Raw genomic sequence first — 139914 nt, 5'->3', positions numbered from 1 at the left:
AACTACCAGGAATAGCAATGTCACTGCTGTTGATGAGGGCTAGAGAGACAGGAGAATTCCAAGACTGGAATTCTCCACATGGGCTGTCTAGAGAAGAATTCCTGTACTCAAGCATTCTTGTGGTCAAGGTAAAGATGAATTACACTTTTGAGTGGGCAAGAGTTCTTAGGGAACCTGTGACCTTAGAGGGGTACAGGTAAAGTTTATACAGGATATTCTATTGCAAAACATGTGCCAAATATGCTAACTAGGTGATTCAGGGCAAGATTAGGGAGTGGTTAAGGAGTGGTTAGTTCTTAAAGAAACATACACTTTTGGTATCTACTGAGCAGCTATTTTATCCAGAATTCATCAGGAAATAGCCCAAGGTGGGGCTACATGGAGGTGTGCTTTTAGGCCTGAAACAGCACTAAGTCAATTAACGTCAGGGCTGACTAAGAAATACCAGGCTGCTCTCGTCAATGTCTTGTTAGACAAGAAATGTAAGGAAGTATACATATGTCTAAGTCTAGCATACATATGGTTGTTCAGTGAGTACTAAATGTTGCTATGACCCAGTGCACAGCCCATTCAGCTGGTACATGTTGGTTCAGACTAATAAGTTCTATAGGTGCAGTTGGCTACTATATCAAGAAAAGAGATAAAAGTTTTGCTAGGACAGGCTGTGTCCCTGGGCTGGGGAGAAACTGCCTAGGATAGTGTTTTGAGGCTAGGGAGAAATGTGATTTTTAGAGAGAAATGTGATTTTAGAATTGGGATCCAAGCACATGCACCCAAGCACCTCATCACTGCGACCTTGCCACCTTGTTTTACTGAGTCATTTTACACTTGATCTACTCTAATTTTTAGGGCTATACTATGTTCGCTTCTAGTTATAACAATTTAAGGACACTGATGAACTCAGAGTGTACAAAGGAGAGCAAACAGAATGGTTAAAGGTCTTTAAGCCACAATGTGAGAATCAGTAGAAAAAATTGAGTATATTTCACCTGGAGAAGGGAGGGCTCAGGGGAAACATGATCATTCAAATTCATGTATTTGAAGCTCTGTCAAATGGAACAGAGCTTAGACCAGTTCTGTTTGATTCTGTAGGGCAGAACCAGGAATAATGGATGAAAACTTCAAAAGGCCAATTTAGGTTTGGTAAAAAAAAATTTAGAAGGATCACTAGATGATGCAGTGGATAAAGTGCTAGGCCTGGAGTCAGAAAGACCTGAGTTCAAATTCAGCCTCAGACACCTACTAGTTGTGTGGCCCTGAGCAAATCACTTAACCCTGTTTGCGTCCATTTCCTCATCTGAAAAATGAGCTGGAAAAGGAAATGGCAAACCACTCCAGTATCTTTGCCAAGAAAATCCCAAATGGGGTCACCAAGAGTTGGACATGACTGAACAACTTCCTAATAATAAAGAGTCCTACAAAAGTGGAATGTGCTGCCCTGAGAGGTGATAGCTTCCCCCTCCTTAGAGGTCTTCAGGCAGAAATTGGATTATCTTTTATCAATTATTCTTTTATCATTATTCTTTTACCAGAACCAGAATCCAAACCCAATACCATAAATTTATAAATGTGTGAGTTGAACTACAAGACCATTGAGGTCCCTGCCACCTCTCAAATTCTGTGATTCTGTTTTAATATGGGACTGACACACGAAGAAGGATCAGATTTTAGGGCTTTGACATCTTATAAAACTGAGTGAATCCAAATTTCACAGAAGAAATTCCCTTAATAAAAGGATTTGTTCTGTAAAACTTGGACTTAGTCAAAAAGCCATACTTGAGGACCTAGCAGGTCACCTGTGGCTCCCCACCCCTGCTTCAACCCAGCAGTAGTTGTATTAGGTCTATTTTCCAAGATAATTAGGGAAAATGGAAAAGAACATACAACTTCTAAAATGTTTATAGCAGCAGTCTTTGTGGTGACAACGAATAGGAAATAGTGAGGATGCCTATCATCACTATTGGGGAATGGCTAAACAAATTGTGGTTCATGACTGAATATTACTCTGCTATAAAAAATTATCAACTCCGTGATTTCAGAAAAGCATGTAGAGACCTTCACGAAATAACAAAGAGCAAAATGAGCAGAAACCAGAGAACACTGTATACAGTAACAGCAGTGTTGTTTTAAGAACAACTTTGAACAACCAAGTCATTTGGACAATTATAAATAACCAAATTATCCTCAAAGATTCTACGAAAAAAGATGCTGTTTGAATCTAGAAAGGAATGTTGCTATTGTGAAGGAAATGATGAGCTGGTTGATTTAGAAAAACATGGAAAGACTTAGGCTTATAAAGGAAGATGCTATCCACTTTAGCAAATAATAGGAAGAAATAAGCATAGTGCAATCTCACACATGTGTATGAGTGTATATGTGTGTGTTTATAGATATCTATGTATATATGTATGTGTGTATGCATAAATATGCATATATATGTGTATATATGTGTGTGTGTGTGTGTGTGTATATATATATCCATGCTTAATTGTAGCCTTCTTTAGGATGAGATGAGAAAGGGAGGAGAAAAAAATAAAATAAAAAGTGCACAGCAGAAAACAAAAACAAGGAAGCAAAAAAAAGCTGGTTAGCTTTGAAAACAACGTGCATTACTTATTACATAGGTATCCTTGAAATGGAAATTTATTGTTTTATATTGAATCCTCTCTTGTACTCTGCTGTGCACATGACAATTTTTTTTTTCTCATTTTGTATGTAAGTGTAAAAGAAAATTAAAAAAAAAAATGAAACAAAATCCATTTCCAGTCAGGTGACCTCAAGTGAGTTGCGTGCATCTCCAAATTACCTTACATTGAACAAATTTAAGTGGATTTACTTCCTAAGCATAAACTGACCTATCAAAGACAAAAGCTCTAACTAACAAACAGTATCCAAATTACAAGAGAATCTCTTTTGCTATGTTGGTGTTATTAAGTTCCACAATACAGACATATATTTCATTTTATATTAATAATACTAGGAAATAAATATTACAGCTTTGCCAGTTTGAATTCATACTTGTTATTCCTAGGTAATTTGAAGTACACTTATCTATTATAAACCAATGCTGTTAGAATTTCTCACTCTAAGGTTCTAGATGGAGGATTAGTTTTTGGCTCAGTCAAAAAGCTCTAAGGACTTAGATTTGGTGCTAACAAGATGTGTGTCTGTATTCCTCAGGCAGAAATCTTTGAAAGTTTCTTTACAAACCATCCTGAAAAGGGAGAGGAGCATATCTACCAGATGCTTATCTCACTTCACTTGTAGGGGACCAAGAAGTCAAAGCTGCAGAAAATTCTTATGGCAGTGTGCTGCAATGGGTAAGGACTGAATCTTTTCCTTTTGTAATTTCTAATTCTCAACTAAAATTAAATCGATGAACTTTAATCTGAGCATGGGGCTAGATCTTGAAATCTTAAAATATTGACATCCTGCTCAGTTGTTCATCTGCCACAAAAGGCCATCACTCAGCACTATTTTCCAAGCTTAATTACTTCAAACTGTTAGCAGGGTTGGTAAGATTTTATTATTCCACTTTTTACAGAAAAAGTGTTCTTGCTAATACCAACTTCACACACAAAAAAACCCTACCACATTATTACTATCTTCTATATTTCTTTTTTAAAACATTCTTGTTGGGGGTGTAAGCTCAGTTCCATGTGGACAGTCTCGGGCAGGTAAAAGTGAGGACTTCTAAACCTTAGAGTTCTCATGAGACCCCCAGGGAACAGCTGGGAATTGAGGTGTGAGACCCGGGCTATCTCATGCATTTCCGCCTCTTCCCTGTGGGAAACTTGCTGGGGAAGAGCATCCCCGCCCTCGAAATTAATCCATGGTCTGAGCACACCTATTGTTGTCTAACAGGCACGGTATTCAGGTGCAAACTATGCGGCTGGAGAGCTTAAGTAGGGTCAGGAAAGCCTGAAGGCGCTCTTAGCGCTTAGGGGCCCTTAGAAGACAGAAGGCCCCTCTTCCCTCTCCCCTCTTCCTTCTTCCCTCTCCCCTCTCCCTCTTCCGCTTCCATTCTCTTACTGTAAGATCTTTGCCTCCTTGGGAGATTCCTCTCTCCTCAGGAAGAATTCCCCCTGCACATGTAACCAAGACCCTGAATAAAGCCTAACCCTTGTTCTACTCTGGAAAGTCTCTTCTCTCATACATTTATCCAGTTTGGCCAGCCAAAGACCTGTGATAGGTAAGGTAAGACTCGGGTAGCCCTTAGGCCTCTTGGCCTGACACATTCTTATATCAGCCTTTTAACAGTTAAATCTATAACCAAAAGAATCAAAGAAGAGTTCATTTGTTTAAACCATACTTCTAATCCCATTAATGTTAGGCACTAATTTCATACAGTTAATGAATTGGTAAGCTGAGGTAGCTTGTTCTTAAAGCCAATAGTATGGTAAATTCTAGGAGAGACACATTTCACCTAAAATGAGACCAGAATATATTCAATTACACCTGGACCTATTTTCTAAATGATGCCATACAGAATCTCAGTTTATAATGCCAATTATTTAGTGTTACATTTTACACAAGGGCTATTTATTCGAAGTATTACGGGGTTCACTATTTCCAGATAATCTATTGCCAAAGATTTTTAAAGTGGCAGTAGTCCACCCCAATTATCACACTTAAGAACACATAATTTTGTTCAGAATTGGGTACTACAATCTTAAAAAGAACTCATTGCTAATCAGTTTTCTCTTACTCTGTAATTTTCCCTATTAGCTTTCAAATCAAGCTGCAGTATTTATTATTAGTACTATAGCTGAGAACCTTTCCACTTAAAGTCAAACTTCCTCAATATGCTTAAACTTTCTTCTTTTTTGGGAGGGCAAAGCAATCGGGGTTAAGGGACTTACCCAAGGTCACACTAAGTGTCAAATGTCTGAGGTCCCATTTGAACTCAGGTCCTCCTGACTCCAGGGCTGGCACTCTATTTACTGCGCCACCTACCTGCCCCCCATCTCATTTTTATATATCTCTCTTATGGTTTGAAAAAATCAAACTTTCTTTGTTACCTTCTGTACTCTTCCCTCACACCTTTCTTATTTCTCTTTCCAGATCTCTAAAACCCATTACTCAGACTACACAACGTTTATTTACCTGCTCAAATGGTACATTTCAACTATATTCCAGACTGTATTCATTCTACAGAATATTTCCTTCATATTATGAAGGAAATTTAGCATATATTGTTGTTAAACCTAATGATTTCCTACAATCTTGCTTTCCCAAGCTGTATAGCTAATTCCAACCAAGGTGATTTTCTTCTTCCATTTGTCTATCATAATTATACTTTGTTGCTTGACTAGTTGCAATTCAGGTCTCTCTAGGAGATCAAAGAGCTCCGAATCTCTCTCATTCTCTCAAAAGGAGATAGAAACCCACACTGCCTATTCCTATATGAAGAATTTAAAATCCATTAAGATGTTTTTCATAATTACAGAAAACTTTTAGGAGGCCTACACTGGCTTATGATCCTGTTGAAGAGCAAGAGTGGGTTTCTGGGTTCTCCCAAGCCCTGTTAACAGCTTACAGAAGGCTTGACTGTCCAGTTAACAATCAAGATCTGTTATGTTGACTACAAAGAACAACTCAAGGCAGTTTTCCAAATTAAATCATACTTATACTCTTCTCTTTTCTGTCTACTTACTCTTCACTTTTGAAGATCTTAAGAGAGTTAATACTTCACAATTCATGAGTCAAAAGAATTGCATTTTTCAATTCTTACAACATTTCTTATACAAACAGCTTTTCACAAAATACAATTCAAACAAAATTCCTGAAATTCTAAATTGATTGCATTTAAGGCCACTATAGATAAACTTTGATCAAAGTGTGCCTTAAAGGACAAAAAGCAAAAATTATTTTGCAGTTTTAAACACACTGCCCTGATGCCAGATATTGTGTGGGCAATGAATTTAGATTGGACATAATCTACAAATTTTAATTTGGGGGTCCACATAACCCTGGATTGGCAGACTTTTAGTATCCAAGATCATTTTCCAATTCAAGTTTTACATTTAAAAGCAAGAAGAGAGCTTATCCTCTAACTGATGCTTTTTTTTAGTTAAAACAAAATTTCTTTCCACACTCACCTTTAGCTAGCAAGTTAACATTAATATTTCTACTGGACACTTTATCTTTCAATTGAAAGAGTAGTTATTCAACTTCTAAAGTTGGTGGAAAGAGAAGGTGAAGGGAATACCTGAACAAAGACTGGGGTTGAGGTCATGGGGCCAAACTTTTTCCCATTCCTGCCCCTCCTTTCCTTTCTCCTGTCTTTCCTTTCCTTCATAGGAAATGTATAAAGCAAAATATTTGATGTGTTCAACAGGCATGCAATACCAACTATGTTTTGTATCCAACACAGAAATATTTTTAACAAATATTTTTTAACAAATTTAACAAATGGGTTTTAACAAATGAGCATCTTGTGGGCTCTAGCCTCACATATAGCTTAGTGCTTTTGCCTAGTGTATTGTACAAATTATTAGTATTCTTGCCCTTTTCTTGAACTGCCTCCTGAAATGTCATCAAACCTAGGGTCATCATTTCTCCAGGTGGAGAGATTTGAAGAAGAGAAAGGTTTGTATCATCCAATAAAGGTCACATTACCCTGGCTAGACAAAGGGGAGAAATTTTTAGATGATCTAATTGCCTTTCTATTTTTTTTTGTTTTCTCTGGCTCATTCAAAGAAATCCTTTTGGCTATTCTGGTTTTGCTATCCTTAGTTTCTATTATGTGTAAAAATTCTTAAGCCAATGTAGGCTTAAATCTTTCAGTTTAATTTCTAACTCAGTCTCTTGGGTGACTGAAATTCACTTTCAAGGGGCCAGGCTTAGCACAGGTGGGAGGCTATACATTAATCTCAGTTGAGACATGGGTAGTCTGCCCTCAAAGAATTAAAGACAAATGATATATAATACACTAATGGGAGGACAGAACAGGGAAGCTACATCTTCCTTCCTTCCTAGCTGTAAAATAATAAATCTATTATAAAAAATGAGGAGTCTCATATAATTCATAGTAAAATTTCCAAGTTCAAAACACACTAATTCAAAAGTTATTCCTAACTAGACACTGTCTTGAGCCTCCTCCTTGAACAGATTAGGGGGGGAAAGATCTGGCAATATTTTAAAAATTAAAGCAAGTTAGTCTAATTTTATTATGTAGAGGTTATGCAATTTGCCCTATACATCTAGTAGGGGCAGCTAGATGCCTAAGTGGATAGAGTGCCAGTCCTAGAGTCAGGAAGACCTGAGTTCAAATTTGGCCTCAGACACTTTGTAGTGTTTTCAGAAAAAAAGCTAGTTTGGGGGGGCGGAGCCAAGATGGCAGAGTAGAAACACGCACATACACATAGCTCCGAACCCACAACACATAGAACGACTACAAGGAAGTAACCCACGGCAAATTCTGCACCCAGAGGCCATGGAACATTGGAGTGAGGGAGATTTCTGTTCCGGAGGGAGCTGCAAGCCTCTCGCGGGGGGTCCTTCGTGCTGCGGACTGGGCGCCAGGGCTGGGAGCTGAGTGCAGCCCTGCCGCGGCCACGGCACCGAGGGGAGAAGATCCGGGTGGGCTTCAGGGACGGGATCACCAGCGGCCGCACAAGTACCTCCACCCACAGGTGACGGGGGTCGGTGAGAGAGTCTCTTTGGCGGGTCGAGAGGGGAGTGGGGTGCCCCCATAATTCAGGCCCCCCGGGAGGTAGAATCTGAGAGGCGGTGGCAGACAGGGGCTCCCCAAGCTGGCAGGAGCCTGAATCCATTGTGGAAGGTCTGTGCATAAACCCCCTGAGGGAACTGAGCCTGAGAGGCGGCCCTGCCCCGACCTCAGCACCTGAACACAATCTCATACTGAATAGCAGCCCTGCCCCCACCAAAAGCCCTAAGGCTGGAAGCAGCATTTGAATCTCAGACCCCAAACGCTGGCTGGGAGGATCAGGAGGCGAGGTGGGTGTGAGGAGAATATTCAGAAGTCAAGTCACTGGCTGGGAAAATGCCCAGAAAAGGGAAAAGAAATAAGACAATAGAAGGTTACTTTCTTGGAGAACAGACATTTCCTCCCTTCCTTTCTGATGAGGAAGAACAATGCTTACCATCAGGCAAAGACACAGAAATCAAGGCTTCTGTGTCCCAGCCCACCCAATGGGCTCAGGCCATGGAAGAGCTCAAAAAGAATTTTGAAAATCAAGTTAGAGAGGTGGAGGAAAAACTGGGAAGAGAAATGAGAGAGATGAAAGAAAAGCATGAAAAGCAGATCAGCTCCCTGCTAAAGGAGACCCAAAAAAATGTTGAAGAAATTAACACCTTGAAAACTAGCCTAACTCAATTGGCAAAAGAGGTTCAAAAAGCCAATGAGGAGAAGAATGCTTTCAGAAGCAGAATTAGCCAAATGGAAAAGGAAATTCAAAAGCTCACTGAAGAAAATAGTTCTTTCAAGATTAAAATGGCACAGATGGAGGCTAATGACTTTATGAGAAAGCATGATATCACAGAACAAAGAAAGAAGAATGGAAAAATGGAAAATAATGTGAAATATCTCATTGGAAAAACAACAGACCTGGAAAATAGATCCAGGAGAGACAATTTAAAAATTGTGGGACTACCTGAAAGCCATGACCACGAGAAGAGCCTAGACATCATCTTCCATGAAATTATCAAGGAAAACTGCCCTGAGATTCTAGAACCAGAGGGCAAAATATATATTCAAGGAATCCACAGAACACCGCCTGAAAGAGATCCAAAAAGAGAAACTCCTAGGAACATTGTGGCCAAATTCCAGAGTTCCCAGGTCAAGGAGAAAATATTGCAAGCAGCTAGAAAGAAACAATTCAAGTATTGTGGAAATACAATCAGGATAACACAAGATCTAGCAGCCTCTACATTAAGGGATCGAAGGGTGTGGAATATCATATTCCAGAAGTCAAAGGAACTAGGACTAAAACCAAGAATCACCTACCCAGCAAAACTGAGTATAATACTTCAGGGGAAAAATTGGTCTTTCAATGAAATAGAGGATTTTCAAATTTTCTTGATGAAAAGACCAGAGCTGAAAAGAAAATTTGACTTTCAAACACAAGAATGAAGAGAACCATGAAAAGGTGAACAGCAAAGAGAAGTCATAAGGGACTTACTAAAGCTGAACTGTTTACATTCCTACATGGAAAGACAATATTTGTAACTCTTGAAACATTTCAGTATCTGGGTACTGGGTGCGATTACACACACACACATGCACACACACACACATACATAGAGACGGAGTGCACAGAGTGAATTGAAGAGGATGGGATCATATCTTAAAAAAAAATGAAATCAAGCAGTGAGAGAGAAATATATTGGGAGGAGAAAGGGAGAAATTGAATGGGGCAAATTATCTCTCATACAAGAGGCAAGCAAAAGACTCATTAGTGGAGGGATAAAGAGGGGAGGTGAGAGAAAAACATGAAGTCTACTCTCATCACATTCCACTAAAGGAAAGAATAAAATGCACACTCATTTTGGTAGGAATACCTATCTCATAATACAGGAAAGTGGGGGATAAGGGGACAAGCAGGGTGGGGGGGGATGATAGAAGGGAGGGCATGGGGAGGAGAGTGCAATTCGAGGTTGACACTCATGGGGAGGGATAGGATCAAAAGAGAATAGAAGTAATGGGGGACAGGATAGGATGGAGGGAAATATAGTTAGTCCTATACAACACAACTATTATGGAAGTCATTTGCAAAACTACACAGATTTGGCTTATATTGAAGTGCTTGCTTTCCAAAGGGAAGGGGTGGAGAGGGAGAGAGGTAAAGAAGGTGGAACTCAAAGTGTTAGGATCAACTGTCGAGTAATGTTCTTGCCACTAGGAAATAAGAAATACAAGTAAAGGGGTATAGAAAGCTATCTGGCCCTACAGGACAAAAGAGAAGACGGAGACAAGGGCAGAGAGGGATGATAGAAGAGAGAGCAGATTGGTCATAGGGGTAATTAGAATGCTTGGTGTTTGGGGGGGAGGGGATAAAAGGGGAGAAAATTTGTAACCCAAAATTTTGTGAAAATGAATGTTAAAAGTTAAATAAATAAATTTAATAATAAAAAAAAATAAATCAACAAATAATAAGCAAAAAAAAAAAAAAGCTAGTTTGTCTTTAAACACAAATACCACACATACACACACACACACACACACACACACGGCAAAAAAAAGGACACAGAGGTGCTTACTGGCCGTAACAGTCTAAATCTGTGGTAACAGGACAGACACCTCTATCCTGGTAGGTTCTCTGCTGAAGCAAAGATTTGAAAAGCATATAACAAAAAACATAGAGCTGATAACAGATAGTATTCTACTTTCCATTTGGGTTACTAGCTATCTACAGTCACAGTCATATTAATACAAACACTACACAAAGATAGACAAAAAACTGTGGCCTTCTTAAAAATAATCTATTATGTACACAAAAAAGTCCTTTGTTAGGTCAAATTCTAGAACCCATGTACGCATTCAGCTAATATAGAAATTCTTTGAGGACCTTCCTCAGGTCCTTCACATCTCCTAAGAGACTCTATTTTCATTTTATTTTTTTTCTTTTGAGATTCCAGTTGGCATAATCCTTTCTGGAGGAGAAACACTTTAGATTTGGCCCCTTTCTTTTCAATTTTAAGTTTTTCAGTGTTTTTTTGAGGAAATGCAGGTCTAGATTCTGCTTCTTTCTTAAGGGCTTTTAACATAAAAGCAGTCCCATTAAGGATGTTGGATTTTGAACCCTGCCTTATAAAGGAACATCTTTAAATGGTTAATTTCATTTTTACCAGAGCACTCTTATCATGGTCAGCAGTTTTTGAGGACCAGATCCTAGAACTTGCTAGTGTCCAAACCATACTCCAAAGCCATCTAACTGGCTGCAGATAAAATGAAGCCTAAATTCGTTGCTCATGGGTCTTCACCAGTAATTTTGATGAATGAGGAAACACAATCAAAAATGATGGGACACTGGATTCAAACACCACTATAGTGGGAGGGGCCTTGGACACTGGGCATAAGAAGTATATACTGGTACTGATGGGGTGATGGGACCTGGACCCTGAATTTTCCCATACATTTCAACAACCCAGTCACTGAACTTTCCCACACAATTCAGTCCCTGGCCTCTCACCAACAGGCTTCTGGTCTATCACAGCCTACCTAGATACTCAATAGTTTTTTTAATAGTTCTTTCACTATGGCTCTGTAGTAGTAAGCATACACAAAAGGGTCTGCTGTACAGGTTCTTAGATCTGCTTTTCAAAAGGAAAGCAACTTTTGAGGGGTCAACAATCTACTTTAATTACATTCACCAATAGAAAAAATACCAGCAGAGAAATAAAGACTAACAGACAGGACTTCGAACTGTCTGACCGTAAACAATGCATATCAACAGACAGATTCAACTCTCTGACCAATACATACATAGTTATCAGAGAGAGAAGCACCAACATCTGGGTTTTCAAAGCTGCGAGGCTTCTTAACTGGCCAACCAGAGTCTCATCTGGCACATGAACCTTCTTCCAAAGAGTAAGCCCCCAAATAAAACCTCACTTCAGAGTATATATACACTTCTTCAGAGCCAGAGGGCATCATGACCCTCCTGAGCCAGTGCCTCATTGAAATGAACAAAAGCTTCCCATAATGGACTTCAGGTGAGGCCTATTAATGGGTGGGGAAGATCTTTAGCTCCAGTTAACATAACAGACTCTCCAACCAACCATGCCAACAGAGAAATAATGACATGACTTGCACTTGATTTTGTTTGGAGTGAGGGAGGGCTGAAAGTGAGAAGTGCACGGGTCGAGGAATTGAACCCTGGTCTCAAGAATGGGAATCTTGCATGATAACAATACACCAGCAGTGTTGTATAACTTGCTATAAATGTTAATGAAAGAAGCAAAGACATTTGGTAACTGTGGCTAGCCAAAGCCAGTTCTATTTACAAAGCTAATGATCCCTAGGGTGAGGCTCAGTCCAACCTAGTTGAGAGTAGTTAAACAGTTGAGGAATGCAACAACATCCCCAGGTTTGTTGAGAGGGAGGAGCTTCATTACTGTAGATATGGCCTTTTGACGGAGAAGGGAATATTACATTTGATATTAACAATATTCTTGTCAAATGCAAGGTACAAAGGTGATTTGACTGATTAGAGGAAAAAATAGATTTGCAGTTTGCAGTTATAAAATTTTAAAAAGTACCTATTATTAACTCTTTTCTTGACTATGAAAAGAGAGAAACTAGTTTAAATCAGAGAGCAACTTAAAAGCAGGCAAAATAATTTTGAAGAATGTTTTGTGCTACCACTGTATTTTCTTCTATAAATGATAGGCAAGCTAGAAGCGAAGGCACCAGAAGGCATTGGAATGGGCCATGGGTTTGTAAGCTTTGAAGAACCCCAGAAGTAACAGCATTGCAATTGTTGGTAATTCATGATAAAACTTGTGCTAAACTAATAAAGGAAAAATTCAGTGGAGTAAAGATTAGTTCTATAGATAGTTTGTGAAATAATTAGGAAATAAAGACCAGGGAAACTAAGCATATGGAAGACAGTAAGAGAAATATCATATTAGAATATGAAAGAAGCAAGCAAGACAGATACAGCAACTGGAGTTAAGTGACTTGCCCAGAGTCACGCAGCTAGTAAGTGTCTGAGGTTAGATTTGAACTCAGGTCCTCCTGACTCTAGGGTTGGTATTTTATCCATTGTGCCACCTCACTGCCCTGGGTATAATTTTGAAAGGTTTTTATATCAGAAAGAAAGAGAAAAAGTTTAAGCAAGTGGCGATAAGAGGAAATGGGTAGAAAATTATGGAAGTAGTAGTTTGTTTACACTGACAGCATGAATAGAGGGTTTGAAAGTAAAGGTTTTAGAGTTTGGTTTTTTTGGTTGTTTTTTTTTTTTTATTGAAAGAGAGGTTTGAGGAAGGGTTTTGATCTCATTCAGATAAGAAGGGTATGAGAAACTTTATTTAGTTATTCTTTATGAAATATAGAAATATATTTGCAGCATTGAAATATTTGGGGATAGCCTACCAAAAGTCTGCAAATTTGAGTTGTTATATAGAGAATTTGCATTCTTAATTTCATTACTACAAAGCGTAGGTTATGTTTGCATAGAAATAAACAACCATTGGAAAAACTGGGGTTCTTAATATTACCATTTGAGATTATAAACTCAAACTTCATTTGATTGAATTTTTTTCCTGAAATTAAATTATAATGTCTTATTATTTTGTTATCTTATTTACAGTGAGATTTCTAATTAGGATAATTATGGTAAACCAGAATTTAATGCAAAATACATTTGCTATTTAGCATGTAGACACTATGCTGGAAGATGCATGGATCAGCAAACTCTGAGTTGAAATTCAGACTCAGAAATTTATTAGATGTGTGACTTTAGACAAGCTACTTCACCTCTGCCTACCTTAGTTTCCTAATCTGTAAGGGGGATAAATAATAGCACCTACCTCCTAGGATTGTTATAAGGATCACATGATTGTAAAGTGCATAGCACAGTGCCTGGTACATGGCAAGTATTCTATAAGTATTAGTAAATGTAAGTATCATCTTGAATGCAATCAGTATAGAATGCCAAAAGTGATCAAATAAATTATTTTCTGTGTTGGTTGGTTGGTTGTTGTTCTTCATTCTGGAAGAGAACCAAAGTGACATCACTATGCTAGAGCCAAGTTTCAATGTGTCCCAATATGTCTGATCAGACCAATACAAGCTCAGAATGCTCTACCACAGGCCTGGCACAAATAGTTGCTGTGAACATTTGGGGTGGATTCGCGAAATTTATGCATCCTGTGTTTCCTTTGAGCTGTTTCAATTCTGCTTTGATCTTTTCTGATGTGGGTATGCCATGCTGAGTGGTGCTGTACCAGTGTCTCCTATGTCAATCAATTCCAAAGTTTGTAAGAGAGACCCTGAGAGTGTCTTTGTATCGCTTCTTCTGACCACCATGTGAGTGCTTACCTTGTGTGAGTTCTCCAAAAAATAGTCTTTTTGGCGAGCATATGTTTTGCATTTAAACAGCATGGTTAGCCCATCAGCATTGTGCTCTCTGAAGCAGAGTTTGAATACTTGGCAGTTTAGTTCCAGAAATTACCTCAGTGTCTGGTATCCTGACAGGTAATCTTCAGAATCTTCCTAAGACAATTCAAATGAAAGCAGTTCAGTTTCCTGGCATGGCGCTGGTGTAGTGTCCAGGTTTCATAGGCATACAACAATGAGGTCTGCACAATGGCTCTGTAGACCTTCAGTTTGGTAATCTAATACCTCTTTTCTCCCCTCTTTTCCTTTGGAGCCTCCCAAACAATGAGCTAGCTCTAGCAATGCTAGAGGAGGATTAGACTTCCAGGCTTGGCAGAGAGTCCTAGGGAGGAATGGAGTTGGAAACAGCAATAACAATGGCCACTTACTACTGAAGACTTGTGCAACTCATGACCTTCTCATCACCAACATAGTTTTCCATTTACCTAAACACAATAAAACATAAAAAAAAAAATAAAACTCATCACCAACACTGTCTCTCATTTGCCTAACCACAATAAACACAAAAGATGCATCCTCACAGCAAACAATGATATTTAATAGACTATGTGAGTATAAAGAGAAGAGACAGACAGGATGTGAGAGTAGTGAAGGCAATGTGTGGTGCAGAGCGCTGGACTGATCATAGACTTATTCTATCCAAGCTAAATATTCATATTCAACAAAAGAGACACCCCCAAGGTCAAAGGACTACCAGAATAATTAACATCAAGAGATTAAAGGTCTTCTTTGAGTAGGAACAATTTGTTGCCAACTTGGAGGGGAGGTTGAGCCAACATACAGTTGGCAACAGTAGAGCAGAAAAGGAGCGGGTAACTTTTAGAGATTTGGTGTACAGAACTGCATTTGCTCATCTAGGTCAGAACACTTGCAAACACCAAAACTGGTTTGATGAAAATGATGGAGAAATTCAGAAACTGTTAAATGAAAAATGAGAACTCCACAGGGTTTACCAGCAGAATGGTTCATCCACCTCTAAGAAGGCAACATTTAATTCCATCAAAAGCAAAGTACAAGCAAATCTTACAGCAATGGAGGATTCTTGGCTCAGTAAGAAGACAGAAGAAATTTGGTTTTTATTTTCTATTTAAGTTGTTCTAGAAATGCATTCAAATAAATTGATATAACCTTACTGGTAATAAGTTTGTTTCATGTTTTAAATGCATGATATTATGTGTGATTTATTGTGTTTCTAAAATTTTTTGTATATTGTGAAATCTAGGAAATCATTGCATCTAAAATGCTATTAGAAAAAGAACTCCTTTTCTGTTCTGGTTGCTGTTAAGTTTTGGATTTGATTATTAAAATAATATAGTAGACCCTTGTGAAATCTCTAGCTGCCTTTTTAAATTAATTTATTAATCTGTATTTGGAGTCAACTCCACAGCCTATGTAGCTAGCTAAATGAGTTCTTAGGCTTGCCATCCCTAGCTCATAGTTACATTTTCATATATTAGATAAGTACCTTATTTCTTCAAGATGATATGAGGAATATATATGTATATGTGTCCACGTGTTTATATGTATATATGTGTGTATGTATAGAGATACATATATATGTTATATATATATACATATATATGTATGTACGAGGTGTGTGTGTGTGTGTGTGTGTGTGTGTGTATTCTCCAAAAGGAGGGATAAAGCAAAGATGTACAAGGATTTCTTTTTAATTTCATAGAGTAGTAAACTTTGAGAAAGCAACAAAATTAGACCACTAGAAATCTAAGAATTAGGATATATATTCAATTCTGTTGGCTTCCTAATGTGTCTAATGGGAAATACATGCTTAATTATGTTTTGTTAATATGTTCTCAAAATTAGATTACAATTTTTGATATAAAATTGTATTAATAATTGTAAAGAATTTCCAATCATGTTCTTTTTTTCTCTTTATTTTGAAGAACCTGTCTGATAATATTTAAGAGACAGAAGGACTCATTTTACAAGTCGGGCCCTCATGGATTTTTTTAAGATTCCTTCTTCAGCCTATGGATGATATTGTCCACATCAGGTACAGAGTTTGGGTAAAAATAGAAAGAACAAGTGATACGTAAAAACTGAAATTCCCTGAAGTTTCAAATGAATTAAAGGTTCTTAATTTGCGGTTCTTCTTATAGCTCTGTTGTTGCTAATAGCAATAATTATAATAACAATCCATATAGTTTGAGTTACTTCTCTCCACATGAACTTATTATTGGAAAGTCAATCTGATTAGATTTTGTCAAGGTTTATAGAATTATGCAAAGTCTTATCACTAGCAGAATTTAGCAGAATTACCTAGAAATCTCTGTAGGTCACTTGGAACCAAAAAAGCATTTCTGCTGGAAGAATCTCCCTTCAGAGCTGCCCTGAGGATAAGGCCTATTTCAAAAATATCCAAGGGATATTCCAGAGAACAGATGACTACATGAGACACCTGAGACTCATGATGAAATGTGCTGATTGAATGAACACTGGGAGTGGGTTACCAGGTTACAAGGATACTTGATATTACTTAATATTGATGATCAGTATTGTAATATTTGGCTTTTTGTTTCATGGTGTTTATATTTACTGAGTTTTTTTAAGTGACCTTGGTGATATGTAAATCTCCCCTCTCAAATTAGTACATGATGAACCATCTAAGTGGTTTCATCCACACCCTGACTTAGTTTACCTATAGAGTCTATTTAACATGGCTTATCACCTTAAAGGATGTATGAGGTTGTGAATCTGTTTATCTAAGTTTGTTCAACCTTTATGACATTAAAGGAAACCTGGGATTATGATTCTGTAATACTCACAGCCCATAGTGTTTGTGTAGAGGTCTTTGTAAAATCTCTAGCTGCCTTGTTTTATCAAGAGTCTAACTCCTCATGAGAGGAAATTGTGATAATGGAGGGTGAGGTGGAGGGAATGGGCTCTCTACCACTTAAACATTCACAGAATGACTATATTGAATTACCAAAGTATATTGGGTTACAGATATATTTTGGAGTGCAAAACTTTCATTGGCTAAGCAGGGGTGGGGAACCTGAGACCTCAAGGCACATGTAACCCTTGGGTATGGCCATTCAACTGAGTCCAAGTTTTATAGAACAATTTTTTTTTATTTTTTCTTAAGGGGATTTGTTTGATTATTTTTTTATTAAGGGGATTTGTTCTGTGAAGTTTGGATTCAGTCAAAAGGCCACAGTTGAGGACCTAGAGCGCCACATGTGGCCTCAAGGCCAAAGGTTCCCCATCCCTGGGTTAAAGTATCTGCTTGTGGGTTTTTTCTTATATGTCTTCATGGGGATCATGTGCTATTCATATTTACAGTGCCTTCCTTGGTGAAAAGAATTAATCTCCAAACCAACTCCCACATTTACAGGCAAAAGATATTGGGAGGACCAGTATAAGTCTAATTGCAGTGCTGTATGGTTTGCACCAAAGTATTGCATAGAATTTAACCACTACCAAGTGAACCATCCCCCTTTCTTCACCTGGGTAAGAAGGGAGCAAGGTCCAGCCCCAGGCCTGGCCCCAGGGTGGTGGCAGCCACAGGTGCAACAACGTCCATTTTTGGAGCCTTCTGCCTAAAGAATTGAGAGACTGGGGGAAATTGAGAGACTTATTTGAGTTTCAGACCTGAGTGGCATCCCTGGGGTGAGGAGGAGTGCTGGCTTGGTAGAACTGGAGGCGGTTGTGCAAAGGAAATCCTACTCACAGATTCAGGACAGAAAAGACTGTTTGCAGTTGCTCACAGACCAGAGTAAACTCCTTTCCCTTGACTGTGCCACCTTGGAGAGACTGAGAACTTACAGGTCCCTAGAGTAAACCTTCCAATTGACAAAGGGCTCAAAAGTTAAATAACTGACTGGGAAAATGCCCCCAAAAAGGAAAAAAAGTAAGACTATAGAAGGTTACTTTCTTGGCAAAAAGGTATTTTCTTCCATCCTTTTGGATGAGAAAGAATAAAGCATACCATCAGAGGAAGACATCAAAGTCAAGGCTTCTACATCCAAAACCTCCAAAATAAATATGCAATGGTCTCAGGCCATGGAAGAGCTCAAAAAGGATTTTGAAAATCAAGGAAGAGAGGTGAAGGAAAAACTGGGAAAAGAAATGAGAGTGATGCAAGAAAATCATGGAAAGCGAGTCAACAGCTTGCTAAGGGACACCCAAAAAAATGCTAAAGAAAATAATAACTTTAAAAATAGACTAACCCAAATGTCAAGAGAGGTCCAAAAAGCCAATGAGGAGAAGAATGCTTTAAAAAGCAGAATTAGCCACATGGAAAAGGAGGTTCCACAGCTCACTGAAGAAAATAGTTCTTTAAAAATTGGAATGGAGCAGATGGAAGCTAATGACTTTATGAGGAACCAAGAAATTGCAAAACAAAACAAAAAGAATGAAAACAGAGAAGACAATGTGAAATATCTCATTGGAAAAACAATTGACGTGGACAGTAGGTCTAGGAGAGACAATTCAAAAATTGTGGAACTACTTGAAATCCATAATCAAAAAAAGAGCCTAGACATCATCTTTCATGAAATTATCAAGGAAAACTGCCCCGATATTCTAGAACTAGTGGGTAAAATAAATATTGAAAGAATCTGCCAATCACCTCCTGAAAGAGACCCAAAAAGAAAAACTCCTAGGTATATACAATACTGTAGCCAAATTCCAGAGTTCCCAGATCAAGGAGAAAATATTGCAAGCAGTCAAAAAGAAACAATTCAAGTATTGTGGAAATACAATCAGGAAAACACAAGATCTAGCAGCTTCTACATTAAGGGATCAAAGGGCGTGGAATATCATATTCCAGAAGTCAAAGGAACTAGGACCCAAACCAAGAATCACCTACCCAGCAAAACTAAGTATAATATTTCAGGGGGGGAAATGGTCTTTCAATGAAATAGAGGACACTCAAGCATTCTTGATGAAAAGACCAGAGCTGAATAGAAAATTTGACTTTCAAACACAAGAATCAAGAGAAGCATGAAAAAGTAAGCAGGAAAGAGAAATCATAAGGTACTTACTAAAGTTGGACCTTTATGTTCCTACATGGAAAGATAATATTTGTAATTCTTGAGGTTTTTCTCAGTATTTGGCTAGTTGGAGGGATTATATACATATAGGCAGAAGACAAAGGGTGAGTTGAATACGAAGGAATGATATCTAAAAAAAATGCAATTAAGGGGTGAGAAAAGAATATATTGGGAAGAGGAAGGGAGAAATGGAATGGGGCAAATTATCTCATAAAAGAGGGAAGAAAAAGCTTTTTCAATGGAGGGGGGAAAAGAGGAGGTAAGAGGGAAAAAATGAAGCTTACTCTCATCACATTTGGCTTAAGGAGGGAATAACATGCACACTCAATTTGGCATGAAAATATATCACACTACAGGAAAGTAGGGGAGAAGGGGATAAGTAGAATGTGAAGGGTAATGATAGAAGGGAGGGCAAAAGGGAGGAGGGAGTAATTAGAAGTAAACATTTTGGGGAAGGTACAAGGTTAAAAGAGAGAATAGAATAAATGGAGGGCAGGATAGGATGGAGGGAAACATAGTTAGTCTTTCATACCATGACTATTATGGAAGTCTTTTGCATAGCTACACGTGAATAGCCTATATTGAATTGCTTGCCTTCTCTGTTGAGATAGGTGGGGAGGGAGGAAGGGAGAGAAGTTGGAACTGAAAGTTTTAGGAACAAATGTTGAGAATTGTTTTTACATGCAACTGGGAAATAAGAAATACAGGTAATGGGGTATAGAAATCTATCTTGCCCTACAAGAAAAGAGAGAAGATGGGGATAAGGGAAGGGAGGGGTATGATAGAAGGGAGGGCAGATTGGGGGAAGGGGTAATCAGAATGCATGATGCCTTGGGGTGGGGGAAGGGGAGAGATGGGGAGAAAATTTGGAACTCAAAGTCTTGTGGAAATGAATGTTTAAAACTAAAAGTAAATAAATTTTAAAAAAATAAAATAAAATAACCCTGTGAGGAAAGTAAAGGATACTTAGGAACTTATAGTGGACTACAAGGAGCTGAACAATTCATCATGCTTATCTCTACAGCTGTTCCTGAACTGGTCAATGTTGAAGACCAGGTAACTCAGGCCCAGGTGGAGTGGAATGGGGCTCTCAATCTTGCTAATGCTTTGGAATCAATGTGTTCCAATTGAGTCTCAGATATTTACTGACTGGTTCACGCCAGTTTCAACTTTCGAACATTCTGAAGGCCACTGTCTGTCTCCTGATTGGTTGAGTCCACCTGTCTGCTGGCTTTCTTATTATATGACATTCTCAGTGACTTCATCAACTAATAACTTTTGTGGAAACAACTTTTTGCTGTCTCTCAAACTATCTAGCAGCTCCAAGTATGTTTCCTTTTGGGGGAAGTTCAAGCTCCCAGAGTGGCACCAAAAGGCTAAATATTAAGAAGGGTCTCTGGGATTTAAAAGACTCACCAGAATCCTGGGGTATTGATGATCCAGCAGCCCCAAATTTAGTCTCTTTCTGAAAGGAGTCAGAACCATGCAATGATACAAGGGTCATAAATGTAGAAGTCATAAGTCCAAGAGCAGTGGTGCAGAGAAAGTGACAAGGGCCACAAATAAGACAAATACCACTGACTTGATCATCAAACAAATTTTTATTAAGCTCTTCTCTGTCCTGGTTTCCAGTTTGGGAGATGAGGATAGGAGGGAAAGAGGAAGTCAAGAGGGTGGTCCTGAAGGAATTACACCTCCCTTTCAGAAAGAAGAAATGACAGAGTATAAGTGTGAAGAACTAGATTTAGGGTACCTGGAGTGAGGAAATTCCATGGAGGTAGGGGAGGGGAGGAAGAGGATATCACCTCCTAAACCTGACATCCCTGTGTTTCATATTTCTGGAGGAATTCATTGAGGTTGGCACAAGCCAACCGATATCGCGAAGCCTGACAGTTCTTCTCAGAAGGTATCTCTTCAATCCAAGTCAAGGAGTCCAGCAAATACTGAGGCCTGTGTAGAAAAGAGGTAGTAAGGGATGTAAGCCTGAGAGGGATGAAAGGCCTGGGTTCCTGAGTCCCCTGGGAAAGGAAGGGCTTGGGTCCTCTGAGGAAAGGAGGAAGAAAAGCCAAGGACTGGGTCTCTCTGGGTCACAGATAACTTACTGTTCCTTAATGTCGAAGGTAACTCCATCAAGCCCCATGATCAAATATTTCTTCCCAGGCTCCAGCTGCAGGCGACATGAGATTCGAACCAGGAAGTTTCGAGTCTTACCAATACGGGCTTTGATATCTTGAGCTAGGGGAATTGACAGGGAAAAGAGAAGAAATTAGAGAGGCTGGGATATCTCCTGTCATCCATCCCTCCATTCCCAGCTACCCTTGCCAGCTTTTGCAGCCCCTGTCAGTACTGTAGTGCAGAACACGGGTGATCTTGGTTTCAAAGACTCGGAAGGCAGCTTTGTCCTCTGCCCGAAGAACCTCAACTTGAAAACCTATTATTGGGAAGAAGGGAGCAGAGGTCATCCCAGGGGTTGAGAGAATTAAACCTGATATGGTTGAATGCTAAGTCAAAAGCTTGTTGAATACGAGGTGCCTAAAAAAAGTTGGAAAACTGGAGGACTTAGGATTCCTGGAGCCCTCAAGGAAAAGGCAAGAACCTGAGGGTTTTCAACTCACCATAATGCACACGTGGATCATAGCAGGCATAGTTCATCCTGACCTCTTCCTCCATTTTCTCTATGTCGGTGATTCGGTATTTTTTAGGACATTTTCCTAAGAAAGGGGAAAATAAAAGGTGTAATGGGGAAAGAAAGAGAGAGAAAGAAAAAAATGTATGTGCATGACCAACCACAATTTCAAAGAACTCAAGATGAAACATGCACTCAAAATAAAGATGGAGACTTTTCTTACTTTGGTTTGGGGTTTTTTTTTATATGGCCAAAGCAGAAATTTGCTTTGCTTAATTTTATGTTTGTAACACCTTTATTTTTCTTGTTTTCTCCCTTTGTGGAGGAGGAGGAGAGAACAGAGATACAGAAATGAAGGTTATGACTCCATTTCTGTCTGTGTCTCTCTCTGGTGCCTTCAAGATCCAAAAAGTATGTATCATATCTCCCCTGGAGCCATTCCTCACCCATCCATTATTGCTTATAACTCACCTTCTGCACACTGGCACACATCCCCAGAGCATAGTGTAGAGAGAAGTTTACTCTTACTCGGGGCCCCATAGAACACAAGACATTTCTCCCCTGTGGTGAGGATCAAGCAGTCACAGACAGGCACAAACCTGTCTTTCCATTTCCCCTCCTACTTCTCCATGAAGGAGAGGAGGAAAGTCCATGGCACAACAACAAGGAAAAAGGGGAGACCTCAGGTTTAGGGCTCCCTTTCCATCCCCAAATCAGTCTAGAAATCCAAATAATCCTATGCTTTTCCAGAGTGCCCAAGGTTCTTGTACTATCCCATCTTGGATCCTGCCCCTCCATGGGCAGAGGCCCAGCTTCTCCCATGCTCCTTCTCTCCACTCACCAGGCTCATAGTAGTTATACAGAACAGCACTCGCTGGCTGCACCAACCCCACAGGCACCTCCTGCACAGCCTCAAAGCCCACACAATCCCGAGATGCGGAAACCTGGAGTCACAGAGCAAGGATGCTCAAATTGCTATTGAGATCATCCCTGCCCCCCAATCTACTGCCTCTCTTGCTAGCGTTCTCCATTATCTCCCTTGCTCTCTGATCCCTCTTCATTTTGGTCTGTTACTCTAATCCAGAGACAGTGTCATGTAATAGGAAAAGCATTCAATTTGGTATCAGAGGACCCGGGGTCAAATCTCTTAATTACTACCTATATAAACCTGGGACAGTCATGTCATTTCCCTTGGTTTCAAGTTCCTCATCTGTAATATAAAAAGATGGACTACAATAAACTTTGGAGACGTCTTCCTGCTACAAATTTATGATGGTGGGTAGATGGAAGATGACCTTACAGAGGAAGATATGAGCAGCTGAGGGGCCAGGAAAGGCTTCCTGCACAAGGTGGTGTTTGGTCTAAGACAACAGCTACTTGAAAAGGCCTGATAGAGGGAAATGGAGCATCACGTGGGAACAGCACCAATGGAGGCCCATATGCCTGGATCACAGAAACTGTGGAGGGGATCAGTGTGTAAGAAAATTATTAGAAAGAGAAGAAAAGCCCAGGAAATGAAGGGCTAGGAATGCCAAATGAAGTTTTACTTGATCCTAGAAGTATTGGGGGGGGGGAGTCAACACATCTAAACTGAATTGTCTTTCCTTCTAAACCAACTCCCCTTCCTGATTTCCCTGTCACTACCAGTGGCACCATCACTTTTCAAGTTAGTAGGCTCAAAACCTACAGGGAAAAGGAATAAGCATTTGTATAGCACCTACTATGTGCCAAGCTAAGAAAAAGCCTTTATAAATATTATCTCATTTGATCCTCACAACAACCCTGAAAGGTAGGTACTGTCATTGTGCCCATTTTACAGTTGAAGGAACTGAGGGAAACAGAGGTTAAATGACTCGTCCAGGGTCACACAGGCAATAAGTATCTGAGGCCAGACTTGAACTTGGGTTGTCTTGATTCCAGCCCCAGGGCTCTATCCACTGTACTCCCTAGTGACCAGCTTAGGAGATGTATGTGATTCCTTTTCATCACCCCTAACAGTTGCCCATTAATATTTTCCTTCAAAACATCTCCCCTGTCTGTCTTTACCCCTCATGCTCACTGCTGCTCTACTAGTCAAGCCCTCATCCTCTCAGGCCTACTTTCTTAAAAAGCCTCCTAACTGATCTCCTTGCTTCCAGGCTTTCTCCTTTCCAGTCCTGCCACCAGATTCATCTGCTTTCATCATATCATGTGATGCAATGACTTCCCTTAGTCTGTCTTATTGCTGTGTGTTCAAAATACTGTAATACCAAAAGCTGCCAGAGGATTTCTCTTTGTGTGAAAATGGCAATATCAAGTGGAGGGAGGTTCACACTGTCAAAGGGGTCTGGGACACAGAAAAGGTAATATGGCTGCTTTTCTGGAAGCTCTACCCTTATTATCTATGCTATAATTTGGCTAAAGTTGTTAATTAGATCAAGTAGGTTTTTTTTTTACTTTTTTCTCTAGGATTCTCTAAGCATACCATCATATCATTGGTTCCTCATTACTTATTCTAATTTTTTCAATTTCTTTTTCTTCTCTTATTGCTAAGGCTAACATTTCTACTACAATAGTCATAAGAAGCATCTTTGTTTTGCCCCTGATCTTACTGGGAAGGCTTCTAGCTTATCCCTATTACATATAATGCTTGCTGATGGTATTATAGATACTACTTATGTTAATGAAAGCTCCACTTATTCCTATGCTCTCTAGTGCTTTTGATAGGAATGGGTATTTTATTTTACCAAAAGCTTTCTCTGCATCTATTAGATAACCATATGTTTCCTGCTGGATTTGCTACTGATATGATCAATTATGCTGATAATTTTCCTAATACTGAACCAGTCCTGGTATAAATCCCACCTGGTTATGGTGTATGATCTAGGGGACATATTTCTGTAATCTCTTTGCTAGACCAAGATGCCTGTTGGAACTCAGGTGAAAAAGCCCACTTTCACTTATAGGCAGAGGCAGATTTAAGTTTAGCTTATGTTAGTGAGTTTCAAGCAAATGACTGAGACAGAGAGAAATCGTTGCACATGAGGGCAGAGCTTCCAGAAGCAGTCACAGAAGGAGCTCTTTGTCTTTTCTGCATCCCAGACCCCTTTGGCAGTCTGGTATAGCATAGAGATTCTTTCCAGAATACCATTTTTAGAAGATCAAAGGAAATGCGATATTTCAGTCAGAGATTAGTTAAAAAAAAAAAAAAAAAGATGTATTTTCTCATCCTGGTCTCTTGATTTTGTCAAATTAAGAATCCCACATAGGGACCTCAAAGAGAAGAACAAGGGAGGCAGGTATCGTCAAGGTCTGTGGAGGATACCCTTCATGACCAAGAGAGGAATTTCTGGGACAAGAAAGGGAAGATAAAGCAGACTCAACCACAACTTGGGAGATGGAGTTCAGGAAAGGAATGAGAATGAATAAGGTGTCCACCAGTTTCATCCATGCCTTTCCATTGTCTTTAAACTACTATAAGCTCTGTGAAAGGAATCAGGGTCTCATGTAAAAAGCACTGCACATGAAGGGAGGAGACGGGACAAGTCATTTCCCTCTCTACAGACAGGACAAGTCATTTCCCTCTCTACATCTCAGTTTCCCCCTCTGCAAAAGAGGAATAACCCAACTTGTCCTACATACCTCACAGTTCTGGTGGGGGGAAGGTGCTTATAAATCTTAAAGCATGCAAATTTGAATTTTTTTTAAATTTAAACTTTCTAACTCTCTCAAGAACTAACAGAGTACTCAGCATACAATAGAGACTTAATAAAAGTTTCATAAGTGGACAGATGAATGTACATTTTCAGTGCTGACTTTCAGTCAACCAACCTATTCTTAGGCTGGATTTACAAAAGGCTTACTTCTCAGTACTTTATAAACTCATCAGTTCTTTGTTCTGTGTGATTTGAATTGTCTGGCTTTTTCCTTTGGTTAAATTTTTGATTGAAACAAAAGGCCTTATTAACTTTGAAGTGCTCATAACAATTGTAACCACAAAATTTAAGTTATATGCTATCTTATATTGTTTCATGTCAGTCAACTAACATTTATTAAGCACCTACTATGTGGCAAGAACTGTGCTAAATACGGGGGACATAAAGAAAGCAAAAATAGAGTCCCTTCACACAGGGAACACAGTCTAATGAGGCAGACAATGTGCAAACGACTATGTGCAAATTATATACAAGACACGTTGGACATAATCTCACTGGGAAGATGTTAGAATTTAAGGGAATTGGGAAAGCCTTCCTGTAGAAGGTGGGATTTCACCTGGGATTTGAAGGAAGCCCAGGAAACAAGAAGAGCAGCTACGTGGCAGAATGGGTAGCATGTTAGGCCTGGAGTCAAGGGGACCTGAATTCAAACCCGACCTCAAACACTTCTTAGCTGTGTGACCTTGGTCAAGACACTTAACCTCTATTTGCCTCAGTTTCTTCAGCTATAAAATGGGGGCCCTAGAGAAGGAAATGGCAAACCACTCCAGTATCCTTGCCAAGAAAACCCCATAAAAATGGGGTCATTAAAAGTCCAACACAACTAAAACTTAACAACAAGGAAACAAGGAGGTAGAGATGCATAGAGTGAGCATTCCATGCCTTGGTGACAGCCAGTGAAGATGCTAGAAGATGGAGTGACTTGTTCAAGGAACAGCAAGGAGGTCAGTGTCAGTGGACCTCAGATGGAGAGAGAGAGAAAGGATGTAAAGCATAAGAAGACTGGAAAGGTAGGGGAGAGGCTAGGTTATAAATAGCTCTTAACGTCAAACAGAAAATTTTAGAATTGGTGCTGGAGGTAATAGGGAGCCACTGGAGTTCAGTAAGTAGAGAGGTAATGTAGTCAGACCTGCACTTTAGTAAGTGATTTGACAGCTGAATGGAGGATGGATTGAGAAGGAAAGAGACTTAAGACTGGCAGACCCATGAGCAGGCTACTGCACCAGTCCAGGCAGGAGGTGATGAGGGCTTGCCCTATGGTAGTAGCAGTGTCACCAGAGATTAGGGGGAATCATACAGGAAATATTACAAAAGCAAAATGTCTCTGAAGTATCCAGTATCACATGTCTAATGGACAGCTGGAGATGTGAAACTTGAGAGAGGTTGGGCTGGACAAGTGGATCCGAGAGTCATCTGCAGAGAGATGATAATTGAAGCCATGGGAGCTAAGGGGAGCACCAAAGGAAAGAGAACAGAGGGAGAAGAGGGCCCAGGAGAGAGCCTTTGGGTGACCACCATGGTGAGCATACCTGAACTGGATGAAGATCCAGCAAAGGGGACAAGAAGGAGTGGTCAGACAGATAAGAGGAAAATCAAGGGAGAATGAAGTCCCAAAAACTTAGAGAAAAGAGAGTATAAGGAGAAGATGGAGACTGACAGCATCAGAAGCTGCAGAGAAGCCAAGGAGAATGACAATGAAGAAAAGGTCATTAGATCTGGCAATTAAGAGATCACTGGTAATTCTGAAAAGAGAAGTTTCACGTGAATGATGAGGTCAGAGTAACGTGAGGGAAGAAGAGGGAAGGTCCCTGGAATGATCTCAGTTTTTTCAGTGAAATATGAGGAATGATTCTCGATGAGAGGGTGGGGGAAGGGGAACTTTGGACAGTCTGGGGAGAGAAGAAAGGATCTGGAAAAGCAGCTATGGTGAGGAGGTTAGTCAATGAGTTCAGGACGTATAGAAGGATTGCCTTGCCACAGTGAGGGCCCAGTTATAATTATATCTCGCTAACTTATGATACATAAAGAAATATATTGATATATCTCTAACTAAACTGTCAGTTTTCTGAGAGGAGGTTCTGTGTCTTTGTATTCCTCAGATGCTTAGTACAACACTGGACTGCATGGAGCAGAGGCTGCTAGATTCCCTGTGTATCCCCCAATGGACACATATACACACGCACACTGACACACACACACACTCACCGAGTCAAAGTACAGCAGGACGTGGGGTCCCTGGGTCTCAAAGTGACTCACATAACGATCTGAGAGTGATGTCAACTAGGGAGAAAAAACTGAGGTCAAGGACACACCAGAGAGCTTCCACCAAAAGGAGCACAGCCACTGAAGGACAAAGGGGAACAAGGAGAGGAGCCAGCATGACTGCCTCACCTGGACAGGAATAACTGAATCACTGTGGGAACCCAGATGGCTGAGTCTGGACAGATAGGAGGAAGCCCAAACTCTTGGGTTCCTGAAGGCAACTGGAAGGTCACAGAATGTAGGATCATAGGTCAAAGAGCTGAAAGGCTGCTCAGGGACCATCTTTCTTCAATCCCCTCATTTTATAGATGAGGCACAGGGAATTTAAATCAATAGGTCAAAGTCATGCAGGTATGTGTCAGCAACAGGATTTGAATCATAGGTCCAGAACCTATGACTCCAGAGATGACAAGATAATTGTGACCCAACTGGGAAGGAGAAGGATAATCATACCTTTTCTAGGTCAGTCTGCAGGGCACGAAATCCACTCAGCAAGGTGATGTCTACAATAGCCATTCCAGGGAATCTGATCCCATCACTTCGCCTTTGAGAAGACATACTTTGGATGACTTCAGTTTCTACTGACCCTCAAGTACTCTCCTGCCCACCATCCAATGCTGAACACCCTGTCCATGGCTCAACTCGTGTGTCAACATCCTCTCCCATCCCCACTGAGACTCTGCCTGCTCCCCTCTTTATCACCCTGAGGTGCAGGCATCTGCTCATTCACTCCCTGGTGTCACTCCTCACCCACTCCAACAGGAACTTCTCACCTCCTTCAGGTGACAGCCCTCACTCCAGCCTACAAGCACTCACCAGATGCATACTTCATAATGCACCTTCTCCTCCTTCTCATCTCCTGCCTTGGGCACTTCCCGTTTCCTGCGGTTCCGACGTCCCTCAAATAGCTGCAGGGGTGTCACAGGGGACACCAAGGGACTTGGGTCATCTCCAACTTGGGGCTCCTCCTCATAGTATTCATAGTCATCATTGGATGATGCTAGCATTGAAATATGGATATGAGAAGGCATCCAGGTGTCTTCCTTCCCAGCCCCCACTTCCCTCAGGGACCCAAATGTACACACCCCCTCCCACCCTGCATTCACCTGCATACTGGACAGAGCCTGTGACTTTCACTTCCAGCTTGAAGTCCTTACAAGTTGTGTTTTTCTCCTCCAGGATGTTGAATTTACGTAGAATCTTGGGGAGGAAGAAGGGATTTGGTTTTGATTTTATTTGGGGGAAAAGAAGAAAATCTGGATCATTCTATCCCTACTCTTTATCTTATATATAGCCACACCTACCAGCCTCTCCCACTCAGCTCACACCATAGGACTTCTCTGTGATACAGCTGGTTAAACTACATGATGTCAGCTCTAAGATGCAGTGTTTCCACTGCACTGAGAGGTCTTTGATATCCTGTCCTGTTCTGGATAAACAGAAATTCCCTCTCTGCCTTATCAACAAGTATTTATTAAGCACTTCAAATGTGCCAGCACTGGCTCAGTGCAGGGAATACAACCACAAGAGTAAGTCTCAACTCTGATTCTCTGAACCATGGCTCATCTCCCTGGCCAAACTATCACCTCTGCCCAGGCCTCTTCTCCCACCTTGTGGTGACAGGAGCCTCTCCAATTCTCACCTTTAAGGTTCCTTTGCCATTTCCCCCGACCTTGACAGTGATCTTGCTGTCCAAGGGGAACTGTTGGAGAGTAGGAAGAGAGAAACATGTGAAAAGAGAAAACAAACAAAAGCTGTCTGCCCACTCCCCAACCCGTTCCCTCTTCAGTGGTAGAGAAATTAGCTAAGACACAGGAAGAGGATAGGAGGAAAGGAAAACAGGGACATCTAGAAAATGGGGCAGAGGGAGAAGAGAATGGGAGCTATGTAAGGGCGCCTCTCCCCACCTACCCTCCCTAGTAGTTCCAAAGTCCTCTCAGCTCAGAGGCAGAACAAGTGGGGAAGAGACAGGACAGATGGGAATCAGTATCTCTAGGCTCACTTTTGAGGCCCTAGTCCCCAACAGCCTCAGCTACCAATCCAAGGGCTTATCACCTGCAGATCCTCCTCTAGCCCTGAAGTTTCATGGTTGCTTAACTGGATGACGCTGCTCTTAGTTCCTTGTCGACCCTGACTGCTCAGGGTCACATTGAGTGTGGTCTCTGTGGTCGTATGACTGGCAATCCAGTACTCAGACAGGGCATCCAGGGCAACTACTGTGTCCTGGAAAAAAACTCATATTATTCTCCAGCCTAGAACTTAGGGAGAAAACCTTCTACCCTGCCTCCCTCCCCTACCACTCCCCAGGACCCTGGACTCAGTCCCCTATACCTGGGTACTGCGGAATCCCCCTTGGAAGCTCGCCTGGTGGGTTAACCAGTTTGCAGCCTGATCAGCCAGCTCAGCCTTCCCCTCTCGCAGCAGGAGGTGCAGCAATACGTATGCAGTTGTTTCCACCCACAGTGCAGGAGCCAGGGGAGTGAGCTTTGAGGGGTCTTCCTTGGCAGCAGGAGTCGGTGAGATAACATTTTGAGACCCAGCAGCTGGACCCCAGTACAGTTCATCTGGGAGGTGCAGGCAACACAAAAGCAGAGAGGGGGAGAGAAGAGATAGGAACAGAAATAGTCACAGAGTTGGAAATGCCATCACAAAGCTTATGTCTCCTGATCCTTGAATTCTCCTTCTTCAGTTTTTGGGTTTTACTCTTTTCTCCCCAGAGTGACCTGATATTCTTCTGAATTCCTTCAGAGCCTACAGCCTGGTTCCTTCCTTTCGTATTTCTGAAGTGTGGCCCTTCAGGAATTCTTCTGTCCTCCACTACATCCTGACTCCTTCCCAGCCTGGGCTTCTCCTGCCACAAACCTTTCAATCCTTTCCCACTGAACTCACTTTTCTAGGCAGCTGGTGGTACAATGGATAGAGCACTGGACCTGGAGTTGGGGAGACCTGAGTTCTAATTTAGCCTCAGACACTTACTACTACAACAAATGCAAGTCACTTAGCCTCTACCTGCTTCAGTTTCCTCATCTCTAAGATGGGAATAATAGACTGATGCTGAGTGAAATGAAGAAGAAGCAGGAGAGCATTGTACACAGTAACATCCACAGTGTGCAAGGACTGTTTATAAAAGATTTAGCCCTTCACAGCAATGTAAGGACCTAAAATATTTCCAAAGGACTCTTGTGACAAAAGGTCATTCACATCCAGAAAAAGAACTATGTAATCAGAATGCAGAAGGAAGCAGACTATCTTCTCTTCTGTTAGGTTTTGGTTTGGTTTGGTTTGGTTTTTCTCATGGTTTCTCCCATTCATTTTAATTCTTCTCTGTAAAATAACTAAGGTAAAAGTGTGTTTAATAAGAATGTACACATAGAACCCATACAAGATTGCCCACCATCTCAGGGAGGGAGAAGGAGAAAATCTAAGACTTATGGATGTGGTTATTGAAAACTAAAAAAAAATAAATTAATTATTAAGAAACAAACATTTTTTTCAAAAATAAAAAAAGAGGGGAATAATAAGACCCATCCCAGAGGGATGTTGTGAGGACCAAACTAGAGGTTATTTGTAAAGCATGTAGCACAGTGCCTGGCACCCAGTAGGTGCTTATTTCCTTCCCTCAAGCACAAGAGCCCAGACTCATCAACTAGCTCACAGGGTCTTCACTGGGTCCTTGGATACTCACCTCCTTTTCCATGGGCCATGGCCATAATGTTGTTATGGGCAAGATCCTGGTCATCTTTGGGGGCCTCAGTCAGGGTCAGGGCATAGGCTGTGATGGCAGCTGCATGAGATCCCAGGAGCCCAGCAGCTACCTTTCCCACCAGGAATGAGTCTGCACTAGAGATGGAGGCTTTCTAGGAGGTAAGAAGGCTCTTTGAATTCCTGGTTCCCTAAGGGAAGTTGGATTTTCAGGAAAGCGTTTGGGGACAGGGAAGATGAGCACCACATTTACCACTCTCTGCAGCTGCTCTTTGATTCTCTCCTTGTTGGGATCATCCTCAGAGGTCTGGAAGGCAGGCAAGCTATGCTGGAGGGCTACAACCACAAAGGCAGTTAGGGCCACAGACTCATCTGGTCCCACCAGGCCACCCTGGAAGGAAAAAACAAAGGAAATCATAAGACATCACAGCATCAGGGGTGGGGAAGAGGCTTCCATGTCCTTCCCCACCTGCAGACTTGACAGTCCTTAGCTCCCTCTCACCCTCACACGCTGTCCCCAGCACCTGCATCTTCCTGTCAAGGACTGGACAGGGGTCTTGAAAAGAGCCATCCCCAAGCTGCTTTGTCAGAAGCCACTGCACCGTCTCCCTCAGACCTTCCACAGAGCCACCCACCTGCTCCTGGGCTATGCTGAGCACTTTTAGGACAAAGGCTGTGAGCCTGGGAGAAGAGGAGGTAGGAGTCAGCACAATTCCCCAAATTTTGGTTCTCAACCCACTTTTCCCAGCCCCCCAACCCACTGGGAGACCCTGTGGTCCTGCCCGCATCTCCCCCCACCATTTACTCATTGCATCTTTCCTGGCGATTTATCTCACCAAGTGCTGCTGTCCCGGTGCAACCAAGCCCCATAGGAGCCATCGCTTTTCCTGAACTGCAGGATACGGGCATAGCCTTAGGCAACAGAAAAGAGTTGCTGCTTTCCATTCCACCTTCTGATTCTTCCCACCTTCCAAACCCCCAACACTGTTTTCTGGTTCTCTAGTTGTCTCCAACCATCCCACCGCAAGATTCTTCGTCCTACCTTTTCTCCTTACTTTGTGCTCTCCCAAACTCCCTGGCCTTTACCTTCACCCACTTCTTTCCCATTCCCACACTTCTACTTCACACCTTTCTGGATGAGATCCACTGCATGGTCCTTCATCTCAGGAGGTAGCTTTCCCCATTGCTCAGTCTTGTCCAGATAGCGGGAAGCAGCAAGTGTAGGGGACAGAGAGACCATGGTTTGCTCTGCACAACCAGTGGGCACCCTAAGTAAAGATCCCAGCCCTCCTGGGGACAGGACCCCCTCAGAGCCCATGGTGTTCATGGGCTCAGATGCTGCATGGGACAAAAGAGAAAAGAATCCATGACTGAGGTCTTCAAGTTGAAAGACTGGAAGGGCAGAAAGGTCAGGAGATTACTGGGGGATTCAGAGGCCAAAAGATCAGAAAGGATCAGAGTAAGGTCACTGGAGGAACAAAATGGATTAGGGTTACTGGGGAAAAACTAGGGGTCAGGCAACCTAGGGATCTGGAATCAGTAGAAACAACTACCTGTAACTCGAACAACACTACTGAAGTCTCCATCGGGGATAGCATTGGATGGGGTCTCCCCAGGAATATCAAAGGTACGGGCACGGAAGTCTAAAGAGAAAGAGGGGATCAGGGATCTGGGAAAGAACATATTCTACTCCTCTATCCCTGGAGATTCTTTAATATTCCCTCTCAAATCTTACTCCTCATATATATGTACTCTGAGTTGAGATGGAAATTACTAGAGGACCAAGAAGTGAGGAAAGAACCATAGGGAGTAGGAGTCTGGGGGATGACTCACCTAGGGGGTTCAGCTTGTAGGTATACTCCTTTATCTGGATAGCTCCTTCCCTCTGTCAGGTGAACATAAAGTAAAAATTGTCACTCAAAAACCAAGGAGAAAAGGTCTAGTCCATCTCTAAGTCTCAGACTACCTTCAAGCCCTGTTGCCAGGGTTTGGGTTGCAGAAACTTTTGGGGGTGGGTGGAGGGACACACAGGAAGGAGGGAAAGGAGCTGCTGATCTAGAATTTAGAGGGCCAGATGGAAGATTTTAGGAACTCATCCCATGAGAAAGAACACTAGGAAGTATGATCTGAAAGGGAACTGCGAATCTATTTGAGAAAGGAATCTGACAGGTAGGTAAGGTTGGAGGGTGGGTCAAGGGTCTCATCTCTCACCTCGATATGCAGGACCTTGGACACAGCATCTCCAAAAAGTCCCTGGGCCAAGACCTTGAGAGACACATCAGCAGCAGCCGTGGGCACCACGGGAAACGAGACAGGCCGTGCAGAGATAGCAGGCACCTCCACCGTGAGCACTCTGCCACCACCACCAGCAAGGCACAGCCCTTCAACAGGAGACACCTGAACATTCACCTGGTGGGGACAGGTAGAGACAGGAGGGAGGAATGAAGAGAATTTTAGGGACCAAGTAGCCCCCTCCTCTCAGTTCCTCACTTGCTTCTCCCACTCCCCATATCATCTCACAGTCAAGTTCTTATTCCAATAGTTATAGATGACAGGTCGAAGCTCTATCTGCTCAAATCTTCGGACAGAGTAGGGAAGACGAAGATGTAAGTGGAATTCTTGGAAAACTCTAACCTGGACAGGTTGAGCCACACAAAGACCTGATTGAGAGACAGAGTGACACAGCTCAGTGAGAGTGGATGAACAGGGAGGCATGATACCCTTATGGGGCATTTAGGGGAGCAGAAAAACTAAGAAGGAAAGAGAAAAAGAATAGCTATGAGGTAGGGTATGACACAGGAGAGGCTGGCAAAAGCACAGGAAGGGACAAAAGCTGTCCCACCACAACTAACAAAGAAGCCTAGGAGGAGGTCCCCAAGGCACTGACTCTGCTAACTCTCCAGGGCAGCCCCTGGCTTCCATGAGCAGAATCTCCCCCTCCCTTCCTGGAAACTACTCCTTGGGAAATCACAAGCTAACCAGGATACCCTAAGGGACAGAAGACTCCATGTTAAGATGGCATTAAGGGAGGGAAGGCAAAGAAGAACGAAGGGGTAGCAGTACTGTGGCCACCTTTTGTCTGGGAAAGGCTCACAGCGTGGATCTCCCATGTGGTCAGGGAATCAGGCACAAGCTCATAGACCCTGTGTTGGCAGAGCATAAAGAAAATCTATCAGACCTGGGGGCTGGATGCTGGGGTCCCCAAGGGGCGTGGAAGTTTTGGGGGTGCAATCTGGAATGTCTTCTTGGCCTCCTCACTTTTTAACTTTGTCTACCGTGCACAGGGTCCAGAGCCAGTTCTCGGGGAAATAACTCCGGACAAGGATATCATCTTCAACAAGCAGTTCCTCCTCCTCCCACATGTCCTGGGCTGGGATGAGTGAAAAAGATACAAGTATGGCTGCTTACATTCAAGGCCCTAGGCACCCCAGCCCATCAGCATTCCCAGATATCCTTGACCTGGAAGGTTCCAGCCATACCCATGGTCCATAACTGTTACCTCGGGCAAGCCCTGTGCCGCCCCTGATGCGGGCCTTTTTACGAAGATCGTCAGCAAATTGGCAGCAGGACAGGAAGGCCTCGTGGCAGGTGGGCTCTCTTACCCTGGCCACTCGCTCTTTGCAGGATCGGCGCATCGGCAATGGCGTCATCCCATCCTTGCAGCAGCGCTTGGCTTGACCAACGTACTGATTCACTGTGGGCAGTGCAAAACTGTTCACTAGAAATGCCCCCCATGCACACCAGACACACCTGAGGTTCTGGCTCTAGCCTCATCACTCACTCTTCCGAAGAATCTCCTTCTGGAAATCCACATCTCTTCTCTTCCGGCTTTTATGCTCCTTAGGGCATCTCAGACCTACAGTAGCAGATGATCAAAGGAAGGAGGTCTAGTTACACGAATCCCATGTCCTGCCCCTCCCTTCCTTATATAAAACTGTTTCCATCCTTCCCTCACCTATCCCTTCCCTTTCTCCTTCCCATTCTTTCCCCTTAACCACAAAGTAGCAAACCTTGAACAGGACCTTAAAGATAATCCATTCCTACTCCCTAGTTTTACAGAGAAGGAAAGGGAAGCACACAGAGAGGAAAGCCAGTCACACATTGAATTAATGGTGCGTTTCATGACTCCCAGACCAGTGCTATTTCACACTCTCTCACCTTCCTACTCCCAGCCCTTCCATTCTCCCTCCCTAACCTCTCTCCATCCTCTCACTTTAACCCCCAACACCCCCAAACTCTCTTCTTACTGCTCCTGGCTTTGGTGAAACTCTGTCCATCCGAAAACATCAATCCGGCTGACTCAAAAACCTGGAGAGCATTGATCCCGCCCCCAGGGCCACAGCCCAGGTCATACGTGTTCATGGCAGTGAAAACCTGAGGTGAAGAAAGGCAGGAGACGCTTTTGGACATGGAGACTGAAGGGAAAGCAATGGAGAGAATTGTCAACCAAGAGGGAGGGAAAGGGAGAAGTAGGGGACTTGGTGAGAGGGGGAACAGGAGAAGCAGAAAGAGAAGGGCTGCTGTGAGAAAAAAGGGCACTGAGTATAGGGAGGACAGGGTCACAGAAAACGGTGAAGTCTACCGGGGAACTGAAATAGGACTCCTAAATGGAGAGAGGTTTGGGGGAGTTGGAGGAAGGGACAGAGTGGCCAAAGAGTCAGGGGAAAGTAGAAAAAGATGAGGAAGAGGAGAGTCTGGGGACTAGGATCTCAACCTTGTTCATGTGGAGAGGGCTGTGCCTGTGACCACCTGCTGCATACACGGCAGTATCCACAGCCCCCAGGGCTACAGTGGCTGAGGAATCTGTGTATAAATTCAGTCTTAGCTGGTCCCCAGGTCGAAGTTCTGTCCCATCCACTTTCATTTCCAGCTAGGGATAGTAGAGGAAAAACAAAGCAGGGCAATATTACTGGGAGGAAGAAGTCCCTTCCTGTTTTTCACACCTTCTGAGTTTTCTTTGAACTTGAGCCCACTTCTCTCCCTCTCTCTCTCCACCTCTGTCTCATCGCATCTCTCCTCCCCTCCACCAATTACCTTCCCCTCACAATTCCCCACTTGGACATCCACTTTCAAGGAGTTGGCGACTGGCAGACCGTTGTGGTAGTAGAAGGCAACAACGCGGAAGGAAGGCACAAGTTGGAAGGTTACAGGGATAGAGATGGAGGTCACAGCCACCCTTGACACTCGCTGCATGGATATGATCTCCCCACGCGACAGAACCTGAGGGTGTCAGAGTGGTTGGTGAGACAAAAGGATACGAAAGGAGTTTCCTCTCTATCCTCCTGTCTTCCTCACTGTCTCTCCACCTCTTGGGAACAACTATCCACTTCTGCCCTGATCTTTGCTCCAACAATCCTGCTCTTACTGGTCTATCCTCACCATGTAGTAGTAATGGGAGAAAGTAGCTCCAGCAGCTCTCACAGCACGAAGGTTTAGAGTGAATGTCTGTCCCACACGGGGAGGCCTGGAATCCAGCCATTCCATGGACAAGAACCCAGAGCCTCCAGAACGTAGAGAATGGACACTAAGGGTGGCCTTTGCTGGGAAGGGGGATCCTGCAGATACCTGGGAGGAACCAATAAAGTGAAAGGTCAGAGGGACTCAGCACTCTGCTCCTTCAACTCCCAAATCTCCACCTTGCTCCTGAGTGATGAAAACATCCAGCTCTTGGCTCCCCTTTCTCCTGTCCCCACTTTTTGCCTGCCTTGCCTAGACTGTCTGCCTCCCATCTTACCGTGATCTGCAACTCTTGGGTGGCTTGGGGGATATTGATGGGGGCGCTGAGATGACCCCTCTCATCTGTGTTGAGGTTAAGAACCTGGGTATCAGAATTAACTCCTGAGGTGATAAATTTGGTGGAAATTTTGATGGGGATCCCAGAGGCTGAAGAGCCAGAGACATCCTGAACCAAGCCCTGAGGGTGGGTCAAAGAGAAGTCAGAGAAGAAGAAATAGAGGAAAAATGCTGTCCCATCTCCCTTATCTGTACTGCCTCTCCCCACCTCTCTTCTACTCTCCCTCCCCATCCTCTTTTCTAACATCCTCCAGGAATGACCTGTAGCAGGAAAGGGGTCCCTGGTACAAAATATCGCTGGGTGCTGCTGAGATCCACCACAAGTGGAGATGAGACAAAGCGCAAGGAGGTAAGTTCAGCTTCCTCGAGTTCTCCCCCTGGGGCCATAGAAATAGACAGATAGAAGAAGTCAGGGGCAAAAAAGCAGAGACAAAGAGAGAGGGGACAGAGATGGAGACAGAAAGACACAAGGATCGCTGTCTCCTTATCCTTCCCTCTCTAGAAGAAACTCATGGGTGGGAAGGTACTCAGGTTGGGGAAGGAGGAGAGACTATGTGTGGATGTCCAAAGAAGGGATCAGAGTGCAGAGGAAAGGCATGAGAGGTCTAGGGTCACCCACCAGGAGATTCAATGACAGCAGCTGCTACATAGAGGCGAAGCCCCTGAAGATTGTCCATCGTAGAGATGTCCAGTGCCTTCTGGATCTCTGCTCCTGAAAGGGTAATGCCACAGGCGCCATCTGACAACTGAGGAGGGGAGATCAAAAGAGAGAGCAGACAGCTGTGGTGAAAATTCCACCTATTACTCCATCACCCTCCCCTCTCCAAATGCCTTTCATGACTTCTGAGCCCCACCTTGGACTGCTTTTCCAGTCCTCGAAGGAATTTCTTCTCACCACTCTCATCCAGGATTCCAAATCGAATATAAGCCACGCCCTGCACTGACTTCCCATATACATACCTAGAGGCAAGGGGAATTTGGAAGGACCCCTGGCAGAAGAAGCCAAGGTGGTGGAGGGTGGGGTCGGGGAGGAAATAGGGCAAAAGTAAGAGTCCTAAGGAAGGGGGAAGAGAAGGTGAGGAGAGATGCAAGGGTTACTGGCAGCAGTACACAGGGGTGGAAATAAGGGAAAGGATTACTTGGCCTGCACATTCAATCGGATATGCACATCAACACCAGGAGCTATCAGCACATAGGGCTCTTCAGGTATGATCTTCACCTCAAAGTTGGGGAGAACTAAGTGAGAGTAGAGGGGAGGAGAAAATGTCAAACAGCAATGAAAACACCCCTTCTCTCTCAGATCCACTATCCACCCCCAATCTTCTCTCCCCTTAGCAAACTATCTCCCTAGTCTCCAGTTCTTACCATATTTCTTCACCTCAAACTCAGTACTACTGTTGGAGTCTAAGCTGTCAGAGAATCGAGCTGAGATCCTCCAGGTGCCAGGCCTGAGAAGGAATAGAGAGGTAGCTCAGTCTAAGCAGGTAGAGAAGAGCCCAATGGAAAAAGAACGCTGTTCTTATATATGATGGAAGAATTTGGGAGACAAGATGGGGGGCAGTTGTGAAGGTCACAGTGGGCTATGCAGCAAGCAGAATCTCTAGGGTCTGGAGTGATGTGAGTGGACGAAGGGGTAGAAAGTGAGAAGGTATTTAAGGGATATATATAGGAGTATTCCAGCATGGGAAGGGTTCAAGAAAGAGCTCACTCTGAGATGTCAGGGATCACAAAACCATCTTGGAAAATGGATTTTCTAGAAAACACCTCATTCTTCCATACTTGAAGGCCATGAGAGTTCTAGGAGAAGAGGGACTCAGTGAACAAACCTAGAGATAGAAAGTCAGAAATTAGGGGCCATGGTGGGGGAGTTAGAAGCCAGGAACTCACCTGAACAGTAACAGTCAGGGTATCCGTGGATGGTCTCATGTTCTGATCCAGAGCAAAGACTCGGAATCGGACTAGAGGAAATGATACACAGGTGTCAGTTAGGCCAAAGAAGGGAGTTCCATGAGTTCTAGTTCTCTTTCTTCCTTCTCATCCTTTTCCTTTACAAAGAAAGTCTATTCTGTACATGGTATAACTATGCAATAAATTTGGTTTTGGATGAGAAGGAATTGAAGCTATGGACTCCTCACCACGTTGGCCAGGGTTGTAAATGGGCTGGTCTGTCTGTAGAAAAAGGTGACCCCGACGTGAGGAAAATAACAGGTTGACACCCTGGGTGTCTGTTGATCGAGACAGAGTTGATTTCAGCCATGATGTTTTGGCCACAAGTTGCACGGAACGGGATGTGTAAAGCTTCTTGAGATCACAGCGCTCTACGTGGACCAGTGGGACCTGAGAGTAGATGAGGATAGCATCAGAGACAGAAAGTGAAGAGTTAGAAAGAGACAGAGATATGAAAAGACCAAGTGAGAATGAGAGGCACAAAGACCAAGGGAGAGACCAAGAGCAGAAAAACAGATGCAGGGTCAGAATCAGGGCAAGTAGGTCAATGACATGTAAAGAAAAACAGAATGAAGAGAGCAACTAGGTGAGGAGCACAAAATGACAGGAGGAGCAACTGGGGAGAGTCTGAAGGGGGCAGGGAATTGGGGGTGCAATTACCGGAAGGCTAAGTAGCTGATAGTCATGGTCAGAGTCCAGGGTAAAGGACACATCCTCAGAGCAATGCGCCAAAGGCCCTGATGGATTTCTCAGGAAGACAATACCATTGACTTTCTGCCCCTTTGGAGCTCCCTGGAGTTGCAGTCCCACTGAAAGTGGTACACCCAGGCGAACCACAGAGGGTGAAAAGATCAGCAGCCTATGGCAAAGTGGGAGGGGGGAGATTTAGGACCTGCAGCTACAGAGCTCCCTCCTTCCCTCACCCAAGCCACTGACCCACTCACCTAGCCTTCAACCAAGACCCCACTTCCCAAGACACCCAAATGTTTTTGTCCCATAGTTGCTAGGTCTCCCATCCTCAGTCTCCACAACCCTCAGTGACACAGATAGCTTTCCCCAAGACCTGGCTTCCTGTACAGTCAAGGTGAAGAGGCTTGAAACCCAAAGCAGCACCCATAAGAGCTTCATGGTTGGGAGGACTGCAGGGATGGTCAATCCCAGCTGTCCATCTACTCCCTTCTGGCTGTCCTGGGGTCCAGGAGAGATAACTCTGGATTTTGCTCCACCCCTGCTTTGGTTTAGCTGGGAAAACACGTGACAATTAAGAAATACAACTGGCCCAAAGCCCAGTACTGAAAGTACTGGAATCCTGAGGCCCGGGAGGAAATCTTGGATCCCTTTTATACAGTTCTTTCTGAAACGGAATGGTCTCTCTGATATGTGCTGTCTCCCCAGTCCTGATATTTATACGGGTGAAGTGAAGGTATATAAAGTGTCTCCTTTCCAAAACCTTGATTCCCACATAACCCTGCTGACATTTGGATATTATGTTGTATAAGACCCACCACAAATTCTAAGGCTTGAGTAGGTTTTCACTAAAATCACAGTAATACCCATACTGTTACTGGAGACTTTTTTAAATGTTTATCTCTCTCCCATATGAATTCTGTTATGAAGGGAGGCGTCCAGACCTGGAGTTATTTTCACCCATCCCTACAACTGAGCACCAAAGAGACATGTTACATTTAAATGAGGCCTTAAAACATCACAGAAAGATATTGTTTATTTGGCAATTTCAAAAGCCAAAAGAAAAAAGGACAGAGAACCCCAAAACAAAGTGGCATCACGTCCTATGTGATAGATAATAAGCAAAACATTGATATAAATCTTTTCCAATCTTTCTCCTTAGCAGAGTCAGGGCAAGCATGACCCCACAACTGTAAACAGCAGTGATCATATCTGTCCCATCCACCCAGAGAGTCAAACAGTAGTCTCAACCCACCAATCACCTCTTAAAAGATATTCAAAAAGAAAAACTCCTAGGTATATTGTAGCCAAATTCCAGAGTACCCAGATCAAGGGGAAAATATTGCAAGCAACCAGAAAGAAACAATTCAAGTACTGTGGAAATACAATCAGGATAACACAAGATCTAGCAGCTTCTACATTAAGGGACTGAAGTGCTTGGAATATGATATTCCAGAATTCAAAGGAACTAGGTTTAAAACCAACAATCACCTACCCAGCAAAACTGAGTACAATACTTCAGGGGGAAAAAATGGTTATTCAGTGAAATAGAGGACTTTCAAGCATTCTTGATGAAAAGACCAGAGCTGAATAGAAAATCTGACATTCAAACACAAGAATCAAGAGAAGCATGAAAAGGTAAACAGGAAAGAAGAATCATAAGGGACTTACTAAAGTTGGACTGTTTACGTTCCTACATGGAAAGATAATATTTGTAACTCTTGAGGCTTTTCTCAGTATTTGGGTAGTTGAAGGGATTATATATATATAGGCAGAAGGCATACGGTGAGTTGAATAGGAAGGGATACCTAAAAACGTTCAATTAAGGGGTGAGAGAAAATATATTGGGAAGAGAAAGGGAGAAATGCAATGGGGCAAATTTTCTTTCATAAAAGAGGCAAGAAAGCTTTTTCAATGGAGGGAAAAAGGAAGGAGGTGAGAGGGAAAAAATGAAGCTTACTCTCATCACATTTGGCTTAAGAAGGGAATAATATGCACACTCAATTTAGTATGAAAAATCTATCTTACACTACAGGAAAGTAGGGGAGAAGGGATATAAGTGGGTGTGGAGGGAAATTATAGAAGGGAGGGCAAATGGGAGGAGGGAGTAATTAGAAGTAAACACTTTTGGGGAGGTACAAGGTCAAAAGAGAAAATAGAATAAATGGGAGCCAGGATAGGATGGAGGGAAACATAGTTAGTCTTTCATACCATGACTATTGTGGAAGTCTTTTGCATAACTGCACATGTATAGCCTATATTGAATTGCTTGCCTTCTCAATGGTGGGGATGGGTGGAGAGGGAGAAAGGAAGAGAGTTGGAACTCAAAGTTTTAGGAACAAATGTTGAGAATTGTTTTTGCATGCAACTGGGAAATAAGAAATACAGGTAATGGGGTATAGAAATCTATCTTGCCCTACAAGAAAAGAGAGAAGATGGGGATAAGGGAAGGGAGGAGTGTGATAGAAGGGAGGGCAGATTGGGGGAAGGGGTAATCAGAATGCATGGTGTCTTGGGGTGGGGGGGAGGAGAGAGATGAGGAGAAAATTTGGAACTCAGAATCTTGTGGAAATGAATGTTGAAAACTAAAAGTAAATAAATTAATTTTAAAAATAAAAATAAAACAACCCTGTGAGGAAAGCAAATGACACTTAGGAACTTACAGTGGACTACAAGGAGCTGAACAACTCATCATGTTTATCTCTGTAGCTGTTCCTGAACTGGTCAATGTTGAAGACCAGGTAACTCAGGCCCAGGTGGAGTGGAATGGGGTTCTCAATCTTGCCAGTGCTTTTTTCTCTCTTCCCAGGGCTGACATCAGTCAGGAACAGTCTGTTTCACCTGGGAAGAAGCCCCATACACCTTCACCATCCTTCCACAGAGCTACCTGAATTCTCTTCCATATTTTCACATTATGATGGACACAGTCTTGAAAGAGGCCTCCCTTCCTGAGAGGACTGGTGAATACCACTACATTGATGACATAATGTTGATGAAGTCAAATGAAGCCACAGCGGCAGGGGTACTAGATCAGATAGTGTCCTATATGAGAGACAAGGGAAAGGAAATCAACCCTAGGAAAATCCAGCATGCAGCCCACTGAAATTTGTGGAAACAAAGTAGGCAGGAAAACCCAGAAGATTTCCAAGTATAGTCCAGAATAAGCTACTCATACTTGTTTCTTTAAGATCTAAGAATGAACCCCAGATATCCTGATGGACCTATTTACTCAATCACCTGCAATTCTGTATCTTTCAAGTGGAGCCCAGGACAGGCTACATCCCTGGAAGATATAAAGCAGGTTGTCCAACAGTGTCTCCTTTTGGGCCTTTATGATCCCTGCAAGGCTCATGTTTTTAGTGGTCTCTGTCCATAAAGACCAGGTTGAATGGAGTCTTTGCCAGGCACAAAGATGCAGCCAGATTAAACCACTGTTTGATACCTGAAACTCCAAGCCATTGAAAAGCAGTTGCTATATTCTTACTGGGTCCCAGTTACTACTGAACAGATGACACAGGTTCATACAATCTTCCTTTGTGCAAAGTTGACTATTATGGGTTAGGTGATCCAAGATGGTGCCTCAAGATGGGCAGGACACGGGAAACTTACATTAGAAATAACTCTTGCCTACGTCCCTCTAGTGTCAATATTCTGTACAATCAAGTGGTGACTGTACTAGAGACTGGTACAATCCAGTCCAGATTCTTGAACCCTTCCCCCTCCACTGGTCCAGTGGGCTCAGACCTGGCTCCTGAGAAATGCCACCTAGCTTGGTTAATTGATGGTTCCATCTGTTACAAGATAGGCTACACAACTGGACTTCAGCACTCACTAATTTGAGAACAGGAGATACCCTCAGGTATAGGGATACTGGCAAGTCTTTCCAGTAGGCTGAGATTATATGACTGAAATGTAAGAGACTCTTGAGGCAGCTGGTGGCACAGTGAACAGAGTGCTGGGCCTAAAGTCCAGAATCAATGAGTTCCAATTGAGTCTCAGATATTTACTAACTGTGTAACCACTTAACCTCTCTTTGTCTCAGTTTCCTCAACTGCAAACTGGGGATAATAATAGCATCTACTTCACAGGCTTGTTTTGAGGATCAAGATAATATTTCTAAAGTTCTTAACAGTGTACACATAGTAAGCACATAGTAGGTACTATATGAATAATTCGTCTCTCCCTTTCCCTCTAGGGAGAGGACAGAGAAGATCTTCATCTGCACTAGTTTGCAGGCAGTAACCATGAGTCTGGTCAAGTGGTCTGAGATCTGGAGAGAATGGGATTAGCTGGACAATCAAAAGCTCTCACCTTTGGGACCAAGATCAGTGGAAGAATTTTGTTGATGCCTCCCAATGTATACCGCTGCTTATGGGGCATGTCAGTATCCATCAAAGAAATATGCAAGACAACCAAGTTGGAACTCTTATAAGAGTAGCAGAGGTTGGAGAGTGTGACCAATGACAATTTGGACATTTGGGTGGTGATACCATGTTATGCTGGGCACAGGACCCTATGATCCCACTCACTAAGGACAAGGCAGCTATTCCCAATCCAAAAAGTCCTCAACCTGTCCTCAACTGACAAAGTGGCACTTTTCCATCTCAGGGCAAGAAGTCTGCTCCTACTACTTAATAACTGCGTCATGTTGTAGGTCCAGTGAGAAAAAAACTTGAATATTTTTGAAAACATGCTTGACACTAAAAGGTATCAAGGAAAATTTATTATAGTAGAGTTCAGAGGAATCAAATGCCTTTGGCCAAAAGTGGGCTCAATTCTGCCCCACCCCTTAGGAAGGGAGAGCACTGAATACAGAAGCAAGATGAGCTATATAATATATATTAGTTATATATATATATATCTATAAATATAACTACATATAACAGCTATACCATTAGTTCAAGACAGATCCTCCCATCCGGAGACAGATTGGTCTGTTCTTCGTTAGATCACCATCTTCTCTACATGCCCATTATGTAACCACCTCTGACGTGATCCCCCCCAAACATGTTTTAACATAGGACTCATGATCAGAAAACTGAAGGATAATTTTATGTAGAATGTGTCTGCTTATATACATGAGGTTCATTAAGCAAGCACAGTGAAGAAAAGCTTTCTCCAGGTTATTCCCTGTCATATTTGCTGACTGGTTCAGGCCAGTTTCAGGCCTGGACCTTCTTATGAAAAATTTTCTGACATTTTGAAGGTCACTGTCTGTCTCCTGATTGGTTGAGTCCACCTGTCTGCTGGCTTTCTTATTATCTGACATTCTCAGTGACTTCATCAACTAATAACTTCTGTGGAAACTTAACTTTTTGCTGTCTCTCACACTATCTAGCAGCTCCAAGCATGTTTCCTTTTGGGGAAAATTCAGGCTCCCAGAGAATTACCATAAGGCCAAATATTTAAATGGATCTGTGGGATTTAAAAGACTCAACAGAATCCTGGTGTATTGACGGTCCAGCAGCCCCGAATTCAGTCTCTTTCTGAAAAGAGTCAGAACCATGCAGTGACTCTAAGTATGGCAGACTTTAGAACATTACAAGAAGGGCAAGAACCACCAGTGAAGAGTCAGGATTCTATTGATTGCTCCTTGGCTGTTGGGAGCTGAGAGCCCTGCTTTATTTCTGGACTTCTATATGTGCTATGGATTTTCTACATTCTCTATGGGGTGAAATAAAGGCTTTCCTGTATCCAACTAACACCAATTACCTTCAACATTTGTACAGTGACTAGTGGCTCTGCTATCCTCTTCTGTGGAAACCTAGAAGTGGGTGGGGGCAATATGAACCAAAGAAAGTACAATCTTTTAGGACAGCCCCCAAAGATTGTAAGAAAACTGAGTGTTGCAGAATTGATGCTTTCATATCTTTTGAGAGTCCATTGGACAGTAAGGAGATCAAATCAATCAATACTTAAAGAAATTAATTCAGGCTCTTCCCTGGAAGGTCAAATACTTAAACTGAAGCTTTGGCCACATCGTGAGAAGATGGGAACTCATTGTAAAAGCCCCTGATGCTGGGAAAGATTGAAGGCAAAAGGAAAAGGGAACAACAAAGGGTGAGATGGATGGATAGTGTCATAAAAACAAGGAACATGAATTTGGACAGACTTTGAGAATTAGTGTAAGATAGAAGGGCCTGGTGTGCTATGGTCCATGGGATCACAAAAACTTGGACCTGACTGAAAGACTGAATAACAACCACCATGATTATATCCAGTCTGTGTCAGTCAACAGGGATTATAGCCCACAGTTTACACACTTATTAACAATTAGATCCTCTTTTGAAAATGATCTGTTTAGTGTCCTTTAACCACTATTCCACTGAGAAGGGTTAATTTTATAGGTTATTCTCAATGTTGATGTCAGACCTTTTATCTAACATATTTACTGTCATTTTTTCCCAACATTTTTTTCTTCTAATATTAGACATTATTTTCATTAAGCAAAATCTTTCTTCTTTGCATAAGCAAGCTCTGTCTCCAATGATTTCTTACATTTGTTTGAGGAGGGGAGGGACTGTTTTATTTTTCCTTTGGTTTCCCACATACCCAATACAGTGCCTGGCATAAGGTAAGTTGCTTATTGAGTGATAAAAATTATCCTCTTCTTCATAGTTAAGACAGATATTGCTCTCCCAATTATTTTTATTATTTTATAGTCTGTTGATCTATTTTTGTATATGTTGCAAACGAATGTGTGCACATATATACTTATTTGTATATTTATATATATGTGTATATATATATATATATATATATATATATATATATATATATATACATAGTGAAGTATACATTGATGGGATAGCTAAGTGGTGAAGTGGATAGAGTACCAGGCCTACAGTCAGGAAGACCTGAGTTCAAATTCAGCCTTAGACACTTACTAGGTTGTATATCTGGGCAAGTGACTTAACCTTCTTTGCCTCAGTTTCCTCATCTGTAAAATGAGCTGGAAAAAGAAATGGCAAACCACTCCAGTTTCTTTGCCAGGAAAATCCCAAATGGGGTCATGAAGAGTTGAACAGGATTGAAAAAATTGAACAGCATAGATGGATATCCTTTTTTTTTTTTTTTTGCCATTTCAGTCTTTTTTTTGAATAATGGTTTCATTCCTCAGTGTGGTTTTCTTTCAAACCATGGGCTTAACAAAAACTAAACTCAAGGTATTTATTGAATGTGGCTGACAATTATTTCTGTTACTTTAGGAATTACTTCTTTCTCAATTACATATTTTACCATCTCAGTGACATTCTTTTCCAGGGTGAATAGCATGGTAAGCAACTGAATATCAAGGCCAACTTAATTTCAGACGTTCCTAGTTCTTGAATTGAGGGCCAACTGAGGCAAAGTAGTTAAATTACTATGAAAAGTCCTACAATTTGAATCCAAGACTTGGAGTCCCATTAAATAAATGAGATTCCTATTTGTGTCATGACTGTTGTTTTTGTTTTTCAAATTTTATTGTATTTTCAGTTCCAAATTCTCTAGCCCCCTTCTCTTCCCTCCTCCACCCACTGAAAAGACAAAAAATACAAAATTCATTACAATATGAAGTCTTGTAAAGGAAATTCCCATATTAAAAGAAATGGTCATTTATATTAGTATTTCATGCTGTTAAAAACTGCAGGCACCAATGAGGACAGAGGTGGTGTGTAGGGAGCGTAAGATTTAGGGACAGGAGGGACCTTAGAGCTTACTAATCTGACACATCCCCCCCCTCCCTCCCAGTCCTACAAGTGAAGAAGCTGTGGAGCAGAGAAATTTAAATGATTTGCCCACGGTCATAACAAAATGAAAGTTTGAACCTGGGTCCTTTGTCTCCAAAATTAGTAATCTTTTCATTATACTGTACTACCTTAATGGCAGAAACAAAGTCTGGGTAATCCTAACCACATGCCTCCTTATCCAGCCTTGGTTTTTAACATGGAGGCAGAGTGGCATAGTGGGCAGAATATTGGACTTGGGAAACAACTCACAACCACTCTGAGCCTCAGTTTCTCCATCTGTAAAATGGAGATAATATTTATTTCACAGTGTTATTGTAAGGCTCAAGTGAGATCATTTATGTAAAAGGCTGCACTATTTTTTAATCAATTATTTTCCCAATACTTCACAGAATGCACAGCCAACAATGGGTTGGTATTCACTGTATTATGTTACATGTACCAATGGAAGATGTGAGAGAGAACAAAGCAAGAGATGGAATGTCAGAGAAAAGAGAGGCGCAGAGGGAAATGCAGAGCCAGGGCCAGGGGAAGCAGAGGTCATAAGGAAGAGAGAAGGGAGGGAATAAAGACTAATAGGAAAGAGGACAAGATGGTGAACAACAATTCAAGCAAATGGAGCAGGGAAAGAACGAAGGGAATGCAGGAATTTGTTGCCATGAAACGGGAAATATGATGCTGAGAGAAATAGGTTCCCAATGGGATCGATTCCAAAGTTATGACAGACATGTCACTGGATGTAAGGATGTGCAGTTGGGTGAATACTAAGTACGCAGAAGACTAGGAGAGGTGAGAGGGTGTGGCAGGAGGCCTAAGTGTCAGAAGTTGTTAAAAGGTCAAAGGAATGAAGAATTTAGTATGAGAGAAGCTAGAAGGGGTCACAGTAACTGGTAAGAGAAAAGGGTAGGAGAAGTGAAAGTGCAATACAATGGTCATAAATGTAGAAGTCATATGTCCAAGAGAAGTGGTGCAAAGAAAGTCACAAGGGTCACAAATAAGACAAATACCACTGACTTGATCATCAAACAAATTTTTATTAAGCTCTTCTCTGTCCTGGTTTCCAGTTTGGGAGATGAGGATAGGAGGGAAAGAGGAAGTCAAGAGGGTGGTCCTGAAGGAATTACACCTCCCTTTCAGAAAGAAGAAATGACAGAGCATAAGTGTGAAGAACTAGATTTAGGGTACCTGGAGTGAGGAAATTCCATGGAGGTAGAGGAGGGGAGGAAGAGGATATCACCCCCTAAACCTGACATCCCTGTGTTTCATATTTCTGGAGGAATTCATTGAGGTTGGCACAAGCCGACCGATATCGCAAGGCCTGGCAGTTCTTCTCAGAAGGTATCTCTTCAATCCAAGTCATGGAGTCCAACAAATACTGAGGCCTGTGTAGAAAAGAGGTAGTAAGGGATGTGAGCCTGAGAGGGATGAAAGGCCTGAGTCCCTGAGTCCCCTGGGAAAGGAAGGGCTTGGGTCCTCTGAGGGAAGGAGGAAGAAAAGCCAAGGACTGGGTCTCTCTGGGTCACAGATAACTCACTGTTCCTTAATGTCAAAGGTGACTCCATCAAACCCCATGATCAAGTATTTCTTCCCAGGCTCCAACTGCAGGCGACATGAGATTCGAACCAGGAAGTTTCGAGTCTTACCAATACGGGCTTTGACATCCTGAGCTAGGGGAATGACAGGAAAAAAAGAAGACATTAGAGGGTATCCCCTCCATCCATCCCTCCATTTGCCAGCTACCCCTGCCCAGTTTTTGCAGCCCCTGTCAGTACTGTAGTGCAGAACATGGGTGATCCTGGTTTCAAAGACTCGGAAGGCAGCTTTGTCCTCTGCCCGAAGAACCTCAACTTGGAAACCTATTATTGGGAAGAAGGGAGCAGAGGTTACCCCAGGGGTTGAGAGAATTAGACTTGATATAGTTGAATGCTAAGTCAAAAGCTTGTTGGGTAGGAGGTGCCTAGAAAAAGTTGGAAAACTGGAGGACTTAGGATTCCTGGAGCCCTCAAGGAAAAGGCAAGAACCTGAGGGTTTTCAACTCACCATAATGCACACGTGGATCATAGCAGGCATAGTTCATCCTGACCTCTTCCTCCATTTTCTCTATGTCGGTGATTCGGTATTTTTTAGGACATTTTCCTAAGAAAGGGGAAAATAAAAGGTGTAATGGGGAAAGAAAGAGAGAGAAAGAAAAAAATGTATGTGCATGACCAACCACAATTTCAAAGAACTCAAGATGAAACATGCACTCAAAATAAAGATGGAGACTTTTCTTACTTTGGTTTGGGGTTTTTTTTTATATGGCCAAAGCAGAAATTTGCTTTGCTTAATTTTATGTTTGTAACACCTTTATTTTTCTTGTTTTCTCCCTTTGTGGAGGAGGAGGAGAGAACAGAGATACAGAAATGAAGGTTATGACTCCATTTCTGTCTGTGTCTCTCTCTGGTGCCTTCAAGATCCAAAAAGTATGTATCATATCTCCCCTGGAGCCATTCCTCACCCATCCATTATTGCTTATAACTCACCTTCTGCACACTGGCACACATCCCCAGAGCATAGTGTAGAGAGAAGTTTACTCTTACTCGGGGCCCCATAGAACACAAGACATTTCTCCCCTGTGGTGAGGATCAAGCAGTCACAGACAGGCACAAACCTGTCTTTCCATTTCCCCTCCTACTTCTCCATGAAGGAGAGGAGGAAAGTCCATGGCACAACAACAAGGAAAAAGGGGAGACCTCAGGTTTAGGGCTCCCTTTCCATCCCCAAATCAGTCTAGAAATCCAAATAATCCTATGCTTTTCCAGAGTGCCCAAGGTTCTTGTACTATCCCATCTTGGATCCTGCCCCTCCATGGGCAGAGGCCCAGCTTCTCCCATGCTCCTTCTCTCCACTCACCAGGCTCATAGTAGTTATACAGAACAGCACTCGCTGGCTGCACCAACCCCACAGGCACCTCCTGCACAGCCTCAAAGCCCACACAATCCCGAGATGCGGAAACCTGGAGTCACAGAGCAAGGATGCTCAAATTGCTATTGAGATCATCCCTGCCCCCCAATCTACTGCCTCTCTTGCTAGCGTTCTCCATTATCTCCCTTGCTCTCTGATCCCTCTTCATTTTGGTCTGTTACTCTAATCCAGAGACAGTGTCATGTAATAGGAAAAGCATTCAATTTGGTATCAGAGGACCCGGGGTCAAATCTCTTAATTACTACCTATATAAACCTGGGACAGTCATGTCATTTCCCTTGGTTTCAAGTTCCTCATCTGTAATATAAAAAGATGGACTACAATAAACTTTGGAGACGTCTTCCTGCTACAAATTTATGATGGTGGGTAGATGGAAGATGACCTTACAGAGGAAGATATGAGCAGCTGAGGGGCCAGGAAAGGCTTCCTGCACAAGGTGGTGTTTGGTCTAAGACAACAGCTACTTGAAAAGGCCTGATAGAGGGAAATGGAGCATCACGTGGGAACAGCACCAATGGAGGCCCATATGCCTGGATCACAGAAACTGTGGAGGGGATCAGTGTGTAAGAAAATTATTAGAAAGAGAAGAAAAGCCCAGGAAATGAAGGGCTAGGAATGCCAAATGAAGTTTTACTTGATCCTAGAAGTATTGGGGGGGGGGAGTCAACACATCTAAACTGAATTGTCTTTCCTTCTAAACCAACTCCCCTTCCTGATTTCCCTGTCACTACCAGTGGCACCATCACTTTTCAAGTTAGTAGGCTCAAAACCTACAGGGAAAAGGAATAAGCATTTGTATAGCACCTACTATGTGCCAAGCTAAGAAAAAGCCTTTATAAATATTATCTCATTTGATCCTCACAACAACCCTGAAAGGTAGGTACTGTCATTGTGCCCATTTTACAGTTGAAGGAACTGAGGGAAACAGAGGTTAAATGACTCGTCCAGGGTCACACAGGCAATAAGTATCTGAGGCCAGACTTGAACTTGGGTTGTCTTGATTCCAGCCCCAGGGCTCTATCCACTGTACTCCCTAGTGACCAGCTTAGGAGATGTATGTGATTCCTTTTCATCACCCCTAACAGTTGCCCATTAATATTTTCCTTCAAAACATCTCCCCTGTCTGTCTTTACCCCTCATGCTCACTGCTGCTCTACTAGTCAAGCCCTCATCCTCTCAGGCCTACTTTCTTAAAAAGCCTCCTAACTGATCTCCTTGCTTCCAGGCTTTCTCCTTTCCAGTCCTGCCACCAGATTCATCTGCTTTCATCATATCATGTGATGCAATGACTTCCCTTAGTCTGTCTTATTGCTGTGTGTTCAAAATACTGTAATACCAAAAGCTGCCAGAGGATTTCTCTTTGTGTGAAAATGGCAATATCAAGTGGAGGGAGGTTCACACTGTCAAAGGGGTCTGGGACACAGAAAAGGTAATATGGCTGCTTTTCTGGAAGCTCTACCCTTATTATCTATGCTATAATTTGGCTAAAGTTGTTAATTAGATCAAGTAGGTTTTTTTTTTACTTTTTTCTCTAGGATTCTCTAAGTATACCATCATATCATTGGTTCCTCATTACCTATTCTAATTTTTTCAATTTCTTTTTCTTCTCTTATTGCTAAGGCTAACATTTCTACTACAATAGTCATAAGAAGCATCTTTGTTTTGCCCCTGATCTTACTGGGAAGGCTTCTAGCTTATCCCTATTACATATAATGCTTGCTGATGGTATTATAGATACTACTTATGTTAATGAAAGCTCCACTTATTCCTATGCTCTCTAGTGCTTTTGATAGGAATGGGTATTTTATTTTACCAAAAGCTTTCTCTGCATCTATTAGATAACCATATGTTTCCTGCTGGATTTGCTACTGATATGATCAATTATGCTGATAATTTTCCTAATACTGAACCAGTCCTGGTATAAATCCCACCTGGTTATGGTGTATGATCTAGGGGACATATTTCTGTAATCTCTTTGCTAGACCAAGATGCCTGTTGGAACTCAGGTGAAAAAGCCCACTTTCACTTATAGGCAGAGGCAGATTTAAGTTTAGCTTATGTTAGTGAGTTTCAAGCAAATGACTGAGACAGAGAGAAATCGTTGCACATGAGGGCAGAGCTTCCAGAAGCAGTCACAGAAGGAGCTCTTTGTCTTTTCTGCATCCCAGACCCCTTTGGCAGTCTGGTATAGCATAGAGATTCTTTCCAGAATACCATTTTTAGAAGATCAAAGGAAATGCGATATTTCAGTCAGAGATTAGTTAAAAAAAAAAAAAAAAAGATGTATTTTCTCATCCTGGTCTCTTGATTTTGTCAAATTAAGAATCCCACATAGGGACCTCAAAGAGAAGAACAAGGGAGGCAGGTATCGTCAAGGTCTGTGGAGGATACCCTTCATGACCAAGAGAGGAATTTCTGGGACAAGAAAGGGAAGATAAAGCAGACTCAACCACAACTTGGGAGATGGAGTTCAGGAAAGGAATGAGAATGAATAAGGTGTCCACCAGTTTCATCCATGCCTTTCCATTGTCTTTAAACTACTATAAGCTCTGTGAAAGGAATCAGGGTCTCATGTAAAAAGCACTGCACATGAAGGGAGGAGACGGGACAAGTCATTTCCCTCTCTACAGACAGGACAAGTCATTTCCCTCTCTACATCTCAGTTTCCCCCTCTGCAAAAGAGGAATAACCCAACTTGTCCTACATACCTCACAGTTCTGGTGGGGGGAAGGTGCTTATAAATCTTAAAGCATGCAAATTTGAATTTTTTTTAAATTTAAACTTTCTAACTCTCTCAAGAACTAACAGAGTACTCAGCATACAATAGAGACTTAATAAAAGTTTCATAAGTGGACAGATGAATGTACATTTTCAGTGCTGACTTTCAGTCAACCAACCTATTCTTAGGCTGGATTTACAAAAGGCTTACTTCTCAGTACTTTATAAACTCATCAGTTCTTTGTTCTGTGTGATTTGAATTGTCTGGCTTTTTCCTTTGGTTAAATTTTTGATTGAAACAAAAGGCCTTATTAACTTTGAAGTGCTCATAACAATTGTAACCACAAAATTTAAGTTATATGCTATCTTATATTGTTTCATGTCAGTCAACTAACATTTATTAAGCACCTACTATGTGGCAAGAACTGTGCTAAATACGGGGGACATAAAGAAAGCAAAAATAGAGTCCCTTCACACAGGGAACACAGTCTAATGAGGCAGACAATGTGCAAACGACTATGTGCAAATTATATACAAGACACGTTGGACATAATCTCACTGGGAAGATGTTAGAATTTAAGGGAATTGGGAAAGCCTTCCTGTAGAAGGTGGGATTTCACCTGGGATTTGAAGGAAGCCCAGGAAACAAGAAGAGCAGCTACGTGGCAGAATGGGTAGCATGTTAGGCCTGGAGTCAAGGGGACCTGAATTCAAACCCGACCTCAAACACTTCTTAGCTGTGTGACCTTGGTCAAGACACTTAACCTCTATTTGCCTCAGTTTCTTCAGCTATAAAATGGGGGCCCTAGAGAAGGAAATGGCAAACCACTCCAGTATCCTTGCCAAGAAAACCCCATAAAAATGGGGTCATTAAAAGTCCAACACAACTAAAACTTAACAACAAGGAAACAAGGAGGTAGAGATGCATAGAGTGAGCATTCCATGCCTTGGTGACAGCCAGTGAAGATGCTAGAAGATGGAGTGACTTGTTCAAGGAACAGCAAGGAGGTCAGTGTCAGTGGACCTCAGATGGAGAGAGAGAGAAAGGATGTAAAGCATAAGAAGACTGGAAAGGTAGGGGAGAGGCTAGGTTATAAATAGCTCTTAACGTCAAACAGAAAATTTTAGAATTGGTGCTGGAGGTAATAGGGAGCCACTGGAGTTCAGTAAGTAGAGAGGTAATGTAGTCAGACCTGCACTTTAGTAAGTGATTTGACAGCTGAATGGAGGATGGATTGAGAAGGAAAGAGACTTAAGACTGGCAGACCCATGAGCAGGCTACTGCACCAGTCCAGGCAGGAGGTGATGAGGGCTTGCCCTATGGTAGTAGCAGTGTCACCAGAGATTAGGGGGAATCATACAGGAAATATTACAAAAGCAAAATGTCTCTGAAGTATCCAGTATCACATGTCTAATGGACAGCTGGAGATGTGAAACTTGAGAGAGGTTGGGCTGGACAAGTGGATCCGAGAGTCATCTGCAGAGAGATGATAATTGAAGCCATGGGAGCTAAGGGGAGCACCAAAGGAAAGAGAACAGAGGGAGAAGAGGGCCCAGGAGAGAGCCTTTGGGTGACCACCATGGTGAGCATACCTGAACTGGATGAAGATCCAGCAAAGGGGACAAGAAGGAGTGGTCAGACAGATAAGAGGAAAATCAAGGGAGAATGAAGTCCCAAAAACTTAGAGAAAAGAGAGTATAAGGAGAAGATGGAGACTGACAGCATCAGAAGCTGCAGAGAAGCCAAGGAGAATGACAATGAAGAAAAGGTCATTAGATCTGGCAATTAAGAGATCACTGGTAATTCTGAAAAGAGAAGTTTCACGTGAATGATGAGGTCAGAGTAACGTGAGGGAAGAAGAGGGAAGGTCCCTGGAATGATCTCAGTTTTTTCAGTGAAATATGAGGAATGATTCTCGATGAGAGGGTGGGGGAAGGGGAACTTTGGACAGTCTGGGGAGAGAAGAAAGGATCTGGAAAAGCAGCTATGGTGAGGAGGTTAGTCAATGAGTTCAGGACGTATAGAAGGATTGCCTTGCCACAGTGAGGGCCCAGTTATAATTATATCTCGCTAACTTATGATACATAAAGAAATATATTGATATATCTCTAACTAAACTGTCAGTTTTCTGAGAGGAGGTTCTGTGTCTTTGTATTCCTCAGATGCTTAGTACAACACTGGACTGCATGGAGCAGAGGCTGCTAGATTCCCTGTGTATCCCCCAATGGACACATATACACACGCACACTGACACACACACACACTCACCGAGTCAAAGTACAGCAGGACGTGGGGTCCCTGGGTCTCAAAGTGACTCACATAACGATCTGAGAGTGATGTCAACTAGGGAGAAAAAACTGAGGTCAAGGACACACCAGAGAGCTTCCACCAAAAGGAGCACAGCCACTGAAGGACAAAGGGGAACAAGGAGAGGAGCCAGCATGACTGCCTCACCTGGACAGGAATAACTGAATCACTGTGGGAACCCAGATGGCTGAGTCTGGACAGATAGGAGGAAGCCCAAACTCTTGGGTTCCTGAAGGCAACTGGAAGGTCACAGAATGTAGGATCATAGGTCAAAGAGCTGAAAGGCTGCTCAGGGACCATCTTTCTTCAATCCCCTCATTTTATAGATGAGGCACAGGGAATTTAAATCAATAGGTCAAAGTCATGCAGGTATGTGTCAGCAACAGGATTTGAATCATAGGTCCAGAACCTATGACTCCAGAGATAACAAGATAATTGTGACCCAACTGGGAAGGAGAAGGATAATCATACCTTTTCTAGGTCAGTCTGCAGGGCACGAAATCCACTCAGCAAGGTGATGTCTACAATAGCCATTCCAGGGAATCTGATCCCATCACTTCGCCTTTGAGAAGACATACTTTGGATGACTTCAGTTTCTACTGACCCTCAAGTACTCTCCTGCCCACCATTCAATGCTGAACACCCTGTCCATGGCTCAACTCGTGTCTCAACATCCTCTCCCATCCCCACTGAGACTCTGCCTGCTCCCCTCTTTATCACCCTGGGGTGCAGGCATCTGCTCATTCACTCCCTGGTGTCACTCCTCACCCACTCCAACAGGAACTTCTCACCTCCTTCAGGTGACAGCCCTCACTCCAGCCTACAAGCACTCACCAGATGCATACTTCATAATGCACCTTCTCCTCCTTCTCATCTCCTGCCTTGGGCACTTCCCGTTTCCTGCGGTTCCGACGTCCCTCAAATAGCTGCAGGGGTGTCACAGGGGACACCAAGGGACTTGGGTCATCTCCAACTTGGGGCTCCTCCTCATAGTATTCATAGTCATCATTGGATGATGCTAGCATTGAAATATGGATATGAGAAGGCATCCAGGTGTCTTCCTTCCCAGCCCCCACTTCCCTCAGGGACCCAAATGTACACACCCCCTCCCACCCTGCATTCACCTGCATACTGGACAGAGCCTGTGACTTTCACTTCCAGCTTGAAGTCCTTACAAGTTGTGTTTTTCTCCTCCAGGATGTTGAATTTACGTAGAATCTTGGGGAGGAAGAAGGGATTTGGTTTTGATTTTATTTGGGGGAAAAGAAGAAAATCTGGATCATTCTATCCCTACTCTTTATCTTATATATAGCCACACCTACCAGCCTCTCCCACTCAGCTCACACCATAGGACTTCTCTGTGATACAGCTGGTTAAACTACATGATGTCAGCTCTAAGATGCAGTGTTTCCACTGCACTGAGAGGTCTTTGATATCCTGTCCCGTTCTGGATAAACAGAAATTCCCTCTCTGCCTTATCAACAAGTATTTATTAAGCACTTCAAATGTGCCAGCACTGGCTCAGTGCAGGGAATACAACCACAAGAGTAAGTCTCAACTCTGATTCTCTGAACCATGGCTCATCTCCCTGGCCAAACTATCACCTCTGCCCAGGCCTCTTCTCCCACCTTGTGGTGACAGGAGCCTCTCCAATTCTCACCTTTAAGGTTCCTTTGCCATTTCCCCCGACCTTGACAGTGATCTTGCTGTCCAAGGGGAACTGTTGGAGAGTAGGAAGAGAGAAACATGTGAAAAGAGAAAACAAACAAAAGCTGTCTGCCCACTCCCCAACCCGTTCCCTCTTCAGTGGTAGAGAAATTAGCTAAGACACAGGAAGAGGATAGGAGGAAAGGAAAACAGGGACATCTAGAAAATGGGGCAGAGGGAGAAGAGAATGGGAGCTATGTAAGGGCGCCTCTCCCCACCTACCCTTCCTAGTAGCAGCAAAGCCCTCTCAGCTCAGAGGCAGAACAAGTGGGGAAGAGACAGGACAGATGGGAATCAGTATCTCTAGGCTCACTTTTGAGGCCCTAGTCCCCAACAGCCTCAGCTACCAATCCAAGGGCTTATCACCTGCAGATCGTCTTCTACCCCTGAAGTTTGATGGTTGTTTAACTGGATGACGCTGCTCTTAGTTCCCTGTCGACCCTGACTGCTCAGGGTCACATTGAGTGTGGTCTCTGTGGTCGTATGACTGGCAATCCAGTACTCAGACAGGGCATCCAGGGCAACTACTGTGTCCTGGAAAAAAACTCATATTATTCTCCAGCCTAGAACTTAGGGAGAAAACCTTCCACCCTGCCTCCCTCCCCTACCACTCCCCAGGACCCTGGACTCAGTCCCCTATACCTGGGTACTGCGGAATCCCCCTTGGAAGCTCGCCTGGTGGGTTAACCAGTTTGCAGCCTGATCAGCCAGCTCAGCCTTCCCCTCTCGCAGCAGGAGGTGCAGCAATACGTATGCAGTTGTTTCCACCCACAGTGCAGGAGCCAGGGGAGTGAGCTTTGAGGGGTCTTCCTTGGCAGCAGGAGTCGGTGAGATAACATTTTGAGACCCAGCAGCTGGACCCCAGTACAGTTCATCTGGGAGGTGCAGGCAACACAAAAGCAGAGAGGGGGAGAAAAGAGATAGAAACAGAAATAGTCACAGAGTTGGAAATGCCATCACAAAGCTTATGTCTCCTGATCCTTGAATTCTTCTTCAGTTTTTGGGTTGTACTCTTTTCTCCCCAGAGTGACCTGATATTCTTCTGAATTCCTTCAGAGCCTACAGCCTGGTTCCTTCCTTTCGTATTTCTGAAGTGTGGCCCTTCAGGAATTCTTCTGTCCTCCACTACATCCTGACTCCTTCCCAGCCTGGGCTTCTCCTGCCACAAACCTTTCAATCCTTTCCCACTGAACTCACTTTTCTAGGCAGCTGGTGGTACAATGGATAGAGCACTGGACCTGGAGTTGGGGAGACCTGAGTTCTAATTTAGCCTCAGACACATACTACTATAACAAATGCAAGTCACTTAGCCTCTACCTGCTTCAGTTTCCTCATCTCTAAGATGGGAATAACAGACTGATGCTGAGTGAAATGAAGAAGAAGCAGGAGAGCATTGTACACAGTAACATCCACAGTGTGCAAGGACTGTTTATAAAAGATTTAGCCCTTCACAGCAATGTAAGGACCTAAAATATTTCCAAAGGACTCTTGTGACAAAAGGTCATTCACATCCAGAAAAAGAACTATGTAATCAGAATGCAGAAGGAAGCAGACTATCTTCTCTTCTGTTAGGTTTTGGTTTGGTTTGGTTTGGTTTTTCTCATGGTTTCTCCCATTCATTTTAATTCTTCTCTGTAAAATAACTAAGGTAAAAGTGTGTTTAATAAGAATGTACACATAGAACCCATACAAGATTGCCCACCATCTCAGGGAGGGAGAAGGAGAAAATCTAAGACTTATGGATGTGGTTATTGAAAACTAAAAAAAAATAAATTAATTATTAAGAAACAAACATTTTTTTCAAAAATAAAAAAAGAGGGGAATAATAAGACCCATCCCAGAGGGATGTTGTGAGGACCAAACTAGAGGTTATTTGTAAAGCATGTAGCACAGTGCCTGGCACCCAGTAGGTGCTTATTTCCTTCCCTCAAGCACAAGAGCCCAGACTCATCAACTAGCTCACAGGGTCTTCACTGGGTCCTTGGATACTCACCTCCTTTTCCTTGGGCCATGGCCATAATGTTGTTATGGGCAAGATCCTGGTCATCTTTGGGGGCCTCAGTCAGGGTCAGGGCATAGGCTGTGATGGCAGCTGCATGAGATCCCAGGAGCCCAGCAGCTACCTTTCCCACCAGGAATGAGTCTGCACTAGAGATGGAGGCTTTCTAGGAGGTAAGAAGGCTCTTTGAATTCCTGGTTCCCCAAGGGAAGTTGGATTTTCAGGAAAGCGTTTGGGGACAGGGAAGATGAGCACCACATTTACCACTCTCTGCAGCTGCTCTTTGATTCTCTCCTTGTTGGGATCATCCTCAGAGGTCTGGAAGGCAGGCAAGCTATGCTGGAGGGCTACAACCACAAAGGCAGTTAGGGCCACAGACTCATCTGGTCCCACCAGGCCACCCTGGAAGGAAAAAAACAAAGGAAATCATAAGACATCACAGCATCAGGGGTGGGGAAGAGGCTTCCATGTCCTTCCCCACCTGCAGACTTGACAGTCCATAGCTCCCTCTCACCTTCACCCCTGACCCCCAGCACCTGCATATCCCTGTGGATGACTGGACAGAGGTCTTGAAAAGAGCCATCCCCAAGCTGCTTTGTCAGAAGCCACTGCACCGTCTCCCTCAGACCTTCCACAGAGCCACCCACCTGCTCCTGGGCTATGCTGAGCACTTTTAGGACAAAGGCCGTGAGCCTGGGAGAAAGGAAGGTAGGAGTCAGCACAATTTCCCAACTTTTGGTCCTCAACCCATTTTTCCCAGCCCCCCCAACCCCCTGGGAGACCCTGTGGAACTGCCCGCATCTCCCCCCACCCTTTACTCATTGCATCTCTCCTGGTGATCTATCTCACCAAGTGCTGCTGTCCCGGTGCAACCAAGCCCCATAGGAGCCATCTCTTTTCCTGAACTGCAGGATACGGGCATAGCCTTAGGCAACAGAAAAGAGTTGCTGCTTTCCTTTCCACCACCTGTCTCTTCTTACCCTCCAACCCCCCAACACTGTTTTCTGGTTCTCTAGTTGTCTCCAACCATCCCACCCCTTTTCTCCTTACGTTGCGCTCCCCCAAATTCCCTGACCTTCACCTTTACCCACTTCTTTCCCTTCCCCACACTTCTGCTTCACACCTTTCTGGATGAGATCCACTGCATGGTCCTTCATCTCAGGAGGTAGCTTTCCCCATTGCTCAGTCTTGTCCAGATAGCGGGAAGCAGCAAGTGTAGGGGACAGAGTGATCATGGTTTGTTCTGCACAACCATGGGGCACCCTCAGTAAAGACCCCAGCCCTCCTGGGGACAGGGCCCCCTCAGAGCCCATGGTGTTCATGGGCTCAGATGCTGCATGGGACAAAAGAGAAAAGAATCCATGACTGAGGTCTTCAAGTTGAAAGACTGGAAGGGCAGAAAGGTCAGGAGATTACTGGGGGATTCAGAGGCCAAAAGATCAGAAAGGATCAGAGTAAGGTCACTGGAGGAACAAAATGGATTAGGGTTACTGGGGAAAAACTAGGGGTCAGGCAACCTAGGGATCTGGAATCAGTAGAAACAACTACCTGTAACTCGAACAACACTACTGAAGTCTCCATCGGGGATAGCATTGGATGGGGTCTCCCCAGGAATATCAAAGGTACGGGCACGGAAGTCTAAAGAGAAAGAGGGGGTCAGGGATCTGGGAAAGAACATATCCTATTCCTCCATCCCTGGAGATTCTTTAATATTCCCCCTCAAATCTTACTCCTCATATATATGTACTCTAAGTTGAGATGGAAATTACTAGAGAACCAAGAAGTGAGGAAAGAACCATAGGGAGTAGGAGTCTGGGGGATCACTCACCAAGGGGGTTCAGCTTGTAAGTATACTCCTTTATCTGGACAGCTCCTTCCCTCTGTCAGGTGAACAAAAACCAAGGAGAAAATGCCTAATCCATCTCTCAAGTCTCAGACTACCTTCAAGCCCTGTTTACAGGGTTTGGGTTGCAGAAACTTTTGGGGGTGGGTGGAGGAACACACAGGAAGGAGGGAAAGGAGCTGCTGACCTAGGATTTGGAGGGCCAGGTGGAAGATTTTAGGAACTCATCCCATAAGAACACTAGGGAGTATGATCTGAAAGGGAACTGTGAATATGTTTGAGAAAGGAATCTGAAAGGTAGGTAAGGTTGGAGGATTGGTCAAGGGTCTCATCTCTCACCTCGATATGCAGGACCTTGGACACAGCATCTCCAAAAGGTCCCTGGGCCAAGACCTTAAGAGACACATCAGCAGCAGCCGTGGGCACCACGGGAAACGAGACAGGCCGTGCAGAGATAGCAGGCACCTCCACCGTGAGCACTCTGCCACCACCACCAGCAAGGCACAGCCCTTCAACAGGAGACACCTGAACATTCACCTGGTGGGGACAGGTAGAGACAGGAGGGAGGAATGAAGAGAATTTTAGGGACCAAGTAGCCCCCTCCTCTCAGTTCCTCACTTGCTTCTCCCACTCCCCACATCATCTCACAGTCAAGTTCTTATTCCAATAGTTATAAATGACAGGTCGAAGCTCTATCTGCTCAAATCTTCGGACAGAGTAGGGAAGACGAAGATGTAAGTGGAATTCTTGGAAAACTCTAACCTGGACAGGTTGAGCCACACAAAGACCTGATTGAGAGACAGAGTGACACAGCTCAGTGAGAGTGGATGAACAGGGAGGCATGATACCCTTATGGGGCATTTAGGGGAGCAGAAAAACTAAGAAGGAAAGAGAAAAAGAATAGCTATGAGGTAGGGTATGGCACAGGAGAGGCTGGCAAAAGCACAGGAAGGGACAAAAGCTGTCCCACCACAACTAACAAAGAAGCCTAGGAGGAGGTCCCCAAGGCACTGACTCTGCTAACTCTCCAGGGCAGCCCCTGGCTTCCATGAGCAGAATCTCCCCCTCCCTTCCTGGAAACTACTCCTTGGGAAACCACAAGCTAACCAGGATACCCTAAGGGACAGAAGACTCCATGTTAAGATGGCATTAAGGGAGGGAAGGCAAAGAAGAACGAAGGGGTAGCAGTACTGTGGCCACCTTTTGTCTGGGAAAGGCTCACAGCGTGGATCTCCCATGTGGTCAGGGAATCAGGCACAAGCTCATAGACCCTGTGTTGGTAGAGCATAAAGAAAATCTATCAGACCTGGGGGCTGGATGCTGGGGTCCCCAAGGGGCGTGGAAGTTTTGGGGGTGCAATCTGGAATGTCTTCTTGGCCTCCTCACTTTTTAACTTTGTCTACCGTGCACAGGGTCCAGAGCCAGTTCTCGGGGAAATAACTCCGGACAAGGATATCATCTTCAACAAGCAGTTCCTCCTCCTCCCACATGTCCTGGGCTGGGATGAGTGAAAAAGATACAAGTATGGCTGCTTACATTCAAGGCCCTAGGCACCCCAGCCCATCAGCATTCCCAGATATCCTTGACCTGGAAGGTTCCAGCCATACCCATGGTCCATAACTGTTACCTCGGGCAAGCCCTGTGCCGCCCCTGATGCGGGCCTTTTTACGAAGATTGTCAGCAAATTGGCAGCAGGACAGGAAGGCCTCGTGGCAGGTGGGCTCTCTTACCCTGGCCACTCGCTCTTTGCAGGATCGGCGCATCGGCAATGGCGTCATCCCATCCTTGCAGCAGCGCTTGGCTTGACCAACGTACTGATTCACTGTGGGCAGTGCAAAACTGTTCACTAGAAATGCCCCCCATGCACACCAGACACACCTGAGGTTCTGGCTCTAGCCTCATCACTCACTCTTCCGAAGAATCTCCTTCTGGAAATCCACATCTCTTCTCTTCCGGCTTTTATGCTCCTTAGGGCATCTCAGACCTACAGTAGCAGATGATCAAAGGAAGGAGGTCTAGTTACACGAATCCCATGTCCTGCCCCTCCCTTCCTTATATAAAACTGTTTCCATCCTTCCCTCACCTATCCCTTCCCTTTCTCCTTCCCATTCTTTCCCCTTAACCACAAAGTAGCAAACCTTGAACAGGACCTTAAAGATAATCCATTCCTACTCCCTAGTTTTACAGAGAAGGAAAGGGAAGCACACAGAGAGGAAAGCCAGTCACACATTGAATTAATGGTGCGTTTCATGACTCCCAGACCAGTGCTATTTCACACTCTCTCACCTTCCTACTCCCAGCCCTTCCATTCTCCCTCCCTAACCTCTCTCCATCCTCTCACTTTAACCCCCAACACCCCCAAACTCTCTTCTTACTGCTCCTGGCTTTGGTGAAACTCTGTCCATCCGAAAACATCAATCCGGCTGACTCAAAAACCTGGAGAGCATTGATCCCGCCCCCAGGGCCACAGCCCAGGTCATACGTGTTCATGGCAGTGAAAACCTGAGGTGAAGAAAGGCAGGAGACGCTTTTGGACATGGAGACTGAAGGGAAAGCAATGGAGAGAATTGTCAACCAAGAGGGAGGGAAAGGGAGAAGTAGGGGACTTGGTGAGAGGGGGAACAGGAGAAGCAGAAAGAGAAGGGCTGCTGTGAGAAAAAAGGGCACTGAGTATAGGGAGGACAGGGTCACAGAAAACGGTGAAGTCTACCGGGGAACTGAAATAGGACTCCTAAATGGAGAGAGGTTTGGGGGAGTTGGAGGAAGGGACAGAGTGGCCAAAGAGTCAGGGGAAAGTAGAAAAAGATGAGGAAGAGGAGAGTCTGGGGACTAGGATCTCAACCTTGTTCATGTGGAGAGGGCTGTGCCTGTGACCACCTGCTGCATACACGGCAGTATCCACAGCCCCCAGGGCTACAGTGGCTGAGGAATCTGTGTATAAATTCAGTCTTAGCTGGTCCCCAGGTCGAAGTTCTGTCCCATCCACTTTCATTTCCAGCTAGGGATAGTAGAGGAAAAACAAAGCAGGGCAATATTACTGGGAGGAAGAAGTCCCTTCCTGTTTTTCACACCTTCTGAGTTTTCTTTGAACTTGAGCCCACTTCTCTCCCTCTCTCTCTCCACCTCTGTCTCATCGCATCTCTCCTCCCCTCCACCAATTACCTTCCCCTCACAATTCCCCACTTGGACATCCACTTTCAAGGAGTTGGCGACTGGCAGACCATTGTGGTAGTAGAAGGCAACAACGCGGAAGGAAGGCACAAGTTGGAAGGTTACAGGGATAGAGATGGAGGTCACAGCCACCCTTGACACTCGCTGCATGGATATGATCTCCCCACGCGACAGAACCTGAGGGTGTCAGAGTGGTTGGTGAGACAAAAGGATACGAAAGGAGTTTCCTCTCTATCCTCCTGTCTTCCTCACTGTCTCTCCACCTCTTGGGAACAACTATCCACTTCTGCCCTGATCTTTGCTCCAACAATCCTGCTCTTACTGGTCTATCCTCACCATGTAGTAGTAATGGGAGAAAGTAGCTCCAGCAGCTCTCACAGCACGAAGGTTTAGAGTGAATGTCTGTCCCACACGGGGAGGCCTGGAATCCAGCCATTCCATGGACAAGAACCCAGAGCCTCCAGAACGTAGAGAATGGACACTAAGGGTGGCCTTTGCTGGGAAGGGGGATCCTGCAGATACCTGGGAGGAACCAATAAAGTGAAAGGTCAGAGGGACTCAGCACTCTGCTCCTTCAACTCCCAAATCTCCACCTTGCTCCTGAGTGATGAAAACATCCAGCTCTTGGCTCCCCTTTCTCCTGTCCCCACTTTTTGCCTGCCTTGCCTAGACTGTCTGCCTCCCATCTTACCGTGATCTGCAACTCTTGGGTGGCTTGGGGGATATTGATGGGGGCGCTGAGATGACCCCTCTCATCTGTGTTGAGGTTAAGAACCTGGGTATCAGAATTAACTCCTGAGGTGATAAATTTGGTGGAAATTTTGATGGGGATCCCAGAGGCTGAAGAGCCAGAGACATCCTGAACCAAGCCCTGAGGGTGGGTCAAAGAGAAGTCAGAGAAGAAGAAATAGAGGAAAAATGCTGTCCCATCTCCCTTATCTGTACTGCCTCTCCCCACCTCTCTTCTACTCTCCCTCCCCATCCTCTTTTCTAACATCCTCCAGGAATGACCTGTAGCAGGAAAGGGGTCCCTGGTACAAAATATCGCTGGGTGCTGCTGAGATCCACCACAAGTGGAGATGAGACAAAGCGCAAGGAGGTAAGTTCAGCTTCCTCGAGTTCTCCCCCTGGGGCCATAGAAATAGACAGATAGAAGAAGTCAGGGGCAAAAAAGCAGAGACAAAGAGAGAGGGGACAGAGATGGAGACAGAAAGACACAAGGATCGCTGTCTCCTTATCCTTCCCTCTCTAGAAGAAACTCATGGGTGGGAAGGTACTCAGGTTGGGGAAGGAGGAGAGACTATGTGTGGATGTCCAAAGAAGGGATCAGAGTGCAGAGGAAAGGCATGAGAGGTCTAGGGTCACCCACCAGGAGATTCAATGACAGCAGCTGCTACATAGAGGCGAAGCCCCTGAAGATTGTCCATCGTAGAGATGTCCAGTGCCTTCTGGATCTCTGCTCCTGAAAGGGTAATGCCACAGGCGCCATCTGACAACTGAGGAGGGGAGATCAAAAGAGAGAGCAGACAGCTGTGGTGAAAATTCCACCTATTACTCCATCACCCTCCCCTCTCCAAATGCCTTTCATGACTTCTGAGCCCCACCTTGGACTGCTTTTCCAGTCCTCGAAGGAATTTCTTCTCACCACTCTCATCCAGGATTCCAAATCGAATATAAGCCACGCCCTGCACTGACTTCCCATATACATACCTAGAGGCAAGGGGAATTTGGAAGGACCCCTGGCAGAAGAAGCCAAGGTGGTGGAGGGTGGGGTCGGGGAGGAAATAGGGCAAAAGTAAGAGTCCTAAGGAAGGGGGAAGAGAAGGTGAGGAGAGATGCAAGGGTTACTGGCAGTAGTACACAGGGGTGGAAATAAGGGAAAGGATTACTTGGCCTGCACATTCAATTGGATATGCACATCAACACCAGGAGCTATCAGCACATAGGGCTCTTCAGGTATGATCTTCACCTCAAAGTTGGGGAGAACTAAGTGAGAGTAGAGGGGAGGAGAAAATGTCAAAGAGCAATGAAAACACCCCTTCTCTCTCAGATCCACTATCCACCCCCAATCTTTTCTCCCCTTAGCAAACTATCTCCCTAGTCTCCAGTTCTTACCATATTTCTTCACCTCAAACTCAGTACTACTGTTGGAGTCTAAGCTGTCAGAGAATCGAGCTGAGATCCTCCAGGTGCCAGGCCTGAGAAGGAATAGAGAGGTAGCTCAGTCTAAGCAGGTAGAGAAGAGCCCAATGGAAAAAGAACGCTGTTCTTATATATGATGGAAGAATTTGGGAGACAAGATGGGGGGGCAGTTGTGAAGGTCACAGTGGGCTATGCAGCAAGCAGAATCTCTAGGGTCTGGAGTGATGTGAGTGGATGAAGGGGTAGAAAGTGAGAAGGTATTTAAGGGATATATATAGGAGTATTCCAGCATGGGAAGGGTTCAAGAAAGAGCTCACTCTGAGATGTCAGGGATCACAAAACCATCTTGGAAAATGGATTTTCTAGAAAACACCTCATTCTTCCGTACTTGAAGGCCATGAGAGTTCTAGGAGAAGAGGGACTCAGTGAACAAACCTAGAGATAGAAAGTCAGAAATTAGGGGTCATGGTGGGGGAGTTAGAAGCCAGGAACTCACCTGAACAGTAACAGTCAGGGTATCCGTGGATGGTCTCATGTTCTGATCCAGAGCAAAGACTCGGAATCGGACTAGAGGAAATGATACACAGGTGTCAGTTAGGCCAAAGGAGGGAGTTCCATGAGTTCTAGTTCTCTTTCTTCCTTCTCATCCTTTTCCTTTACAAAGAAAGTCTATTCTGTACATGGTATAACTATGCAATAAATTTGGTTTTGCATGAGAAGGAATTGAAGCTGTGGACTCCTCACCACGTTGGCCAGGGTTGTAAACGGGCTGGTCTGTCTGTAGAAAAAGGTGACCCCGACGTGAGGAAAATAACAGGTTGACACCCTGGGTGTCTGTTGATCGAGACAGAGTTGATTTCAGCCATGATGTTTTGGCCACAAGTTGCACGGAACGGGATGTGTAAAGCTTCTTGAGACCACAGCGCTCTACGTGGACCAGTGGGACCTGAGAGTAGATGAGGACAGCATCAGAGGCAGAAAGTGAAGAGTTAGAAAGAGACAGAGATATGAAAAGACCAAGTGAGAATGAGAGGCACAAAGACCAAGGGAGAGACCAAGAGCAGAAAAACAGATGCAGGGTCAGAATCAGAGGCAAGTAGGTCAATGATATGTAAAGAAAAACAGAATGAAGAGAGCAACTAGGTGAGGAGCACAAAATGACAGGAGGAGCAACTGGGGAGAGTCTGAAGGGGGCAGGGAATTGGGGGTGCAATTACCGGAAGGCTAAGTAGCTGATAGTCATGGTCAGAGTCCAGGGTAAAGGACACATCCTCAGAGCAATGCGCCGAAGGCCCTGATGGATTTCTCAGGAAGACAATACCATTGACTTTCTGCCCCTTTGGAGCTCCCTGGAGTTGCAGTCCCACTGAAAGTGGTACACCCAGGCGAACCACAGAGGGTGAAAAGATCAGCAGCCTATGGCAAAGTGGGAGGGGGGAGATTTAGGACCTGCAGCTACAGAGCTCCCTCCTTCCCTCACCCAAGCCACTGACCCACTCACCTAGCCTTCAACCAAGACCCCACTTCCCAAGACACCCAAATGTTTTTGTCCCATAGTTGCTAGGTCTCCCATCCTCAGTCTCCACAACCCTCAGTGACACAGATAGCTTTCCCCAAGACCTGGCTTCCTGTACAGTCAAGGTGAAGAGGCTTGAAACCCAAAGCAACATCCATAAGAGCTTCATGGTTGGGAAGACTGCAGGGATGGTCAATCCCAGCTGTCCATCTACTCCCTTCTGGCTGTCCTGGGGTCCAGGAGAGATAACTTTGGACTTTGCTCCACCCCTGCTTTGGTTTAGCTGGGAAAACACGTGACAATTAAGAAATACAACTGGCCCAAAGCCCAGTACTGAAAGTACTGGAATCCTGAGGCCCGGGAGGAAATCTTGGATCTCTTTTATACAGTTCTTTCTGAAACATCATGGTCTCTCTGATGTGTGCTGTCTCCCCAATCCTGATATTTATACGGGTGAAGTGAAGGTATATAAAGTGTCACCTTTCCACAACCTTGATTCCCACATAACCCTGCTGATATTTGGATGTTATTTTGCATAAGACCCACCACAAATTCTAAGGCTTGAGTAGGTTTTCACTAAAATCACAGTAATACCCATACTGTTACTGGAGACCTTTTTTAATGTTTACCTCTCTCCCATATGAATTCTGTTATGAAGGGAGGCGTCCAGACCTGGAGTTATCTTTACCCATCCCTACAACTGAGCACCATAGAAACATTACATTTAAATGAGGCCTTAAAGAAAACATCACAGAAAGACATTGTTTATTTGGCAATTTCAAAAGCAAAAATAAAAGGAGAACCCCAAAACAAAATGACATCATGTCCTATGTGAAAGATAATAAGCAAAACATTGATATAAATCTTTTCCAATCTTTCTCCTTAGCAGAGTCAGGGTAAGCACAGTCCACACCCCAAAACTGTAAACAGTAGTGATCATATCTGTCCCATCCACCTAGAGAGTCAAACAGTAGTCTCAACTCCAGACTTTTCAACGGGCAACCCCTCCATAGATGCCACTCCGATCTGTGTTAATAGTGATGTCTTGAGGGCTGCAGGTTATATCTACACCTTACTTCATTTCCCAGTGCAACAGGTGAAGTGGGAAAAGATAACCAGAATCTTCATGTCTCAGGTAGGCGAAGGAGAGTCCCAGATGTGGTGGGGACACTGTAGGGGGAAAGGGGAAAGCAAATAAGCATTTTTATAGTGTCTACTATGTAAACAGCACTATACTAACCACTTTACAAATATTATCTCATTGGATCCTTAAAAACAACCCTGTGACACAAGTACTATTATTATCCCATTTTACAGATGAGGAAACCAAGGAAGATGGAGGTTAAATGACTCGCCCATTGTCACACAGCTACTAAGTGTCTGAAACAAGATTTGAACTCAAGTCTTCCTGAATCTAGAGGTCACTACTCTATCCACTGGACCACCTAGCTGAGGGTAGAAAGGGTGGGGGTTGTGGAGGGGTGAGAGGAAAGGAAGACAAGAAAAACTAGGGTCTAGTTCTAAGGGTCTCCATGTTAACAGAAAATTGGGGTAGGCAATCAAAGAGCAACACCTATAGATCATCATGATGAGGAAGAGCTCCAGTCTTACATGATTTAGTTGAAACCTTGACAGTAGGGAAGAAAGAGAACAGGTAAAGCTACATACTTACATGTCAAGCAACTGCCCTCCAATTAAATCATGTACATGGTAGGGAAGGCCAAGCCTCACAGACAGAGGAGCTCGTCTACCTAAGAGCTCAGAAAGGGACAGCTCCCGATACTTGGATTTTCGAACCATCCCAAGTACTGCCTGTCGCCCTAGAAGAAAGAGACAGAAGCAGATAACACTAGACAATGGATGTGATCACTGGGTCTTAGTTTTGGGGGATGGTCTCTCTCCTGAGTATCCTTAGTTGGGGCAAGAATAGGGAAGGGACAGCTCTGGTTTGTGCTTTTGGAGTAATCAGAGAAAGGAAAGAGAAATCAGCACCTTTAACAAAATATTTTACAAATCTCCCAGCTCCTGGCAATGACAGCCACCAGCTCCCAGCATCTCGGACTGTGAGGACTCCAGCATTTACCAGTTGCCTAGGGTGGGAGGGAAGGGAAGGGATAATGTCACCTTTAGGAACCATCCTCCACTGCCCCTTAATTCCTACCCTAAGGAAGGAGGGAATGACAGTTGCCTGGGTCCTTTTGCAGTGAGGGAAATTTTAAAAAAAATCAATTTCATGGGGGGATATGAACAGCATACTTATGCACTGACTGTTTAACTCCTCTTTCAAGAAGAACAAAAGCTGGTCTCCTTCTCTATTATGTTGTAAGGGAAACAGGAAAAGCAACTTTGTACTGTTCCAGCATCAGTATGGTAATATAAGGATGGGGATAAGAGTGGGCAACCGTTGGAAAAACTTGATGTTTCTTTTATGCTTTTTTAAGTGATGAAATTCAACTTGAAGAAATTCCATACTTTCATGAGACACATACATCCCTCAACTCTCCCAGACAATTCAGTTGATTCCATTAACAAGGATTTGGGAGAAAGCATCACTGCTAGGCAAAGAAGGTTGTTAAGAGGAGAGTTAAAAAGAGAAAAAATTAAAATAGGACCATAGATGCAGTTGACAGTTGCCTGGGTTTTAGGCTGCCCCAAGTCTCACGTGATGTCACAGTCTTTAAAGCCAAAGGTTTGGATCATCTGATCCTGCTGAAAGCTGAGGTCTCCACAGGCTGGAAGCACCACGGCCAGAAACCTCTGCACTGTCCCTTCAAATGGTCGGCCCCTGCAAGATTCCAGGGCCTGAAGGAGAAACAAGAGGGAAAGGGCAACCAAACCCCATATTGCTTTTTATACTGTCTTCTCCCCCCACTACACACATACACACACACACACACACACACACACACACACACACACACACACAGAATTATTTCCTATTTTAACTCTATGGAGCTTGTTTATACAAAGTTACTTGCTTATTGTCTGCCCCACCCTCCCCTTATATCCTAAGTTCCCTGAGGGCAGGAACTGTCTTTTTGTATCCACTGTGCACTTAATATAAATGTTTACTGACTGACACACACAGAATATGTGCCTCTCCCTCCACAATACTTTTTTTCTCCTTCCTTCATATCCTTCCATTAGTTTTACTAGCCTTTAAGACACTCCCTGGTTCCATTATCCCATGTAAACATATATACACACACTTTGGTCTTGAAGTCCTCCGTGAAGACAATCCCCTGAGCGTCAGAATCAAAGCCAAGTTGAATGACTCGAATCTCCCCTTGTTCCCGAAGTTCTCTCTGTCCCAGGAGAGGTACCAAAATAAGAACTATCTCAGATGGGAGAGTGGGAATAGGTTAATATGTGCGAGTGGGGCGTGGAAAGGACAGCTCTTTTCTGCTACATGGCTCAGTACAGAAAAGATCATCCCACCTGTGTAGGCTGACAGAAACTAGGAGGTGGCTACTAACTGGTTAGAGTCAGTCAGTGTCCCTTCATCAGCTATCCATCCATCTTGGCCACTGCTCCACTCAACACCCCTTACTGGCCGGCTGCCTGTATGACATCACACAAACTGCCTCTCACCAGCTGTCTTTCTATCTGCCAGCCTTTCCTCACCCATCCTCCAATTGGGTCTTTCCACTGGTTCCGCTCCCCTTTCATGAGCTGCCAGTACCTGGGTCCCTGAGTCCCCTCCACCAGTTGCCCAGCCTCTGACCCATTCGCTGGTCTCCCCCTCGCCAGGCCCCGGGGCCCCTCTCGCCCGCACCCCCTCACCAGCTGCCTGTCGGCCGAGGTCCGGTCGGGCACGAGGCTGTAGACCTGGCTCTTGAGGGCGATGGGAGGCAGCGCGTCCTGGAAGAGGCGCCGGGGGAACAGCTGGCCCAGCTCCCGCAGAGCCCTGAGCACCGACCCTGGGGAAGGGGGTTCGTCAGGGCCTCGGACCCTGCTCTCTCCGGGAGCCAGCCCCGAGGGCCGTCCCGGGGCTCCGCCGGGGCACCCCTCGTTCCCCTCCCGGGTTACCTGACTCGCCCCCCGGGGGCTCCTCTCCAGACCATCCCGGTCCCCGTGGTCTCCTAGCCCCGAAGGTGTCCGGGACGAGCCGGGGACGCTTCCGGCTCATGGCCTGGGACCTCTGACCCCTTGTGGGTTTGTGGGGAGGGGGAAGAGGAGCGGGGAGCAGGCTGGGGTCTGGAGTTGGGGCGTCGGGACAAATGATGGAGTGTTCCGGGAGACCGGCTGACTGGGGGGGCGGGCCCGGCCCGGCCTCTGGAGGCGGCGCGGTCGCGGGAGGATGACGTCATAGTCCGAGAGCTCCCACAAGGAGGGACACCCCTGGCGAGATGACGCGAGCCCCGCGCTACGCCGGGACGGAGGGGAGGCGTGGACGGACCTCGTGCTAACTGGACATTCCAACTCTTGTTCCTCGAGTAAGATCTGCACCCACCCCCACCTTGGTCCTGGGCAATCCCGTGGCTGGCGCTTCCTGATTGTGTCATGCATAGATGAAGACAAGTCACATTCCCCACTTTGGGCACTTCCGGTACTGCCGTGACGTCATACAAACCCATGGTGGGGGGAGGGGGAGAGAGGGCGACCCAATTCCACCGCCCCCGCCCCGAGGTGAAGCTTGGCCTCACCACGCCCCTACAACTAGCTGGAATAAAATATGGGCGGGGGCAGGAGAAGGGAGAGCTCGGGAGCAGAAATCCATGTAGGGGACCCCAGAGGTGAGCATGGCGGGGGGCAAAAATCAGAACAGGGGCACCATGAGTCCAGATGGGCCAAGAACTTCTTCAGGCTCCCCGAGATGGGGAAGAAGTTCACGAACAGCCTCCAGGGTGGAGGTGGGCAATGGGAGAACAAGGTAGTGGGGAGGCCCGGGAGGCCTGCGAAAGGGCCCCTCTGCCCTGCACCCTCTGGCGAGATGACACCCTCTTGAGTGTCCAGGCGCTAGACGAAGGTTGTTGGCCCTGTCACCCAGCCTTGGGGTGGGGGATTCCCACTTTTGCTCCCGCAGGAGCCTATGGAGCCCCACCGTGCCAAGCGAGGAGCTGGAGAAATGAAAGACGGGGTAACAGGGGGCCCTCCCAAACGGGCTCGTCCGGCCCCTTCGCTGCCCACTGATGCCTCCCTCTACGTGGGCCCCTTCCCCTTCTATCGCCGCCCCTCCGAGCTGGGCTGCTTCTCCCTGGACGCCGAGCGCCGCTACCACGGGGACTCCAGGGCTCTGCGGTACTTTGCTCCTCCCCCAGCCCACGGCTCTGCCCCCGATTTCGACCTCCGGGAAGGCTACCCTGAGCGCTACCGGCCCCGGGACGAGGAGATTCGGGAGGGGCTGGATCACCTGCTTCGCTGGCTCCTGGAGCACCGAGGCCAGTTAGAGGGGTGAGTGCCCAGAGGCCAGCTCTGCCTGTGAATCAAACAACCAGGTACTAAGCCTGGGGTGTCATCCTTAGACTGGTTACTTTGGGTAATTTACATGACCCTCCAGGTTGTAATTGGTTGCCTTACCTGTAAAATCAGGGGTTTGAAATCAGATGCTGTCCAAGGTCTTAAAGAAACAGAATAACCAAAAATAGAGGCTGAAAGGTGTAACTAGTGCAAAATACATACTTTCTCTGTCCCATAGTTCTTTTGGCCCTAGCCTTCCTAGTATTGAGACTTAAGTTCCTCCGAATTCCCTCCTTTAGCCATTTTTTTTTTGAAGGATACCTGAATCTTGACTCTTTTTGAATGAATTCATCCTCCCCTCAGACCAGTTTCTCCCTAACAAATATGTCTCCCTCACAGGGGCCCAAGCTGGTTGGCAGGGGCTGTGGTGACATGGCGAGGGCATTTGACAAAGCTCTTGACAACACCCTATGAGCTTCGGGAAGGTTGGCAGCTTGCAGCCTCACGGCTACAGGGCACCCTTTACCTGAGTGAGGTGGAAACACCTGCTGCTAGGGCACAGAGACTTGCTCGTCCTCCACTCCTCCGGGAACTCATGTACATGGGGTACAAGTTTGAACAGTACATGTGTGCAGGTGAGAGCTTTGATATGTATTTAAAATATGTCAGCATCGCACTTTATAGTTTACAAAGTGTTTTCTCATCTCCGATCTCAAAAGTTTTTTCTCCTGTGGCTCTTCCTCTCTTGTAACTCCCTCTTTTTCCTCCTAGACACACCTGGGAGCTCTCCTGACCCTTCTGGAGAGGTCAACACTAATGTGGCATTCTGCTCAGTGTTCCGGAGTCGATTAGGAACCCATCCCCTGCTCTTCTCTGGGGAGGTGGACTGCACAGACCCTAAAGCCCCATCCACACAGCCACCTGCCTGCTATGTGGAGCTCAAGACCTCAAAAGAAATGCACAGCCCTGGTCAGTGGAGGAGCTTCTACCGGTAAGACTAACACAGCTGAATTGAGTTTAAAAAAAAAAAAAAAGGCAGAAAAATAAAGTTAGGGGACCAATACTCAGGTCCCTGTTTGCTTGGGTTTCTAGTGATCTTTTATCTCATGCTTCACAGACATAAGCTCTTGAAATGGTGGGCTCAATCATTCCTTCCTGGGGTTCCCCGTGTTGTTGCTGGTTTCCGAGATCCTGAAGGTTTTGTCCGATCACTCAGAACCTTTCCCACCATGGAGATGTTTGAGTTCGTCAGGGTAATAATAGATAATAACCTCATACTTTCCTCAACAACTTGGTCACACCTCCACTTTTTCCAAAGTTCTGCATTGGCATCTTTTCCCTTCCTTGGAAATCCTAGAGCCTCTAGTCTCCCACTATGCTTCCATCCACTTATCTCTGTCCTCAGGCTGACCAAGAAGGCTGGAATCCATCTGTATGTATGAACTTCTGTGCTGCTTTCCTCAGCTTTGCCCAAAGCACAGTCACTCAAGATGACCCCAGGTGAGAAACTCGTCTAGTTTTACTTCTCTCAAGACCCAGTCCTGTGGATGCCCAGTCCTTACGTGTCTCTCCTGCTTTCACTGCCAGGCTTGTTCACCTCTTCTCCTGGGAGCCAGGCGGCCCTGTTACTGTATCTGTTCACCATGATGCTCCCTATGCCTTTCTGCCTACCTGGTATGTGGATGCTGTGACCCGGGACTTCCCTTCACCTCCTAAGACACCCTGCCCAGGAAACTTAATTTCTCCAAGGGACTGATCAAAAGGGGGCTGGTCCCTCTTTCTTATACACACAATAAAGGCATTTTTCACTATCTAGTCTTCACTTTTGTCCCCACCTTATTTAACTCGTTTTGCCAACTCTGAAAGTCATACTCTACTCCCAGGCTCACACACATTAGCATGATATGCTGCTTTATTAATATTTTTAAAAGAAATTGGTTCCTTCATGGCCTGTTCTGTGACAGAGGGCCATGAAGAAATCAATATGGTAGAAACTACAGAAGGATCACTGGGTGTAGAGACTAGCAGCAAAGACTATGTCACGACGAAGCATCGTGGCAGCTGCCTCCATCTTAGCACCCAGGACTGGTTCTCCCACCAGCCGGGCGGCCCCTCGCAATGAACGACACATCTCTGCCAGGCGCTGGATACATCTGACAATCAAGCCCTCTGGGGTCCCTGATAGCCCTGCCAGCTCAGAAAAAGGCTACAAAGAAAGGAAAGGAGATAAGCTTCTGGCTCTCCCAGACATTCACATGTTCAAACCCATGGTTGCTTTGTTTTCCTCCTACCCCTAAAGAACTCACCATGCCTCGTGCCCACTCATAGACAACTTCTACCAGCCCAAAGTGGAGTTCTCCCACAAACTCTTCCACAGTCTGATTTAGGCCACAGGATACCTGAACCTCACCAATCCTCCGGGCCACATCCTTGACACGCTCTATGCCCTGGAAGGGTTGAACAAAGGGTAAAAATCCATACATCAGGCAAAACCTTTAGCTAGATGCTCAGGGAAAACAAAAAAGTATCTATGGCTTAAGGAAGAGAGAATCCAGTTGGATAATGGAACTATGTTACAAGAATGGAGGTGGATTTCATCAGGATAGTCTTTGTGGAGATGTGTAAAGATACACTAGAAGGCAAGGAAATGATGGTCCAGGATTCCCAGAGGAAATACAGAGGCCTATGTGAATGAAGGAGGGGGGATGGTGAGGGGTATGTCCCTCACCTGTTTAAGAGTGCTTGGCAACTGGTCTCCAGGATCTCCAGGACTTTGGCAGACAAGGCCAGATAGCAGAGCAGCAATCTCCTCTGGCCGAAGGGCACTCAGTGCATTGTCAAACATGAGCTCTGTCAGAAGTAGTTCATGACTACTCATGGCACATGCCACTCTCCCTGCCAGCTTCACAGTCCCTGATCCATCCACATAACCCAATGTCCGCAGAATCTGGGTGAGGAAGAAGATGCTATTGAAAGACAAGCACAAAATTCAGTAATCTGGCTATTCTAGCCTTGTCCCTGAACCACCTAGCCTCAGGGCACATGGCATCTAGTTCTTTCTCACCTCCACACGCTGATGATACTCTGGCAGCAGGAGCAGTGACTGGTCTGAGAGAAGAAACCTTAATCTCTCCATCTCCTTCTGGATCTGAGCGCGTTCCCGCAGCCTCAGGTACTAGAGAAAGAAGATGCAAGGAAAGGAAGGAGTAACTTCGGTCCCCTCTACCCTTTCCAACTTAGGGAGAAGAGCTGAAGAACAGATTGCACCCTTCTCTCTCCTATCACTCCATTACTACTTACTGGCAAAAAAAAAAAATGGAAAGAAACCACCTCCTATGGGAAGCTAGGTACTGGTGGTCTCACCTGGGCTGGAAACCTGGGACTGTGTACACACTGGGCACCTCGGATTAATTCCTCCAGCTTCCTAGCACGAAGCCCACCCTCTACCACTGACACCTCCTTCAGCTGAAGGTCATTGACTGGATCCAGGGCTGGAGGCCCTGCTGGGTGTGCCTGAGCCAACCGGAGCATCTCTTGAACAGCAGAGGTCACAGCTGGAGAGGGAGGGTCCTTCCTGGGAGAAAAATGAAAAATTCTTTTTCTCTGAAACCTCCTTTTCCCAGTTGGCAAACCTTCACACACCATCACCACTCTGTAATCTTTTCTCCTCCCGTTGGTAAAGTTTTTTCCCCTGATTTGTCAAACTGTCCCTTCTCACCCAAAGCTACTAACTTGAATCTTGGCTGCTGCCTCTTGCTAAAATCCTCCAAGATTCGCTCCCCATTCACCCGTAGCATCTTTGCTGTGATGGCAGTGATGTCACCTGGCTGAAGTTTGGCCACAGTATGATCACAAGGACCTGCAGGACAGAATAGCAGAATCCAATTCCTGTCCTGGGACCCAGGCATTCTGTCCTTCCTACCCCATCCCTGACCCAAGTGTCTGCCCTGCTTCCCGCCCAGTTCTCACCTTCAGGCAGGAAAAGTTTGTGACCCACCAGATCATCAGGATACGGGACATCAAGGGAGCTGGAACTGCCAGGCAGTGGCCCCTCAAGGGGCTGCTTCTCACATAGAATCAAAGCTGTAAAGACTCGGTTTGTGGTGTCTGAGGAGACCTGGAAAAGAAGTAAGCAGCATTGATCAGGTCATATTCATCTTCCCCTAGACTGACCTAACTTGGACAAGAAATGTGGTTCCAGTCCTTAAGGAATTCCCTGTCTAAGGGTGATGAAGAAGACCCTGCCCTCAGAATACAAACCCAGAGCACAGTGTATACACGTTAAGTCAGGATAATAAGGGAAGGGAAGTGTGGGATAGTGCTGGAAATGGAGGAAGGACATGGATGAGGGCCTGGAGGGATTTGAAGGTAGAAGTCACCAACCACCCTCCCAAAAAAAACAAAACAAACCCAAAAACCTATCAATGTAATTAAGTTTAAGTCAGAGGACAGAGGAAGAAATTTACCAATCCCTCAATCTAAGGCTCCCCAGCCCACTTCCCCTTACCTGCAAGATTACTCCTAGTGCATTCCGATGTTCCTGATTCTTAACAACCACCACTCTTCCTACTGACAGAGATTTCAGGCCATTCACTGATTCCATGATCCGTCGCTGGAAAAAGATATTCAAAATATCAGAGAAGGGGCCAAGGAATAAACTCAGGAGTGTTTCTCATTGCACTGGGTCACTCCCCAAGTATACTGGCAGCAGCATTCTCTCTGTCCCCATCCCTACCCTCATCCATGTCCCCATTTCCCTTTTTCCCCATCACCTGGATCAGACTCCGAGTCTCTGTCAGCTCCTCCCCCCAGCTGTAATAGTCAGGAAGATCAACCAGCTGGCCTGATGTGTCTGGCTCCTCCAGGTCTCCAAGTCGCTTTGTCAGTTCTGCCAAAGTCCGCTCATGGATCTGTAGGGGTGAGGAGGAGACAGGGAGTAGGAAGAGGCTTCAGGAAACTTAAGGGCTAGGTCTGTGATCACCAGGTTCTGGACCCCTCCCAACTCCCATATGTGTTTTCTTTAAAGATCTGATCTAATCTTCCAACTTCTTCGTTCTTCTTCCAGGGACCCAGACATGTCCCCCAAACATCCACCAACACACACAAATATGTCCACACATGCATGCATATACACCTTGCTATCCTTTCTTGAAGGGAACTCAGAAAAGCTTCTCTTCATCATGTCTTCCACTCTGAGTGCATCGACCCGAAGCAAGTTAAGGATCATTGTATATGTGAGGCGGAACTGGGACTGTAGCTGGGAAGGCTTCCCCTGAGGATCAGGAGAAGGGATCAGAGTGCTGGAAGAAGGAAATAGGAAGGATTCTTCCATTCCCCTCTCTAGAATCAAGGATATTCCCCCTGACTACCTGAACTGACTGCTCCCTTCTCATTGAGAGGTAGAGACCTGGATTCTAATGTCAGCTCTACTAACAGCTGTGTGAACTTAGGCACATCACTCCCTTCTTTGGGTCTCAGTTTCTTCATTTAGAACAGAGGTGGGGAATCTGCAACCTCAAGACCATGTGTGGCCCTCAAGGTCCTCAAGCGCAGCCCTTTGACTGGATCCAAAGTTCACAGAACAAATCCCCTTAATAAAAGGAACTGTTCTGTAAAACCTGGACTCAGTCAAAAGGCTACACCCAAGGACCTAGAAGGCCACCTCGAGGCCACAGGTTCCCCACCCCTGATGTAGAACATGAAGTTGGACTGGATGATCTAAAATCCTTTCCAGCTTTGACTTTCTATAATGGAAAAACCCAAAATGTTAAGAAATGAGGTAGAGGTCCCTGAAATGTTCCCTTACAAAAGGTGAGAGAAGAAAAAGAAAGGTTAGAAGAGATACAAAAAAATTATATGGAAAAAGAGAGAATGACATGGTAATCACAGCATCAGAGCTAGAAGTCAAGGGAATTACCTGGTCTAACTTTCCCTGCTTTCTTGAGTTGAGAGGAAGTTACCAGTCCCCTCTAGACCAACTCACCAACATCATCCGGTGCAGATCAGCCATCTCAGGCACACGTCCCTTACAGAGTAAGATGACAGTGCCTGTAGGGTCCAGGCCACGACGCCCTGCCCGCCCTGCCATCTGGACATATTCCCCAGGAAGCAAGTCACGGAAAGTTGCACCATCGTGCTTGCGCATAGAGTCAAACACCACAGTCCGTGCAGGCATGTTCACACCCATAGCAAAGGTCTCTGTAGCAAACAGGACCTGGGGGAAAGGGTTCAGCAATTAGGAGAAGCTCTCTCCTAGCCTTCAAAGACACCAAATCTGACTTTCCTATGTCTGGGCACTTTCTCAGGATTAAACATAGTCCCTTCTACCCAAGATGCTTCCACTTTCCTACCTTGACCAAACCACGACTGAAGAGCATTTCCACAATCTCCTTGAGAATGGGCAAAATACCACTGTGATGGACACCCAGACCTCGGCGAAGGAGCTCTGACATGTGCAGTACCTTTGAAGAAATGTTGAGGGAGCAAAATTTGGGTGTCAACATAGTCACAAGGTGTTCAAAGCCTAATTTAGCTTTTATTTCCCATAGACTTCCAACCTTCCCTCCCTGCAGGCCCCAGATACCTGAGGTAGCTGGCGGTCAGAGCCTCGAAGTCGGGCAAGGCATCGCTGCAGGAAAAGGTGGATCTCACTCTTCTCAGAACTAGTAGTAAGGTCGAGGGAGCTGAGACCTGATGCCTGCTCATCGCAGCGCCCCCGGGAGAAAGTGAACACAACCACAGGGAGCTGGGCACGGCTCCGTAGGGAGGCCAGGAGGGACAGGTATATGCCTCGGTCCTGGAGGGCAAAGGAGAGAGCATCAGGGTCTGGGACCAAAGGGAAATTGGTTTAAATCCTGAGGCTCTGACAAGGAACATGGGGATTGAATAGGGGAAGAGCTAGAAACTAGATCAATGTGGTCCTTGGAAAAGGCGATTAGATAAGGAGAAAGGCAGGTGGGGAGAAAGAAGTAATATTAAACAAATGAATTCATTCTTGCAGATCCACCCACTCATTCCCATCCCAGATCTCACCTGTCCAGGCCCCCCTTGGTGCACTGGCTGCTTTGCCCCAAAGGTCTGTGCATGTTTACTAGTCCTCTCCTTCTTGGCCTCCACAGCAGCATAGTATCTAAGACAAATGAATGGAGAGGTAGATAAAGCCCCAGGTGTTCAAGCCTTCCCAGCTATGGCTTACTCCTTGCTGCCCCCCACAACTCACTGACCCCTTAGTGTGGAAGACACCTCGTGAATCCAGAAGCAGAAATAGCTCTCCTTGGGTTTTTGGACTATTCCCAGTGAACAGAAAATGCTCCAAGGGAACTGGTCGGGCAGCTGTGCTGATCACATAGAGATGCCGACGTTTCAGCCTCCTGGGGGAGAGGGGCAAAGGTCAGAGATCACAATATTGTATAACCACCCTTCCTCCCCACTGACCAACTTTGAATCCCATCTCTAGCTCTGTGACTATTCCTGTGCTTTTGTCCAAAGACTTCTAGGAAATGCCTTGGGAAAGGCTTCCTCTATGGGCCTTGGTGTCCACATCTGTAAAATGAGGAGGCTGTTATCCCTCCTAAATCTAAACTGATGATCCCATGACCCTTGTGCCATTATCCCATTACTCAGTCTCCTTGCCTCCAAAAACATTCTTCTTCCATCCTTTTCCCCAAAGAATTTACATTGGACAAAGGGGCAGGGATCAAGGGATGGTGAGTATATGAGAATCCCACTTGCCTAAACAAGTTTACTGAAGATCTTTGATCAAGAAGGATAGCTGAAGGAAATTACCGGCATCACTAGCACCAGCCACCCCCTGGAGTTAGACTGCCCTCCTGGCTGTTAGTGTCAGCTTATCCTCTCCAAAGATATGGAAATAATAAAACATGCCTCTCTCCTGGAGTATCCACCCAAAAACTCAAACCTTTTGTTTCTATCTCAGATCCTTACCCGATCCAGTCTGCAAATTCAAGGGCATTGGGGACAGTGGCACTGAGGAGGATGATGGCCACATGATCAGGGAGCATGATGAGGACTTCTTCCCATACTACTCCTCGCTAGTCACAGAAAGATCAAGGACACACAAACAAGTGCAAAGACAGACACCTACAAGCCACCATTCACCTCACCCCCATCTAGCACAGGATGCTGTAACTCCTACTCTCCATGCCCCAACCAAGACCTTCCCTTTTATCCTCAAAGGGGCCTTCCTGCAAATAAAGTTGGGAGTGGAGGTGAAGGAGTGGTAGAAGTAGCCCTCAGACAGGGAAGGACTGAAAGGTCCAAAGGTCAGGTCCTAGGTCCCTTCTTACCTCAGCATCATTGATGTAATGGACCTCATCAAATATTACCCACTCAAGGTCTCGAATCACATCTGAGCCGCTATAGAGCATGGAGCTAGGTGGGAGGAATGGGAAGGAACAGAAACAGATTAAAACATACTTGGAACTCCCTTCTCTCAGCTAATAACCTGACCCTCTTGTGACTCCTACTTAATTTTCTCAAATTTTAAATCCTCCCTTTAAATCCTAGGCACATACACAATTCTGACCAAAGACTTCAGGTCCATCCCATACCCCCAACCTCAGAATCTTAATGTCCACTCACCGAAGGATCTCTGTGGTCATAATGAGGCAGGAGGCTTCAGGATGTAGCTGGACATCCCCTGTGAGGAGCCCCACATCACCAAATGTGTTTCGGAAATCTCTGAACTTTTGATTACTCAGGGCCTTGATGGGTGATGTATAGATGGTCCTGGAAAGGAAGAAAGAATCTTGAACTTTCACTCACATGAGTTGTTGTTCTTGAGCTCTGATCTCCTTCCCTCTTCCTCCCCCCAGGTCCATCCCATGCATCCTACCAAACCTGGCTCTACATTCACCCCTTCAAAAAGCCCTCCTAAAATAACTCTGGTCGCTTCTAAACCATTTTAGTCTGTCCTCATGGGATCTCTTCTCGTCTCTTTCTTTCTCTCCTGTTCCTCTCCATGTCATCATCTCCCACAGGCTCCCCTCAACTCCTCGGTGTCCCAGACCCTGAGATGGAAGAGGGCTGGACTGGTGAGGACAATTTAGGGATAAGATCAGGATGACCCTGTCCCTACCCCCATACCGGGTCATATGTTTCTGGGCAAGGGCAATGGCATATTCAGCCACAACAGTCTTTCCTGCAGATGTGTGAGCAGCAACAAAGACAGAGTCATGTCTCTCCAGGTGCAGAATAGCCTGTTTCTGAAATACATCTGGTTCAAACGGCCACTGTGAGAGGAATGGATACAGGGTAGAGATGATGTGAGAAGGATCCAGGGAGTGAGCAAGGGAAGAGGGAGAAATATCCTTTAATAAAATGATCCATAACCCTATATTCATGCTAGAGAGAAATAAGTAGAGAAAAGAAAGGGAAAAGTGGCTAGGAATATTGAGGTCAATCTGGATGTAGGGTTCCTTACCCCAACTTTATCTCTAGTAGGGCCCCTATGACACACATTTCATTTGAGGGTAAAAGAGATTATCATAGAGAGGTACATGAGTTATGGGTAAGGCAGGAGGTAATTTTTACGTTATCTATATACCTCTTGGAGTCTGACAAGTCCTGAATCTTACCTATCAGGAAGGGGCTGGAATGAGATAAGCAGGAGACTATGAAATATGGCACTAGAGATAGGGGAGTGGAAAAGGTGAGATTCATGACCTGGAAGGCAGGTTGGGGGATGAGTCGGTAGAAATCTCCCACAGGCGAAGAAATATCCACAGGAATGGCCCACTGTTCCAAGACTGGGGGCTTTGGAGGTTCCGGAGGAGGTATAGGGGCTGATGCTTCCTATGGAGTAAGAGAAAAAGTATCAGACTATCGCAGACCTCCATTTCACCCCACTCCTCAGACCCTCTCTCCAGCAGAACATACCAAGTTATCCACCCCTCCACATCCTATCTACCTTTAGGACTAAATCCTCCAGGCTACTAGCACGGACCAATGGGGGTTCAGAGGTGGAGGTTGTAACACTGTCCCCTCCATGAGCCCCCAATCTTCCTGAAGTCTCTTCATCCTCCTCCTCCCCTCCACCCAGTTCCAAAGGCTCCAGGAGATGGCTGAGACTGAGGAGGCCAGAAGCAGGGGTGGAGTGATCTGGCAAGATGCAGAGATCAAGAGAAATAGAGGTACAGTCACTATTCCCCCTTCTGTCTCCTCTCACGCCTTTCCATCCCCCTTCCACCCCACCAGAGGAAATTCTTACTCTTTGGGGTGAAGTCTACACCTTTTTTGAAGCCTGGGGGGATGGTAAGGAGATCTGGAAAATGACAGTGGAAAGAAGCAGCAATGAGAGGCTGCATCCTCCTTCCATCACCAATCTTCAATCAAAATTCAGTCTGCCCTTTTAGTCTACCCCTTCACCTTTCTCAAAGTCAATCTCCTCCTCGGAGTCCCCACGTGTGCTCAGATCTGCTATGGTAGGTTCATCCATCCCTCCTGGGAGGAAGGGAAACAGAGCAGGAAAATATGATTTAGTATCTAGGGAAGAATAGTTCACTCCCTGCTTCCTTCAGACACAGGAGCCTTTTCCTCACTCTGCTCTCCACTCTCCCTCCTCAAATATCACCTGGCCAAAAGGGGTAGTGTGTTGGGTTGCCCCATAAGGCCTGGGATGGGGGTCCTGGGGGCCGGCGTAGAGACAGGGAAGTTGTGGCTGAGAGGTTTGTGTCCTCCAACAAGACCTGGGAGAGAACACAGTGACACAATGAAGCTAAGTCCATATCGTATTCTCTTCCTATCTGTCTTACATCCCTGGAGATGCCCTTCACCTCTCTGTAGCCCAGGACTCTGCCAGTGGTTGGGTGTCTCTGAGCTTGTAGATCTGATGGGACAGGAGCTCCTGGGAGTCCCAGAAGAGACCAGGGGTCTGTCTTCCTCTGCCATTTCCTGAGGAGAACAGAAGAAACAAATCAGTCTCCCTACCACCATCATACCTCATTCTCATCTTAGATGACTAGAACCATTCTCACCAGGCCACACGTTCCACACCATGTAGGGGCAGCCATTCAGGAGATGACAGAAACAGTTGCTCAGTCTCTCCCTGCAACTCTGGGGCACAGGGTGGTAGTCCATGCGAGAGCTGGAAAAATGAAAGGAAAACAAACAGAATGGGAAACACAGGAGTGACAGGTAGAAAGGAAAAAGAACAAATTGCTCAGCAGAAAAAGAAGACAGATTAAGGTTCCTTGTTAAATGAAGGTGGAAATTCGAGAAGGTCAGAGTTAAGAAATGCAGGGTCAAAGGAAAGGCATACATTGACAAGTCCTTCTTCAGCATATACTATATGTCTAGCACTGGAACAAGCACTAAAGGGAATTGTAAAAGGAGAAGTAAAAGATACAGTCTAAAGACTGCATTACATCAAAAATATATTTGTAAAGCATTTAGCAAAGGGCCTGGCACATAGTTGATATTATATAAATGCTTATTCCTTTTCCCCCCAGCCTTTCCTTCAGACAATTAGCTAGTTCACAGATGCAGTAATGTATTAATGACAAATGAGTGGCAATGACAGTGTTATAAATGCAGAGAGGAAAGAAATCACCAGAGGCAAGACGGTAGATTAAGAGCAATGGTAGAAACTTAGGGAAAGAAAATGATATGGTGACCAGGAAACAGGAGGAAAGGAATGAATCCCTGACTTCAGATCATGGAGTCAGAAATTCTTCGTATCCTTTCAGTTCTTAAGAGTATATTATCTACACACTTAAGTGCTAGAGGAAGCTGAAAGATTAAATAGGATAAGGACCCTTGCTCTACCCTCTGCCTTCAAGAAATCTGCAACCCACTAGGACAGGATCCTTAAATCCCATTTCCAGTATAAAATGCCTAGACTATCCATGGCACTCAATATCGTACTAAATTTGAGTTATATTTTTCCAGACCTCATCATCCCCCAGCCCTTCCTCTGATGTCCCAGAGTTGTCACTGTATATCCTCCTAGTAAAGAGCACTTATGTATTTGTGTTACAACTCACCCCTTCCACAGTACCTTTGTCTCCCCAATAAGAAGGTGAATTCCCTTAGGGCTGGATCTATCTTTCCTTCCCTTCCATCCCTCTGTAATACATGCTGCCCTCCCCACCCCTCCCTTCTCCAAGCCTGGCATAGGGGCTGGGCACAAAAACGGGCATTTCAATGAATAACTGTTGAAATGAATGGCAGTTATTGTTAACATATTATTAACAATGACAATGGCACACTTTCATGTTCCTTTCCTCACCTCAACCTTATAACACCTCTCCCTCCCCCATGAAGTCAGGAAAGTAGGAAAAGGATGATTAACCTCATTTTACAGAGGAGTAAACTGAGTCCCGCCAAGACCCTCGGCAGGGCTCTCTTCCCACCTCACCGCCCCCCTCCGATCCCCCGACAAGAGAGCCCGATGCGGGGTCCCACAGGGAGTGAGGGTGTCTGCTGCCTGCAAGCCAAGGATCGTTCCCCTACGCTGGATCACAATTATTGCGGGGGGGAAAGGAAGAAAACTTGGTCCATTCTGGGTCAGGGCTGAACGGAAGTCCTCGGGGGATTCAAGGCTCACTCACGGTGCCGGCCGGCGGGTCCGAGGCCTGGGGCGGGCTCAGAAGCTCCCAGCGCCCAGTGCATCCCAGCTCCAGGGCACAGAGGGGCAAATCCAAGGGCCCCCGAGGGGGCAGCACTGAGAAACAAGAAGACCGGTCAGAGCTGAGGGCAGAGGCGCAGGCTCGAGGCAAAGGTCAAAGGTGACACTCGCTCCCTGCCTCCATCCTGCCCCTGCCCTTACCCAGTCGCTCTGTCTCCAGCATACCGTTGCCTCCCAGAATCTCCGCGAAGCCGGAAGTGCCTCGAGGACCGAAGCTCTGGAAGTCCCGCCCCCGGCATGGCGGAAGTTGCCGCCGTTCGGCCGGCGGGTGGCTATAGGAGGAAGTGACGTCATAAGAGAGAAGGGCGGAAGTGGCCTCCGGCCGAGGAACTAAGCAGATAGTGAGGAGAAGGTAGAAAGGGTCCAGTGCCGGAAATGGCGCAAAGGCCTAAGGGGAAGTGCCTTCACCTTCAGCCGCCCTGGCTATAGAGCCTATCTGTTCCAGCGCCCTCCCCTTCACGTCATCAGCCTGCGCCCGTCTGGTCCTCCCGGGAGGGCGGAGGAAGCTCCAGCTGTGGCCTCTGTGAAGGAGAGAACATCTCCCTTTTCAGGTGAGGACCCTCCCTCTCTCCTTTTCCTTGGCCTGCGGCCCTTTAGGTTTTCCTGCCGCGTTGCTGCGGTGACATGGCGGGAGTTCCGGCGCGAACCCCAGGTGTTCGGGAACCCCTGTAGTTGCTAGGATCGCCTCCTTCGGCGGCCGGAGTTCGATCGCTGTTGCCATAGTAACGATGTACGTGAGGGTTGGGGATATTCCAGGAGAGCGTTTGCATGTTGTTTCTCATCCATTAAACTGTGAGCCCCTTTGGGGCAGGGACAGTTTTTAACCTTTGTATTCCCAGCGCTTAGCACAGTTCCTGGCACGTGGGGAACGCTTAATAAGTGCTTCTTGACTTAATTTGAGAGTGCCCTGACAACTAGGGAGTGGGGGGAGGGGTGGAGAAGGAAGGAACCTCTGGGAACGCCATACCTCTGAACATTGCATCCTCCTCCGAAATGACTTCGTGCCGCGATTTCAGCAGAACTCGTATCCTAGTCCTGGCTGCGCCACGGACTGACTTTGTGATCTCACCAACCGCTTTCCTTTTGAGAACCTGTTGCCTTCGTCGCACTGATGTTCTTTGTTCTGGGAGTCTGTAGCCTGGCTGTCCCAGGTCTTGAATTTCCCAGTGTTCTCCCCTTTGGAGTCTAGGAATGTCACTCATAAAAACCATTGGGAGGACAAGGCAGGGTGAATGGATACATCTCAGATATCCTGGGCCATTAGGCTATGGGATGGCTGGACAAAAGGGAACTCCCCTTGGACAGATGGTTTTGCTATTACAGTTGCGTCTCTGGAGGGCCAGACCTGGCTCAGAGCTGGGAGCTGACATGTTGGTCCTGCCCCCAGGACTGAGTGAGGAAGAAGAGGCCCTACAGAAAAAATTCAGCAAACTCAAGAAAAAGGTGAGAAAACAAACATTATGAACAAAAAGGAAGGATATAACCTTATCCCAAACCCTTCCCATCTAAGGAGCATTACCAATAAGTTTGGTATAAAGTAGCTCTTGATAGGCAACACTCTAGGTGTATGACTTATGAACCCAGTGTCACAAAATTTGGGCACCCTGCAAAGCCACGGAAGCTATAGGATCTTTGGGTAGGAAAAGGACCTAATTAACTCTTTTTTTCCTTTTTTGTTTACCTCCGTCTCCTCTAGAAAAAAGCATTATTGGCTCTTAAGAAGCAGAGTAATAGTAGCACAGCCAGCCAAGGGGGTGTCAAACGCTGTGAGTAATGAGTTCAATGCTGTTATTAAAGGGATTGAGAGAAGGGTTGGATTTTGATAGGGATTCCAACAGTGGACTGGAAAAAGGAATTAGAATTTCTCCCACAGCTCTGTCAAGATTGATACCTCCATTTTATGCTTTTCTCTGTTCTTCCTTGATTAGCCCTATCAGAACAACCTGTAGTAGACACAGCCACAGCCACAGAGCAGGCTAAACAGCTGGTAAAATCAGGAGCCATCAGTGCCATTAAAGCTGAGACCAAGAATTCTGGCTTCAAGCGGTCACGGACTCTAGAGGGGAAATTGAAGGTAAGTGGGAATCAAGGAAAGGGTGAGTGAGTCTAGTCTTAATTTACCACATTGAGGGACAATAAAATGTAGATGATGTTTCATTCATTTTTACCTCTCCTTGAAAGACTAGCATAGTCCTATCTACCTAGTAGACACCCAATAAGTATTTGAATTGAAGTTAGAAAAAGGAGGGCTTTCTTGAGGATGGAAGAAAGCAATTTTAGGACAGAAAGAAGTGGTAGCAGTTTAACCTTGAATAGTCACTTTCTATGGGCATCAGACCGGATGATTTTTTTAAGGTTCTTTCTGACTTTAAATTACTTTGTATCAAAATATTACATTAGTGGAATATACCTGTGAGGTGCTACAAGCCAAAGACAAAATAAGCTCAGAAAAGGTTTAGATAATCTCATCAGTCAATCAAAAAGTATTTATTAAATGCTTATTGTATGCCAGTATCAATGCTACACATTGAGAATACAAAAACAGGTACGCCTTTACATCATAGCATGTACATATTATAAGTGTATACAAAACAAGTCCAAAGTAGTTTGGGGCAGAGGGGGATTAACAGCTTGAGTAGATCAAGGAGGGTCTCATGTAGGAAGGTAGTTCCTGAAATAAGCTTTAAAGCAAACAAGGGATTCTTAGAGAAGGTAAGGAAAAAGCTTGGGAATGATACCAGTACGTAGGCAATAGCTAGTGATGGAGTGTCATGTGTGAGTCTGGATGGACCTCCTCAGGCAGGAATAGGAATGATATGTAATGATGCTGGGAAGTTATGTTGGGGCCTGGTTGTAAAGGGTTTTAAAAGCCAAACAAAGGATTTTATATTTAGTCCTAAAGGCAATAATGAACCATTGGCTAATTTATTAAAAAGGAAAGTGATATGGCCATACCTGCATTTTAGGAAATCACTCTAATATGGATAGATTGAAGAAGGGAAAGCCTTGAGATAGAGAGACTAAGAGGTTTTTGCAGTAACCCAGGCAGTAGGTGATGAGGGTTTAAAAACTAGGGCTATACTGAAGTCAGTAAAAAGGAGAATATCCAGGAGTTGTAGTGGAGACAGAGATAAGAATTGATATCTAAAGATATGTGAAATGGGGCAAAATTGGATAATGCCACAGTTATGAACCTGGGTGACAAAATATTGGTGCCTTCAGCAGAGATAGGAAAGTTTGGAAGAAGGTTTTGGAGAAAAGAAAATGAGTTCTGTTTTGGACATGTTGCATTTTACATACCTAAAAGACATTGGGTTCAAAATTTCTAATGAGTGATTTAAGACTGGAGTGTACAGGAGGGATAATAGCATTGAATATAGATCTTGGAATTATCTGCATTGACATGATAATTAAGCCACTTGCTCACTGTGAGTGGTGAAAAAAGCTCACTAAATGAGAGACTATGGAGAGGTAAGAGAAGAGAACCCAGGACATTTACCTTGGAGTACACCTACAGCGAGAGAACATGATATAGGTAATGAATTAGCAAAGGAAACTGGCAAGTAGTGGGGAGACTGGTGGGAGCGGAACCAACAGGACATTGTCACAAAACCCCAGAGCACATTGCTGAATGGTTGGTCAATCATAAATCATCTAAGGAAGTTAGAAATGCATTTGGGCATTTCTGTTGAGTACATATTATGTTTGGGGAGGAGTTAAAAGAAAAGGGGATCATCAAAATTTTTAGAAAGGGAGAAGAAATGAAAGAGGCTTTTGGCCAATTAACTCTACTCTGTTACCCTCAGGACCCAGAGAAGGGCCCAGCCCCTACTTTTCAACCATTTCAGCGAAGCATCTCAGCTGATGATGACTTGCAGGAGGTAATGGGGAAATTACCAGATTTCCAGTGCTTGGAAAGCTTTGGGTAGAAGGGGTGGGGAAGGGGAGTAGGTTGGGTGAAGGTAGAGAGGGGAGAGAAATGAGTTAGGCAACTGAGTACCTGATTCTGGGTATTAACTTAGCTATTCTTCATGCCATTCTGTTTTCTTCCATCTAGTCATCCAGACGTCCCCAGAGGAAATCTCTATATGAGAGGTTAGAGATGGGACAGGGTTCTTGGGAGTCATGAGACTTGGGCTGGAAGGAAGCAGGGTCTGAAAGGGGAAAATGCATATACCCCTGAGGAGGGGATGTGATAGGAACCTTACATCCTTACTGTATGCCTCTACAGCTTTGTTTCATCCAGTGATCGGCTTCGGGAACTAGGACAAGATGGGGAAGAATCAGAAGGTCCAGGAGGTGGTGATGGCCCTCCCCGAAGCTTTGACTGGGGCTATGAGGAACGAAGTGGTCCCCCCTCTTCAGCCTCCCCACCCCGAAGTCGAAGTCGAGATCGCAGCCATGAGAGGAACCGGGATCGGGATAGGGACCGGGATCGAGACAGAGATCGGGATCGGGACAAGGACCGAGACCGGGATCGAGAGCGGGACAGAGAACGTGATCGAGACCGGGATAGGGATCGAGATCGGGACAGGGACCGAGACCGGGATCGGGACAGGGATCGGGATCGGGACAGGGATCGGGACAGGGACCGAGATCGGGATCGAGAGGGCCCTTTCCGAAGTAAGTGACACGAGCTTAAGTGATAGGAAGTTTCAGAGAATATTTAAGTGGGGTCCATGATATCCTTTCCAATAAGAGACTGATTGGATTGTAATTCCTTATCCCTGATCATAAGCATAATCTCTGGCCTTTCAGGATCTGATTCATTCCCTGAGTATCGAGGTCCACGTAAGGGGAACACACTGTATGTATCTGGAACAGATATGACACCCACTCTCCTTCGTGGAGCCTTCTCACCCTTTGGGAACATCATTGACCTTTCCATGGACCCACCCCGAAAGTAAGGAGGGTTTGGAATAAGAAGTGAGAAGAGGGAGGTGCAGTAAGATCTTTGGAGTCATAGGAAAAAATACAAGGGAGTGAGAAAGTTCTCATGGACCAGAAAGAAAGAGACAGAAGGTTGGGAGTGGGGAAGGGAAGTCTTATATTGGGTCTGGTAGAAGAAATTGAGTCAGGGAGTAGTCAAAAGAGATGTGGGCCCCAGGATAACGCTATTTTCCATCCTCACCCAGCTGTGCCTTTGTCACCTATGAGAAGATGGAATCAGCAGATCAGGCAATAGCCGAGGTCAGAATTCTTAAATCTGTTTCCCTTGTCCCTTCTCTTGATCCTCTATTTCCTCCATAAAATATTGGAAGTGGGGGAGTGAGTGCCTTGCCAACATCATAGTCTCCTCATTCTCAATCTATAGGATCTCCTATGTTCTTAATTTTCCTTAGTTTTGTTCTCATTTTGTCCATGAAATGTATCTGATGCAAGTAGATACTCTCTAATTTGTTCTTAACCCTTCCTGCTGCCACTGATCTCTTCCCTCACAGCTCAACGGGACCAAGGTAGAATCTGTGCAACTCAAGGTTAGCATCGCTCGTAAGCAGCCCATGCTAGATGCTGCCACTGGAAATTCTGTCTGGGGCTCCCTTGGTAAGAATACAGTACCCAGCTGAACCCCACAATAACCCATCACTTCATCTTGGTCTTCTTTATAACTTTACACTCACTAGAAGGAGATGAGAGCCAGGACTAGAATGGTAGCCTTGGGGAGGGAAAGGAAAGGAGATGAACTCAGAATATTTGGAAAGAATTAACAAAATTGAGTTGGACATAGAAGGATGAAAGAGAGGGAGAAGAAAGAGTCAGAGAAGATTTCTTTCTGTAGGAAAGCTTCTAGCCTAAATAAATAGGAAGAATAGGAAAATTGGATTCAGGGTGCCATTGTGTTGGAGAAATAGATGAGTTAAATTTTAGATATGTTGATTTTTTAGGTGATAGCAGGACTTTCAGATGTAAATGTCCTATATGCATAAACAAGCCTAGAACTCAGATGTCAAGGTTGTGGATGAAAGTCTGCATTTGATAGCATAGAGAATAATTGAAGTTATGAGAGAAGAAAAGTTCATCTGTAAGGCTGTAGGGAAGAGCAGAAAACCAGCAACTGAACCTTATGGACTATCTAGTCATTTTCCACTCTGTTTTCTCCTAAAATGTAGAAGGGGAGGGAGAGGAATAGAAAAGAGAGATAAGAATCTAGCCAGAGTAATGCCATGTCATAGAAACCAAGAGAAAAGAGTTTCAGGGAGTTGGGAAGGGGGAGTAGTAATCCACAGTGTCACTTGCCACAGAAAGTGAAAACAAGGGAAAAGCTGTTCAGTTTGGTGACTAGGATGTCGCAAAGTCATATCCATAGGATTTAGAGCTGGAATAGAGTTTAGAAATGATCTAGGCCAATGCGCTTATTTTACAGATGAGAAAAATGAGGCCCAAAGAGGTTAAATGACCTGCCCCAAATTACATAGCAGAACCAAAATTATCTGTCTCCAAATCTAGTGTTCTTCCCACTACCCCCATTTGTTGGTGAATTTTGAGGGAGCACTTTTTCTGAACAGATAGGGTAGAAGTCCGATGTGATAGGTTTAGGGAAGGATTGAATAGTAAGGAAATGTCAGGAGTAGTTCAATCAGTTGAAAGACTTAGCAGAGAAAAGGAGAGGAATAGGATTTTAGCTGAAGAATTAAGCCACCATCAAGCAAAGGGTTTGGGAGTTTGTTTTTTGTTTTTTTCAGATTTTAGGAGTATTATGCATATTTGAAGGAGGAGGAAAATTTAAAGAGATTGGAAAGAGGATGTAAATGGGAATGAGATTTCCTGAGGTTTGGGAAGGACTGCTCTTTTAGGGCATGGGCAAAGGAGTTAACTTTAGGAGGAAGGATATTTCCTTCTTTACATTCTAAAGAAAGGAAGAGTGTCTGTAAGGACAGTGGTACATAAAAGTGAAGATGGCAGGTCAAATTGTTCTCAAAATGTGTTCAGGAAGCATTAGGAACTCGAATAAAATTACTTTAAGCTAAATCTATGTCCTTTGATGTATTACCTTGGAACAGAGATGCTTATATTGCTGCATTATCTATCCTTATCACTTTAATATTAATAAATGAATTGTTTCTCAATTTTGTCGCTAGATAATAGAAAGTTTTCATAGTGAAAGGAAAGGAATAGGAGGGGATGTTAAAGTCAAATTTATCAAAGGTAAAAACCAAAATTCCCCAGTGTCATTGACAAAAGAATGTAACTTCCTTTCAGAATTTTAATAGTCCTATTTGTAGTGTTTATAGAAGTTAAATGTTAACATTATTTGTATCTTTACTTTGTAAAATTATTATAAACATTTCAAAGGACACAAATTACTTTTAATGATGTTAATCAATACAATTCACAATGGCAGGGTTTTTTTTTCCACTTTCCCATTTCCTTCACCCATGCTTCAGAGGCTTCACCTAAAGCCTGGGTTGGCCGCTCACGGGCTTGAGAGTGACAGGAAGGCAGTCCAAAGTAGATTAATATATTGTAGGGCGCCCTGCATTCCCAGAGGTTGCAGATCTCCACAGAGGAAAAGAGGAGTTGAAGACCAACTTTGCTTCATAGCTTAAACCTATGGGTGGGCCTGTTCTCTGGTCTGATTAGGTTTTTTGTTTTCTTGACATACTCTCCCTTTTCTTCCTAGCTGTACAAAGCAGCCCTAAGGGCTGCCATCGGGACAAGAGGACCCAGATCGTCTACAATGATGATGTCTATAAAGAAAACCTTGTGGATGGGTTCTAGGCAGCTAGAAGAGTCAGGGAAGGAAATCCCTCCTGTCCCTCCCTCTCCCCCTCCAGTGCTCAGTAAAAACCACTGAGGTGGATATTCAGTTAACCTCCTTTGCCTCTGAATTTCTTTCATCTGGGATTGGGGTGGGCCCATCGAAAAGATCACCTGATTTGGTATTTGCTATAATACTGTGGCTGTCAGAATTCCTCAGCCCCACACACACAGAGCTCACACAGGAATGATTGCAGTTATTTGTTTTAATTTTCCCAGATAATAAGTATTTCCCATGCCTTTTTCCACCCCTGTAGAAAATCTCTCACAAGAAATCTAGATCCTCATCCTTCAGTTTCTCCCGAAGCCAAGGCAACACTTGAAAGAGGTTGACGTGGAAGTCCCGAGCATGGGGGGGAGGTATTTTTTGGGGGTTCTTGCAGACATCTACCACACCCCAGCTAATCACACCCACCTAAGGAAAAGTTAGAGGGAAGGATATGTTGACCATTTGAGTGGTACCCATCGGAATTTCCAAGAACCTTCCCAGAGCTAGAGAACAATCCAGGGATGTCCCTCACCCACTAGAGTTGAGCTTCCAAGCTAACTTGTGGCCTCAGGAGGACACTTTGCCTCCTGAGGTGGAAAGGAAAAGAAAGACTTACTTGAATGAAGCGACTTTTCTTGTGAATAATAAGTGGACCACCAGAATCCCCTGTAGGGAGAGGGTGAAAGCTATAAGCTTAGAAAAGAGGATCACATTTTGGAGAAAAGGCACTGAAGACAAAAGTTTTCTTGCCTTTACAAGTGTTGGGGTCAGCATTGGGTTCTGTGCCCCCGGTGCAGAGGAATCGAGGTGTTACCACAACAGAGACCTGCTTTACCTTCTCGTAGCCTGGGGCCTTGAGGGCATCTCTCTCACAGCTGTCTTTCTGTGGGCCACAATGAAAAGAGGTTTGTGGGAGGGGGAACTTAAGGAAAGATGGTCTTCCTGCAGGGCCCTCCCACCTACCCCCTCCTCACCATCTCCCCATTCTTAATGTAAACTTCTTTCTGTATCAAGGCCTTGTCCTGAAACACAAACAGGGCTTTGACATTCTTCTTAGGGAGCAGCTCTTTTTCTGGTGGGAAAAAGAAAAGGATGGACTTGCATCTTCCTAACTAGACATCCATCTGTTGTCTTTCATCTTTTGATGTCTTATTTATCTCACCCTGTTGCTGACATGTGGTGGTCATCGGGAGCCTCAAAGCACGGGTTGTTGCTTCTGTGCACGGTAGACAGATGGGTCTGTGGAGGGGAAGGGGAGAGCCCAAGTCAAGCAAGTACCACCTTCTTCAGGGCCAGTGCCCTGCTCTATGCTTCAGCCCTCAGTCCCCACTCCTGTGCCAGACCCAGGGATTCTGACCGGAGATCTTTGGAGAATGTGAGCTTCTTCTTGAGCTTGATGAGGGCAATGTCATAGTCATAGAATTCAGAAATCCCTTCAGCTTTTTTTCTGTTGATGTCATAATCAGGGTGGAAATAGACAGTTTCCACCTCCCTGTTCTTTATACTTCCTGAAATAAAGGAAGAGGAATCCGGAAGTCACCTCACAAGTACTGCTCTGACCCGAGTCTCCATTCTGTCTCAATTCTTCCTGCCCCTGATCAAAAGTAAAGGAAGTGGAGTGAGGGTGTGCAGGTGGTGTTCAAGTAGGGATGAAGGTGATTAGGAAATTCCCATTGATGAGAAGTGTCTTGATAGGAGAATACTAGGGAGCTGGAATGAGGGAAATTAAAAACTAGAGCCCTAGGGAACCAGAGCTGCCTTACCCCCATCAACCTTGATAGAATGGGCCTGGTCATCGACATTAAAGCAGTGGGCAGCTGTTAGCACAAAGTACTCTGACACAACAGCCCCTTTACAGGTCTCCTTTCCTGTAGGCCGCTGTGAATAAAAATCAGGTGGGGTAGAAGAGAAGGGTCACATCCCCTAGCTATTAGCAGTCCCTGATAAAACCTCACCGTTACCCCCACTTCTCCAGCCCATCCTCAAGCACTCACAATGACATTGATGGTGACATGCCAGGGTTGTCTTTCATAATGTCCACTCTTCTCATTGCCCCATGCTATCCCACACAGACCCAGAGTCTTGCTTTCATCTAGGGGAGAGAGAAAACTAGGGAGTTGTTGCCTCCTAGCTCCCCTGATGGGAGTGAACTCGTGCTGGTGAGGGTGTTAAAGCTGGAGAAGGGACACCTGGTTTGGACAGCTTAGCTTTTAATATTCCATTATTCTGTTATTAGGGACGAAAATGAGAATGAAAAACTGGAACACAGGGAAACTTAAGGTTTTATCAGGGTAGAGGGAGATTAGACGTCAGAAAGTATCTCTGAACTCCCAGGGAGAGAAGGCAGGGGCAAGGAGAAGATACATGATCAGGGACTCTGGAAAGGGTGGTCATGATCCTGAGATTCTTATACCATTGGATGGTAGCCCCACCTCCTCCAGGTTCCTACCAATCATCAAGGAGAACACACGCTCTAGGTCTTCCATGTCTTTAACCTTGAACACATGCCTTTCTCCATCCTTCTTTGAAGCCAAAGCGTTGATCTTCTCCTCGTCTACCAGGGGCCCAATTCCAAATACATAGACATCTAAGGATGAGAACAAAACTTGAGTGCCTCCTGAATCCCTGAAAGCAGTAATATCTGCTCCTGATATCAGGGTCTTTGCCTTAACTGTTCAAAGGAGCTTGACCACTCACCCAGATAATTTTCTCTTGGGTTTTTCCGGTTCTTTCCAATATCCAGAAATTCTCGGATCTGCTCAATAGCAGCCACAGGGTCCCCTCCCATGTTGTAATTTCCTGCATGTATTGAAGAAAATAAGGATTATGTTCCCAGAAGAGTGATAAGGCAGATTAATACATGTCAGCTAAGGTGTAAAAAGAAATGACATTATTGGTCAGGGTTATGACAAGGGTTCTCTTTGACTTCTCTGACTGGTAGGGGAGTCCAGAAGTGATCATGAAGCCAAAAGACTAAACAAAGAATCATTCAGAGAGACTTAGAGAGTGATCAAGGAGGTGGAGAATCACCCAGGAGGTCTAGAGGGTCACATAGATAGAGGGAGTTATACAGAGCCTAAGGTTTAGGGAAAATGGAAGGGTTGAAGACTTTCATTGAGAAGTTCCCTCTAACCATCAGTCATGAGCACAATCACATGGCGTGTTTTATTCCAGTTAATGTCATTTTGGGCTTCCTGTAGGATCATCATCTCGTACAGCATCATCAGTGCCCGTTTTGTGTTCGTCCCTGCCTTTTCCGCATGATCTGCAGGGAGGAACAAAGTCATGAGCCCCTCCCCTCAACCCTCTGGTCACAACCTCCTGATCCTTTCAATACCTTCTCCTTCCCCTCTATCTGATAGACCTGCCTCTCCCCCATACCCTCTACCTAACCACCTAGACATCATATGACTTCCAGATCCCACAGTAACACTGCTAATTTCTTCTGACCCCCTCATAAGAACATCCTCTAACCCCTAGGCACTGGTGGTTAGACCTTTGTATTGGATCTTTTCCAGCTGCTGGGTAACCCAGTCTGCATCACTGCTAAGCTTATCTGACAGTTTGACCACAGCTTTGGCCTCCGTGGCATAGGTCACCAGCGCATACCGTGGCTTCACTCCATAACTCGCCACCTGGCAGAAAAAAGAAGACGCTGAGGTGGGGGTGGGGAGGGACTCAGGAAGTAACAGGAAGAGGCATCTACAGGATTAGACAGCTAGCCAGGATGTACAGTGCCCATGGCTGGTGGTTCAGGGTGAGGGGCCAACAGAATTTGGGAGAATCTAGGGAGTAGGGTGGCCTGATAGACTGAGGAGAGATAAGAATAGAGGCATGGGCAGGTTGGAGGGAGCACGAGAAGGACCCCCTATCTGCCCACACACAACACTTTGTTCGGGGCCTCTCTGATGTACTTATTATCTCACATTGTTATTATAACTAACTGCCTGCATCATCTCTCCCAGGTAGACTCAGCTCCACGATGCCAGGAACTGAGCCTTATCCAATATTTCTCCCCCTGCATCACACAGATTTCTTAATTAATGCTTAATAAATGTTTGTTGATTTGAGGGATAGGCAGCAGGAAGCCTTTGGGATCAGTCTTGGGCTTCCCAAGGAGTGGCCAGGCTGCCAATCACCACCTTTTCAATGAGGCTGGCAAAGCACTTTTTGGCCCCTGTGAAGTTGTTCTTGCCAATGCTATCTGATGCATCTAGCACTAGGTACATGTTCATGGATCCTGAGGGGTCCAAGACAATCTTCCGCTTCTGCTGCTCCCCTGGGAGGGAAACAAGGTATAGAAGGCTTGGAAACCACTCCCCTAGTGTGCCCACCTCCCTCTTTCCCTAGATTCACTCGCTCTCCACTCTCCTTCCTGGGATTTTGTCCCAAAAGCTCCAACCCCACTAGTTCCTGATATGTATACATACACACACACACACATGCATGCACACACATGCACATACAGCACATACCTGGGCTATGTCCATCTTCTGCATCAGCCCCTTCAACAGTCTCTGTCAGGGACGATATGAAGGCAGCAAACACCTCCTCTGAGGTATCATACATGAAGGAGTCTTTGGGGTCAAGAATGGTGAATGAATGAGGGAATAACCATATGCAAGGAGTTGAGGGAGCAGGGGAAATTGTGGAAGTAAGAGAAATTGTTAGAGGGGTTTGGAAGGAAAGGAATAAATCAGGATATGGGATTAAGAAAAATTGAGTGTATTTTGGATTAAGAGCAGGAGTAGGTATAGGTCAGGGAGAGAGAAACTGCAGCCTCAAGGCCACATGTGACCTTGAGGTCACAGGTTCCCCACCCCTGGTATAGATGGTTCAGGGCTATAAATAATGTGGTGTGTACAGGGAATTCTAGGGTAAGGAGTAAGGATTGGGCTCAGAGCCAGAGTTAGATGAAGCAAGGTTTAGGAGGCACCTTGGCAAGAGGGTTCTGTGCCACTCCAGGATCCATCCTCCATACAGGTACGCTTCTGGGAGCCCTGTAAGGTAAGCCCTTGGCCACAGTGGTAGGTGACGCTATCCTCCAGTCGATATTGTCTGCCTGCCTTCCTTGTACCAATGGGGATGCCAGGGTCTCGGCAGTACCCCGCTGTAGGAATTCAATGAGATAAGGTCTCAAGCCTGTGACAGGGGGAAACAAGGCTGAGCCCACAAGTTTGGGACAGGGAGATCCATCCTAACACAAAGGGAACTGGGGAACTAGGAGCAAGAGTTTTGTAGAGGGGAGAACTCACCACCAGCATCACAGATAGCTGTATATCCATCCCAGCGGCCAGAGGACTGGCAGATACGATTGGCAGAGCCACGTAGGGTATACCCATCATAGCACTGAAAAAAGATCTGTTCACTTATATTGTAGAAGCGTTTTCGTGGCCAGAAGTCACCATTCTCAAAGTCCTCAGGGCCAGGGCACTGGATTGCTTTAGGAATAGAGGGAGAGAAAGTAAAAAGCTAGAGAGCAAGAAAGGGGACAGAAATCCTCAAACTGAATCCCTTCGATTTTTTCAGTCTTTGTTTCAATAGAATCTTCCTTCTGACTACTACAGACATGTCTACAGATCTCCTTCAACCTCAATTCACCCCTGATCCTCAATTAGTAATAATTATAGTAGCTTAAAAAGATATGCAAGCCATGGTAATTCCTATCTACACAGAAATCTAAGGTTTGCCAAGCGTTTTCTTCAAAAAAACACTCTGTAATATAGGTATTGTCAAGGATCTAGAAACTGACTTTGCCCAGGCTCACATAACTAGTTAGTGTTGGAGGCAGAAGTTAAACCCAGGTCTATTGACTTTAAGTCTTGTGCTCTGAGGTGAAAATCAGGGGTTACTATCAGGAGTGAAATTAGGACTGCTATTCGGATTCCAAACATGCTACCTCCAGCTTCCTAACCCATCTCCCTGTGTCCTATTAATCAAAGCATGTGCTCTGGCCTTTCCCTTACCTGGCACTCAGATGTAACCCTGACTCTCGTTCACACCCAGTCCCAAACAAAACATCCTAAACAATAATGCCAGCCCTTGACAAACCTCATCTTAAATCTAATACTACCAAGCAACCCAAACTGTAAACCTAACTACAATCACACAACCCAATCTAACCTCCGTCCTAAACTCAACCCTAACTCTAACCCCCAGCCCTAACCTCCACCCCTTGCCCTCCCATCCATCATCCAAGCTCTCCTCACCCTTGCATTCAGCTTTTTTAACTATCTTCTTATTTCGGGTCTGCAGGATACTCCAGGACCCCGATGACTTGCAACTTCGAACCTTCACAGGATATGGATAGTAGCCAGGTGGGCACACATACTCCAGAAATTGACCATCCTTGAGGAGTTTAAAAGAGCCACCTGAGATCTCTATCCCTTCCAGAGGACATGATTGGGTAGCAGAAGGTTCAGATGGTGCTGCACTCACATCTAGAGAGAAAGGATCATAAGATTTTCAAATCCCCTCATTTTAGAGCTGAGAAAATGGTCCACAGTGATAGAGCTAGTAAGTGGAAGTGGTAGGATTTTAATTCAGTTCAGTAACAATGCCAGAGATCTGGACAGCAGGAGACAAGGAAGAAATACTCTGGGAAGGTTTGAAAGGTAGGACGTTTCAGCTGCTCTGCTCCAAGAGCCACGCAATGGGAGATAAAGCAAATAACTTACCAGTAGGTACAAGTCCTAGGCACAAGAGAACACAGAACCAGGAATACCATGTCTTCCTCATGATGATGGGAACAGAGACCATGTATATATGTCCCCCTGTTTCTATCTAAAGATGAGGGAAGTTGGGAGTTGGTGAACAGGACAACAGACGAGAGAGGGTCCTGGGAGTAAGGAGGAAGTTGGGGTTGTCTCTCTCTGAATCTATCAGGGTCTGAAGCTCTATGTCCAAGTCCAAACTCTAATCCTAAACTAGATTGTTCCTGCTCTCCCCTTACCACCACCACCTACTTGCCTTTATGCAATCTCTTCTGGCATCTATAGCCTGCCCCGCCCCCTCCATCACTTTCGGTAATCCCCAAGGGGAATGTGTGTATATTTGTGTTGAGGCCCTATTCATAGGCAGCCAAGGAAACTGAAACTATATCTGTCCCACCCTTTCTTTTACTGCCCAGGAGTCAGGGATCAAGAGTTTCAAATTCCCTAGCCCTCAGCCCTTACCCAAACCCCAGGTCCTCTTCCCTGCCCCCCATAATGATCAGGGAGTAAAGCCAGCTACCCTCCCCTGATAGCCCTGAGCTCTCCCTCCCTGGTCTGGGGGCAGAGTCCATAGACTATTTGTCTATCAAGGTCTCTGACCTCTTACCCTCTCCTAATTCCTGGAATTTTTTCAGCAGGGTTCCCCCCCACACACTTTCTCTAGCAGGAACCTAATCTTGTCCCACAGACAAATGAACAGTGAATAGAAGTATGGTGAAATACCAAAAATTTATTAACTTCATAACTGGGAAAATCCAGGCATGCCCAGAAGGGTAGGAAATAGAAACAAGAAGTAAAGTTGAGGAAGAGGGGAGAGGGAATGGAAGTGTGATAAGGTAGAAAGAGAAGGGCTAGGTAAAGAACCCAAACATTAGGACAACTAGGGCTAGAGACCAGGCAGGTCCTTTCTATAAAGGTCAGGCCGAGATCAAAGGGACTTGAGATTTGAATGTCTGTAGCTGAACACTAGGAAGGTCAGGATTCAGGCAGGTCCAAGGGGCAGAAAGCGTAAGACATTTTTCAGGTGTTGTCTCAACCAGGGCTGCAGCCGAAAGAGGCTGATGTGGAAATCTCGAGCTTTGCTGCCAGGTGGGGGTGGCCAGCGTTTCACCTCATTTTGGTCTGCTGTCTTCAGGGCACGGTTTGTTGTCTTTGAGGAACATGGATTATGTAGACCCCAGCTCACCACCCCCACCTAAATAAGGAAGAGGAGAAAATTTGGTGAGAAGATACCCAGTGCCTACCCATTCCTCAAAGCTTCCCATGTAACGGAATGTTTCAATCCCACTTTCTACCAGAGAGTCTATAATATCTGCCCCAGAGTCAAACCCAGTTAGCCCTTTCTTTCCCTCTTCTCCTTGTTGAGGGATCAGAGTTGGGAGAGCTGGTTCAGATTTGAAAGAACTCACTTAGCCCTTCTCTTTAGCCAATGGGAGCTTTATTGATGCAAAAAGACCTGAGATTTAGCAAGGAACTAAACAAAGGCACTGATACAGGCAAAGAACCAAAATTATATAGACAAAAAGCAACACAGCCTGTAGGATGATGACATAATTTTTAGGGTTTCTAATGAGGGTTAGAGATCTAGGGACAGGATGAGGAAGATGGATGACACAAGATAAAGGAGACAGGGGAAACTTTATGACCCAGGATCGGGGGAGACAAGGAATGTTATAGTCCAGGATAAGGGGGAAGTTTTATGGTATTTCAAGATAAGGAGAAGAAACTTGAGGATGCATTCAAGTTCAGGTAAAAGCAACCCTTAATATTAACCCTTAGGGCACCTTTGTATCCACATCATCCTCACCTGAAAATACCTGTATTTCTTCTGAAGGAAAACTGCCCCTCCAGATTCTCCTGCCAAGAAAGGGAAGGAAGAAAGGGGGTATCATCAACCCAGTTCTCATGCAGCTTTCCCCTCTCACCCTAGTCACCACCATTCCATGATCTTGGGAAAGACATGGGCTAGGCATTGGCATAATTAACCCTGACCAAAAGGACCAGTCTTCTGTCTCTACCAACTCTGACTTGCTCATTTCCCAGGTATCATATGGTTCTCCACACTCACCCTTGCAAGGGGATGCCTCATTTCCAGCACCACTACACAGAAATTGGTCAGTCACCACTTCTTTCACATCAGTGAGATTAGGGAAGAGATCTTTGGCTTGGAAGACAGCTTGGAGGCAGAATGCCCGCTAGGATGGAGGGTCGGAGGGAGAAAGTGAAGGAATGTTAGGGAGTCAGACTGCAAAGGCTCATAGGATCAAAATTTTAAGAAATAGAAAAAAATTTTAAGCTGGAAGGGATGCTAGAGTCTGACACCACTTCCCCCACTTTTTAACAAATGAGGAAACCGAGAAGGCCAGAAAGTTTTAAGAAACTTTTCCAAGGTTGTCTAGTATTAGAACTAGGATTCCAATCCATGTCTTATATAATGGAGTTATATCTCCAGGTTCAGTGAGTGATCTTCCCACTGTCTCTCTAATGACCCTTGAGGAAAAGGGTAAGGCTAGAAGATGGCAGAAAGGAGATAGGGTCAAGTTTTGAGGGCATATTCCTAGGTCAATCTTGGTAGGGAGATCAACCTGAAGGACAACCTTGCCTCCTCCTGCCCCCTTCCCTTCACCCATCATGTCCCAACTTGACAGACCTCTTTCTGGGTCCTCACCTCATTTTCTTCCTTGAGAACAATGTCCATTATCTTATCATCCAATGAGACAAAATGGGCAGGGATTTCATTTTTCTTCAAAAGTTCATTCTCTGTGAGCCAGGAAGAAAGGCACTATCTCCACACCACCCCTCATACCACATCACAGATCCCCCCCCGCCCTGCCATAATTTTTTCCCCAGTCCCTTTTCTATCTGTTCAGCCATAGTCCTCTATGACTTGGGCATCTCTCTCCCTGCCTCCCACATTACCATGGTCCAAACAAGTACTGGCTGGTGAACGCCGCAGGGCCAGGTTGGCCCCCACAGTACAGGGAAGACAGATGGGTCTGGGGAAGGAGAAAGGCATCAGGAGAGAACTGCCCAAGGGCTTTGACCCTTCGTTCCACTGCTTGAGACATCCCTTGGCTCTAGTACCTGGCATGGCTGGACATCTTGACTTTCTCAGTCAGCTTCAGCAAGGCGATGTCACTGCCATAGAACTCAAAGATTCCTTGGTTCTTCTTTGCATAAACATTGTACTCTTCTGGAACGAAGTGCTGATCAATCTGCATCTCGCTACCTCTCTTTGACTTAGGATCTCCTAGGAATATGGGGTGGAGGTTGAGGATCCCAGCTCCTATATCCCTGAGGGGAAATAGGAGTTCTGGGAGAAAAAGGGAGTATTGAACCAAGAGCCTGGGTCCTCTCTAGTGGGGGGCTCCTTCCCCTCCTTTCCTTACCCACAATGACTCTCCACAGCTTGGTGTTATCATGTGTATGGAAGCAGTGAGCTGCAGTCAGGACCCATTGATCAGAGATAAGTGCACCTCGGCATGTCTCTTTGCTGCTGGGCTGCCGGAGAGAACCATGTCAGACTTAGGGATCCTGCTGTCTAGCCCTTCACTCTACCCCTACATGCACACTCAATTCTATATCCTCAAGGATACAGAATCTGGATACAGAATCCGGCCATTACCTTAATGATGACATGCCAGGGAGTCCTCTCTTGGGATGAAGCATTGGTTGACATATTTCCCACACCACAGATAGTGTCCACAAACTTGGAAACATCTGTGAACAAGATGAAAGTGTGAAGAGTAGGGTGGGAAAGGAAATAATTGAAAAGGACATTGTCCTTTTGAACATTTTTTTTCCAGTAGTAAGGCACCTGAGCAGAAATCTCTATGTGTGCATGCTCCATGCTTTTTGTTATAGTTACAATCACTAACTGGTCTGGTCTTGCTGGTATGAGTGACATCTGGGTATAAGAAACCAGGGTGGGGAGTGGGGGGGAGTCAGTCACCTAGTGGTATCAGTAGTACTGGCTACTAGGGCATCAGAGCTATCTAATTAGGTTTTAAAAAACCCACAACTTTTTGTAAGCAATCTCAAACACCTGAAAGGGGTGGAGGAAGACAGTTTGAGAGGTCCAGAGTGGGGACTGGGACATATTTAGCCCATATATCACCTATTTACCACCTGGGAGGGGAAAGTTCACTCACCCAACATATTCTCAAAGACCTGGAGGAGGGCTTTGGCATCTGAAAGAATGAAGGCATGTCTCTCCCCATCCTTCTTTGACCCCAGCTCATTCAGCTCTTTCCAGTCTACATCCAATTTCCCCACACCAATGGCATAGATGTCTGGTGGGAAGCAGAAAAGACAACCCAAAATTCTTGAGCATGCAGATGCCAAGTAAGGCATAAAGGAGGCTGCCCATAGCAGGCTACTGATGTGCTTGAAGTAACAAGCTCCAAGATAGGGTACTAGAAACCATAAGCCCAATGGATGATGTGCCATTTTTTGTGAAACTGAGGAATGGTAATTGTGCTAAGTTATTGTTTCCTGGGTGAAGAGAAAGTCTAACTGGGAGGGCTCTTCATGCACCAGCCCAAACCCCTTTAGGGCGGAAGGGAAGAGATACCTCATTATCCAAGTCACTAGGAATGTGAGTGAACACAAAAACCCACTAGCAACCAACCAGGAAGCTTCCTCAGTGACTGAGTGAGCTTGAGAGGCTAAGGAGACAAACAAACTCAGGACAGACCATATGTATGAAAATATCAAATCAACTTGTGGTATTCTGGTATGCAAATCATCATTTTTGTTTGATATGCTAGAGGGAACTGGCTACCCTGTGGTACATGCTCCCAGACTAGGGAGTGTGAACGTTCAGCTAGGGTTGGGAGGACTTTAGATAAGCTTTAGGTTAGAAAATCTGAGTACCACCAAGGTAGGCCCTACACATAATTTCCATTTATATATATATATATATATATATATACATACACATGCACATATACATATATATGTATATGTGTATAGACTTTGTCCTGATGTTTTATTTTTGTATTTCTATATTCTTGTTATTGAGTCATTTCAGTTGTGTCCAACTCTTCATGACCCCATTTTGCAGTTTTCTTGGCCAAAGATCCTGGAGTGGTTTGCCATTTCCTTCTTCACCTCATTTTACAGATGAGGAAACTGAAGCAAATAGGGTTAAGTGATTCGCTCAGAGTTACACAACTAGTAAGTGTTTGAGGCCAGATTTATTTTTATTTATTTACTTTTTACTTTTAAAGTCCTTTCTAACTCTTACTCTATTATAGGAATTATAGTGCAGGGATACATGTGTGTATACCCACACATATATACATACATGCATATACACATAATATAATTTACATATTATATTATATAATAATATAATGATATAATATATAATTATATCAATTATATCTATATGCCTATATTAACAAGCTTATATATTTATGCCATATATGCAATCACATATATATAAGCTTATTGATATAGGCATATAGATATAATTGATATCATTATATATATTATATCATAATGTATAATATAATATATAAATATAGCATAATAATATGTAATGTGACATGTTATATATCATATACATAATATGGTATATAATACAATAATTAATACAAGTACAATTAAAAGTAATAATTGCTCACTTTTATATATCATTTTGGCCAACTAGGTGATGCAGTGGATAGAGTGCCAAGCCTGCAGTCAGGAAGATTTATTTTCATGACTTAAAATCCAGCCTCAGATACCCACCAGTTGTATGACTCTGGGCAAGTCACCCAACCCTGTTTGCCTCAGTTTCTTCATCTGTAAAATGAGCTGGAGAAGGAAATGGGAAACCACTTAGTATCTTTGCCAAGAAAACCTAAAAGGAGAGTCAAGCATGACTGAAACAACTCAACAACAACAATATCATTTTAAAGTTTGTAAAAAGCTTAATAAATATTATATCATTTTATATGCAGAACAACCCTTTAAAGTAGGTGCTATTATCCCCCACTTTTCAAATAAGGAAATTGAGACAGGCAGAGCTTAAATGATCTGTCCAGGGTCCCACAGCTAGCAAGGGTCTGAGGTCATATTTGAACTCAATCTTCTGGCTCTTAGTCCAGTGATCTATTTACCATGCCACATAATAGTTACAAGAAACAGAATGGTGAAATGGAAAGAATACAGGCTTTAGAGCCAGAGGATCGAGTTTTGCATCCCAGTTCCACTAATCGCCATCTTTATCGCCTTTGGAAAGTCCTTTCACCTTCATGGACCTAAGATTCTTCTTCTGAAAAATAAAGGGGTTGGATTAAGTGGTCTCTGAGGCTGCTTTTCAAATTCTGGTTCCAATGATCCTACTACACAAAAAATTCATCAGAATCATAGCCCACAGTTAAGATTGTGAGGCCAAATTTGAACTCATGAAGATGAGTTTCCTGACTTCAGGTCCAGCACTCTATCCACTGCAGCACCTAGCTGCCCTATACTTTTATATATTCTATTCTAAATAAACTCCAGAAAATACAATCTTGTAGATCCACTCTTCTAGATCAGAGCATCTGAAAGTAAGAGGATAGAAAGGTAAAAGAATAGAGATACTGAAATCAGACATTCCATAAAGATGGTTCTGTCAAAAGGAGAAAGAGAAAAATAACTAGAGATTGAGGTATCACAGAATTCAACTAAGGAAACTGAGATCTAGAAGACTTTCTGCACCAAATTGGGTTTGCTGTTGAGTCGTTTCAGTTGTGTCTAACTCTTCATGACCCCAGTTGGGGTTTTCTTGGTAAAGTTACTGAAGAGGTTTGCCATTTCCTTTTCCAGCTCATTTTCCAGATGAGGCAAAAACAGGGTTAAATGACTTGCCCAACTAGTAAGTGTCTGAGGCCAGGTTTGAACTCAGGAAGATGAGTTTTCCTGATTTCAGGTCCCACACCCTATCACCCTACTATACTTAGCTGCCCAAATTGGGTTTAGAGATCAAGAAAAGTTGGAAAAGAGTTAAAGGAGAAAGCTCTGGAATAAAAGGCAAGATACTCTGGAAATAAGAGCTGGAATCCCTAGAAATCTAGCCCTACTCAATGTAGTGTGACATGTGCTTAAATATCTCTAGTTGATCTCTAGAGGGAGTAAAATAATATTTTGTCATTACACTTCGGAAATAGAAAATCAGGGCTTGATTTCTTGCTCTGTTGATTGTCTAAAAAATGGTGGGAAAAATATTAATAATGCAAATTAAACTTAAAAGTGTCCATTATACATTCCCGCCCGCTACCTGTCCTCCCTTTCTCCCTGCCCCTCCACCCCACAAACAGATGTTAAACATTTACCAGCCTAACCCTGTTTTAGAGGACCCTACATTCCCATTCTGCCACTGGGAAGCATTTGTAACACTGAAAATAACTACAATGTTGCATTAGATGCAGCCCCTTAGGACATTCCCTTATCTAAGTTTCCTCCCAGTTAGAAAGCTCAGAATGTCCAGTTTTCAGTCCCAGACTGTTCTTCCTAAACCACAAATCCCACAGCGTTGCCAATTTACTTAGAATGTATAAAGTGAAAACACCAAAGACTATCACTAAACTGCTCTTTTTTTTTCCTTCCTTAGTGGCTCCTAGAAAGAAATTCTTACCTAGAATAACATTGCCTTGTGGTTACAGAATAACACGGTGGGTACAGTTGGATCTGTGAAAGTATGTCTTTTGTCTTTCTTTGTTTCCCCCAGTGCTTAGCACAGTACTTAGCATATCGTAGGTACTTAATAAATGTTTGTTGAGTGATAATGATGGACTTTGGAGCAAGGAAGACCTAGATTTGAATCTTCCCTCTAACACTAGCTATGGCACCACAGACAAGTAACTTAACCTCTCAGCCCTGGTTTGCTCATCTGCAAAATGTACCTACTTCACAGGGCTGTTGTAAGGATTCAGTGAGGTAGTACACAAACTTTAAAGCCCTACATAGATACCAGACTATTACTGTCATCCTTGTGTCAGTCCTAGCACCCCTAGCACAGCTCCTTAAGTTCAAATTCCAAATTCATTGAGCATCTAAGGCTCTTGCAAGGGTAGGAGGCCCAATTCACAACTGAAAAATAACAGAACATACAAAAGGAGGTATGTCATAGGGGAGAGGCAAGGAAAAGATCCAAACAAAGTAGTCTAGGAATATCTAAGGAACAAAAACTTCCTGCTGGAGTGATCAAGTAGGAAACAGAATCTGAAAGAAGGAAACTCCTATTGAGAGATGGAGGAGAATCTATATCTTAAACACAATAGGTTCTCAATTAAAAAAAAAAGAATTGAATTGACTCATCAAGGTCTTCAGAATTATTTTTCCTGTGGCAACTCCTGGCCATAAAACGCAATCACAGATGTCTTTTGTAAAGTTACAAGAACTCTATGCAAATATAATGTGGTAGAAGGATGTGATGATTACAGGCAGAAGAGGAGCACTCACCCAGAAAATCATTCCTATTTGCCTTTATGTTCAACAGTTCTTCAATCAGGTCTACAGCTGCTTTTGGAGATCCACCCATGTTGGACTTTCCTACAACAGGGACAAAAGGTGGCACAGCATAGTAGAATGAGACCTAGATTTAGATACCTGAGATCATATCCCTACTCTTAAAAATGCCAGTTTTATGACTTTGGACAAGTCAGTCCTTGATTCCTTCATCCATAAAATGGGCACAATACTTACCACCACTCACCTCACAAAGTGGTGGTGAGGAACAGCATTGGCCAGGCCTAGCTGTGTCTAAGTATTACAGAGCTTCAAGCTATTACTAATAACTCTCCACTCACACAGCTCCACCCTACCTCAGGCTATCATCACCTCTTACCTGGCTTGTTGCAAGTCTCCTCATTGGTCTCCTTCCCTCAGGGCTCCACCCTCTCCACTCCATGCCCCACACAGCTGTCAAATGCCAGAGAGCCTAACACACAGTTGGTGCCTAATAAATACTTGTTGGTAGATTGATTATTGTAATAGAAGTGAGAAAAGTTAGTTTAAGTTAGTCTAATGGAGCGCACCTGAGAGTGGGCAAAATAGAGGGAGAATTCATTCCTAGGTAGGTTTGTGAGCCCTGGAGACATCCTCAAATCTCATATCTCTAGAAGGTTCTTCTTCACTCACTGGGATCCTTGATTTCTTCTCCTTTAAACATATCTTTACCTCTCCCTGCTTCTGATCCCTCCTGGTGTTCTGAGTTCTAAGGTCCACTGAGATCTAAGTACTACTCACCATCTGTTAAAAGAATGATGACATGTCGGATTTCTTCCCACTCCTTTTGCCTTTTGCCATAAATGGCCATCTCATTATTCATCATATCATATATTTGCTTCAAGGCTCTGTAGATGTTGGTTCCAGTTCCAATGTCTGGGTCTGGAATCAGCAAAGAGGAGAAAATCCCTCAGACAACTCCTACCTCCCATACCTGGGGAGGAAGTCATTAAGCAGCAAAAATAACCTTCTAGGGACCTGCTCTGCGACTTTTAGAACCCTATGGTCCTGGCAGAGCTCCAGTTCCATCTCCCACTCACAATTCAAGGGCCTCTTCATAGTTGAACACTGAACTAACCACTTATTACATAACTGCCACTGCCCAGAGTCATGATAAAAAACCAGAGATCCCAATATGGTGTCCTGTAGTCTCTTAGGTAGCACTGCCTAGTGAACTTGGAGTTGGAAGATTTGAATTTAAGTACCACCTGGAACTTTTATTAGCTGCCTGACCTTTAGCAAGATATTTAAAAGTTTGCTCATTGTAAATGGTATTAATAACTTTGTGATCTACCCAACAGGGGAAGAACCAAGTGAAAAAATATATATAAAATGCTTTATATCTGTAAAGTACTATATAATTGTGAGCTGTTTTTAACTCTTGATCCTGGGATTCAATGCTCTGCATAATCTAGCTTCAACTGGTAGGAACCTAGGCTTATGGCATACTGCCTCCTCAGACAATCCCTACCTACCATGTCCAGAGAAAATAAAGTTCCACAGCCAACCTGGACCACCTTCCCAAAGACACCCAGTGCTGACACAATGCCTTATGTCTGAAAGGAACTTCCCTCATCTCCAGCTACTGAAATCTTCCCTTCTTTCCACGTCTAACTCAGGGGCTCCTGAAGTTTTCTCTGTTCCTCCTTTGCCCTTCTCAGGTAGAAGTGATCTACCCTTCCTCACACTTCTAATAGTAGACCTGTCTTTTTCTCTTCCTTCTTTCTTTCCTTCCTTCCTCCTTCCTTCCCTTCATTCTGTTTAGGTCAAACATGAAGGAAGCAAAAGTAGGAATACATAGAATCACAAAATGTCAAAGTAGTCGGGGACCTCTGATGGCATCTGGTCTCTACTATCCCTGGGAGGAAACTTCCCTAACAAATAGATTCTGGATTTGGAAGCCAAGACCATATTATCCGCAGTGGTCACTGAGGAACTAGAATACCTGGAATCTCAAGACATGCCATGAGAAACAATGCTTTACCTGTGTCTAGTCCAAAACCTTTCCAGCAGAGAGGGGAATACAGAACCAGAACCATCCCCAACTGTGCTTTCAATCCTCCCCAGCTGAAGGCAGCACCTCCCCCTTTCCTCTTCCCTTCCTCCCAAGCTCCCCATCCCGCACCTCCATACTTGATCTCCTCCAGCTTTCTGACTACTTCCATGTCTTCCCTGGAATCTCTGTGAGTGACCGACAAGATAACTTTGGGAGTCTTAGCAAAAGTGACAATGCCGACACTGACATTGACTTCAAAGCTGAAAATCTGTGGGAGGATGAGCCAGTAGGGAAAAAATCATAATGAGAACCTATAAAATAGAGAGAAAAAGGGTGGGGGTGGGGAAGGCAGGAGAGAGGGAGAGAGAAGAGGAAAGAGAGAAGGAGGAAAGGGAGAGATAGAGAGAAAGGAGGAGGGAGGGAAGAGAGTAAAGGAGGGAAGGGGAAAGTGAGGGAGAGGTGAGGGAGGAAGGAAAGGAGGGGGAAAGAGGCACAAAGAAATGAAACCCAAAACAGAAAGATGGACAGAGACACATTAGAACCATACAATGTCAGGACTGGAAGGACCTTAGTCCAACATGGTCATTTCAGCAATATTAGTGAGTGCATTAACAAATATCTGCTGAGCATGCCATGTGAAAAGCATTGAATTAGATACTCTGAATGGTCTAGCTGAAAGCAAGCACATGCACATGCACACACAACACACACACACAGGGACAAGATAACTTTACAACACATACGAAACAATGTGCCAACGAGAATTCAAAGTAAAGTTGTTTACGTTGGGGTCATATCACCTTGACTTGAGCTCCATCTGGGAGGCTTTCTAGAGGAAGTGGGTTTTAAGTTTTATTTCAAAAGAGGAGAGACAGACAAAGTGAGGTCCATCATGACCCCAGTTCCTGACCCTGTCCACTATAAGTCGAGCGCTCTCTTTGAAAATGTCAAAGTCTTCTTTACTGATACTCTGGGAAGAATCAAGGAGCAAGTAGAGATTCAGGTGGCCTGACCTCTGGATCTGGATGCGCCGGCCCAAATAGTCTGGGAGAAAAATGGAACAGAGGGGACATGTGTAATGTAGAAGGGGTCAGAGCCCTAACTCCAACCTGCCAGACCTAAGAGGGCTGGGAAGCTCTTCTGTAATAAATTTAAATATCACCTCATAGTTTTATGTCCTATAGGCCTTCCAGCTGTACCACTCCTTCCTGGCCATTTCTAAGAACTCAGCTCTCTTCTCCAAGACTGCCTTTTCACCTTCTGCTCATGCACTCAAGATATGCCTTCTGCCACGGGATTCTAGATCAGCACCACCCGTTTTCCCTCAGGCTCACCTTCTCTCCATCCCCTTCAACCCTACCCTATCCCCTACTCCAGCTTTTACCTGATTTTTGCATCAGAGGGTTGGTGGCACCAAGAAGTTGAGAAAAGGAGGTGTCCAGGACTGGGGCCACATCTTCAGGAAAATCATAGGAGTAGGAAGCTGCAGGGAAAGAGGTGTTTTGTTTTTCACTTGTGTCCAACTGTTTGTGATCCCATTTGGAGCTTTCTTGGCAAAAATACTGTAGTGGTTTGCCATTTCCTTCTCTGGCTCATTTTACAAATGAGGAACTGAGGCAAACAGGATTAAGTGACTTGCCCAGGGTCACACAATTGATAAGTATCTCAGGCCAAATTTGAACTCAGGAAAATGAGTCTTCCTGACTCCAGACCTGGCACTGTACCCACTATGCCACTTAGCTGTTCCTAAGAAGATGAATGCTTGTGCTCAACTCATGATTATGGAAAGGATTTGTTGGTGGGAGAGGGAATTTCTGGTTTTGAGGAGACCACAAGAGCCAGTGGGATGCAGTGAACAGAACTTGAAATTAGAAGACCTGAGTTTAAGTTTTGGTTTTGACACTCTGATAAGTACCATCCCCCTCTGAGCCTTAGTCTCTATACCTTCAAAATGGACATAAATGAGTTGTGAAAATGCTTTGTAAACTATAAATTGTTATGCATAGCTAAGGGTTTCTTATTGGTCTGAGAAGTAAAGAAGGAGAGATGGTACAGATGGGCTACTCACATCTGCAAATGGGTTCAGTCCCACTCCAGACACCATTCGCCTGGCATTCTCGTTCCTCAGATCCTATCAAGATCAGCTTCTCTGAACAACGATACTTCACTCGATCACCAACATTGAACCGGTACCCTGTCCTCACAGACCCGATTGGGATTCCAGGGTCTCGGCAGTGTCCAGCTGTAGGCAAAATGAGGAGAAAGAAAAATGGAGACAATCCTGAATTCCATATCTGTCTCTCATTCTTATTTTCTTCTCCTCCTTAATGTCCCTTATAATTCTATGAGTATTCATATGCTACATAGCTGTCTCTTGAGACACCTAGAACCACATTTGGAAATACATAACTCCACAGGGCTATTATAAGGATCACAGGATCACAGTTTTAGGTCATGAAAGAACCTCAGAAGTCAGCCAGTCCCTCATTTACACAAAAGGAAAGGATGAGATACAACGAAGTTAAGTGGTTGTCCAGCCACAGAGTCAGTAATAATCAGAGAGGCTGGATCTGAACTCTAGAGTCAGTGCTCTTTCCATTAGACTACATACTTTCCATTATATAGAAAACATTTTTATAGCCATACACTTAGAAATATATGTGAAATTATATAAAAACCAAAGCCTGGTAAACCTCGGTAAAACCAAGACGGGGAGGAAGTTTCTATCAAATGCCCTCCCAATAACTCCATCTCTCCTAGATGCACACTCTTTTGGATCAGTTACTATTCTGTGTCCACTCATTTCTTCAGGCCCTTACTCTCACATGGGCATCCACTAAGATGTTAGTTGATACCTAAGATAGTTGTAGATGAAGCTTTTAATGTCCACCCCCTTTTTGCATTTAATTAGAGGTCTCCCAAATAAACATCTTCAAGATCCAAAACAATTAAGCTATAATGGTGGAAAGACTTGTAGGGAGCTTGATATTTTTGGACAGGAAGACTGGTTCTCAAGTCATGTTGTATGGGTTACTGCCTGCTTCACCTACATTTAAGGTCAATGTCACTATGCAATAAGCCAATACCTTCTACTTTACTTGAGGAGAGCCATAGTATCTTGGGCAGCCTAGAACCCCAGATATTTTCCCTGGACATACTTTCTGTTGTAAACCTTAAAACACCATATAAATGTGAGTTGTTACTGTTATACCTAAAACTCCATATCTGATCCTTTGATGTCCAGAAGAAAATTAGCCCTTCCCTTGTGTTGTATCTAGCACTAACAGGGCCAAAGAGAAGCAGAGCTAAGAATTTACATACCCTCAGTAGAACTGCCTCAAAGAATTCAAAATTGCAATGCTAGTACTCATTATTGAAACACAGATCACCACCACCATCCCTTCTAAGTTCCCCTATGGAGTCATCCAACCACATGGGCTTTTCTCCCTACCCCTCCCAAATCACAGGTGGCCCCAGACAGTCACCTCCATTGTCACATAAAGCTGTCTCTCCATCCCACATCCCGTTGGGTCTACAGTGCCTCACAGGAGAACCACGCAAGATGTATCCATCCTCACACTCAAAGCTCACATTGCCACCCACAGGGTGAGACTTCATCCGGGGACTGTAGACCCCATTCTCAAAGACAACAGGAGCTGGACAGCGCACATCTGAGGAGAGAAAAAATGCTATATGCTGGGGTAAAGGAGGGATTATTGATACACTAGCATAGTGCTGGGTACAGAGATGGAATTTAATCAATATTTCCTTGAACTAAGTTACAGGAGAGCAAAGCATGCTTGGGAGGAGAGTTGGAAACCTTCAGGGAAACAGGGTGCCTAGGTCCTGATAAGTAAGCCATAGCTATCAAGAGAAGGGCCAAGGAAGGGCCAAGGGGCAGGAGTGGGCACTTAGAGAATCAGGGGATAGTCAGAACTAGGAGATGACTGATTCATAGGAAGAGGTCTGCACCCACTATTGTTGGCCAAAACACCTGTCCCCTCACATTTGCATACTGCCTTGGTGAACTCGGAAGTTCCTGAGGACTTCCACTGCCCATTGCTGTTGCACAACCGACTCACAGGGTCCGGGTAGCGCCCTACTGGGCAGGTATATATGAGACGGCTTCCTGGGGCCCAACCATCACTGAGAGTGAAATTGCCCCCCAGAATCTTCACATTCCTGGAACAGGAGGGAGCCGTGATAGACAAACCTGTAGGGAGAGACATTGAGACAGGGACATTAAAAAAAAAGAAAGACAAAAGAGGAAAAAGAGGACTCCTGGGTAAGTACTCCAGCCTGAATAGCACTAGACTTCCTCTCCCCCTTTCCCTGTAAGATTTTTATGATCTTTACTTCCCTCTCCCCACCCTCCTTACCTGCATACAGGGGCAGAAGCAAGAGAGCATGCAGGAAACCCATAGTCTCAATCTTAGGGCAGGGACAGGCTGAGAGTTACGAGCAAGGGGGAACAGGGTCATCTGACTTCCCTGAAAACAGAACTGACTCAGAAACTATGCAGCTTGCTGCCAGAGGACTCAGGAGTTGCAGGGGAGAAAGGTCCTCTGTGTGTATTGGGGTGGGGAGGAGGGAGGAGAGAGAACACATCCCCATGAAATCAATAATCCCTGGTTCCCTTTTCTGCCTTCCACTCAACAAATTTATATCAGTGGACAGCTATATACACATAACAACCCAACAAGATTTCAAACTTTTTTGTAAGTTGAACTCAAGGGTTTGCTGGGTTCTGATTTTGCATTATACTTTCAATGAGTCCCTGATATTATCTTCCTAAATATAAATCTGGCTGGGATGTTTCCTGGATTTTAAGCTTTACTGCCTCCCCTAAAGAGTCCCTGAGGAGTAAAATAATTAAACTGGATTCACTGTTTGACTTTGAAGAATGATTAGAAATCTATAGCTTGTTTTCAGAAAACTCACAAAACAGATAAATAAGGAGGTAAGCTACGTATCAGTGAAGCAGGAAAGGCACCCAATTTACAGTGAGAAGACACTGATTATCACCATTTCAAAGCCATTTGACCAAGACAAGTAAGGCAAGTAATCACTCTAAATTTTAGTTTCCTCATCAATAAATTGGGGTTTATAATACCAGCACTACCTAACATAGGGATGCTATAAAGATCACAACTTCAGAGCATGAAGGGACCTTAGAAGTTAGCCAGTTCAACACCCTCATTTATACATGAGGAAAATATGAGACACAGGGAAGTTAAGTGACTTGCTCAAACTCACACAGGCAGTAAAGATTAGAGAGGCTGGATCGGAACTCTACAGACAGTGCTTTCTACACTATACCACATTACTTAATGTATATAAAACGTTTTTGTAATCATACAGCACAAAAATCCTTCAAACAATAGGGATCAGCAATTTACAATCCTAGATGCCAGGGTCACTGACTTGCCCAGGGTCACAGAGCCAGTGTGTGTCTGAGACAGGACTTGAACCCAGAACTGGGGCCATGCTGCTATTTACCATGCAACCCTGCCTCTCCTAGAAGGACTACACAAATGCTAGTTATTTTTATTGTTAGAAAGTCAATGACTTCACAAGATGGGAGTAAAGGGACACATGTGGGGTAGGCAGATGGATCTCTCTCATCTCTTTTCAGATAGCCAGCCCCAAAGACCAGAATCACTAACAGAAGATAACCCTCTGGATCTTGGGGTTGTCCCTTTTTATGCAGACCCAGGCCCACAATCCCAGATCACGGAGATAAGGAAGTGAATAAGGGCTTCTCAGAGGTACAAGCTCTCTGATGGGAAGCACAAAACCCAAGTAATTGATGATCCCAAAGGACTATTCCTACATTACAAAGTAAGAGTTCTAGGATCATTTCATGGGGCAAATCCTGACTCCTCCAGGACCTGGAACTTGCACCCTGTCCCATTTAAGCACATCCCTTATAGGGAGCCTCCAACTGACTCAAGCTGTTCTCTCCCTTGCCGCCACATTAAAATCTTCACTAACACATAACCAATAAGTGGTAATTCAACCTCTGCTTGGAGACCTCCAGAGAGGGAGAATGAACTGCCCTTCCCCCCCCATTCCATTTTGAGACAGCTCTAATTCAGAAAAACTTTCCCCCTGACATCAGGCTTAAAGTTACCTCATGATAAAGTCTAATCCCTCTTGTAGACACTTATTATATGTCCTTACTTCTACCCTTAGTTTTCTATTTCCTGAGTTAAAAATGTCCAATTCTTTCAATCAATCCTCATATGACATAAACTTAGCGTTCTGGTACCCTACTCTGGACCCTCTAGCTTCTGAAACTACAGGAGACAGACCCAAACATAATACTCCTGACATGTTCTGACAAGAACAGAGGTAGATTATTGCCTCCTATATCTTGGACTTGTCAAGTTGATATTTTTGTACTCAAATGTAAAATTTTATGTCTATCTTGACTAAATTTCATTTCATTAGATTCAACCTAATGCTATAGCTGTCAAGATTCTTTTAGCTTCTGATTCTAGCATGCACGGTGTTAGCATCCTTCTCAGCTTTGTATCATCTGAAGTTTGATGAACATGCCACCTATGCCTTTATTCAAATATAATTTACTGATTCCTTGTGATGTAGACATTTTGATTGCCATAAAGAGGCAGAAAAAGAATATGTGTGCATAAAATACTGATAAAAATCATCTTGAAAAGAAACAGCTCTTCACATAAAAGTGCTTGTGGACGGATAGAGAAAGGCAAAGAAAAAAGCAGAGAGACAGAGACAGAGAGGAACAGAGAGACACAGAAAGAGGGGGATTAAAAGAATGTATTAAGGGGAAAGGGAAGGGGAGCAATCCATGTCATCCCCAAGACATACAAAACATCCATAAAAATGTTAGGGCCAATCATAGATCCCTGAGGCACTCCATTGGAAGCCTCCTAACACAATGACATCTAATTAGTTCTGAATCAATTTAATTGTAACATCATCCAGTTCAGGGGTGTCAGATACATAGCCCACAGGCCACATATGGCTCATATCACTTCTGAGTATAGCTTGAACCAAATTAAAATATAGTTCCTTTTTGATTTTAATGTGCTGATATCTTAATAACAAGAAGAAACATATAAACAAGTGAATAAGTAGCCTGCAAAGATATGTGTAGTTTAGTGGTCCCTCTGTCTATTTGAGTTCAACACCATGGAGCTAGTTCAGAGCCTAGAGTTAATGTACCACCCAAGGGATGCATTAAAAAATTCCCCTGAACTTGTATGAGGATTATTTTTATTATATGTATTATTTTCGCTAACCTTATGTTTCCTTTGTAATCCTATGTATTTTCTCTTATGCATTTAAAAACACTTGGAGAAAGGGTTCATAGGCTTCACCAGACTGCCAAAGAGATTCATGACACTGAGAAAGGTTAGGGGCTATCAATCTACTTCATTTCTCTCCATCTTTTCTACAAGAATAGTATGACAATACTTTATTGAAAACTTCACTAAAATGGACGCAAGCTATATCTACAGCACTCCCCTCATCTATTAGTCTAGTAACACTGTCAAAAAAGGAAATGAGGTTAGTTTTTCAAACAGGTTGGTTTTTTGCCCTCATCACCTCCCTTTCAAGATGTTCACCAACCATCACTTTAATGATATGTTCTAGAATTTTCTCAGGAATCAAAATCAAACTCCCTGGCCTCTAGATTACAGTTTTTGTTCTCTTGCCTTTTTTTTTTTTTTTTTGAAAACAAGATAACATTGGTCTTTTCTCTAGTACTCTTTTCTATTATCTTTCAAATATTACTAATGGTGGCTCAGCAATCAAAGCTGCTAATCCAGGTGGCTTGAATTCAGGGGAAGTTGTATGCTCTCTTACTATCTCTTTATTTATCTTGTGTACCAACTCCCTGTTAACAGTCATTTCTAGTGAAAAATTCATTCTCCTTGATAGAGAAGAGGAAGTTAGTTGAGTAACTCCAACTTACTGTTTTCAGTAATCGTTGTTCCATTCACCCCGAGCAAAGGTTCTCTCCCCTCTTTGATCCTCCCCTTTCTCCCAATACAGTTTTCAAAATAAAAAACAAACAAAGCCTCCTGCTGTTCTTAGCTTCCCTTGCCAGCTTTAGCTTATTCTAAGTTTAGCATTGCTGACACCATTTTTTTTTTACAGAACTGTACCACACTCTGTTACCTAGCCATGCTTCCATTTTCTCCATGAATAAATAATTTGCACGTATACAGAGCGGCTTTAAAGTTTATAAAACACTTTCCTTGCCACTACTCTCAGGTAGGAATTACAAGTACAGTATTCTGGTAGAAGAGAAACCTGTAGAATGGAAAACTCCCCTTTCCCCAAGAACTGAAAATGGTTGCCATGGGCAGAGATACCTTAGAGTTGCACTTGCTTGCACATGGCCTGAGAGGAGAGATCTTGAAAGTGAACTTTCCCAGTTATAGAGGTGGTAGCACACAGGCACTGAGAGATTTTTCTGCAGAAACACACAGAAGAAGCAAATGTGTAACCCACGTGACCAAAGATAGGATTCTCAACCTTGAGAGTTGTCTTGTGGGTAACCCCACATTCAGTTATCAAGTTTCAGAGTTCAGATATCAGATCTTCTGAAATTTCCTGATGCATTATGTTTCTTAGAGAAGGAAGGGGACAAGCCACAGAATTCCTGAACAGCATCCTACTTGGAGGACAAAACCAATGAGTTACTCAGATAGTAAAGGTCCAATGGGAAGGGTACTGCTTGTTCAGTAGCCCCCAAAGTATATCCCAGAGGTAGATAGGTGGTACAGTGGACAGAGTGCCAGGTCTGGACTCAGAAAAACCTGAGTTCAAATCCAACTTCAAACCCTCAGCAAATCACTTACCCTGTTTGCGTCAGTTTCCTCATTTGTAAAATGAGCTGAAGAAGTCAAACCACTCCAGTATCTTTGCCAAGAAACCCCAAATGGAGTCATGAAGGTCAGACACAACTGAAATGACTCACCAACAACAACCACAAAAAGTATCTAAACTACAGGGTGGTACTATAAGTTTGGGTGGCCTTAGGATCTCCCCAGGTTGGGACAATTAAATCTTGGTAGCCTGTTCCAATTCCATTGGGGGATACTCTGTATGAGCACAAGTTCTTTTGCTACCCAGAATGCAGTTACACTATACTGGTATGCTGGTCTACCTTCTGAACAAGGGAAGATGAAAAGGGGGTCCAGCGGGGAGAAAGCTGGTCTTTTAGCTGATTTTATAGACTATAAAAGAGAAGTGATTTCTTCAACAGGAGTCCTTTCACCAGCCAATTATTTTAAAGGCAGCAACCTCCAGTCTCTGAAAGCCAATCATTAGTTCTCTGCGTCCTTTCAGCAAGGCGCAAGTGATATACCTATACCCTATGGCCCTGTAGAGCCCAAAAGCCCATTAAGTTGAGAGGGGAAATTCATCAAATTGATCATGAATTCCTTTGATCAATACAACTTACTCAAAATTCTTTGAAGAGTTTGACATCAGTAGATAGTTTCCTAAAATGGTTATATAGACAGTTTAGCAAAGAGGACAACATGAAAGGTTCTGACTAAGCCCATCCTTCTTGAAAAACACCCCCAGCAAAGATGGATAAGGACAATAGTTGAAAGAATAATTCAATTTAAAAACATTTTAAAGGAAAATACCACCCAATACAGTACTGCACAAAAAGATATACCGAAGTTTGCAGGTGCTCTGATCAGAGTCCCACAGCAGGGAGAGAGAAGGGACTGAAGCTAGAATAGTCCTGAAAAATGAGACCTAGTGAGCAGGACATCAGCTCTGGTCTGTCAGAGCTCTAGCAGGAGCAAAGGCAGCTCCTAGTGAGTGAATAAGAAAGAAAACAGAGGGGCTGAGGGATCTGAGTAGGGTGCCACATGGTCCTCCAAAAACATGTGAACCCAGTATGCTTTTCAGTATCTTTCTGCAAGTGCACCTGGGATGGGCCAGGTCTCAACAGGTAACTGAAGAAGGTAGAGGAATTTGGGATGAGGAGCCTGGGAGCACATACCTGAGGACTTTACAGGCCTCTAGTCAGCCCAGATTTCTAATATCTATTCAAGACATCTACCAGTGGAAGAAACCCTTTCCTAGTATGGAAGTACACAAGGAGTTAGAAACAGAGCTGAGGTCAGCAACGATGTTGGACTGCCAGGGGACAAAGGCAGAACCCAGGGATTGAGGCAGAAGGCAAAGTCTGGGCCCATCTCTCTAATCCAGACCAAGGCCAAGGCCAAGACCAAAGGTCTGCAAGGAGGGCCAGGACCTAAATATAAAAGGTCAGGTTATTAGAAGTAACTAAAAATAATGGATAGTGTTGGACTTGGAGACAAGAAGACCAGAATTCAAATCCTGCGCCAGACATTTACTAGCTGTATAGATCTGAGCAAATCACCTATAACCTTTCTGTGCTTCTGTTTCCTTATCTGTAAAAATATCTATGACAAATTTCTCTGATAAAGGCATAATATACAAAATATGTAGGGAACTTATACAAGTATTTAAGAATAAACCATTTCCCCACTGGATAAATGATCAGAGGATATAAATGGTCAGTTTTCAAGCTATCAACTAACACTCATAAAAAACTGTTGCAAATCACCAATAATAAGAAAAAATTAAATTAAAATATCTATTGGATTAGAAAAAATGACAAAAGAAGAAAATGCTGATTATTAGAGGGACTATCAGAGGACATAGGGTGCATGTGATGTTCCAGAGGTCTAGCACCTCCCATGAGGGCTTGCTGGGCCCTTTTTAGGGCTACTCGTTCATCTTTAGTATCCACCTTCACCCAACGTTCACCTGTGGTTCCAAGAAGCTGTAGCATGTACAGAAACCACACCCCAATAAAACCGTCCTGGAATACAGGCTAAATCAGGTTAGGGCTTCAAACCTGTTGGTGAGTTAGGAGAATGTCTACTCCAACCATGTGAAGACTGCCCTTGGCAGAATGGGCAGATAAGAACAATTTGTTCCAACAAACACAAAGGTGACCAAAGCAGATGCTGTGGAGTACTAAGAGCTTGGTCAGAAATCAAAAACTCCAAGGTCATCCACTGAATCCCAAGCCATCATCAGTCATCTTAACTTTTGCTTTGCCACTAGACTTTGATGACTCCAGAAGAGAAAGTAAGGCTGATGACTTCGTGCAATTCTGTCTCACTTCAGTCCAATTCATGCGTGAGTCAAGACATTACCTCATGATGTCGCTGGTCCTCCTCAAAAATGAAGAACAAACTTTAAACATAAGAGGACAAGAAAACTGATGTACCATTGGTAAACCTGTGAATTCATCCCACCCTTCTGGAAAACAATTTAAGACTATGTCCCCAAATTCACCAGACTACACATACTCAAGGGATATGCCTACGTACAATTATACTCCTGGGCATATACCCCTAGGTTAAAGAAGTTAAGGACATAGGGATATGCCTCAAATGTATAAAAAGATTTAGAGCAGCACTTTTTTGGTAACAAAGGACTGGATGTTCATCAACAAAATGGGTGTTCAACTAAGGAGTGACATAAATGTAATGAAATACTATTACACTGTAAAAAATGATGACTATGAAAGATTTAGATAAAAGACCTGAGATTTGTATAAACTGTTCTCCCTGAGCACAATGTCTCTGCCAGGCAATTCACTCAGTTGGGCTCTCTGAGCCTACTTCTCTACCCAGCTCTAATTCTCTTTCAACTCTATAACTGATCTCTCTTTAGCAAAAGGTATCTCTTCCTGGGTGATTTACTCTGGTTCAGAAGTCTAGCCACAAGTTTGACCAAGTCAAATTAAAGCAACAGTACTTATTAACTGCTTACTGTTTACCACTAACCAAGAACTTAGATAAGTTCTGGACATTACTATGGGGGAAGATAACATATGAAAATAGGTGAGAAGGAAGCAGGTATCCATATAGGGGAATGGTGGAGAAAGAAATCCGGAGAGAGTTTAGAGAGAAATCCAGCTGATCTCAGAGAGGAATTGACCAATCAGAGGAAGGAGCCTCAGGAGAGGAGTAAATCATTCAGTTTGAAGCTTTTTAATTGTTTTATTTTTAATTTATGGAATAAAACAAGCATTTCAATAACATAGTACAATAAAAAAGATGATTGCACATGAAACTGCAAATCTACCATGGGCAACTTAATATTCCTTTCAAATATACAACAAACTTATCATGTAAATTTCTTTATTTCCTTCCCTCTCCCCCTCCTTTGGATACATATAGATAGATATATATACAGATATAGATATAGATATAGACATATAAAATTATTTTATATATGCTTCTATTTATCAATCCTTTCTCTGGATGCAAATAGTATCTTTCTTCATATGTCCTTTATAGTTAATTTGGGTATTTATAATATTCAAAATAACTTATTCACTCAAAGTCATTCTTAAAACAGTTCTGCTGTTATTGTATCCAATGTTCTCTTGGCTCTGATCATTTTACTCTTCATTATTTCATGCAAGTCCTTCTATGTTTTTCTAATATTATCAAGCTCATCTTTTCTTATAGCATATCACAATCAGATGCCACAACTTGTTCAGCCATTCCCCAGTTGATGGGCATCCCTGCAATTTCCGTTCTTTGACACAACAAAAAAAGCTACTATGAACATTTTATAACACATAGGTTCTTTCTCTTTTTCCCTAATTATCTTCAGAAATAGACCAAATAATGGTATTGCTGGGTCAAAGGGTTTAGGCAATTTAATAACTCTTTGGGCATAATTCTAGATTGCTCTCCAAAATGGTTGGATTATTTCACAATTCCACCAACAATGAATTAGAAGGCTGCTGAATTATAGTATTGAAAGCTAGAGAGGAGTAAAGAAATAAATATGACTGGGAATTTTCCTTACAGTGGAGGTTCTTGGAGGACTTGACCAATCAGAGGAATCTACTGTTCAAATTACCCCCTGAGAGAAAGGAATTCAGAAGAACAAATACATTTTACTTTTGATTTCATAGCCAAATCATGCCTCACAAAGACACCTGGTAATTACAGTCTGATCATAATCTTTCATCTTTTCATCCGCCTCTTAGCATTACTGCTCTTAATCTGACTCTCTGTCCTCACTATGACCTCTCCATACCTCATCCCAGCACTATCTCTACTTTAGCTACAATCTCCTCTCTTATCAAACTCAACCCCTACATGAGCCAACTCCACACTGTCCTTTACTCTCAAATCCCTCATTCTCATCTACTATTGCCAAGCAAGACTTACCAAACCCCATTCTTGGATTACTTCCATCATCTACCTACCTCCTTTGTTCCTAATCATCTTCCTCATTAGGGAACCATGCTGACTGTGTTCACTATAAATTTATACTTCTAAAAAAAAAATGCTGGAGAAGATGTGGGAAAATTGGAACACTAATGCATTGTTGGTGGAGTTGTGAACTGATCCAACCATTTTGGAGAATAATTTGGAACTATGCTCAAAGGGCTACAAAAATGTGCATACCCTCTGACCCAGCAATACCACTTCTAGAGCTGTATCTCAAAGAGATCAGACAAATGGTAAAAGGGCCCACATGTACAAAAATATTTATAGCAGTTCTTTCTGTGGTTGCCAAGAACTGGAAATTAAAGAGATACCCATCAATTGGGAAATGTCTGAATAAGTCATGGTGTATGAATGTAATGGAATACTATTGTACTATAAGATGATGAGAAGGTGAATTTCAGAAAAACCTGGAAAGACTTATATGAACTGATGCTGAGTGAGGAAAGCAGAACCAGGAAAACAATATACACAGTAACAGCCACAGTGTGCAAGGACTAACTTTGATAGACTTGGCTCTTCCCAGCAATGCAAGGTTGTAAGACAACTCCAAAAGACTCATGATGGAAAATGCTGTCCACATCCAGAGAAAGAATTACAGAATCTGAATGCAGATCAAAGCATACTGTTTGCTCTCTCTCTCTTTTTGTTTTGTTTTGTTTTGTTTCTTCTTTCTCATGGTTCATTCCATTGGTTAAAATTCTTCTTTGCAACATGACTAATGTGAAAATGTGTTTAATGTCAACGTATATGTAGAGCCTCTATCAAACTGCATGCAGTCTTGGGAAGGTTGGAGGGAAGGGGGAGGGAGAAAATCTGGAACTCAAAAGTTTGTGGAACTGAATGTTGTAAACTAAAAATAAATAAATATTTAAAAAGAAAGAAAAGAAAAAAAAGAAGGGGCAGCTAGGTGACACAGTGGATAGAGGAGGACCTCAGTTCAAATTTGGCTTCAGATACTGTGTGACCCTAAGCAAGTCACCTAACCCTGATTGCCTTCCCCCTAAAAAATTTATACTAGATAAACTTAACTGGGTCCTCACTATAACAAGGCCATCCTATGGCTCCTTCCTAAGTGATTTCCTATGCCAGTCACCAGAGAAGCTGTCCCAAAACATCTCTTCTGTCTTCAATTCTCTTATAATCCCCATCTCTCCACTGAGGATTTAATTTCATTTTTCTGGCACATGTGCAGAGCACCTTTGAAGCTAGGAAACCCACATCTGGAGAGTTGTAATGATGTGAAATGGAAGTACCTTGGAGGGATTGTGATGTATATGTAGATATACTGTAATAGATTCTGGTCTTTAGCTCTGTGGAAAACAGGGAGTTATATGATTGGCTGCAGAGGCATTTAGAAAGGTGAAGGAATATTTCATATCCCTTGAATAAAGTAAGTTCACTCTGTCCTTTTGGTGACCTCTCAAGGAACATAACATGCGCGAGTTGGCCATGTATTAATGTTCCGGGAACTCCCGGAACACATAGATAATACTTGGAAGATTTGGCTAGTCTTCCTAGTATGTGATTAATTAACTTATATCTTGTGGCCTCCGTATGATATCTCCTTGATGGATGAACATCTGTATTCCCATGGCCATGTGCCCAACCAGCTTGGAACAGTGTGCAGAGCCATTGGCAAAAAGCCTTCTTTGTCTAGGTCCCTATAAAATCCCCTTGTTTAGTGTAAGTCCTCAGAATCTCACCCATGGAGAGGACGCTCTGCCTGGGACTACTTGCTCCCAATTCAGACCCTGAAAGCTATATCCCGGGATTCCCCAGCTGAGAAAATTCAGGAGTTGGTGCCTCCCTGGATTGGTGATGTTTTTCTATTTCCTCTTATATCTATATTAATATTGCTATAATTATATTAGTATTAGGCTATATTAATTATTTCCGCTATAGCTCTAAACTGTTCATGCATTTGCCTTTTCTGTAAATCAATAAAATATCCAGCTTCTTCTTCTCAAATGTGTCTTATTGTAGGTGTGAATCTGAACCATAAATTTCCTTAATCACACAAAAGGCCTGGATCAGCATTACCCATTCATTCTCTTCCCACAATTCCTGTTCTGCTGCTTGACCCTAGAAAATCTCTTAGGCCCCTTTAATGGGGTGCTCAGATTCCAGTCCTAAGACCATGTTTCTCTCCAGGCCAAAGACCCTATCTCTGGTAATAACTCATGAGTGAGTGGGCCCCAGTAAACCAAATTATTTCTCCCTGTTACAGTGACCTCTGTAAGAATTTCCTTTCCATACACAGGACCATCTGGTACTGACTCCTACAACATCTTGTATCACCCTAATTATCTCGTGCCAACTCCCCTTAGTTACCGTATACATTCCAGAAGTCAAGATACACATCTACTTCACCATCCATCTTGCCCACGGGTGTGTGGGAAACCTTCCACCTCAAGATCACATGTAACTTTCTAGGTCCTGGGTGTAGCTTTTTGACTGAGTCTATGTTTTACAGAATAAATTTTATTGAGGCAACTTACTCTGTGAAGGCTAGAGTCAGTCAAAGGGCCACACTTGAGGACCTAGAGGGTAACATGGGGCCTCGAGGTCAAAGGTCCCCACACTGATTTTGTCTAAGAAGACTTCAATTAGTAACAAACAGGACAACCCTGACTTAGTGACATTTTTAGGCCTAAAACCACACCCTTAGCTACCTCCCCATCCTGGTAAAACAACCTGTGCACTATATACAAAAACTGCATTTAAGAATTGACTAGTCCCTAACCACTCCCTTATCCTGCCTCAACCATTAGCATAGTTATTAGCATAGTTATATTTAGCATAGTTGGTGTATGATGCACTAAGGTTTTTCCAATATATGCTTTAGCTTCACCCCTATTAAGTTGCAGGGTCTCTAAGGAACTTCTCCTGCCTTATTGGTGTCACATTAAACTTTGCTGCTTGACTGGAAGATGGGTTAAGTCATCGAATTCATTCCAAACAACACCAAGACCCCAGGTAGTTTGGGGTTCCCACCCAACTGCATCACTTTCACTCACAGTATCTGATAAGAGGCACATATGGAACCTGGGTGGTGAGAGCACATCTGCAAAGATTACAGGTGGCCAGGAAATATTCATGGAAAGAGCACATGTGTGAAAAATGTTCTTGTCTGGGTGCACACCTTACCAGGGCAATTTATTCTACTGAGGCAATGCCCCTGATTAGTTATCTCTCTGTCTCTAATGCTGCTCTTTTATGATAGAGATGTTGATGTCTTAGACTGAGCTGGTGATGCCCTTGAGATGGGGGCTACTGAGCTGAGCTGAAATTTAATTCCATTCAACCAATATTTATTAATCAAGTAACATATGCATATATATAGATAATCATTTAATATCATTTTTGGACTTTAATAAGGGCCAGAGCCTGAATTAATCAACCAAAAGAAGAGCCTGGAGCTAACAGCTTCTTTGACTTCTGAGTACACTCAGAGAATACCTCTTCCTATACCTCAGCCAGATGGGGCTGACTTAGCATTTTTTATAAGACCCTGAGACACTGTCTTGAATAATGGGCCTTTTCCATATCTTAATATTTTGTGCACATATACTACATTATGGCATGTTAATGGTAAAGAAAACACAGACATCCTGGGTCATAATTTCAATTTTTTGTCAACTCTCTTATTGTATTTACTACCTATTCAATTAAGAAAATTCTTTCCTCATAAAATAAGAAAGAAAATGGGGATACAAAGCCCAAAATAAAACAATGCCTATCTGCATAAAACTTACATTTTATTAGAAGGGCTGTTCTCTTATGTAGGAAATCCTATCCTGATCCAACCCAGTCCTTGGGTAGAGTACTTCCTCTATTCCTTCCAATTTTGATTTATGGCATTCCTGACTAGGGTTTGGGAAACCTGACTGATCTCAGCTTGTTGTGTCTGCTTCTGCTGAGATTTGGATCTCTGTTTCCAACCCTGTTTGCTAACCTGATTTTAACTGCTGCTTGGTGCTTTTTCTTATTAATTTTGACTTGACTCCAGGCTATTCCCTGAATTTGATTAATCCTACCATAGCAACTCAGCAGGAAAGGCCTAATTCCTTTCACCCGGCCATTTATAAATCATGATCATGGGATCTAGAGCTTGGGGGATAAGGGGTAGAGGTGAGGATAGATCTGAAAATGTTTACATAAAAACAAAAGACAACAATAGCTCATTATTTTAACAGTATGGATGAGAGATGATAAGGGCCTAGATTATAGCAGAGGCTGCATGGGATGGAAAGGGAGTGACGCAAGAGATGTTATGGAGGTAGACTAGGCAAGACTTGCCAACTGGACATTGGTGGGATTGAGAGAGAGGGAAAAGTAGAAGGTAACGTCATGAACTGCCATGGGACAGTAGGAGGAAGGGGTGAGTTTGACGGGAAATTTACCAAGTTCCATCTTGGAAATGATGAATTTGAGAAGCTTCCAGAACATCCGAGAAAAAATGCCTAGCAGACCATATGCCAACAGAAATCAAAAGGGAAATTAAGGGTAGAGAAATCAAATTGTGATCCCTAACTACTGGACTGCCTTCTTCTGTCATCTACTGGCCTTCTGCTGAGTTGCAACAGCTCTAAGGTCTCTTTCCTGCAGAATGGGGGCCCGATCTCTTAGTCTTAGGAGTATTTCAATTTTTTCTTTTTTGGTCAGGCCCCCAAACCACACCCTGCCAACTAACAAAAGCCAAGAGAAGCCCTCGGGTTTAGATTAAGTCTGCTTTTGCTTCTGCTTTGGTTACTGCTTGCTAACCACTGATTTCTATCTTACTTGAGATGAGAAAATTCCTTGTATCCCTTAACATGCCTCTCCTTTCAGGTCTATAAAATTCACACCCAGGAGCTTCACTTAGCCAGACTGAAAAGGGGAGTACAGGGCTGGCAATCTTTTTGTCCTTAATTCCTGCCAGAAGCAAAATCACTATCCTGTCTACGCTAGAAAACTGGAAATGTATTGTTTGCTCCAAAGAACAAAATTGAAGAAGGGCTTGGACATCTAAACCAGAAGGCAGCCTGAGCCAGCTGCACATGCCTATACCCCAAGTGGGCTGGTACAGAAAACTAGGAAAAACATGAGGTTTTGATTTCCAAGCGTTTTGTGAATAAGGTTTTATGCCTCTCCCTCTCAGTATCTGCAGCCAATTAGCTCCCTGCAGTTCTATTTGGGAGAGTCTCTGCAAAACTTGACCTGGCTCAGATCATCATTGATGATGCTATTGTGGATACCCAAGAGCAATCATCATTCATTCAGAAGTTCAGAATTTCTGCCTCTCCCACTTATTATTTTCCAATGCTTTTTATGGACCCTATTTGAATGATAATAGTAGTAGATAACATTTATATGGTACTTACTCTGGGCCAGGGCAAGATAAATGTTATCTACTATTAAGAGCTTTACGATTATCATCTCATTCGATTTTCACAACAGCCCTTCAAGGTATTATCTCCATTTTACAGATTAGGAAATTGAGGCAAACAGGGATTAAGTGATTTGCCCAGGATCACACAGCTAGTAAGTATCTGAGGTCAAATTCGAACCAAGTTCTTCCTGACTGCAGGCCCAGTATTCTATCCACTGAGCCACCTACCTAGCTGCCCTTTTTCAGGGCGTGTACGTACCGGGTATACTACCTGTAAAGAACTGACTTCAAGTAAGAAGAAAGAAAAGAAATAAGTATTTAGTCAGGCACTACCAGGCACTGTTCTAAGCATTTTACAAATGTTATCTCATTTGATCTTCACAATAACCTTGGGAATTATTTTTATTATCCTTATTTTACAGTCAAGAAAACCAAGGCAGAGATTAAGTAACTGGCTCAGGAGCACATAGGAAGTATATAGAGGAGGCTGGATTTGAATTTAGATCTTCTTGACTCTAGGACAGGGTTCTATTCACTATACCACCTAGCTGCCTCCAGCTCTAAGAGATCGACACAGACAGCTAAAAATCAGACAAACTCAATTTGAATGAATTTTTATTAAGCCCTCACTATGTTACACTACATTGTAGATACAGTCATTGGATATATAGAGATGAAAAAATAACAGTTCCTTACCTGCCAAATCTCTGCCTTATGATGAGCAAGGAGGGAGTAAAGCTGGTTGATGTTTTAGAGGAAGTTATTAATTCTCTTGAGGAAAGAAAACACAGGATCTATTTGTAATGCAATTAAGCAGGATACAGTACCGGGTCAAGTCAGGGTTCCTAGGTAATCAAATCCCAAGGAAATTTGTGACAAAGCCCCAAAGGTAGGAATGTAATCTTTGTAGAGTTATTCAGTTTCTACAATGTTTTTCTTCCGTATTTATACAGGTCTTATCCCTACCACCCCCAATTCTCCATTATAGATTATAAAACTTTCTTCGTCTCTGCATTTCTCCTAGATAGCATGGCATAATGGATAAACACTTGGTTTTAATTCCAGGCTCTGAGTGACCTTAGGCAATTCACTTAGCACTCAGAAATGATGCCAAACATTCTTTGGAAGAGGGAATTTTCTCATCCAAGAAAGCCCTATACCAAAGAAATTACACAACCAGTTTCCCAGCTTTATCTCCTCATCCCACAACTAACACAAACAAAAGACATTTAATGAATGTATGTCAAATACAGAACAAAATTAAACCCACTATTGAGCCTACTGGTCTATTGGAGGGAAAAAAGATGGCTTGAAGCTCTCTTCATCCCAGGAAGAGAATGCTTTCCATAAGATCAAGCAACTATGAGTATCTAAGGTTATATTAGGACATTATAATGAACATACACTGTGCTGGGCCATAAGAAATTCAGGTAGTCCTTGAGTTGTAAGAACAAGATCACCTACAGAACAGAGTTAAGTACAAACAAGCAAAGAAGCCCTTATTGTTATTGTATGAGGTGAGGTCGTTCCTTAGCTTTTTCTAGGGTCACGCCTTTATAGTTTACACACTATTCATGCATGCTTCTGTGGCTCTCTTTTGTAAAGACAAACCTACCTTCTGATTTATATTATCATGTATTTCCTATCCTTTGGGCTCAATACTTAAAAGTGACCTACAAGTCAAAATGTGTGTCTAACAAAAATTATATGAGAAATTCAAGCATTCAAGAAGGCTCATCATGAATTATCTATCCATCAGAGAGGTTAAGTAACTCATACTAAGTCATACAGCAGATCTATGATGAATGAAAAGTCCAAGAGACATGTTTCTAAGTCTTTAATAATCAATATATTAATTATGGCTAGCAAACAATTAATAGATTGAGGTCAGTGGCCCCTTGGGGGGTTTAAATGAAAGTTTAAATTCTCTTGCACAGTGGATATTACTGACATGCAGAAATCAACTCTGATTGGTTAACAGTTAATGAGAGAATTAATATTATAATGAAGTGTGGATTTATTCTAATGAGGACCTGGGATCAGAGGATAACTCTGATCATGCAACTCTTAGACAGACTCATCTCCACACCCAGATCATTCTGCCTCCAACAATCTATACAAAAGGATCTATCCTGCACCCAGCCCACTTTATGTAGTTGAACAATGGGACAGAATTCATCTAGACAGAATGGTCTTTACCCTTAAATCAGAACTAAGCTTTCCCAGTAAGGTGGGATCTTGCCCCACATTGAACCCAATCTCATCGTCATCTCTGTCCTTCAGAGGCTGCCTTGACCTAATAACTAAATGAGGAAATAGAAAGGGAAACAATCTAGATTCTCCCCCATAGTTTGTTATTAATCTCAGATTATAGAGAAATCTTGTCACATAATGTTGGCCGCACCTCTATCTGATACAGAGATAGATCAGCTGGCCCATTTGTAGCGTGAAGAGAGATCTGATTTGGAATCTAGTCCATCCCATCTCCAGGTTAGAATTTAATTTCTACCTCTTTGGGAAACAAAAAGGCTGTATCTGGACTGTACTCCTTCAATTTCCTATCTCTAAGAGGAGTGTTAGGCTAGAATTATATGAATCTATTATGCCTCAATTATTTGCTTTGGGGCCCTCCTGACTTCAGAGTGATTATCAATAGTAATTGTAGCTTTTTCCCTCCCAGCTTAATTCACTTGTGTTTTTTTTTTCCTTTGCTCATTAAAGGGGCCATTTCCTGATAACTTCTTAAAGAGACCTATTCACTGAATGCCCGGTATCTCACTCTAAGTGAGTACCTGAATAGAGCAGGGTCTTCCACTGCATCCTGGGCCTTCTCCAGTCATCCTGATGAACATTTGGATTCAGATGGTTCAGGAGGGGAAAGTGAAGCTGATGACCTCACACAGCCTTCCTTCACTCAAAACAAAGTCAAGTGCAAGTCATGTCATCATTTCTCTGATGTCATGGTCTTTCTTCGAAAATGAAGGATGAACACAGATAGAGACAGTCAGTCCATTGGCAACTAGGTGGGACAATAGATAGAGTTCTAGGCCTGAAATCCAAAAGACATGAGTTCAAATTTGATCTCAGATACTTACTAGTTATGTGACCCTGGGTAAATCACTTAACCCTGCTTGCCTCAGTTTCCTCATCTGTAAAATGAGTTAGAAAAGGAAATGGCAAACCATTTCAGTATCTTTGTCAAGAAAACCCAAAATGGGTTCATGAAGATTGAAAATGACTAAACAACAGTCAGTCCATCAATCATCAAACACTTATTAAGTATCTACCCTGTTCCAAGGCCAGTGAACTCAGGAATCCTGATTCCAGGCCCAGAGCTCCATCTACTGTGCCACCTAGCTGCTCTTACTATACACCACAACTTTTTCAGCCATTCCCCAATTGATGGGCATCTCCTCAATTTACAATTGTTTGCCATGGCAAAAAAAACTGTAATAAATATTTTTGTACAGATAGGTTCTTTTCCTTTTCCCCCTGATAACCTTGGGAAATAGACTTAATAAAGGTATTATGGATCAAAGAGTATACACAGTTTTATAGCCCTTTGGGCTTATTTCCCAACTGCTCTCTAGAATTGTTCCGAATAGCTAAATCATTAAATCAATGTACAATATTGCTATTACTGGATACAATGCTCTCCTAGTTCTGCTCACTTTTCTGAAATCATCCTGTTCATCATTTCTTATAGTACAATAGTATCACATTATAATCCTTTACCATAACTTGTTCAGCCATTCCCCAGTTGATGGGCATCCCCTCAATTTACAACTCTTTGCCACCACAAAAAGAGCTGATATAATTATTTTTGCACAGATAGGTCCTTTCCCTTTTTCTTTTATCTCTTTGGGATAGACTTAGTAGTCATATTGCCAAATAAAAGGGTATGCACAGTTTGATTGGCCTTTGGGGCAATAATTCCAAGTTGCTCTCCAGAATGACTGGATCAGTTCACAACTCTACCAGAAATGCATTAGTTACCCAATTTTTCCTCATTCCCTCCAACAATTGTCATTTTCCCTTTCTATCGTGTTAGCTAATCTGATAGGTGTGAGGTGGTACCTCAGTTGTTTTAATTTGCATTTTTCTAAACAATAGTAATTTAGAGCATTTTTTCATGTGACTACATATAGTTTTGATTTATTCTTCTGAAAACTTCCTGTTCATATCCTTTAACCATTTATCAGTTGGGGAATGACTCATATTGTTATAAACTTGACTCAGTTCTCTATGTAATTGAGAAATGAGGCCTTTATCAGAGAAACTTGCTGTAACAATTTTTTTCCCAGTTTCCTGCTTTGTTTCTAATCTTGGCTGCATTAGTTTTGTTTCTGCAAACCCTTGTTAATTACATGTGATGAAAATTATCCAGTTTACATATCATAATGCTCTCTATCTCTTGTTCAACCATAAAGTTTTCCTTTATCCATAGATCTGAAAGGTAAAATTTTCCATGCTCCCCTAAATGGCTTATGATATCACCCTTTATTTGATGTACCCATTTTGACCTTGTTGTGGTATATGATGTGAGATGTTGGCTTATACCCAGTTTCTACCAAAGTGCTTTCCAGCTTTCCAAGAAATTTTGGTCAAATAGTAAGCTAACCAACAGACTATTACAATTCCAGGCATGAGGAGATAAGGTACTAGAGATGAGGTGGTGGCAATATTAGAGGAGAGAATAGGGTATGTTTGAAAGATGTTACAAAGGTAAAATCCACAGGCATTGACAACATATTGGATTATGTGAGAGAGAGAGAATGAAGAGTTGAGGATGATGCTTAGATTGCCTGGGAGACTGGAAGGAGAGTAGCACCCTTGACAATAATAGGAAAGTCTGGAAGGAGGGAAGACTTGGAAAGAAGATAGTGAGTTCAGTTCTGGACATGATAAGTTTAAGATGTCTACAGGACGACTAGCCGAAGATGTCTAATAGACAATTAGAGATGTAAAATAAGGTCTTTTAGGGATTAGAATAGAAACTACTTTCCCTGCTCAGCCTTCAGGGGAAGGATAATAGTTAGCTTAATCTCACCAGTGTAGCTACCTCCAACCAAACGATTGCTATACAAAAGACAATCACAAATAGTAACACATTTATCAAGACTAGAAGTTAGCCAGGAATTGGGGTAGACAAGATACAGAAGAATAAATATGCTCTTCAATTTAGGCATAAGACAAAAATCTTAGTTCAACCAGCTTCCCCTCCATATTAGTGGTTCTGGAGCTCCCCATTCAGAAGTTAATAATTTCTCCTCTATCCCCCGCCCATGTCTCTTTTTAATCCTGTTTCTTTAAAGCCTCTGTTCATATTTTGGACTCGGAGTTCTCTCAGTCAGAGGTCACGTCTCCCTCTGCACACATAGCATGAAGCATCACAAGGTTGCCTTCAAAAAGGCATCCCACCTCCTGGGACAAGTGTATGTTACACAGAAAATGCATGCATCAAAGTATTGGCTAATAAATTAGTTTGGCCACCTGGAACTGATTCTAACACCAGAAGCAATTTAAAGGTATGTTACACGTGCCAGAATACTCCACTATTTCATTCTATGACTTTGTGATCCACTTCCTAATTCCTGGTTCTTGTTTTCTCTTCTGTAGAAAGAAGAGGTTAAACCTTAGCTACACAAGGCCTTAACATTTTATGTATGTAACAAAAAAATGCCTATGAGGAGGACTACATTTCATAGCATACCTGATCCCTGAGCACATTCACTCTTTGGGGAAGTTCCTAGGACTTCATTCCTTATGAGACTATGCCTGGATGCAGGAAGATTTTATCACAAGGACAATGGTAGAAGAGAAAGCTTGGCAACCCATTGAGGAATACCTAAACAAATTATATTATGTGGATAAAATGGAAGAGTACTGTGTTGTAGGAAATAAGGAAATAAGGAAATAGATGGTTTCAGAGAAACCATGAATTAATGCAGAGCAAAGTGATCAGAATCAAGAGAATACTTTATACTATATGACAAAAGCATTGTAAAGATGAACAACTTAAGAAGTTTGATCATCACCATGATCCAACCATTATTCCAGAGGGCTTATGATGATCAATGCTGCCCACCTCCTGAAAGAGAGGTCTTGGGCTAAATATGCAAAATGAGACATATTTTAGGACATGGTCAATATAATATAATAATTTGTTTCTGCTTGTATATGCAGATTTGTTACAAAGGGTTTGTTTGTCTTTTCCACGTTTGTTTGTTTTTTTCCAAGATGTATGGGATGGGGTTGGAAGGCACAGTTTGGGAGGAGTGAGAAAAAATGTGTGATAGTTGAGTACAGTTCTTAATTAATTTAATTACATGCATTAAATTAAATAATTAATTTTTTAAAAATGGACAAAAGCCCTTGACCATAGACAGAGTGGCAAAAAAGTGGACATTATCAGTGCACTGGGTGCTGTCAGAAACTCATCACCACATTAATTTCAAAGTGATGGGAAGTTAAGAAATGAACCTTAGAGATTCCAACAATAATAGTTTTGGAGCCTTGATGTCTCAACACTGCTTGCATTAAAAAACCCAAACAAACCGCACCCTGATCCTACAAGAGATTGTTTTCCAATACTCTAGGGGGGAAAGGGAGGAGACACAGACAATCAGGAATGCATCTAAGTTTTTTTCCTATGATTTCATTGTTTCAGACCTGGTAAAATATTTTAATAAGGCATGTTCCCTGCCTGACCCCTTAGCTGAAGAAAACCAAATTCAGATGGCATTAAAAGTTCCCACTGGAACTGGGTGGGGGCAGTTGAATGATGGAGCTTTTGATTCTACAAATCAACCCTTCCTAGATATTCTCTCCCATCTACTTTTTTAACAGTGTTCTCCCCTCCTCCCTAGATGACTCCTCTTTCTCAGTCTCCCTTATCTGATCATCTTTTTTTTTCTTTTTTTCGGAGGCAAACAGGGTTAAGTTGACTTGCCCAGAGTCACACAGCTAGTCAGTATCTGAAGTCACATTTGAACCCAGGTCCTCCAGACTGCAGGGCCAGGGCTTTATCAATTGCAAAGGGAGAAAGAGAGAATCATCTTACATGTGTCACCCAAGCTCTTTTCTTTATGTGCTCTCCTTTGGTAATCTCATCAGCTCCCATGAACTCATGGTTATTGCCTTCTTTCTATAAATCACCCCCAAATCTATGTTTTTAGCCCTATTCTCTCTCCTGAACTCTAATCCTGCATGAAGAGCTGCCTGTTCCATAATTCCATCTGGATGTCCCCTGGGTATCTCCAATATAATATGTCCCAAGTGGAATTCATTCTTCTTTTCTTCCAAACTCATTTCCCTGTCAAACTCCTTCATTTCTGTCAGTGGAACCACTATCTTTCTAGTCACCCAGGGTCAGGGTCATCTGTGATGACCTCCTTCTCCTATAACTGCCAGATATAAGCAAAGGGCCCATTTTCTCTGCCCATACATCCTCAACTCTAGTTCAAGTTCTTCTCCCCTTTCGCCTGTATTGTGCTCAGCCCTCCCTCACTCAAATTAAAGTCAACTGCAAGTCACATCATCATCTTGATGTCATGGTCCTCTTCGAGAAGGAAGGACAAACACAATTGTTGAGACAACCTCTTCAATGGTCTCCCTACCACCAACATCTCACCTTTCTAATCAGTCTTCTAATCTCCTGCTAAATGGATATTCCCAAACCATAGATCTGACTTTATCATTCCCTCCCCACTCAAAAATATTGTAAGATTTTATGTTTTCTCTAAGATAAAATATAAATTCCTTCCTCTGGTATGTAACCATGTAACCTTCCCTGCCTTCTCCCCATATGAGTCTCTCTTATCTGTCCATTTTTATTTCTTATTACTTCCCTTTGCAATTTTACCTATAAGCTATCCCTCATACCTGACACTCCATCTCCCATATAGAGAAGAAGAATGATATTAAAAAGATGGTCCTTTGTAACAGAGAGAAATCTGAGTTCATTAAAAGAACTCTGCAGTTTCCCAAAGGTAGTCCAGTCAGCTATCTTGTTTCTGTTTGCTTCTGGGTCTAACTCATTGCCCATTTGCTGTATTTGTCTAATATACACAAAAACACACACACACTATACAGATATATGTATATAAAGAGACAAACTACAATTTTTCCATCCAACTTTATATCAATGACTGTACAATAGGCATTTTTCATCCACTTGGTTTTTTCTCTGTGAATGATTAGGATGAATTTTTTTAATAGTAATGGATTTCATCCAAAGGGCTCCACAGCATTCTGGGACTTGATGCTTACTATCATCTGAAAATAGGTCCATCTGGAGGACTTCTCTAGGAATTTTTAACTTTTTTGTGTCGTAGACCCCTTTGGCAGTCTGGTACAGTCTATGGACCCCCTTTCCAGAATAATATTTTAAATGTATAAAATAAAATACATAATATTACAAAGGAAACCAATTGTATTGAAATGCACTTAAGGAAAAAAACCTATCAAGTTCACAGACCTCGGGGTAAGAACCCCTCACCTAGAGAAAACTCATCTCAGTCTTAGACCCTACAATGGATCTCCTCTTCCATGACAAACAGAGGCAAGCCCCTTTGGTGTTTATGTTTTATGCCTCTTCTGATATTAATAATCACAAGATAATTTTTTATAGTGCTTGCTACCTGGATGATAAAGGTGGAACAGGCCAAAAATACAGAGTCTGACTGGTGAATAAACCTTGCCTTGACCCTCCAGGAGCATCTACACAAAATATAGAATCCCATTGGTTAACAGGCTTGCAAGCAGACCTTAATCGACCTGTCTTGACCTTCCAGAATCAAGGAGAAGGCTCATAGGATTGTGCTGTTGAATGGATGTCAAAATATCTATATGAGCTGAGGGGTTGGTAGAATGGCAGGCCACAGCCCAGCAACAAGGACCACTCATTGGCCAAATACTTGTAGGCATCTCCTCATGTTGGTGATGAAGGGTGGAGGGGCAATGCAATGGCAGGATAACTTTCCATGCAAGTGAGTCACATCTGTCATGCTGTGCTTGGTTCCCTACTCACCAGAGGAAAGCGTGGAGGTCCTCTAGTTAGCTTCCTATGGGTAGGCAAGGGAATTTCTTAGCAATTAACCTTCTGATTATGCAATATATAGTTTCATAAAAGGTTTGAGGCTTTTTATAAGAGACTGGGGTGCTTTTATGAGAAAGAATATATCCTATTTGATTATTCCTGATTAGTTGATGCACAAAACATATATTGATAAGTATATGTTCATTGATTAACTACATGTATATTGATAACAGGTATAAAATATTAACTGATTGGCTAACTGTATATTGATTGGTTGATTAATTTGATTGACTAAATGTATATTGATTGTAGGTATAACATATTGACATATTGATAACTACTAGCAATTATCACCCTTATAAAATCACTAGCTAATTAATACTGATTGGAATAAAATAGAGGTCCAATCATCTGTTTCACTGTTTGGCACACAGGTACTAAATGGAAGACAGTTACTTGGTGCAATAGAGTGCCAGACTTGGAGTCAGGAAGACCTGAGTTCTGTTGACCTGAAAACTTTGTTAAGAAAAGGCAACAGGCTAATGCATACATTTTATGATTTAATTAATTAATTGATCAATTCCCTATTAAAGAAAACAGTTACATAATGCATTATGGAGCCAGAAATGTTCTGGCTACCCAGTGCAGAAATCTTCTGGCTTATATACATTTTGCCATGAGAAAGGAACTCTCCTAGTTGAACAAATCATAAATTTAGTAAGACAAGACAATTAACAAAGTAATGTTGGTCAGGCCTTGGGATTCCAGCTGGGTAAGCATATGTCTCGGTGATAAGGAAAGAAACCCCACCACTAGTAAGTGGTAGGCTTCCTCCCTTAAACAGATAATTGACATAGGAAAGTGTAAACAATGTTTAATAGAAATTATGATCTAAGATGTCTATATTTTCTTTATCATTAATATGCCATAACATAGTATATGTCTATAGATCAAAGGAAAGTCCCATTATTCATAACATAGTATGTGTCTATAGATAATAAGATTCATCAAAGGAAAGTCTCATTATTCAAGATATAGTGTCTTAGGTTAAAGGTCTCCTTAAGGAGTGTAGAGTCGGCCTTGGCTGGCTTTTGCTGACATAGGAAGAGGCACTCTCTGAGTTTGCTTCAGAGAGAACAAAGAGATTATTCTAAAATTTTATATTAAACATTATCAGTTCCAATCCAGCCTCAGACACTTCCTAGCTGTATGACCCTGGACAAATCACTTAACCCTGATTTCCTCATCTGTAAAATGAGCTGAAGAAGGAAATTGCAATCTACTCCCATACCTTTGTCAAGAAAACCCCAA

The 139914-nt window shown here is 43.7% G+C and overlaps 8 protein-coding genes and 2 long non-coding RNA genes across 12 annotated transcripts; 3 read left to right on the top strand and 7 right to left on the bottom strand.

Annotated features, from left to right (window-relative positions):
• Positions 1-14091: 14091 nt before the first annotated feature.
• Positions 14092-17638, bottom strand: LOC140522309 (uncharacterized). Its single transcript, XR_011973276.1, has 3 exons — positions 17554-17638; positions 14455-14511; positions 14092-14182 (listed from the first exon to the last, which is right to left on the bottom strand). It is a non-coding gene; the product is annotated as an uncharacterized lncRNA (long non-coding RNA).
• A 3045-nt stretch (positions 17639-20683) lies between these two features.
• On the bottom strand, positions 20684-40327 carry LOC140522306 (complement C4-A-like). Of its 2 annotated transcripts, XM_072637573.1 has the most exons (41): positions 40190-40327; positions 39787-39985; positions 39315-39516; positions 39067-39137; positions 38888-38976; positions 38545-38627; positions 38319-38415; positions 38034-38139; positions 37799-37925; positions 37441-37556; positions 37121-37300; positions 36766-36951; positions 36421-36606; positions 36101-36256; positions 35634-35760; positions 35168-35242; positions 34886-35080; positions 34645-34756; positions 34459-34529; positions 33907-34046; positions 33598-33795; positions 33220-33271; positions 32940-33029; positions 32515-32724; positions 32223-32298; positions 31911-32067; positions 31640-31777; positions 31370-31541; positions 30016-30248; positions 29740-29907; positions 29327-29386; positions 28791-28884; positions 28501-28684; positions 28138-28228; positions 27628-27702; positions 22569-22671; positions 22199-22288; positions 21717-21812; positions 21449-21532; positions 21204-21336; positions 20684-21051 (listed from the first exon to the last, which is right to left on the bottom strand). In XM_072637573.1, the coding sequence occupies exons 1-41, from the start codon at positions 40252-40254 to the stop codon at positions 20910-20912; spliced, it is 5229 nt and encodes a 1742-aa protein (XP_072493674.1). In that variant the 5' UTR covers positions 40255-40327; the 3' UTR covers positions 20684-20909. The 2 variants fall into 2 exon arrangements, with proteins under 2 accessions (XP_072493674.1, XP_072493675.1); XM_072637574.1 differs by lacking the exon at positions 22199-22288.
• Positions 40328-48554: 8227 nt separating this feature from the next.
• LOC140522241 (complement C4-B-like) lies at positions 48555-68155 on the bottom strand. Of its 2 annotated transcripts, XM_072637449.1 has the most exons (41): positions 68013-68155; positions 67610-67808; positions 67137-67338; positions 66889-66959; positions 66710-66798; positions 66366-66448; positions 66140-66236; positions 65855-65960; positions 65620-65746; positions 65262-65377; positions 64942-65121; positions 64587-64772; positions 64242-64427; positions 63922-64077; positions 63455-63581; positions 62989-63063; positions 62707-62901; positions 62466-62577; positions 62280-62350; positions 61728-61867; positions 61419-61616; positions 61065-61116; positions 60785-60874; positions 60360-60569; positions 60086-60161; positions 59773-59929; positions 59501-59638; positions 59231-59402; positions 57880-58112; positions 57604-57771; positions 57191-57250; positions 56655-56748; positions 56365-56548; positions 56002-56092; positions 55492-55566; positions 50433-50535; positions 50063-50152; positions 49581-49676; positions 49313-49396; positions 49075-49207; positions 48555-48922 (listed from the first exon to the last, which is right to left on the bottom strand). In XM_072637449.1, exons 1-41 carry the CDS (start codon positions 68075-68077, stop codon positions 48781-48783), a joined length of 5229 nt encoding a protein of 1742 aa, XP_072493550.1. In that variant the 5' UTR covers positions 68078-68155; the 3' UTR covers positions 48555-48780. The 2 variants fall into 2 exon arrangements, with proteins under 2 accessions (XP_072493550.1, XP_072493549.1); XM_072637448.1 differs by lacking the exon at positions 50063-50152 and having other exon boundaries at positions 68013-68154.
• Positions 68156-68656: 501 nt separating this feature from the next.
• Positions 68657-72088, bottom strand: WHR1 (winged helix repair factor 1). The gene is made up of 7 exons (XM_072637534.1): positions 71938-72088; positions 71692-71828; positions 71118-71213; positions 70571-70710; positions 69901-69998; positions 69581-69728; positions 68657-69078 (listed from the first exon to the last, which is right to left on the bottom strand). Exons 1-7 carry the CDS (start codon positions 72035-72037, stop codon positions 69033-69035), a joined length of 765 nt encoding a protein of 254 aa, XP_072493635.1. The 5' UTR covers positions 72038-72088; the 3' UTR covers positions 68657-69032.
• A 28-nt stretch (positions 72089-72116) lies between these two features.
• DXO (decapping exoribonuclease) lies at positions 72117-75119 on the top strand. Its single transcript, XM_072637495.1, is given in 8 exon segments — positions 72117-72171; positions 72174-72457; positions 72935-73302; positions 73708-73943; positions 74080-74299; positions 74426-74561; positions 74714-74808; positions 74896-75119. Coding segments are annotated over 8 exon segments (1551 nt in total). The 5' UTR covers positions 72117-72128; the 3' UTR covers positions 75065-75119.
• Positions 75120-75193: 74 nt separating this feature from the next.
• SKIC2 (SKI2 subunit of superkiller complex) lies at positions 75194-86233 on the bottom strand. Its single transcript, XM_072637467.1, has 28 exons — positions 86096-86233; positions 85878-85990; positions 84303-84412; positions 84102-84219; positions 83900-84014; positions 83695-83769; positions 83537-83590; positions 83237-83427; positions 82993-83121; positions 82414-82559; positions 81910-82056; positions 81615-81699; positions 81253-81359; positions 80532-80678; positions 80341-80437; positions 79892-80104; positions 79659-79769; positions 79292-79522; positions 78443-78580; positions 78081-78218; positions 77816-77920; positions 77278-77425; positions 77041-77167; positions 76672-76882; positions 76373-76483; positions 76037-76255; positions 75615-75755; positions 75194-75514 (listed from the first exon to the last, which is right to left on the bottom strand). Exons 1-28 carry the CDS (start codon positions 86115-86117, stop codon positions 75314-75316), a joined length of 3750 nt encoding a protein of 1249 aa, XP_072493568.1. The 5' UTR covers positions 86118-86233; the 3' UTR covers positions 75194-75313.
• NELFE (negative elongation factor complex member E) lies at positions 86228-93766 on the top strand. Its single transcript, XM_072637503.1, has 11 exons — positions 86228-86505; positions 87278-87397; positions 87651-87720; positions 87883-88028; positions 89761-89835; positions 90012-90049; positions 90186-90577; positions 90713-90857; positions 91090-91144; positions 91396-91498; positions 93576-93766. Exons 2-11 carry the CDS (start codon positions 87323-87325, stop codon positions 93671-93673), a joined length of 1197 nt encoding a protein of 398 aa, XP_072493604.1. The 5' UTR covers positions 86228-86505; positions 87278-87322; the 3' UTR covers positions 93674-93766.
• Positions 93767-93900: 134 nt separating this feature from the next.
• Positions 93901-100697, bottom strand: CFB (complement factor B). Its single transcript, XM_072637484.1, has 18 exons — positions 100379-100697; positions 99911-100141; positions 98957-99142; positions 98638-98811; positions 98177-98278; positions 97844-97980; positions 97198-97336; positions 96835-96966; positions 96399-96500; positions 96151-96288; positions 95696-95793; positions 95465-95579; positions 95059-95209; positions 94864-94940; positions 94676-94773; positions 94452-94584; positions 94318-94367; positions 93901-94127 (listed from the first exon to the last, which is right to left on the bottom strand). The coding sequence occupies exons 1-18, from the start codon at positions 100458-100460 to the stop codon at positions 93978-93980; spliced, it is 2295 nt and encodes a 764-aa protein (XP_072493585.1). The 5' UTR covers positions 100461-100697; the 3' UTR covers positions 93901-93977.
• Positions 100698-101124: 427 nt separating this feature from the next.
• C2 (complement C2) lies at positions 101125-115403 on the bottom strand. The gene is made up of 18 exons (XM_072637486.1): positions 115268-115403; positions 114895-115101; positions 114374-114559; positions 112957-113130; positions 112273-112371; positions 111799-111932; positions 111018-111156; positions 109634-109774; positions 108848-108937; positions 104566-104706; positions 104040-104134; positions 103804-103915; positions 103499-103664; positions 103334-103410; positions 103083-103174; positions 102483-102609; positions 102222-102271; positions 101125-101609 (listed from the first exon to the last, which is right to left on the bottom strand). The coding sequence occupies exons 1-18, from the start codon at positions 115308-115310 to the stop codon at positions 101397-101399; spliced, it is 2286 nt and encodes a 761-aa protein (XP_072493587.1). The 5' UTR covers positions 115311-115403; the 3' UTR covers positions 101125-101396.
• Positions 115404-125885: 10482 nt separating this feature from the next.
• On the top strand, positions 125886-133942 carry LOC140522304 (uncharacterized). The gene is made up of 2 exons (XR_011973274.1): positions 125886-126007; positions 132285-133942. It is a non-coding gene; the product is annotated as an uncharacterized lncRNA (long non-coding RNA).
• Positions 133943-139914: the final 5972 nt, after the last annotated feature.

Source organism: Notamacropus eugenii, chromosome 2 (genome assembly GCF_028372415.1).
Source record: "Notamacropus eugenii isolate mMacEug1 chromosome 2, mMacEug1.pri_v2, whole genome shotgun sequence".
In the NCBI taxonomy this organism is placed as follows: Eukaryota; Metazoa; Chordata; class Mammalia; order Diprotodontia; family Macropodidae; genus Notamacropus; species Notamacropus eugenii.
This window is presented reverse-complemented; position numbering and strand designations above follow the sequence as displayed.

What these genes read in the sequence shown, in the direction of transcription:
- LOC140522306 (XM_072637573.1), bottom strand. Translation starts at nt 40,254, where the DNA reads ATGAAGCTCTTATGGGTGCTGCTTTGGGTTTCAAGCCTCTTCACCTTG. An exon ending in CTACAAGCTGAACCCCCTAG is followed by an intron (nt 33,030 to 33,219) that starts GTGAGTCATCCC and finishes CTTTCTCTTTAG; the next exon opens with ACTTCCGTGCCCGTACCTTT. An exon ending in TGATCCACGTGTGCATTATG is followed by an intron (nt 21,533 to 21,716) that starts GTGAGTTGAAAA and finishes TCCCAATAATAG; the next exon opens with GTTTTCAAGTTGAGGTTCTT.
- CFB (XM_072637484.1), bottom strand. Translation starts at nt 100,460, where the DNA reads ATGGTCTCTGTTCCCATCATCATGAGGAAGACATGGTATTCCTGGTTC. An exon ending in TGTGTTCTCCTTGATGATTG is followed by an intron (nt 95,794 to 96,150) that starts GTAGGAACCTGG and finishes TCTCTCCCCTAG; the next exon opens with ATGAAAGCAAGACTCTGGGT. An exon ending in TTCTATCAAGGTTGATGGGG is followed by an intron (nt 95,210 to 95,464) that starts GTAAGGCAGCTC and finishes CCTTTATTTCAG; the next exon opens with GAAGTATAAAGAACAGGGAG.
- WHR1 (XM_072637534.1), bottom strand. Translation starts at nt 72,037, where the DNA reads ATGAGCCGGAAGCGTCCCCGGCTCGTCCCGGACACCTTCGGGGCTAGG. An exon ending in CGGAGGACTTCAAGACCAAA is followed by an intron (nt 70,711 to 71,117) that starts GTGTGTGTATAT and finishes TTTCTCCTTCAG; the next exon opens with GCCCTGGAATCTTGCAGGGG. An exon ending in TGTAAAATATTTTGTTAAAG is followed by an intron (nt 69,729 to 69,900) that starts GTGCTGATTTCT and finishes TCTTTCTTCTAG; the next exon opens with GGCGACAGGCAGTACTTGGG.
- NELFE (XM_072637503.1), top strand. Translation starts at nt 87,323, where the DNA reads ATGTTGGTCCTGCCCCCAGGACTGAGTGAGGAAGAAGAGGCCCTACAG. An exon ending in CTCTAGAGGGGAAATTGAAG is followed by an intron (nt 88,029 to 89,760) that starts GTAAGTGGGAAT and finishes TGTTACCCTCAG; the next exon opens with GACCCAGAGAAGGGCCCAGC. An exon ending in TCCATGGACCCACCCCGAAA is followed by an intron (nt 90,858 to 91,089) that starts GTAAGGAGGGTT and finishes ATCCTCACCCAG; the next exon opens with CTGTGCCTTTGTCACCTATG.
- SKIC2 (XM_072637467.1), bottom strand. Translation starts at nt 86,117, where the DNA reads ATGCTGGAGACAGAGCGACTGG. An exon ending in GAGTCCTGGGCTACAGAGAG is followed by an intron (nt 84,015 to 84,101) that starts GTGAAGGGCATC and finishes GTTCTCTCCCAG; the next exon opens with GTCTTGTTGGAGGACACAAA. An exon ending in TGGAGGATTTAGTCCTAAAG is followed by an intron (nt 83,122 to 83,236) that starts GTAGATAGGATG and finishes CTTACTCCATAG; the next exon opens with GAAGCATCAGCCCCTATACC.
- LOC140522241 (XM_072637449.1), bottom strand. Translation starts at nt 68,077, where the DNA reads ATGAAGCTCTTATGGATGTTGCTTTGGGTTTCAAGCCTCTTCACCTTG. An exon ending in TCTCCCATTACTACTACATG is followed by an intron (nt 64,428 to 64,586) that starts GTGAGGATAGAC and finishes TGACACCCTCAG; the next exon opens with GTTCTGTCGCGTGGGGAGAT. An exon ending in AGTGGATCTCATCCAGAAAG is followed by an intron (nt 60,162 to 60,359) that starts GTGTGAAGCAGA and finishes CTGTTGCCTAAG; the next exon opens with GCTATGCCCGTATCCTGCAG.
- C2 (XM_072637486.1), bottom strand. Translation starts at nt 115,310, where the DNA reads ATGGGTTTCCTGCATGCTCTCTTGCTTCTGCCCCTGTATGCAG. An exon ending in CAGTACTTGTTTGGACCATG is followed by an intron (nt 103,175 to 103,333) that starts GTAATGTGGGAG and finishes CCTGGCTCACAG; the next exon opens with AGAATGAACTTTTGAAGAAA. An exon ending in TTCTCAAGGAAGAAAATGAG is followed by an intron (nt 102,610 to 103,082) that starts GTGAGGACCCAG and finishes CCTCCATCCTAG; the next exon opens with CGGGCATTCTGCCTCCAAGC.